Here is a 101,674-nt window from a genome sequence, read left to right on the forward strand (position 1 = left end):
ACTGGTCAGTCCATACTCCCAGTCTGCCTCTCTCTTTCCCTAATAGGGTGGGTCTCTTGGGAAGCAGAGCTCCAGGACACATTGGTGGGGTCTTCAGTCCAGGGAAGCCTAGCCGGCATCCTGATGGCATCTGGAATCTGGTGGCTGAAAAGAGAGTTAACATACAAAGCCAAACAAATTGTTCAGCAATCATGGACCCAAAGGTTGGAATAGTGGAGAGGAAGTGTTAGGGGGATACTCACTGCAAATTCTAGTGTACTTCTGCTTTCAGGTATATATTTTGCAGTAGTTTATGGATACGTGTGAAGATATGCTCTCTCTCACAGAACCTGGTCTATATCTAGGTTTTGGGACTTTGTTAGAAAGTAATCCACCTGGGATGGAATTAGAGAATACTATGAAAGGAAAGGTCTCACCCGAGTAATGAAGCTGAAGGGTTGTCATTCCATACCTGAAGTCTCTGGACACAGTCTGAGCTGAAGCATGTTGAGGTGGCAATCGTTGTGTTGATTAGGTTGCGATCGGCAGATGCAATATTATTTTATATGGATTGGGAGAGGCATACGGGAAAGTGGGCCCTATCCTAAGGTTCCAGGACTGGGGGAAATATAGGCTCTATAGTGGAGATGTGAGGTTCCTGCTGTCTTAAGGTTCAAAAAGACAATGATAGTTAATGTTATCATCACATTATTTGGTAATTGGGTTAACTTTGAAAAGTCCTTTTGTTATGGTTTGCTGTATAGTATCTAGTATCTTATATAGCTGTGCCATTGGTTGCTTCTGATCTACTTGGTCTAGGCTTTTGAGAGAGTCCGCATATCAAATATACAGCCTATATATTAAAAAGACTCAGTCTGTGTTTTAAAACTTCGAGACATACAATTAATTTCCCCCCATATTAATTAACTAGTGATTACACTATATGACAACACTTTACTAGGAGTGTACATAAACACCATTCCCACCACCAAAAGACTATGTCCCATCCCACTCACCCACCCCCACCCCCCACCGGCCCAGGAAGCCGCATGTCCACCCTCCCCCTCACCACAGGGTTTTTACTCTGGTGCACCACTCTCTCTCTCTTTTTAAAAAATATTTATTTATTTATTTCCTTTAGTTTCTCTTGTTTTTTTATTGTTGTAGTTATTATTGATGTCGTTGTTGTTGGATAGGACAGAGAGAAATGGAGAGAGGAGGGCAAGACAGAGAGGGGGAGAGAAAGATAGACACCTGCAGACCTGCTTCACCACCTGTGAAGCGACTCCTCTGCAGGTGGGGAGCCGGGGGCTCGAACCAGGATCCTTCCCCCGGTCCTTGCACTTTGTACCACATGCGCTTAACCTGCTGCGCTACCGCCCGACTCCCTATCTCTCTCTTTTTTTTTTTTTTTATCTTTATTTATTTATTGGATAGAGACAGCCAGAAATCCAGAGGAGGGGGGAGACAGAGAGGGAGAGAGACAGAGAGACACCTGTAGCCCTGCTTCACTACTTGCAAAGCTTTTTCCCTGCAGGTGGGGACCGGGGGCTTGAACCCGGGTCCCTGAGCACTGTAACATGTGCGCTCAACCAGGTGTGCCACCACCCGGCCCCTCTTTCTCTCTCTCTCTCTATCCAATAGTAAATAAATAAATATTTTTAAATAAAGACCCTTTAAAAAAAGGGAAAAAAGGGGGGTAGATAGCATAATGGTTATGCGAAGAGACTCTCATGCCTGAGGCTCCAATCCCCCATACCACTATAAGCCAGAGCTGAGCAGTGCTCTGGTAAAAAAAAAAAAAAAGTACAAATGTGCATGTGAAGTTGTAGGGCCAAGCAGGTGGGGAGATGGGGTAGGTGAGACACAGGATTTGTAGTTAGAGGGGGTCCCATAGCTTGGGAGTTTGGCTATGGGGTTGCAGGAGAATAGGGATGGTAACAGTGCAGAACATGCATATTCCCAGGTCACCTCAGATTGGAACCTGGGAACCTTCGAGGTAAACAAGTGATCTTAGATGCAGCTTAGGACATGGACTCAGTGGATGAGGCTTTAGATTCTCAAGTGTAAAATGCTGAGTTGGGGAAAAAAAAAAGCTGAGTTGGATCTCTGGTGTGCCAGGGTGATGCCCTGTTTCACACAATCTCTCTGATGTCACTAAATAAATAAACTGTTAAAGAAAATTTACCATTGACCATTCCGAGGTTGCTGTTCCCTGGACCAGAAAAGTATCAGTTTCTCCCAGACAAATGGTTAAACGATTGTATGAAAACCCTCTTCATCTGGGAGTCCGGCGGTAGCACAGCGGGTTAAGCAGATGGCTTAAAGCACAAGGACCGGCGGAAGGATCCGGTTCGAGCCTCAGGCTCCCCACCTGCAGGGGAGTTGTTTCATAAGCAGTGAAGTAGGTCTGCAGGTGTCTCTCGGTCTCTTTCCCTCTCTATCCCCCTGTCTTCTCAAACTCTCTCTGTCTCTATCCAGAATAAATAAGTAAAATAAAAATACTTAAGAAAAGAAAGAAAACCCTCTTCATTGGAGTATTCAGTTCAGATCACGGCAGCTTACACTGCTTGTCAGCTTTTCTCACTGGAGGTGTGTACTTGGGGCTCGAACCTCGGTCCTTGAACATGGTAACACGCACTTAACTAGGTTCACCACCACCCAGCCCCTGCTTAATTTAAGCATATTGATGGATAAGATATCTAGAACAGGGAGCTGGGCAGTGGTGCACCAGGTAAAGCACACATAGTACTAAGCACGAGGACCCACATAAGGATCTCAGTTAGAGCCCCCTGGCTTCCCACCTGCAGGGGGTCACTTCTCAAATGGTGAAGGGGTCTGCAGGTATCTATCTTTCTTTCTGCCTCTCTTTCTCTCCTCTCTCAATTTCTCTCTGTCTTAGCCAATAAAATGGAAAAAAAAAAAAGCCACCAGGAGCAGTGGCTTCGTAGTGTTGGCACCAAGTCCCAGCGATAACCCTGGAGGCAAAAGAAAAAAAAAAAAGTCCAGAGCAGTGGTGTTTCTGAGAGGACAAAAAATGATCAGCTTGAACTAGCACACAATACTAAATGCATCCTGTTTGTGGAAATAAAGACCTGAGACGTTATTTAAGATAGAACAACACAGATTAAGTTGCACGTGTGACTGATTTTTAGAAAATAAAAACCCATTCTGCATGGGAAAAGAGAAAACCTTCCTTGTGGGTAAGGGAGATAGCTGAATATGTTAGAGGCTTCTGTTCTCAAACAGGAGATGAGGTCAACCAGAAGTGCTCAAAGCTACACCTCTCCCGCTGGAAAGTTCTGCTTAGAAGTCTTTAACAAGCTGAGTTGCTGAGGCAGCATCCTCCTACATGCTGGTGCTAGAGATGGATCAAAGAGTCAAGAAGACTTGGACGGAACAACAGTTCTGGCAAAGGGAGGAATTAGGACACCAGAAGACTGAGTGCACGGAGCACAGAACAGGTTATTCAAGCTGCTGAGTCTAGATCCACACTCAAGGGACACAGCTCCCCCTAGGGGAAGCCAAGTGCACAGACAGGCCGAGGAAATGGGACACTGCGCATGATTGTGGTCCTATTCCTTTAAGCTGCCCCATGTGCAACTGCACAGCACTTTGTAAAGCCAGTCCGATGAGCCAAGTGAGGTCAGAGAGTCCTCGAATGGTCCATTCCTTCTCATCAGAACCACATCATTGTGCTCGGGGAGGAATCAGAGAGGCAGTCAGGGAAATTGCATGACTTGTAACTGGGATAAGACAGTTTAAAGTAGAAAGCCCAGTTCACATAGGCCCACACCCCCAACAAGATGCTCCTTTTCAGATTAGGGCTGAGCAGGGGACACTGTGAATGTTCTTGGTACAGCTCCTTAACCAGCGTTGCCTCAGGAGTCTGCGGACAGAGAAAGAAGGGTTCCAGACTGCTCTACACACACTCTTCTGCAATCTACATCCTCAGCGTGAAGTCTGACAGAGATGTCTGGATGTTTCCACAGGGAGCTGTTTGACTGAGCTCGCTCTCAGCACAGGAAGCTCCAGGATTCCTCAGAAAGACAGACCAGAAAGAGCAATACACACGGGCTTGGTGGTGGCGTACCTGGTTAAGCACACACATTACAGTGTGCAAAGATCCAGGTTCAACCACCTGGTTCCCACTTGCAGGGGAAAGCTTCACGAGTGGTAAAGCAGGGCTGCAGGCGTTTCTTTCTCTCTCTCTTTATCTCTCTCCACCCCTCTTAATTTCTCTCTGTCTCTATCCAATAATAAATAAGTATATAAAAATATTACGGAAAAAACATTATGGTAGTGCAGCAGGTTAAGCACACTTGGTGCAAAGCGCAAGGACCAGCATAAGGAACCCAGTTCAAGCCTCTGGCTCCGTACCTACAGAGGAGTCGCTTCATAGGTGGTAAAGCAGGTCTGCAGGTGTCTATCTTTCTCTCCCCCTGTCTTCCCCTCCTCTCTCCATTTCTCTCTGTCCTATCTAACAACGACATCAATAACAACAACAGTATAAGTGCATGTGGTACAAAGCCCAAGGACCAGCATAAGGAACCTAGTTCGAGCCCCCGGCTCTCCACCTGCAGGGGAGTCACTTCACAGGTGGTGAGGCAGGTCTGCAGGTGTCTGTCTTTCTTTCCCCCTCTCTGTCTTCCTCTCCTCTCTCCATTTCTCTCGGCCCTATCCAACAACAATGACAGTAATGGAGACAACAATAATAACTACAACAATGATAAAACAACCAGGGCAACAAAAAGGGAAAAAAAAAATAGCCTCCCCACCTGCAGGGGAGTCTCTTCACAAGCGGTGAAGCAGGTCTGCAGTTGTCTATCTCTCCTCCTCTTTGTCTTCCCCCATCTCTCTCCATTTCTCTCTGTCCTATCCAACAATGACAACAACAATAATAACTACAACAATTAAAAAAACAAGAGCAACAAAAAAGCAAATGACCCCATCCAAAAATAGGCAGAGAATATGAACACATTATTCACTATAGAAGAGATCCAAAAGGCTAACAAACACATGAAGAATTGCTACAGGTCACTTATTGTCAGAGAAATGCAAATAAAGACAACATTGAGATACCACCTCACCCCTGTGAGAATGGCATACATCAAAAACGACAGCAACAACAAATGTTGGAGAGGCTGTGGGGACAGAGGAACCCTTCTGCACTGCTGGTGGGAATGTAAATTGGTCCAGCCTCTGTGGAGAGCAGTCCGGAGGAACTTTCACAAGACTAGATATGGACCTTCCATATGACCCAGTAATTCCTCTCCTAGGAATATACCCCAAGGACTCCATAACAACCAACCGAGAAGATATGTGTACACCTATGTCCATAGCAGCACAATTTGTAGTAGCTAAAACGTGGGAGCAAACCAGGTACCCGACAATAGATGAGTGGCTAAGAAAGCTGTGGTACATATACACAATGGAATACTATGCAGCTCTTAAGAACAATAAACCCAGGGATTTGGGCAGTAGAGCAGTGGGTTAGTGCATGTGGCGCAAAGTGCAAGGACTCGCATAAGGATCCCGGTTCGAGCCCCCGGCTCCCCACCTGGAGGGGAATTGCTTCACAGGCAGTGACCACTTTGGCATGCCTCACTTCAGACTGTGTCCAGAGACGTCAGGCGTGGAATGGCAGCCCTTCAGCCTCATTACTCGGGTGAGACCTTCCCTTTTATAGGATCCTCTAATTCCATTACAGGTGGTTCACTTCCTAACAAAGCCCCAAAACCTAGATATAGACCAGGTCCCATGAGATAGGGCATATGTTCACATGTATCCATAAACTAGGGCAAAATATATACCTGAAAGCAAAAGTGCACAATAATCTACAGTGAGTCAATATATGCAGCAAGCAGATAGAAAGACCTAAAAAGACATCATAAAGTTCAGTTTCTCTTTATTTATTCACGAGGGAGATAGGAGAGAAAGAACCAGACATCAGTGCTGGTACATGTGCTGCTGGGGATTGAACTCAGGACCTCATGGTTGAGAATCCAGTGCTTGATTCACTGCACCACCTCCCAGACCATATGTATTAACAACTTGAGTCCACTGTTAAAATTCAACCTGATTTCCAATTTGAAGTTGTTTTTTTTTAATATTTATTTATTCCCTTTTGTTGCCCTTGTTTTATTGTTGTAGTTATTATTGTTGTTCTTGATGTCGTCATTGTTGGATAGGACAGAGAGAAATGGAGAGAGGAGGGGAAGACAAAGAGGGAGAGAAAGATATACACCTGTAGACCTGCTTCACCACTTGTGAAGCGACTCTCCTGCAGTTGGGGAGCCTGTGGCTTGAACCGGGATCCTTAAGCTGGTCTTGGTGCTTTGTGCCACCTGCGCTTAACCCGACTACCTACATTATAATTTTTTAAAATTTTCCCTTTTGTTGCCCTTGTCTTTTTATTGTTGTTGTAGTTATTGATGTCGTCGTTGTTAGATAGGACAGAAATGAAGGAGGGGAAGACAGAGAAGGTGAGAGAAAGATAGACACCTGCAGACCTGCTTCACCGCCTGTGGAGCGACTCCCTTGCAGGTGGGGAGCTGGGGGCTTGAACTGGTATCCTTACGCCGGTCCTTGAGCTTTGCGCCAAGTGCGCTTAACCTGATGTGCTACCGTCTGACTCCCTAGTTATAAATTTTTAAATGAAGCAAAGAATAAACCTTTAAAAAAAGAGGGGGGATTGCATAGTGGTTATGCAAAAAGACTTTCATGTCTGAGGCTTTGCATTCATAGGTTCAATCTCCGGCACCACCATAAGCCAGAGCTAAGCGGTACTCTTTAGAGGTGTGTGTGTGTGTGTGGGGGGGGGAGAATTGGCAGGGTCAGCCTGCGGGGAGCTGAGAATCAGGTAAGACATCATAATAGTATGTTCAGAGCCAGGCCCTGGTAGCTTCAGCTCTGTGCCTTTACTAGATATCTGGAGGGGTGTGGGAGTGGTGTTACTTTGTTACCTTGTAAGACATACATATTCCCACCTCAAACTGGAACCCAGGAAACTGGAAACAAGGGCTTTTGGCTATTTCTTTTTAAAGAATTTATATATTTATTCATGAGAAAGAGGAGAGAAAGAACCAGCCATCACTCTGGTACATGTGCTGCCGGGGATCAAACTCAGGACCTCATGCTTGAGAGTCCAGTGCCTTAGCCACTGTGCCACCTCCCAGACCACACAGGGCTTTTGGCTATTCTGATGTAGCTGCTCCTTCAGCCAGGAAACATTCCTCTGTAGCAGATGGGTTGTTTTAGTGTAAAACCCACCTTCTTTGTAGGAAAGACTACAGAGCCCCACTCCTGAGATCAGTCTACACTGAGCTCAGAGTGTGAGTTTGGATACTTTCTGGGGAGGACCAGTCCAAGTTTCTAGGTGGCTCTGATCCTGTTTTCAGTGCCTTGGGCTGGAGATGATGGGTCAACTAGAGAAAAGGTCAAAGCTAAGTCTCTGCTAGCTGGGAAGTTCTCCATAACAGCTTGAATATAGTTGAGCTGCTGTGCCAACTTCCCCCTACCTTTTGGCTACAGATGGATCAATTCCTCCCCACCCCCCAAAAAAATCTTAGAATATGAGGCTTGGTAAAGGAGGAAACTCGGACAAAAGCCTGAGTGCATAGAGTGAAGACAGAGCGGTTATTCAGGCTAAGCCTAGATCCACACCCAGGATACGGCTCCCTCTAGAGGAAGCCAAGGGCATAGATAGGCCAGAGGAGCCATGTGGGCATCAGGGGCACCAGCCAGATACAGCCTGTGTCTCCCTTTCTTTATCTACCTGTCAGCCTCCCAGCCAGGCTAGGGGTGCACCAGTTTCCTGCATGCACTGAGGGCATGTGGCATCCCTGCTATCTGGTGAATGGCTCCTGCACCAGATCCATGAGCTCCCTGCCCACAGGACAGTGGCCTCAGGCGTTGGCAAGTCTTCTTTACCTGTTAGAAGCTGCTCAGGGTGGCAGTGCCAGTTCTTGCCTCCTATTCAGGGGAAGAAAGGAGGCAAAGGTGAGAGGCAGATTTCATTCCCACAAGTACACAGACACTAGGACCTCAGCTGTTAGTTAGGTTTCCTCAGATGTAACCTCCCAGCAGGGCGCGCTGCACAGGGCATGCAGAGGCAGTAAAGCCAGTTGGAGCTTGGGGGTCACTTAATGATCCTTATTCTCTGATCAATGTCCTTCATGCTGCTTGGTGAGGAAACAGAGGGGCACTCAGGGAAATCTCATTTGACTTTTCACTGGGATAAAAGTTAGCTGGGCGCACCTACCTGGTTAAGTGCACACATTACAGTGCTCAAGGACCTGGGTTCAAGCCCCCAGTCCCCACCTGTGGAGGAAAGCTTCGCAAGTGATGAGGTAGGACTTCAGATGTCTGTCTCTCTCCCTCTCCCTCGGTATCTCCCCCTTCCCTCTCAATTTATGGCTGTTTATATTCACTAAACAAAAATAATTTTAAAAATGTTAAAATAATAAAGTTAGCAGCCTGGGAAGTGGAGCAGTAAAGTAATGGACAACCAAGCATGAGGTTGTCCTGAGTTCAATCCCTAGAACTGCACTCTGATTCTCTCCCCCAAATAAATATTTTCTTAAACATGTATTCATTAACATGGGAGAAAGAAGGCGAGAAAGAAAGAACCAGACTATCACTCTGGCACATAAAATCAGAGATTGAACTTAGGACCTCATGCTTTTAACACTCTAGCCACTTGTGGTGCTAGGATTGAACCTGGGACCTAGGAACCTCAGGCATCAAAGTCTTTTTGCATAACCACTATGCTATCTCCCCAGATCAGTATTTCTCAGGAGAGATTAAAGTAAACCAGTTCACACATTTTAATTTTATTATTTAAAAATACTTATTTTTGTAGTTTTGTTTTTAAAAAATTTACTAATGAGAAAGATAGGAAGAGAGAAAGAACCAGACATCACTCTGGTACATGTGTTCTGGAAATTGAACACATGCTTAAGAGTCCAGTGCTTAAGACCTCATGCTTAAGAGTCCAGCAATAAATAAGTAAATAAAAATAAATAAATTGCTGTAGTGAGTAAAAGGGTTTCCTGAGTGTATTTTTTTTTCTAGCAAACTAATTGAACCTGAGGCTGTGGGAACATCCAATTGTCAGAGAGCTGGTCTGTCAGAGCAAAGATGATAATCTATAGGCTGGTGAAATGCCAACAGCTCACTCAGTGCACTGCTTTGCTGTGTGTGCCACCCGGGTTTGGGCCTGGCCCCACTGCTCTGAAGAAAGCTTCAGTGTTGGGATTGCTTTCATTTTCTGCCCATTTCTATCTAAACAAAACAGAAACACAAAACAAACAAAAAGAATCTATTATGTAAGGGACACAAAAGACGGACTCATTTTACAGCAGACAAAAAGTGATCAGTAAACTGGAAAACTGTTAAGATGGGTTGGGGAAACAGCATAATGGTAAAAGATTTTCATGCCTGAAACTTTTATATCACACGTTTAATCCCCAGCTCCACTACAAGCCAGAGCTGATCAGTGCTTTGGTCTCTACTTCTCATTAAAATAAACACACACACACACACACCCCTTAAGATAAACCCTGAGGTATAGATTTTAGTTCTCATCTTTTTCAAATTAGATATTCTTTCCAAAGACTTATAAGGAATATCATTTATATTGTTTAAATGTCTTTAATTTTTTTTTTTAATGAAACTGAGAGTAACTGCAATATTTTTGCTGAGGGACATAGTTGGCAATTCTTAAAAGAAGAAATACAAGCAACCAATATGTATATAAAATTTCATTAGAAAGAAAAGAAATGGAAATTAAAACAATAAAAATATTTTTTATCCTATTAAAGTGGCAAAATATAAACACTCAGTGTTAGCGCGGGGTCAGAGAAATGAGAGCTCTTTTACACTGATAGAAGAGGGGATTCTGCACAGCTCTTTTGAGGAATATGCCAACATAACCAAGTCTTGAAACCTGCACATCACTTTTAATAATGTATGACAAGGAAACCATTAAGAATATAGAGGGGCCATAGGACCTTGCCCTCAACTTGGATCAACGATAGAGAATGTTCCATTCTTTGAAGGGAGGATGGACAACATACTCTGTGCTACACCTGAGGAAGTTGGGTCAATATTGGAGCAGCATGGAATGTTCCTACTCATGACCACAGAATGTGAGCTCAGATCTAGAGGGATGCAGAGGTCACATAGGCTCCTAAGCAAATTATGGGCCCCAGATCACATCAAATTGATGGGGTTTACAGTCAACATTTATATCCCTTTCCCATATTATGGAGCTACTCTCTTCCCTGATCCAGCTTTCTGGTCCTTTTCCCAGCCATAACATCATCTCCTGAGACAGTAACTTGGATCCACTGGCATATCAGATTTCAGGCTCAGGGGCAAAAAAACAAAAACAAACAAACAAAAAAACTAGTACAGCCACAGGCCCTTTGGAATTTAACTAAAATATGCCTACTAACAATCTACAAAATGGAGGACCCCCCAACTCTTCATCTGCACTATTCCAGCCCTTAGGCCCATGCTTGGTCAGCAGTTTGTTTGGCTTTGTATGTTAACTCTCTTGTCAACCACCAAGTTCCAGATGCTAGCATGTTGCTGACTAGAATTCCCTGGACAGACAACCCCACCAATGTGTCCTGGAGCTCCGCTTCCCCAGAGGACTTCCCCACTAGGGAAAGAGAGACAGGCTGGGAGTACAGATCGACCTGTCAACGACCATATTCAGCAGGGAAGCAATTACAGAATCCAGACCTTCCACCTTCTGCATCCCACAATGACCCTGGGTCCATACTCCCAGAGGGTTAAAAAACAGGAAAGCTATCAGGGGGAGGGGATGGGATACAGAGTTCTGGTGGTGGGAGTTGTGTGAAGCTGTACCCCTCTTATCCTATGGTTTTGTCAATGTTTCCTTTTTATAAATAAAAAATTTTAAAAAAAATATAGAGGGGGTGAGGGAGATGGCATGATTATGCAGAGACTCTCAAGCCTTAGACTCCAAAGTCCCAGGTTTAATCCCTCAAATCATAAGCCAGAGCAGTGCTTTGGTTAATATATATATATATATATGTTGCAGGTATTTCTCATTCTCTCTCCCTCTTCTCTTAATTTCTCTCTGTCCTATTAAATAAAAAAGGAAAAAGAAAAAAGAAGATGGGAGTTGGGAGGTAGTGCAGCAGGTTAAGTGCAGGTGGTACGAAGCACAAGGACCGGCATTAAGGATCCGGTTCAAGGCCCCAGCTCCCCACCTGCAGTGGGGGGTTAACTTTACAAGTGGTGAAGCAGGTCTGCAGGTGTCTATCTTTCTCTCCCCTCCTCTGTCTTTCCCTCCTCTCTCCATTTCTTTCTGTCCTATCCAACAACATCAATAACAACAATAACTACAACAATAAAGCAAGGGCAACAACAGGGATAAATAAATAAATGTAAAAAAAAGATAGTGGCCCTCAGGAGTGGCGGATTATTGTGCAGGCACTGAGCCCCAGCAATAACCCTGGTGGCAATAAAATAAAAATAAGAATGTGTATAGCTATAAGGTTACATAGTACACCACGTTTTGTTTATGAGAGACAGGAAACAATCTAATAACAAATTGTTGAACAGAATACTAAGAATAATGGTATCTTGGTCAGGGTGATAGCACACAGTGGTTTATGCAAGAGACTTTCATGCCTGAGGCTCTGAGGTTCCAGGTTCAATTCCTGGTAGAGTTGAGCAGTGCTATGGTTGAAAAAATAAAAACAGAGCTGGGGAGATAGCATAATGGTTATTATGCAAAGAGAATCTCATGTCTGAGGCTTCAAAGTCTCAGATTTAATCCCTTGTACCACCATAAACTAGAGCTGAACAGTGCTCTAGTAAGAAAAAAATAATAAAGTGTCTATACATAGATTATTTACTGACATAGAAGTCGTTATTTTGTTAAATGAAAAAAACAGGTTGTAAGAGCACAGTGTGATTTCATATTTTTTAATATATATATTTTTATTACCAGAGCACTGCTTAGCTCTGGCTTATGGCAGTGTGGGGGATTGAACCTGGGAGTTTATGAAAGTCTCTTTGCATAACCATTATGCTATACCCCCCCCCACAATTTCATATTTTTTAAAAAACCACACATACATACAATTATGTAAAACGTTGAGAAGGATATACACCATATTACCAGTGGCAATCTGGATAGTGGAAAACTAGTAGTTAAAAAAACATCTTTTGGGAGTCAGGCCATGGTGCAGCGGGTTAAGCGCACATGGCACAAAGCTCAAAGACCGGTGTAAGGATCCCGGTTCAAGCCTCCGGCTCCCCACCTACAGGGAAGTCACTTCACAAGTGGTGAAGCAGGACTACAGGTATCTGTCTTTCTCTCCACCTCCTCTCTCCATTTCTCTCTGTCCTATCCAACAACAGCGACATCAATAACCCCAACAATGTTAAACAAGGGGTCTCTCCTCTCCCGGATCAACTAGGAATACCAAAGGAGACCACCCGGACCGAAACAAGACAGGACTAGAATGACCACAGAAACCCAGTAAATCACCCGTGAGTACAAACACGCGTGGCTGGTGACAGAGAGGAGAGAGGGGCCTAAGGAGAGATTAAGTGACTGCTAACAGTTCGACAGTTTGTCAGTGGAGACACCACCTCCAGTCTGCTCCACCAACAAGGGGACAGCTGAAGGGAGGAAAGGACTCCCCAGAGACTCACCAAGTACAACTCTGAGTCTCCATTGCTACTACTCTCAGAATCTGGAGCAGCAAAAGGGAGGGACACCAGGGCACAGAGATCTAACCGGGAAACTCAGGAGAAGACCTATACCTCGGTGGCATAGCTGAAGGGCTGTGAAAGTCTCTTTGCATAACCACTGGATTATCTCTGCCACACCCTGCTTTATCTCTTGGTCAGGAGTCAGTGATTAAGCCAAGAAGCCTATTGATAGTTTAAAAGCCCTCAGGCTACCATAGCCTACAGGGAAAAAAAAAAAGGCTTTTACACCACTGAACTCCAACTCAGGGATTGAAAAAACTGTTAACTTATATAAAATGGTTAAAACAACAAGAAAAAATATTGGAGACTCGAACCAGGACAAGAGTCCAGCTAAAAGTCCTCCACAGGGCGAAGCACAAAACAACGAGTTCAACATCCAAACATTAGCTAAGGAAATAATAACAGGAGTGAGTAAAGAATTTGAAAAAATTGTAATCAGAAATGCAGGAACAACAAATGAGAATATGGAAGAAAATTCTAATAATCTCATGGTTATTAGAGAGCTGAAAGCTGAAATCACTGAGCTAAGAAGGCAACTAGCTGAACAAGCTAAAACTGTATCAGAGCAGGGCAACAAAATAGATGAACTCCAGAAAGCAGTAGAGGGCAGAGAGAATAGAATCAATGAGGCTGAAGACAGAATTAGCAAGATTGAGGATGAATTAGAGACAACTAAAGAAGAAGTAAAAGACCTCAAAAAGAGATTAAGAGATGCTGAAAACAACAACAGAGTCCTATGGGATGACTTCAAAAGAAACAATATACGCATTATTGGCTTACCAGAGGAAGAAAGAGAAGGGGAGGAAGAAAGCATTCTCCAGGCCATAATAGCTGAAAATTTCTCTAGTCTAGACAACACCAAAGACATAAAGATTCAAGAAGCCCAGAGGGTCCCAAACAGAATTAACCCAGACCTAAAGACACCAAGACATGTCATACTTAGATTGGAAAGGAATAAGGATAAAGAAAGGATCCTCAAGGCTGCAAGAGAAAAACAAAGAGTCACCTACAAAGGAAAACCCGTAAGATTAGCAGCAGACTTCTCCATACAAACACTACAGGCCAGAAGAGAATGGCAAGATATCTATCGAGTGCTCAATGAGAAAGGCTTTCAGCCAAGAATACTATATCCTGCTAGATTGTCATTCAGACTAGATGGAAGCATCAAAACCTTCTCAGACAAGCAACAGTTGAAGGAAGCAACCATCACCAAGCCTGCCTTGAAAGAAGTTCTGAAAGGTTTCCTATAAACAACCAGACCACCACAAATAGAACATATATCAAAACACTCTAAAACTCTACAAGAATGGCGTTAAAATATCTTCAATCTTTGATATCAATAAATGTCAATGGCCTGAATTCACCTATTAAAAGACACAGAGTAGGAAGATGGATCAGAAAACACAACCCAACAATATGTTGTCTACAGGAAACTCACCTAATGCAACAAGACAAACACAGACTTAAAGTGAAAGGATGGAAAACCATCATTCAAGCCAATGGCCCACAAAAAAGGGCAGGAACAGCTATTCTCATATCTGACATGATAGACTTTAAAATACATAAGATTAAAAAAGATAGGAATGGACACTACTTAATGCTCAGAGGATCAGTCAATCAAGAGGACTTAACAATTATTAATATCTATGCACCCAATGAGAAGCCATCTAAATACATCAAACTTCTACTGAAAGAGCTACAGCAATATATTAACAGTAACACAATCATAGTAGGGGACTTCAACACCCCACTATCTCAACTTGACAGATCATCCAGGAAGAAAATCAGTAAAGACATAAGGGAGCTAAATGAAGAGATAGATAAACTAGAACTATTGGACATTTTCAGAGTCATTCATCCCAAGAAACTGGAATACACATTTTACTCAAATCCACATGGATCATTCTCAAGGATAGACCATATGTTAGGCCACAAAGACAGCATCAGCCTATTCAAGAGCACTGAAATCATCCCAAGCATCTTCTCAGACCACAGTGGAATTAAACTAACACTTAACAATCAACAAAAGATTAGTAACAGTGCCAAAATGTGGAAGCTAAACAGTACACTTCTTAACAACTTCTGGGTCAAAGAGGAAATCAATGAAGAAATCAAAATGTTTCGAGAGTTCAATGAAAATGAAGACACAAGCTATCAAAATATTTGGGACACAGCTAAAGCAGTCCTAAGAGGGAAGTTCATAGCTATACAAGCACACATTAGGAAACAAGAAAAGGCACAAATTAGCAGCCTGATTGCACATCTTAAAGACCTAGAAGAAGAACAACAAAGGAACCCTAAAGCAACCAGAAGGACAGAAATTACTAAAGTTAGGGCAGAAATAAATAACATTGAGAATAGGAAAACCATACAAAAGATCAATGAAAGTAAATGTTGGTTCTTCGAAAGAGTAAACAAAATCAACAAACCTTTAGCCAGACTCACAAAACAAAAAAGGGAGAAGACCCAAATAAATCAGATAGTAAATGAAAGAGGAGATATCACAACAGACACTGCAGAAATTCAACATATCATGCGAGGCTTCTATGAACAACTATATGCCACCAAGCTAGAGAACCTGGAAGAAATGAATGATTTCCTAGATACCTACCAACTTCCAAAACTAAGTAAAGAGGAAGTCGATAACATGAACAGGCCCATCACAGCTAATGAAATTGAAACAGTTATCAAAAATCTTCCCAAAAATAAAAGTCCTGGACCAGATGGTTTTACAAATGAATTCTACAAAACTTTCAAAGAAGAACTAATACCTCTACTTTTAAAAGTATTCCAGAAGATTGAAGACACTGGAATACTCCCTGCCAGCTTCTATGAAGCCAACATCACCCTGATACCAAAAGCAGACAGGGACACAACCAAAAAAGAAAACTACAGACCAATATCTCTGATGAACATAGATGCGAAAATATTGAACAAAATTCTAGCCAACCGGATACAGCAGTATATCAAAAAGATTGTTCATCATGACCAAGTGGGGTTTATCCCAGGCATGCAAGGTTGGTTTAATATACGTAAATCAATCAATGTGATCCACCACATCAACAAAAGCAAGACCAAAAACCACATGGTCATATCAATAGATGCAGAGAAAGCCTTTGACAAAATACAACATCCCTTTATGATCAAAACACTACAAAAAATAGGAATAGATGGAAAATTCCTGAAGATAGTGGAGTCTATATATAGCAAACCTACAGCCAACATCATACTCAATGGTGAAAAACTGGAAGCATTTCCCCTCAGATCAGGTACTAGACAGGGCTGCCCACTATCACCATTACTATTCAACATAGTGTTGGAAGCTCTTGCCATAGCAATCAGGCAGGAGCAAGGAATTAAAGGCATACAGATTGGAAGAGAAGAAGTCAAACTCTCCTTATTTGCAGATGACATGATAGTATACATGGAAAAACCTAAGGAATCTAGCAAGAAGCTTTTGGAAATCATCAGGCAATACAGTAATGTGTCAGGCTATAAAATTAACATTCAAAAGTCAGTGGCATTCCTCTATGCAAACACTAAGTTAGAAGAAATTGAAATCCAGAAATCAGTTCCTTTTTCTATAGCAACAAAAACAATAAAATATCTAGGAATAAACCTAACCAAAGAAGTGAAAGACTTGTATACTGAAAATTATGAGTCACTACTCAAAGAAATTGAAAAAGACACAAAGAAGTGGAAAGATATTCCATGCTCATGGGTTGGAAGAATTAACATCATCAAAATGAATATATTACCCAGAGCCATCTACAAATTTAATGCTATCCCCATCAAGATCCCAAGCACAGTTTTTAGGAGAACACAACAAATGCTACAAATGTTTATCTGGAACCAGAAAAGACCTAGAATTGCCAAAACAATCTTGAGAAAAAAGAACAAAACCGGAGGCATCACACTGCCAGATCTCAAACTATATTATAGGGCCATTGTCATCAAAACTGCTTGGTACTGGAACATGAACAGACACACTGACCAGTGGAATAGAATTGAGAGCCCAGAAATGAGGCCCCATACCTATGGACATCTAATCTTTGACAAAGGTGCCCAGACTATTACATGGGGAAAGCAGAGTCTCTTCAACAAATGGTGTTGGAAACAATGGGTTGAAACATGCAGAAGAATGAAGCTGAATCACTGTATTTCACCAAATACAAAAGTAAATTCCAAGTGGATCAAGGACCTGGATGTTAGACCAGAAACTATCAGATACTTAGAGGAAAATATTGGAAGAACTTTTTTCCGCATAAATTTTAAAGACATTTTCAATGAAACGAATCCAATTACAAGGAAGACTAAGGCAAGTATAAACCTATGGGACTACATCAAATTAAAAAGCTTCTTCACAGCAAAAGAAACCACTACCCAAATCAAGAGACCCCTCACAAAATGGGAGAAGATCTTTACATGCCATACATCAGATAAGAGTTTAATAACCAACATATATAAAGAGCTTACCAGACTCAACAACAAGACAACAAATAACCCCATCCAAAAATGGGGGGAGGAATTGGACAGAATATTCACCACAGAAGAGATCCAAAAGGCCGAGAAACACATGAAAAAATGCTCCAAGTCTCTGATTGTCAGAGAAATGCAAATCAAGACAACAATGAGATATCACTTCACTCCCGTGAGAATGTCACACATCAGAAAAGGTAACAGCAGCAAATGCTGGAGAGGATGTGGGGTCAAAGGAACCCTCCTGCACTGCTGGTGGGAATGTCAATTGGTCCAACCTCTGTGGAGAACAGTCTGGAGAACTCTCAGAAGGCTAGAAATGGACCTACCCTATGACCCTGCAATCCCCCTCCTGGGGATATATCCTAAGGAACCCAACACATCCATCCAAAAAGATCTGTGTACACATATGTTCTTGGCAGCACAATTTGTAATAGCCAAAACCTGGAAGCTACCCAGGTGTCCAACAACAGATGAGTGGCTGAGCAAGTTGTGGTATATATACACAATGGAATACTACTCAGCTGTAAAAAATGGTGACTTCACCGTTTTCAGCCGATCTTGGATGGACCTTGAAAAAATCATGTTGAGTGAAATAAGTCAGAAACAGAAGGATGAATATGGGATGATCTCACTCTCAGGCCGAAGTTGAAAAACAAGATTAGAAAAGAAAACACAAGTTGAACCTGAAATGGAATTGGAGTATTACACCAAAGTAAAAGACTTTGGGGTGGGTGGGTGGGTGGGGAGAATACAGGTCCATGAAAAATGATGAATGAAATAGTGGGGGTTGTATTGCTAAATGGGAATCTGGGGAATGTTATGCATGTAAAAAAAAAAAAAAAAAGAAGTAGAAACGCAAAGCAGAAATTGACTGAGTTTGGAATATGGCACCAAAGTAAGAAAGCAGAAGTATACTAGAGTTTGCAGTGAGTATCTCCCTAATACTTCCTCTCCACTTTTCCAAGCTTTGGGTCCATGATTGCTCAACAATTTGTTTGGCTTTGTATGTTAACTCTCTTTTCAGTCACCAGGTTCCAGGTGTCATCAGGATGCCGGCCAGACTTACCTGGATTGAAGACACCACCAATGTGTCCTGGAGCTCAGCTTCCCCAGAGACCCATCCTACTAGGGAAAGAGAGAGGCAGACTGGGAGTATGGACCGACCAGTCAACGCCCATGTTCAGCGAGGAAGCAATTACAGAAGCCAGACCTTCTACCTTCTGCAACCCTCAATGACCCTGGGTCCATGCTCCCAGAGGGATAGAGAATGGGAAAGCTATCGGGGGAGGGGGTGGGATATGGAGACTGGGCGGTGGGAATTGTGTGGAGTTGTACCCCTCCTACCCTATGGTTTTGTTAATTAATCCTTTCTTAAATAAAAAAATAAAAAATAAATAAATAAAAAAAGAAAGCTAGATCAGGGAAGAGAGTAGCTCCCAAATATGAGAAAGTTGTATAAATATTGTTGACTGTAAACCCCATCGATTTGATCTGATCTGGGGCCCATATTCAGCATAGAAAAAAAAACAAACAAACAAAAAAAAGAAATGACAGAACTACACAGCATTTAAGATCACACCATTAGAGCACTGCCCTGAGCTACATTTTGGATGGAGAGTTTGTGTCAATTCTGTGATGACCAGATGCAGTAGATTCAATAATTATTATGGGAGTAGTCTCTGGGGCCAGTGCAAGGACCCAGCTTCAAATCCCTGGTTCCCACCATAGGCAATGAGGCAGTGCTACAGGTGTCTCTCTCTTATTCCTCTCAATTTTCTCTTCCATCCTATTAAGTAAGGTGGGGGGGCATGGAAAAATGGCCAACTGGAATGGTGGATTTGTGCAGGCGCTGAGCTGCAATGATAACCTTGGTAGCAGAAAGAAAACCTATTCTTCCTCTACATCCCACAACAACCTCCTGATTCCAAGAGACCCCGTTTTCCTTGGAGTGGCCATTAGGTGGTGCCCACACAAGTGTACAAGTGAAAAATACGAGAAAACAACTCAAAGGTTTGAAGGGTGCAGGTGTGGGGGGTGGGGACAGGTAGCATAATGGTTGTGTAAAAAGACTCTCATGCCTGAGGCTCCTAAATCCCAGGTTCAGCTCCTGTACCACTGTAAACCAGAGCTGAGTAGTGCTCTGGTAAAAAACAAACCAACAAACAACAAAAAAAACCCAAAAGTTTAATGGAGGATTGGTCAACTTGATAACAAAGTCACTATCGCTCTAGAGTATAGGCTCTTAATCATGTAATTTAAGATGTGACCAAATCAGTGTGTCCCTGATTAGTAGTTTAAATATACTGACATTTGCAAATGCTTTACTTTTTACAAGAATAAATTACCTCAGAAAACACAGACATACATCAAAGTGACTCTCAGACATACCTGTCTGCTCTTTTCAGTAAGAGTTGGAGTTTCAACTACTAGCTTGTGGGCATGACTTGTCATGTGTCACCATGGCTATGACTACTGCTATTCTAGAGCAAGGAACAAGGGTAAACAGAGCCCAGGCAGAATGCTAGCTAGGGACAAGAATGGATTTGTATTGGTGGACTGCACCAAAGTAAAAGACTCTGGGGTGGCAGGGGGAGGATACAGGCCCTGGAACATGATGGCAGAGGAGGACCTAGAGGGGGATGAACTGTTATGTGGAAAATTGAGAAATGTTCACATGTACAAACTACTATATTTTACTGTTGACTGTAAACCATTAATACTTCCAATAAAGAAAAAAAAAAAAGGATTTGTGGAAGCAGCTCAATGTCCTGGGGGCCTGGGGAGATGGTCAGGGGAAGGTGTGATGCAGGTGAAACAGTCAAGAGACATGCACTTGAGTCTCCAGGAAGCAGGATTAGCCCTCTGCATGTTCAAGTGGACATGTTGGTACTTCATTCTATCAACACAGAGAACATGGCAGCAGAACAGTTAGACCAGGCTAAATGCCAGTTCTGGTGGAGAGTGGCTTTTATCATTGGGAGTGGAACGGTGGCCCCTCCCCTCAGTTACTCATGGGAAACCCGTTCCAAGGCCACATAGAAACTGTTCTTGTCGTCTAGGCAATGCCAGCCAATTGGTCCAATTTCACAGTCTGCGCAGACCAGAAACTTGATGTTGCCCACATCCTTGGTGAAGCCCACGTTCTCAAAGATGAACATGTCATCGACCAGCCAGTGTTCGTGCAGGAGATCGCCATCAGGACTGCTGCCGTCAGCCAGAGCTGGTTTCTTTCTCATGGAAGGAAGGAAGAGCTGCAGTGGAAGAGGACAGAAAGAAGGGCTGAGGGTAGAGAGCATAATGGTTATGCAAACAGACTCTCATGCCTGAGGCTTTAAAGTCCCAGGTTCAATCTCCCGTCCCCCCACGATCATAAGCCAGAGCTAAGCAAAAGAGGGGGGGGGGTCAGGTGGTGTTAAGCGCACATGGCACAAAGCGCAAGGACCGGCGTAAGGATCCCGGTTCAAGCTCCTGGCTCCCCACCTGTAGGGGGGGTCACTGCACAAGTGGTGAAGCAGGTCTGCAGGTGTCTATCTTGCTCTCGTCCTCTCTGTCTTCTTGATTTCTGTCTTACTCAACAACAACGGCAGTAATGACGATAAGGACACCAACAAGGGTAACAACAAGGGCAGCAAGAATGGAAGAGGTGGCCTCCAGGAGCAGTGGATTCAAACAGGCACTGAGCCCCAGCAATGACCCAGGAAACAAAAAAGAGAGAGAACAGAAAAGAGTACAAAAGCTGGAACAGACAAGACACATCACCCCTCCTAATCTTGTGCTGTCCACTTCTCAGCAGTTTCTTTTTCTTTTCTTTTTTACATTTCTTTATTGGGAAATTAATGTTTTATATTCAACAGTAAATACAATAGTTTGTACATACATAACATTTCCCAGTTTCCCATATAACAATACAACCCCCACCTGGTCCTCTGTCATCCTTCTTGGATCTGTATTCTCCCCACCCACCCACCCCCACCCCAGAGTCTTTTACTTTGGTGCAATATGCCAATTCCAGTTCAGGTTCTACTTGTGTTTTCTTTTCTGATCTTGTTTTTCAACTTCTGCCTGAGAGTGAGATCATCCCATATTCATCCGTTTCTGACTTCTTTCACTTAACATGAATTTTTCAAAGTCCATCCAAGACTGGCTGAAAATGGTAAAGTCACCATTTTTTATAGCTGAATATCTCAGCAGTTTCTTAGGAGGAACACACAACGCAGAACCCTATCCTCAAGTTCAGGCTAAGATGCCTGATTCCTCTGGTCCGTGCCCCGGTTCTTAAGAGATATGAAAGAGGAGCTTTGACTTAGTACAACAGGTTTCCTTTACTAAGGTCCTGAGACTGTCTGCTCTCCCCCATGTCCTCATGCTCCAGACAAAGGTGGTGTTTTGCTTTGCTCTCAGATCCTGTAAAACCAGCTCATTTTATAAATTATTGTTAGTAGTATTTTTTAAAATTTTTACCTGAGCACTGCTCAGCTCTGGCTTATGGTGGTGCGGGGGATTGAATCTGAGACTTTGGAGCCTCAGGCATGAGCGTCTCTTTGCATAACCATTATGCTATCTAACCCCAGATCCTTTTTTGATATTTAGCTCAAATGCATGTTGACACTGAAAGCCTCCTATTGACCACTGTACCTATTTATTATCTGAAAGATGAAGCAGTGGTTAAAGGTATTGGACTTAGAAGCATGAGGTCCCAAGTTCAATCCTGGGCATCATATATGCCAGTGATGCTCTGATTTCTTGCTCACTTTCATCTTTATTCCATTAATAAATAAAACAGCTTTACTATATAATCAGGAGAAATAGCTATCTCAGTTTTGTGTGCACCTCAGTGGTGTCAGCTTTCCTGCCCCCCCCTTAAAATTTTATTTTATTTATTATTGGATAGAGACAGAGAAAAATTGAGAAAGGAGGGGAGAGGTAGAGAGACAGAAAGAAAAGGGGGCGGGCGGTGGTGCACCTGGTTGTGCATACGTACTACAATGCACAAGGAACCGGGTTTGAGCCCCCGGTTCCCACTTGCAGGTGGAAAGCTTTTCGAGTGGTGAAGCAGTGCTGTAGGTGTCTGTCTCTCTCTCACCCCCTTCCCTCTTGATTTCTGGCTGTCTCTATCCAATCAATAAAGAAAGATAAAAGAAAAAAATAAAGAAAGACACCTGTAGCCCTGCTTCACCACTCGTGAAGCTTCCTCCCTGCAAGCAGGGACCAGGGGTTTGAAGCTGGGTCCTTGCGCACTGCAATGTGTAAACTTAACTAGGTGCACCACCTCCTGCCTGCCTCCCCCCTTTTAGTGGATAGAACAGACAGAAATTGAGGAGAGGTGATGAGAGAGGGAGAGAGAAGGAAAGGATAGACACCTGCAGATCTGCTTCACTGCTTGTGAAGTGAGCCCCCCCTCCCCCCACAGGTGGGGAGCCGGAGGCTTGAATCGGGATTCTTGAGTGGGTCCTTGTATTTCATACTATGTTTACTTAACCTAGTGTGCTTCTGTTTGGCCTCCCTACCCCCCCTTATTTTTTTTCTGAAACGAAACAAAAAACTTTATTTAGGTATAACTATCTGCCATATTAACTACATATTTAAAATGCAGACTGAGATATTTTGGTACAAGAACCATTACCAACAGCAAGCTAATGAGTTCCTCAAGTATGAAAGTCTTTTGCATAACCTTTATGCTATCTTCCCAGTGCAACAGCAGCTCTTTTAAGAATAACATACTCGGGAGTTGGGTGGTAGCACAGCAGATTAAGTGTACATGGCACAAAGCGCAAGGACCAGCGAAAGGATCCCGGTTCGAGCCCCCAGATCCTCACCTGCAGGGGAGTCACTTTACGGGTGGTGAAGTAGGTCTGCAGGTGTCTATCTTTCTCTCCTCAACTCTGTCTTCCCCTCCTCTCTTGATTTCTCTCTGTCCTATCTAACAATGACATCAGTAACAACAATAACAAAAAAAGGGCAACAAAAGGGAAAAAACAATAACAACAACAATGATAAACAACAAGGGCAACAAAAAAGGGGGAAAAAATGGTCTCCAGGAGCAGTGGATTCGTAGTGCTGGCACTGAATACCAGCGATAACCCTGGAGGCAAAAAAAAAAAAAAAAGATAAACTTTTGTTAATTATTCTGGTAACTTCTCCCTTTCTGTACTTGGTGGTTTTAAAGCACTACCAGCTCTATGACAATTTTCTACCAAGAAATGGATGGGGCACATTCCTTTCCTCTGGAGCCTGCAAGCCACTGTGACTGCTATGATAATATATACGGTAGTGGTGGGGGGCAGGTGGTTAAGTGCATGTATGAACATGCATAAAGACCCAGGTTCAAGCCCCCAGTCCTCACCTGCAGGGGGAAAGCCTCATGAATGCTGAGGCAGTGCTGCAGGTCTCTCTCTCTTCCCCTCTTTTTTTCTCTCCCACTCAATTTATCTGTTTTATCAAAGAAAATAAAGTTTTAAAAAAAATACAATACAGTAGAAGTGACATGTGAGGTTACAAAAGACCAGGCTGCTTTTTTTTTTCCCCCTAGACTCCTGCTCTAGGAGCGCCTGGCAGCTATGTAAGACCTAGGGTAGGGTCACCCCAAGGCTACCAGGCAGAGGGACCAGGAGGAGAGGTCCACTGAGAGATAAGATGCTCCCAACGCCTGCTCCAGAGTCCAAGTGCCGGAATCTCTGCAGTCCACACACTGGCATGTGAGTGAAACAGGTTTTGAGATGAACGTGACGCCTGCTGTCAAATGAACTGCCCCTTTGGGCCTAGTCACATTATAGTGCCCATGTCTGTAAGCAAAGTAACTGTTGGTTCCCGTTGGTCATTTTTTTTTTTTTTTTGAAGAGGGTGAAAGAGCAGCACTGCTCCACTGTTTATGAAGCTTCTCCCCCTGAAGATAGGGTCGGGGGCTCTACCAGGTGTGCCACTGCCTGGTCCCAATAACTTTAAATCACTGTTTTGGGAAGACTTTGTTATGTAGCAACAGATTATAAGAAGGACACTGCTGAACACGCTGAGATGCATCCTCTATTTTAAGCCCTGACTTTTTAAAAAATTGGTAGAACCATGCATGCTTTCACCACTCTGAACCACCCCCACCCCCATTAAAATACAGGGTGAGAGACCACAGCACTAAAGCTGCCCCTGTTGCTATGACGTCTCCCATGTGGTGCTGGGACTCCAACAGGGTTGTGTACTTGGCAATGCAGACACAGTGCCTGGTGAGCTCTCTCTCCAGTCTTGTGTTCTGTTTGAACTGTGATACATCACAGGGGCTGGTGGTGGTGCAGCTGGTAGAGTGTACATACCCCCAACTGCAAGGACCCTATAGTGGGGGAGCTTCCTGAGTGGTGATGCAGGACGTGGTTCAAACCTGCAGGGGTGATGAAGCAGTGCCACAGATACCTTTCTCTCGCCCTCTGTCTTCCCTATCTTTCTCAATTTTTCTGTCATATTAAATAATGAAAAGGAAAGGAAAAAAAAGGGACTGTGGAGCCTCAGGCATGGGAGTCTCTTTGCATAACCACTATGCTATCTATTACAGTTCTTTTATTTTTTAAGATTTGCTTATTTATTAATGGGAGTGGGAGGATGGAAGCAGCTGAAGTGATGTGATGTGCTGCCAGTTGTCGACTCGGGGATCTCATGCTTGAGAATCAAATGCGTTTCTACACTGCCACCTCCAGGGTCACGTAGCTCCACAATTCTCACGTTTAAATGCAAAGAGGTCGAGGCGGTGGCTGCAGCCCAGACTGAGATGAGCAAAGCGTGAGGTCCTGAGTCCCAGCATCGCCCGTGCCAGAGGGATGTGCTCCGGTTCTCCTTCCCTCTCCTCACTCATTACTGAATAACTAGACCTTAAAAAAAAAAAAAAAAAGAGAAAGGGGCAGACAGATAGCACGATGGCTATGCAAACAGACTGACGCCTGAGGCTCCTTAGTCCCAGGTTCAAGCCCCCCCCATAAGCCAGAGCTGAACAGTGCTTTAGTAAAAAAAAAAAAAAAAAAAAAAAGGAAATCCAATGAGGGGCGAGGGTAGAAAGCACAATGGTTATGAAGAGATTCTCATGCCTGAGACTCTGGAGATCCCAGGCTCAACCCTCAGCACCAACATAAACCAGAGCTGAGCAGGACTCTGGCGGGAGGGGAGCGGAGGGGAGGCCCTGGCAGGGCAGATGGCGGGGCAGGTCCCGGCGGGTGTGCACGAGGCTGCAATGAGCCCTTTCCTGGGGCCTGTTTCGCTTCTGGAAAGTTTGTTTTCAGTAGCCCCCGTCCCCCGCTGTCTCACTGGGGGGCGGTGACAGGAAGGGCCCCAGGATCTCGAGCGAGCCCCGGGTCTGGGTCCCGTCACTAGCAAAGCCGGAGCCCCCAGTCTCGGGGAGGCCAAGGCCCCGGGAGGGCGGAGTCTCGCGGGAGCCCGAGGGGCGCGGTCCGGGACTGGACTCCGGCCCCGGCGGGGAACGTGCGGTGGGCGCGGCCCCCAGCTCCCCTACCTGTCGGCGGGAGAAGAGAGCCGTCCCGGGCTGCAGCACCCGCGAGCCGCATCGCTGGCACAGCACCGCCTTCCGGTTGCGGCCCTCGGCGGACACCAACTCGTTCGGCTGCTCCGCGGGGTCCATCGCCGCTGCCGTCTCAGCCTCCGCGGCCACCAGCGCGCATGCGCTATCTCAGCTCTCGCTTTCCAACTGCGCGCGCGCCGCTGCCAGAGGCGGGGCGGGGAGCTGATGGCCACGCCCTCTCTGCGCAGGCTCTGCGCCTCGCGCTGAAAGGCTACTGCGCAGGCGCCCATTCTTTGCCAAAGCCCGGTCGCTAGTGCCAGGCTTTGTGACAGCGTCACTTCCCTGGACGTGGTCCATCCTCTTGTTACTCACCTGGTCACTGGACTTCGCTTACCATCGAGCGAGGCCTGGAAGCACAAGTCACTCAAAATGAGTTGTGATGTTCTCACGCATAGGGACCAGCTGGGGACTGTGTGAAGGGGATTTGGATCATATTCCCCATTATTGTGTCGCTACTCTGGCTTATTTACAGCTACTATAGATGGCTACTTAGAGGAACTTTTAAATATTTAAATATTTAAGCCTTTTAAATATTTAAGTATAAATGTTAAATTTTATTTATTGGATTCAGAGAAATCGAGAGGAAAGGAAGGGGTGGGGAGAGACACCTGCAGCCCTGTTTCACTGCTCCTGCATGCGGGAACAGTGCTGTAGCCTGTTCGCTCAACCCTCCCAACCCAAGTTTATTGACGAAAGAGAGGAAGGAGGAAACCAGAGCATCACTTTGGTGCGTGAGATAGCGGGGCTCAAACTCGGGACCTCATGCTTGCTAGTTCATTGATTCAGTCACGGCACCACATGGCAGGCCACGAAACATGTACCTTTCTCAGTGTTGGAAAAAGATGCCTGAGTGCTTTAATTCTCAGAATAGTTACTGTATTTATTTATTCCTTTTTGTTGCCCTTGTTTTTTGTTGTAGTTATTGTTGTTGTAGTTGTTATTGATGTCGTCGTTGTTGGATAGGACAGAGAGAAATGGAGAAAGGAGGGGAAGACAGAGAGGGGGAGAGAAAGATAGACACCTGCAGACCTGCTTCACCACCTATGAAGCGACTCCCCTGCAGGTGGGGAGCAGAGGGCTCGAACTGGGATGCTTTTGCCGGTCCTTGAGTTTTTTTTTTTTTAATGTATTTCTTTATTGGGGAATTAATGTTTTACATTCAACAGTAAATACAATAGTTTTTATATGCATAACATCCCCCAGTTTCCCATTTAACAATACAATCCCCACTATGTCATTTAAAATTTTTTAAATTTATTTCTTTATTGGGGAATTAATGTTTTACATTCAACAGTAAATACAATAGTTTGTTCATGCATAACATTCCCCAGTTTCCCATTTAACAATACAACCCCCACTATGTCATGTATCATCCTTCATGGACCTGTATTCTCCCCACCCACCCACCCCGGAGTCTTTTACTTGGGGGCAATATGCCAATTCCATTTCAGGTTTTTCTTTGTGTTTTCTTTTCTGATCTTGTTTTTCAACTTCTGCCTGAGAGTCAGATCATCAAATATTCATCCTTCTGTTTCTGACTTATTTCACTCAACATGATTTTTTCAAGGTCCATCCAAGATCGGCTGAAAACGGTGAAGTCACCACTTTTTATAGCTGAGTAGTATTCCATTGTGTATATATACCACAACTTGCTCAGCCACTCATCTGTTGTTGGACACCTGGGTGGCTTCCAGGTTTTGGCTATTACAAATTGTGCTGCCAAGAACATATGTGTACACAGATCTTTTTGGATGGATGTGTTGAGTTCCTTAGGATATATCCCCATGAGAGGAATTGCAGGGTCATAGGGTAGGTCCATTTCTAGCCTTCTGAGAGTTCTTCAGACTGTTCTCCACAGAGGTTGGACCAATTGACATTCCCACCAGCAGTGCAGGAGGGTTCCTTTGACCCCACACCCTCTCCAGCATTTGCTGCTGTTACCTTGTCTGATGTATGACATTTTCACAGGAGTGAAGTGATATCTCATTGTTGTCATTATTTGCATTTCTCTGACAATCAGAGACTTGGAGCATTTTTTCATGTTTCTCAGCCTTTTGGATCTCTTCTGTGGTGAATATCCTGTCCAAGTCCTCCCCCCATTTTTGGATGGGGTTATTTGTTGTCTTGTTGTTGAGTCTGGCAAGCTCTTTATATATGTTGGGTATTTAGATGGCTTCTCATTGGGTGCATAGATGTTAATAATTGTTAAGTCCTCTTGATTGACTGATCCTCTGAGCATTAAGTAGTGTCCATTCCTATCTTTTTTAATCTTATCTATTTTAAAGTCTATCATGTCAGATATGAGAATAGCTGCTCCTGCCCTTTTTTGTGGGCCATTGGCTTGTATGATAGTTTTCCATCCTTTCACTTTAAGTCTGTGTTTGTCTTGTTGAGTTAGGTGGGTTTCCTGTACATAGCATATTGTTGGGTTGTGTTTTCTGATCCATCTTCCTACTCTGTGTCTTTTAATAGGTGAATTCAGGCCATTGACATTTATTGATATCAAAGATTGAAGATATTTTGAGATTCGACTTCCGGAGGCGGAGCTACGAGCAGCAGATCGCTTTCTCTCCTCTCCTCTCCTCTCCTCTCCTCTCCTCTCCTCTCCTCTCCTCTCCTCACCTCTCCTCTCCTCTCCTCTCCTGGATCAACTAGGAATACCAAAGGAGACCACCCGGGACCGAAACAAGACAGGACTAGAATGACCACAGGAACCCAGTAAATCACCCGTGAGTACAAACACGCGTGGCTGGTGACAGAGAGGAGAGAGGGGCCTAAGGAGAGATTAAGTGGCTGCTAACAGTTCAACAGTTTATCAGTTGAGACACCATCTCCAGTCTGCTCCACCAACAAGGGGACAGCTGAAGGGAGGAAAGGACTCCCCAGAGACTCACCAAGTGCAACTCTGAGTCTCCATTGCTACTACCCTCAGAATCTGGAGCAGCAACAGGGAGGGACACCAGGGGACAGAGATCTAACCGGGAAACTCAGGAGAAGACCTATACCTCGGTGGCATAGCTGAGGGGCTGTGAAAGTCTCTTTGCATAACTACTGGATTATCTCTGCCACACCCTGCTTTATCTCTTGGTCAGAAGTCAGTGATTAAGCTAAGAAGCCTATTGATAGTTTAAAAGCCCTCAGGCTCCCATAGCCTACAGGGAAGAAAAAAAGAGGCTTTTACACCACTGAGCTCCAACTCAGGGACTGAAAAAACTCTTAACTTCCACCACTGTAAAACCTTTAATTAACTTACTTAGACACAAGTCAATCCAGGCAATAGTGATCAATAATTTGAAAAGTACTGATAAAGGGAACTCATAACATAATATATGAAATGGTTAAAACAACAAGAAAAAATATTGGAGACTCGAACCAGGACAAGAGTCCAGCTAAAAGTCCTCCAGAGGGGGAAGCACAAAACAACGAATTCAACATCCAAACATTAGCTAAGGAAATAATAACAGGAGTGAGTAAAGAATTTGAAAAAATTGTAATCAGAAATGCAGGAACAACAAATGAGAATATGGAAGAAAATTCTAATAATCTCATGGTTATTAGAGAGCTGAAAGCTGAAATCACTGAGCTAAGAAGGCAACTAGCTGAACAAGCTAAAACAGTATCAGAGCAGGGCAACAAAATAGATGAACTCCAGAAAGCAGTAGAGGGCAGAGAGAATAGAATCTATGAGGCTGAAGACAGAATTAGCAAGATAGAGGATGAATTAGAGACAACTAAAAAAGAAGTAAGAGACCTCAAAAAGAGATTAAGAGATGCTGAAAACAACAACAGAGTCCTATGGGATGACTTCAAAAGAAACAATATACGCATTATTGGCTTACCAGAGGAAGAAAGAGAAGGGGAGGAAGAAAGCATTCTCCAGGCCATAATAGCTGAAAATTTCTCTAGTCTAGACAACACCAAAGACATAAAGATTCAAGAAGCCCAGAGGGTCCCAAACAGAATTAACCCAGACCTAAAGACACCAAGACATGTCATACTTAGGATGGAAAGGAATAAGGATAAAGAAAGGATCCTCAAGGCTGCAAGAGAAAAACAAAGAGTCACCTACAAAGGAAAACCCATAAGATTAGCAGCAGACTTCTCCATACAAACACTACAGGCCAGAAGAGAATGGCAAGATATCTATCGAGTGCTCAATGAGAAAGGCTTTCAGCCACGAATACTATATCCTGCTAGATTGTCATTCAGACTAGATGGAAGCATCAAAACCTTCTCAGACAAGCAACAGTTGAAGGAAGCAACCATCAACAAGCCTGCCCTGAAAGAAGTTCTGAAAGGTCTCCTATAAACAACCAGACCACCACTAATAGAACATATATCAAAACACTCTAAAACTCTACCAAGAATGGTGTTAAAATATCTTCAATCTTTGATATCAATAAATGTCAATGGCCTGAATTCACCTATTAAAAGACACAGAGTAGGAAGATGGATCAGAAAACACAACCCAACAATATGCTATGTACAGGAAACCCACCTAACTCAACAAGACAAACACAGACTTAAAGTGAAAGGATGGAAAACTATCATACAAGCCAATGGCCCACAAAAAAGGGCAGGAGCAGCTATTCTCATATCTGACATGATAGACTTTAAAATAGATAAGATTAAAAAAGATAGGAATGGACACTACTTAATGCTCAGAGGATCAGTCAATCAAGAGGACTTAACAATTATTAACATCTATGCACCCAATGAGAAGCCATCTAAATACATCAAACTTCTACTGAAAGAGCTACAGCAATATATTAACAGTAACACAATCATAGTAGGGGACTTCAACACCCCACTATCTCAACCTGACAGATCATCCAGGCAGAAAATCAGTAAAGACATAAGGGAGCTAAATGAAGAGATAGATAAACTAGAACTATTGGACATTTTCAGAGTCATTCATCCCAAGAAACTGGAATACACATTTTACTCAAATCCACATGGATCATTCTCAAGGATAGACCATATGTTAGGCCACAAAGACAGCATCAGCCAATTCAAGAGCACTGAAATCATCCCAAGCATCTTCTCAGACCAAAGTGGAATTAAACTAACACTTAACAATCAACAAAAGATTAGTAACAGTCCCAAAATGAGGAAGCTCAACAGTACACTTCTTAACAACTTCTGGGTCAAAGAGGAAATCAAGGAAGAAATCAAAATGTTTCGAGAGTTCAATGAAAATGAAGACACAAGCTATCAAAATGTTTGGGACACAGCTAAAGCAGTCCTAAGAGGGAAGTTCATAGCTATACAAGCACACATTAGGAAACAAGAAAAGGCACAAATAAACAGCCTGATTGCACATCTTAAAGACCTAGAAGAAGAAGAACAAAGGAATCCTAAAGCAACCAGAAGGACAGAAATCACTAAAGTTAGGGCAGAAATAAATAACATTGAGAATAGGAAAACCATACAAAAGATCAATGAAAGTAAATGTTGGTTCTTCGAAAGAGTAAACAAAATCAACAAGCCTTTAGCCAGACTCACAAAACAAAAAAGGGAGAAGACCCAAATAAATCGGATAGTAAATGAAAGAGGAGATATCACAACAGACACTGCAGAAATTCAACATATCATGCGAGGCTTCTATGAACAACTATATGCCACCAAGCTAGAGAACCTGGAAGAAATGAATGATTTCCTAGATACCTACCAACTTCCAAAACTAAGTAAAGAGGAAGTCGATAACATGAACAGGCCCATCACAGCTAATGAAATTGAAACAGTTATCAAAAATCTTCCCAAAAATAAAAGTCCTGGACCAGATGGTTTTACAAATGAATTCTACAAAACCTTCAAAGAAAAACTAATAGCTCTACTTTTAAAAGTCTTCCAGAAGATTGAAGACACTGGAATACTCCCTGCCAGCTTCTATGAAGCCAACATCACCCTGATACCAAAAGCAGACAGGGACACAACCAAAAAAGAAAACTACAGACCAATATCTCTGATGAACATAGATGCAAAAATATTGAACAAAATTCTAGCCAACCGGATACAGCAGTATATCAAAAAGATTGTTCATCTTGACCAAGTGGGGTTTATCCCAGGCATGCAAGGTTGGTTTAATATACGTAAATCAATCAATGTGATCCACCACATCAACAAAAGCAAGACCAAAAACCACATGGTCATATCAATAGATGCAGAGAAAGCTTTTGACAAAATACAACATCCCTTTATGATCAAAACACTACAAAAAATGGGAATAGATGGAAAATTCCTGAAGATAGTGGATTCTATATATAGCAAATCTACAGCCAACATCATACTCAATATTTTTTCTTGTTGTTTTAACCGTTTTATATGAGTTCCCTTTATCAGTACTTTTCAAATTATTGATCACTATTGCCTGGATTGACTTGTGTCTAAGTAAGTTAATTAAAGGGTTCACAGTGGTGGAAGTTAACAGTTATTTCAATCCCTGAGTTGGAGCTCAGTGGTTTAAAAGCCTCTTTTTTTTTTTTTTCCTTTCCTGTAGGCTATGGGAGCCTGAGGGCTTTTAAACTATCAATAGGCTTCTTAGCTTAATCACTGACTCTTGACCAAGAGATAAAGCAGGGTGTGGCAGAGATAATCCAGTGGTTATGCAAAGAGACTTTCACAGCCCCTCAGCTATGAGACGGAGGTATAGGTCTTCTGAGTTTCCTGGTTAGATCTCTGTCCCCTGGTGTCCCTCCCTTTCGCTTCTCCAGATGCTGAGGGTAGTAGCAATGGGGACTCAAGAGTTGCACTTGGTGAGTCTCTGAGGAGTCCTCTCCTCCCTTAAGCTGTTCCCTTGTTGGTGGAGCAGACTGGAGGTGGTGTCTCAACTGATAAACTGCTGGACTGTTAGCAGTCACTTAATCTCTCCTTAGGCCCCTCTCTCCTCTCTGTCACCAGCCACACGTGTTTGTTCTCACCGGTGATTTACTGGGTTCCTGTGGTCATTCTAGTCCTGTCTTGTTTCGGTCCTGGGTGGTCTCCTTTGGTATCCCTAGTTGATCTGGGAGAGGAGAGGGATCTGCTGCTTGTAGCTCCGCCTCCGGAAGTCGGTCCTTGAGCTTTGAGCCAGGTGCGCTTAACCCGCTGAGTTACTGCCGGACTCCCTAGTTACTGTTTTCTACCTAACAAAACATTGTGTTGAAGAGCTTTGAAATTAATCTAATCATCACTCTTTCGTTTTGGGGTTGTCACCCTTGTCCCCAGTGCAAAAATGATAAAGGTAAAAAAAAAAAAAAAGGAAGTTTCTAGAATCCATAGATCCAGGCATGATTCTGCTCTTGCTTATACTGATGCTGGGGATTGAACCTGGGACTTTAAAAGGCATTTTGCAGACACAGTGCCTGGTGATCTGCGAGGGCGATCTGGCTGGCTAGGTGGGTGTCCCCTTCCTCGCTCTCTGCTCCATGTGTGTCCCTCCCAAAGCTGTGTGCTTAGTCGAAGAGGACAGTTTTCCCGGAATAGACGGCACTTTTTATTTGAGAAAACTAAATAAGAAGGCAGATCCAAACTTAGTGATGTGTGACAAAGACAATCATGGGAATGAAACAGAAGCATGGATTCTGAGATAAAACATTTGAATTTGGTGTTAAAGGTCACTAGGTGGCCTGGGAGGTAGTTCAGTGGATAAAGCACTGTATTCTCAAGCATAAGGTCCCAAGTTCAAATCCACAGCATTCCACAGGCTAGAGTGACATTCTAGTTCTTTCTCTCCCATAAATAAATCTCTTAAAAAGTGATTAGGATTCTGTTTGGAAATGCAGATTTTAATTATTTATTTTCCCTTTTGTTGCCCTCGTTTAACACTGTTGTGGTTATTGATGTCATCGTCGTTGGATAGGACAGAGAGATGGAGCAAGGAGGGGAAGACAGAAAGAGAGACACCTGCAGACCTGCTTCACCTCCTGTGAAGCGACTCTCCATGCAGGTGGGGAACTGGGATCCTTTCTCAGCTCCTTGTGCTTTGTGCCATGTGTGCTTAACCCACTGTGCTACTGCCCGATTTCCTAATATACTTTCTTTTAGTGAGAGAAAGATCAGAGCATTGCTTAGCTCTGGCTTATGGTGGTGCAGGGGACTGACTCTGGGACTTCATGCATAAGTGTCTCATACATAAGCTCATTACATAAGCAATATGCTCTCTACCACACACAGAGAATGAGATTATTAGAAGAAACCATATTAACACACAAGAATGGGTGAGGACAGTTATTTATGGTGACTCGTGTAAAAAACCTGGGAGAAGAGATAGTCGAGAGGAAGGTAACATCATAAAGGTAGGATGGGCCCAGATCACTATGGGTCTTGTTGTCATGCTAAGGAATTTGTACTTCATGATACAGGCAATGGGGATCTGTAGTATTTTAGACTAGAAATAACTTCAATATTTACTAAAACTAGCTGTGTCTAGTGGGAAAGTGACTACCTTTTACCTGTGCCTAACAGAGACAGCACAGCTAGTTTACAAACACACAAGGTACAACAAAGCTGAAGAGCCAGGACTTAAAACTTATCTCTTATGCCCGGGCTCCCCAAATGGCAGTTGAAAACAGTGCTGATCAGCCACAAACTCTTTAACAAGCATTAGAGACACTTGATTTTTTATTTTCTTAAAAAAATACAAAGGAAATGAACTCTTTAGGTTAATACAATGCAGGAAGAGAGGGAGAAATGGAACATCAGAGTAAAGGAAAAAGGACATCCTTGTTTAGGTGATCACATGTCCACACTCCCAATATCTATAAGGCAAGAATTTCACTCAGCAACACAGAAGAGCCTTGAATTGTAGCTCAGGAGTGGTGACAGGTGATACTGGAGTCAACTAAAGAATTCTGTCTGTCCTTGATTATTCTGTGCTGGGATGAGTAAAATCCTCTCTAAACACAGGTAAGGGTACTTTATAACAGGAAAAAGACTAAATGCACCAAACACAGCAGTAAAAACCACTCCTTAGCATAAGTGCACCCTTAAAAAGGATGGGGTCAATAATCATATAGCTGAATTCCTAGGCTGCTATCACCCCCACCCCAGGCCCAAATAAATAGTACGGAAGTATAATAGTAATAGTAGTGTTTGATTCAACAAAGACAGTCAGTCTCTTACCTATTCAAGGTAAACCTTGCCATGGACTGACAAGTCCTGGCAGGGACTAAACGATTGTTAAATCACAAGTACTTCTGGTTTGTCCCTAGGCACACTGAACTCCCACATTACTTCCATCCATCTATCTCCACACTTATTTACTGCTAGTTTCTCTCCTGTACCAAGACTGCAGGTGTGACATGGGGCGGGGGGGGGGGGGGGGGAGAGAAGACCTTTCAGAAAGATAAACTCTTCTCAATCTTCCACATTATATACTTCAATGGGGATCTAGGTTCACTGACATTTCATCGGGTTCAGCTCACTTGACTTGCACTGGAACTTCAGTTCAGATATACCAATCCTGTTCTCTAAGGGAATATCCCTCGGCCCCCACAGTTTTGATGGGGTTCTCTCCTATTTGTTTTCCTACAGAATGGAATTGTGTTCTCCTAGCTCTGTCGAGACATTGAGGGACATCTGTTCCTGGAAAACAAGAAGACTTGGCATTAACCAAGCTCACTCAGGTTGGTGTCCTCCCATTCATCTAGGCTAGATACTGTCCACAACATTTGGCCAGTCAGACTCAATTCTCTGCAACATGAAGCAAAACAAATACACACATATATTCTCCCAAGAACACGGTCAGTTTGAATCAACAAAAAGTGCTCCTCAGACCAGAAGAGTTGATCTAGCCTCTGACATTCATTCAATTCATGTTCTCCTCCCTTGGGTACTTATTCCCCACTCTCCTTGGGGACAACCACCAGTGCATGGCAGACTGTGTGTCAAGTAAGTACAATCGTAACTGCACTGGTGCCTGTTATCTCCCTGTGCACACAGCGAGAAACAGACAATCTGGAAAGGATCCTCGATTCTCCTGCAAACTGTTCCCTTATTGGCCGCTAGCTCTGGATGCTGCTCCAATGACGATCACTTCTCTCGCAGGACGCACACGCCAGCATCACAGCGCTGGGTTCCCATGGATGTCACTACATCCCAGCTGTCGATGATAGGGTCATAGCACTCAATGCTGCTCAGCAGAGAATTCCCGTCATAGCTGAGTGGGGAGGAAGCAAAACAAAGAAATGAGCTTTCTAGTCTTCTCTGTACAAGTCTCACTACATCAAGGCTGCCACTGAAGTGATGTTCATGAAGCCGACTCCATCTCCATGCAGAAATGTGGATTGGTTCACATTGTCCTGGATACAAGATGACTCTAGCCTGGTTTCTAAGTTTTTTTTTTTTTGTTTGGTTTTTACTTGTTTAAAATTTTTTTTATATTTATTTATTTTCCCTTTTGTTTCCCTTGTTCTTTTTTTGACTGTTGTTGTTATTATTGTTGTTGTCATTGTTAGATAGGACAGAGAGAAATGGAGAGAGGAAGGGAAGACAGAAAGATAGAGGAGAGAAAGATAGACACCTGCAGACCTGCTTCACCGCCTATGAAGAAAACCCCCTGCAGGTGGGGAGCCAGGGGCTCGAACCGGGATCCTTATGCCGGTCCTTGCGCTCTGCGCCACGTGTGCTTAACCTGCTGTGCTACCGCCCGACTCCCAGTTTCTAAGTGTTTACCCTGCAATTGCGTAGAGTCTCCCCCGAAGTACTGTGGCCCCTACATAGCATCGTGGGGTGGTCATACTCGTGACGGTTGTCCAGGAATCAGTGCGAATATTATAGGCTTCAACAGATGAAAGGTGGGCTGTACCATCAAATCCCCCCACAACATAAATATGATCATTCAGCAGAGCTACTCCTGCACCTGGGGAGAAAGGCAGAACAGCAAAGTAATCCTTCCTCTGCTGAGGACCTGAATTCTAGAAACGAACCCTGGTCATTAGTGGACAGCTGAATGAGACTAGTACTGGGGCCAGGGCCAGCCTGGAGTAATCTAATGTAGGCCACCATAGTTCACCCTATCTATGACCACTCTGACTAGGACTTGAAGTGAGAAAAGAACAAATTAATATGGTTCTCATTTTTTACTTTCATTAGTGCAAAGCCTGATTCTTTTCATCAGGAGAAAGGAAGTTCGAAAAAGACAGTAAAGATGGAAAAAAGAAAAAGAGTAGTAACTATGGTTCTAGAGCAGTTTTGACCCGGAGAAAGTGCAATAGAACACTCTTTTCTCCTTTGTTACACCCCAGCCTCCTCCACTTCAAGAAGTTCTCTATGAACAGTTGTTCTCTATAAATATCTGTGCTTGTGCTTTAGTGATTTTATTCAACAAATACTTATGTACTACACGTGCCCTCAAATCATACTAGATATTAAAGAATGCATGGAAGAAATAAAATCAGTGATCCAGGAGGTGGTGCAGTGGATAAAGTCTTGTACTCTCCAGCATGAGGTCCTGAGTTCAATCCCAGGCAGCACATGTACCAGAGTGATGTCTGGTTCTTTTGCTTTTCTTCTCCTATCTTTCTTTCTCATTAGTAAGTAAATACTTTCAAAAAGAAAATAAAGTCATAAAAAATGGAAGGAATCAGTCTGGGTGGTGGTGCAGTGGATCAAGTGCGTTCCCTCTGAAGAGCTTTTGCCATAGCACCTCCCACATGCAGCTGAGGCTCAAACTCGGCCCAGGGCATCAAACTCGGCCCAGGGCATGGTGATGCAGACACCTTACCTGGTGAGTTATTTCTCAGACCCAGCCCTCAAATATATAACCTGGTTGAAAACTTTAGTTGTCTTTATCATTCATATATATATATATATATATATATATATATATATATAGAGAGAGAGAGAGAGAGAGAGAGAGAGAGGGAGATGGAGCTAGAGCATCACTCTGGTATATGCAGTGGTAAGAATCAAACTCAGTACCTCATGCTTGAGAGTTCACTGTTTTATCCACATCACTTCCTGGGTTGCTATCTTCACTACAGAGACATAAGACACAAAGAGGTGGATTGAGCCTGACTCATGCTTTTCACTAAATCTACAGTAAAGGAGGAAAAATATACCCTGTTGTAAGACTGCGTATTTACATATGTAAGATACATATAGCACCTATGCATATAGTATCTGCATATGTAAGATGCATATAGCATCTGAAACTGTATTGACTATTTTTAATGAAAGAGACACAGAGAGAAAGGTAGATAGACACATAGACACACACACACACACACACACACACACACACACACACACACACACAGCAGAGCACTGCTCAGTTCTGGCTTATAGTCATATAGGGATTGAACTTGGGAGTTAAGAGCCTCCGGCAGGAAAGCCTTTTGCAAAACCATTACACTATTTCCCTAGTAACTAGATAAAACATTCATGTCACCTCCCTCAGATCTGCCTGTCCTCACCTGAACGCTTGGTGACCATTGGTGTAACGTTAGTCCAGTGTCCTGTATGGGGATCATATTTCTCAACTGAATTTAAGATATTCAAGCCATCATATCCTCCTGTAAAACAAAGGTAGAAACCATTAGGGTGGGAAAAAAAACCTCCTCATACCTATTCCCATTCTGCCTGTTCATGAGTGCTTCGACTAAATCCTTGAGTTTTGGTTCTCCTTTAAGAGTTCCAATAACCTGAAGACAAAATTGAGAATATACTAATTTTTTTATTTACCTGAGAACTACTCAGCTCTGGCTTATTGTGGTGTGGGGGACTGAACCTAGGACCTCAGAGCCTCAGGCATGAGAGTCTGTTTGCATAACCATTATGCTGTCTCCCTCAACCTAGAATATACTATTTAAAAAAAAAAAATTATTATTATTATTTTCCCTTTTTTTGGCCTTGTTTTGTTGTTGTAGTTATTGTTGTTGTTGATGATGTTGTTGTTGGATAGACAGAGAGAAATCAAGAGAGGAGGGGAAGACAGAGGGGGAGAGAGAAAGATAGACACCTGCAGACCTGCTTCATCGCCTGTGAAGTGACTCCCCTGCAGGTGGGGAGCCCAGGGCTCGAACCGGGATCCTTTTGCCGGTCCTTGGGCTTTGCGCCACGTGCGCTTAACCAGCTGCGTTACTGCCCGACTCCCGAATATACTGTTTTTCACAGAAAAGACTAACCCAGCTAAGGGGAAATATAGTGGGATAGGTCAGTCTATGAAGGAAGTCTTATGAACTTAATTCTGGTAAAAAGGGACGCATATCTGTTAAGTTTTCTCCCCTCCCAGACCAGACTGAGTACCTAGACAGTAGATCACTCCGCTAGCCACTACTAGCCCAGCGCCTTCCCGGGCTGTCTGCATGTCTCCTAGCATGCTCCACTGGTCAATGTTTGGGTCGTATCGCTCCATGCTGGTATGCCGCCTGCTTCCATCAAATCCTCCAGAGACATAGATCATATCTGCTCAGAATGAACAAATTATAGACTATTAAAGAATGAGTGATTTCTGACAAACCCTTTTTTCACAAAGACACAAGGCTTTCAAGTATTATTTTTAGAGGCTTTATGTAATAATGAGAAAAATAGGAAAGAGAAAGGGAGAGAGAAAAGAACAAGTTATCACTCTGATACATGTGCTGCTGGGGACTGAACTCAGAACTTTATGCTGGAGAGTCCAGTGCTTTATCCACTGCGCCACCTCCCGGTCCACCAAGGCTTTCAAGTATTTGGGAATAAAAATAAAGTTAATTATGAGATACAGAATTAATATTTCTTAATAAGGGGCACTGAGCTATGGTGCACCAAGTTAAATGCAAACATTATAGTAAGGATCCAGGTTCAAGCCTCCCGTCCCCAACTACAGGGGGAAAGCTTTGCAAGCAGTGAAGCAGAGCTGCAGGTGTGTCTCTGCCTCTCTCACTCTTTATCTCCCCGTCCCTTTCAATTTCTCTCGATCTCCATCCAAAATAAATAAAGACTTATAGATAGGGAAGACAGTATAGTCAAGACACTTAACAAGAACAGGGTAAGACAGAGACTCCAAAAGCAAAGACTAGGAGTTACAAAAACATAATGATTACTTACTTCTTTTTCTTTTTTATTTATTAATGAGAAATATAAGGAGAGAAAAAAAAAAACAGACATTACTCTGGTACATGTGCTGCTGGGGACTGAACTTAGGACCTCATGCTTGAGAGCTCAACAGTTTATCCACTGCACCACCTTCTCAACCACCTTTTTTCTTTTCTTTTTTTTTTAAAATCTTTTTATTTTATTATTGGACAGAGACAGAGAGAAATTGAGAAGGGAGTGGGATATAGAGAGGGAGAGAGACAGAGAGACACCTGCAGTTCTACTTCATGACTTGTGAAGCTTCTCCCCTACAGGTGGGGACTATGGGCTTGAACCCAGGTCCTTGTGCACTGTAGTGTGGTGCACTTAACCAGGTGCGCCACCACCTGGTCCCCTTTTTTTATAAAATATTTTATTTATTAATGAGAAAGATAGGAGAGAGAGAAAGAACCAGATGTCACTCTGGTGCATGTGCTGCCGGGGTGATCTCACGCCTGAGGTTCTAATGCTTTATCCACTGTGCCACCTCCTGGACCATATTGGTTTATTTTACCAGAGCACTGTTCGGCTCTGGCTTATGGTGGTGCAGGGATTGAACATGGGACTTTGGAGCCTCAGGCAATGACTGTCTGTTTGCATAACCATTATGCTATCTGCCCTCTACCCCCTTACTTATTTTTCTCGAGAGAATGTGAGATAGTTGGGGTGAGGAAGACTAGAGTACTGTTCATCTCTGGTATAAGGTGATGTCTGGGATTGAACCTGCAAACTCTTGGATTTCAGGCCTGCAAGCTGGTACTCTAACAGACTGGACTTTCTTCCCAGCCCAAAGCATGACAACTAGTGGTAATTCTCCACTAAGCACACTGGAACTTGATTTACCACTTAAAAACAAAAAATTATTTATTTTCCTTTTTGTTGCCCTTGTTTTTCATTGTTGTTGTAGTTATTGATGTCGTTCGTTGTTAGATAGGACAGAGAGAAATGGAGAGAGGAGGGGAAGACAGAGAGGGGGAGAGAAAGACAGACACCTGCAGACCTGCTTCACGGCCTGTGAAGCGAACCCCTTGCAGGTGGGGGGCTCGAACCGGGATCCTTAAACCAGTCCTTGCGCTTTGCACCACCTGCACTTAACCCGCTGCGCTACCGCCCAACTCCCCCACTTTTTTTTTTGGTTGTTCCTTGTTGAACAACTGAATACTCACCAGACTCTTTGCCTGCCTCCCTCCTTCATTTCTTCCTTCCTTTTCGTTTCCTTCCTTGCTAGATCTTATTTATTCATTTGCTTACTTTACCACAGCACTGTCTGGCTTTGGCTTAAGAGGGTGCTGGGGTGGTTTGCATAACCATCATGCTATCTCCCCAACCCCTTCCCACATTTTCATCATTTCATTCCACACTTCACATTCCTGTCAGAAAAAGACAGCAATTCTGACCCCATAATACGGAAACACAGCTCCACACAATAAGCCTACCTCCTAGGGTGGTGGCTCCAGCAAGGCCTCGCCGGACGTTCATGGGGGCTACAGAGTACCAAACCCCATCCTCATCTGCCATGTAGTCCAGACATTCCACTGAACTGAGGCGGGAACGGCCATCATAGCCGCCAATTACGTAGATCCGGTCATGGAGGGACACTGAGGCTACGTAGCGTCTCTTACGAGTGATGCTCTATGGATTTGTGAGAAAAGGAGTCCAGGACACTTGAGTCAGGCAAGTCTTGGGCTTTACACCTCTTGCTACTCTTTCTTCCACGCTCTACCCACTCACCCTTCCAACCAACCTTTTCTTTCTTTCAAGGACTTATTACATGTGAGAGGAAAAGAGAGACAGAGACAGACAGCTCACCTGAGCGAGACAGAAACAAGATAAGCCAGTATTTATACCAATTTGGTATGTTATGTGAGAACAGAACTGAGAACTTTAGACATACAAGTCCAAAGCTCTACCAGTTGGTTATTTCTGCAGCTAAAGATTTGTTTCCAGGGAGCCAGGTGGTAGCACAGTGGGTTAAGCACAGGTGGCACAACACACAATGACTGGCGTAAGGATCCCGGTTCAAGCCCCCGGCTCCCTACCTGCAGAGGAGTCACTTCACAAGCAGTGAAGCAGGTCTGCAGGTGTCTATCTTTCTCTCCCCCGTCTTTCCCTCCTCTCTCCATTTCTCTCTGTCCTATCTAACAACAACATCAATAACAACAATAACTACAACAATAAAAAAAAACAAGGGCAACAAAAGTGGATAAATAAATAAATAAAAAGATTTGTTTCCAAGGGGTGAGGGGAAGAGGAGAGAATGAGAACCAGAACTTCACTCTGGCATATTTGATGGCAAGGGCTGCACTGAAAGCTCCTTGCTGTAGCACTGTGCCACCTGCTGGGCTGCTATCCTTCCAGAACCTACACACCTTTGCTCCTTCAGTTGTAACCATACACCTTTGAGGCAATGGTTTATCCACAAGCCACTCCTAGCTGTATGTCTACTGAATGAATACCTAGTGTGTCGCAGAGCTCCTAAAGACGCAGGTTACTGCACACATGCTTCTTCCTAACCAAGGCTTCTAGACTATCGTTCTGTTATCTAATATCTGACTCCTTTCTCAAAAAAAAAAAAAAAATATATATATATATATATGGAGAGACAACCAGAGTATCCTTGTGGTACATGTAATGCTGGGGACTGAATTCAGGACCTCATGCTTCTAAGTCAAACACCATTCACTGTACCACCTCTTGTGCTCCCCAACTTTTTTTTTTCCCCCCTAGAGCATAGCTCAGTTTTTGCAGACTGAATCTAGGACTTAGGAGGCTCAGGCATGAGGGTTTTTTTGTTTTGCATAACCATTATGATATCTCCTCCCATAACTTTTTTGTAGGAATGAGACCCTTCCATAAAGTGCTAGGCTTCTGAATCAAAGGTTCAGGATTCAGAGGCCCTAAAGGTCAGGAGGAATGGTCAAAAGATTTTCATGTGTTCTCAGAATTTTTTTTTTTTTAAAGAACACCGCTTATTTCACAGCAAGGGGTTTTTGTTGTTGTTGTTGTTTTGCCTCCAGGGTTATTGCTGGGGCTCGGTGCCTGCACTTGAACCCACTGCTCCTGGAGGCCATTTCCCCATTCTGTTGCCCTCGTTGTTGTTATTGTTGCCACTGCTGTTGCTGTTGTTGGACAGGACGGAGAGAAATGGAGAGAGGAGGAGAAGACAGAGAGGAGGAAAGAAAGACAGACACTTGCAGACCTGCTTCACTGCTTGTGAAGCGACCCCCTGCAGGTGGGGAGCTGGGGGTTCGAACCGGGATCCTTACAAAGGTCCTTGAGCTTCACGCCATGTGTGCAAAACTCACTGTACTACTGCCTGGTACCCCCCCCCCCCCCCTTTTAGAAAATATTTTATTTACTTATTAATGAGAAAGATAGGAGGGAAGAAAGAGCCAGACATCACTCTGGTACATGTGCTGCCGGGGGTTGAACTCGGGACCTTATGCTTGAGAATCTAAGGCTTTATCCAGTGTACCCCCACCCCGACCACTCAGTGTTATTCATTTGACATCAAAAGAGAAAAACAGACAAAGTTCTGAGTTCACTTGAACACTGAATTTGATTTCACAAAGCACTGGAACATACTGGAAGTTATACCAACAGCTCAGAAAGGCAATGAATACTGGGAGCCAGCTGACTTTAATTTGATATAGGGCCACCGATCAATTCTGGAGCACAGTTGAAATGGTCAATAACACTGCTGTAAGGAAGGTGGTGCCGTTACTAGACTTTTCTACTCTTATAAATACCGTGCACTAACCCACTGTGCCACTGGAGCTACGACTTTTCTATTCTTAGGGGTCGGGTTGGTTATAATCTATATGGAGTCAGAGACTAAGGAACTTTAAGATCTTTTATCATTACTGGTTCCACCATAACTTACTGGTAAAAAGCTCCACTCCTGGGTCTTGGGGTCATATTTCTCTACCACATCAATGGGAGACTGCTGGCTTCCAAAGCCCCCAACCACCAGAAGCACTTCATTGGCTCCTGAGGACAAGAGAGCAAAAGAAAGGTTACTTTGCCACCTGGAAGCACAAGTAGAGGCAGATCTGGGGGAGCTTGCTTTAGGTGGTGCAGAGAAGCCAACAGGAATAGGAGAGCCACTGTAAAGCTGCATCATACGAGAGAATTTCTTCTTCAGAGTTTAGTTCTTGAGAATCAACTTTTGATATTTAAATGTCTAGACAACATTCCAACTCCAGAAGTAAACTCAAAAGTGGTATCATACCACATACCACGTGGCATCCAAAAAGCTTTTTAAGAAATACTCAATTCATAATAGAGAGAGAAAAGTCATGCTGGGGACTGAGCTCAGGGTCTGAGGCATGCCAGTCCTGCACTCCACTTGGTAAGCCATTTCACCAGTTGCTGGAAATCACTTTTAATTTACAGATTCCAAATGGACTAAAATATAAATAGCAGTCTGAGAGGTGCCTGGTGGATAAGGCTTTAGTCCCAAGTTCAATTCCTGGTATCATATGCTAGAGTGATGCTCTGGTTCTCTCTTCTTCTCTCTCATTGATAATTTTTTATATTATAATAGATTTCATGATATATATATATATTTTAAGAAACTTTATTTTAAAAATTTTTTTTCCCCTTTTGTTGTCCTTGTTGTTACTGCTGCCGCTGTTGCTGGATAGGGCAGAGAGAAATGGAGAGAGGAGGGGAAGACAGAAAGAGGGAGAGAAAGATAGACACCCGCAGACCTGCTTCACCACCTGTGAAGCGACTCCCCTGCAGGTGGGGAGTTGGGGGCTTGAACTGGGATCCTGATGCTGGTCTGTGTGCAGATTTCATGATATTTGTCAGTATATACAGTCCTTGAGCAGTCTGGGAGGTGTTGTGGTAGACAGTGTGTTGGACTCTCTAAAGCATGAATTCCTCAGCTTGACCCCTGGCAGTACCAGATTGATATCAGTTTGGATCTCTTTATCTCTCTCTTCCTATCTCATTAATTAATAAAATATTTGAAAAAGTATTTGAATATATTTTATGTCATTAATCCTCTAAATACTGGGTTGTAAGAAAAGTCACGACACACTTTTTTCTATGCAAAAATGCATCGTAACTTTTCTAACAACTGAACAGTTACATGAAATAAATATGAAAGGTACCTCGGTTTTTAGAAAAGAAAACTGAGGTGGGCAAGGTGGCTTGTTCAAGATGACATGACTGAAAAACAGTTCTGAATCAAGGTTGTTGTATTTTATTCTTTTAGTGAGAGCACTGTGCAGGGGATGGAACCTGAGCATCAGGAATGAAAATCTTTCTGCACAACAAATATGCTATCTCCCCAGACCCATATTTCTATATATTTTTTTCTTTTCTTTTTTTTTGGTTTTTGTTTGTTTGTTTTACCAGAGCACTGCTCAGTTCTGGCTTATGGTGATGTGGAATTGAACCTGGGACTTTGGAGTCTGAGGCATGAAAGGCTCTTTGCATAACCATTAAGCTGTCTACCCACCCCACCCCCACCCCCACCCCCATCGTTTTATTTCTAAAGTACTTTGCAACCATGTCACACCACTTGCAACAACAAGTTGAAAACAGACCGGCCCCTGCCAAGAAGTCAGCTTACCCAGACGCGCCCTGGTCCTGGGCCCCTGCATCTGGCTTCTGAGTTCAGGCCGCAGATGGAACTTCTTTGCTTCATCAACGAGATCTCTGCACTGTAAACTACAGCGGATGAAAGGCTGAAATACAGCAGGTAGCAGAGTTAGCAACAGGGGCTTCCTCTCATACTGTAAGAGTATAAATGATACATATAAAGAATTCACTTTTGTGGTCCAGGAGGTGGCACAGTGGGTAAAGCATTAGACTCTTAACCATGTGATACTGAGTTCAATCCCCAGCAGCACATGTACCAGAGTCATATCTGGGTCTCTCTTTTTCTTTCTCATTAGTAAATAAATAAAATCTTAAAAAAAAAAAGAATTTATTTCTTGGGGCCGGGTGGTGGTGCACCTGGTTGAGCAAACATGTTGCAATGCACCAGCACCCAGGTTTAAGCCCCCAGTCTCCATCTGCAGGAATACGCTTTGAGAGTGGTAGAGCAGTGTTGGAGGTGTCTCTCTCTTGTCTTCCTTTCTATCACTCCCTTCTCTCTTGATTTCTGGCTGTCTCTATCCAATAAATAAAGGTAATTAGAAAAAAAAAAAGAATTCACTTCTTAAGGGACAGGCAGCGGTGTACTTGGTTATAGCTAAGTGTACATATTATAGTGCACAAGCACCCAGGTTCATGCCCTTGGCCCCCACTTGCAGGTGGAAAGCTTCATGAGTGGTGAAACAGGGCTCCACGTCTCTCCCCCCGCCCCCGTGTGTGTGTATGTGTGTGTGTGTGTGTGTGCGTGTGTATGTGTGTGTTTATCTCCTCTCAAATTCTCTGTCTATATCTAACAAATAAAATTTTAAAATTCACTTATTTGTTTAATGCAGTGCCAGGGAATTAACTGAGGGCCTCATGCATGTGTATGTGACATAGCTGAGCAGCCTCCCTTGGCCAATTATTAAAATTCTATTATCTTAAGGGGTAGAGAGAGGAAAGAAGGAATGACAGACACAATATGGCGTTCTCCCTGTTGCTGTCCACATGGCTTCCTAGTGGTGCTGGGTATCAAACACAGGATCCCAAGTATGGTAACGTGTCCCTTAAAATCACTTTTTTTTGGTAGTGACAGAGAGAGAGTGAAAGAGACCCTAGAGCTAAAGCTTACTTCAGTGTAGTAGGAGTCACACTCAAACCCGGACCGGGAGCATGCAAAGCAGCACACTGTCCAAGCAAGCTACTTCATCAGTCTCAGAACTAACTTCTTTAAAAAAAGAAAATTATTCATTTATTCATTCATTCATTTACAGAACAGAGACAGAAACTGAGGGCGTGGAGGGATGACAAAGAGACACACCCACAGCACTGCTTCGCCTCCCGTGAAACTTTCCCCTGTAGGAGGTGGGGTCAGGGGCTTGAACCTGAATCCTTATGCATGGTAACGTATGTGCTCAACTGAGTGTGCCACCATCCAGCCCTCAAAGTTAATGATATAGAAAAACAGCTAACAACTTCTTGAGTGTTATTGATAATAATTATATAGATTTCCAGAAATTATTAAAAATTTTTTGAACAGATATGACAAAAAAAAAAGGTGTAAGTATCCCCAATGAGGTTGGTACTTAAAAATAACTGCACTTATTTATACATCATTTCAGTGACTACATAAATCCAAGTACAGAATTACTAATAAGAATTGAAAGGGGAGACTTCCTGAGGCGGAGCTACGAGCAACAGATCGCTTTCTCTCCCCTCTCCTCTCCTCTCCTCTCCTCTCCTCTCCTCCCCTCCCCTCCCCTCCTCTCCTCTCCTCTGCTCTCCTCTGCTCTCCTCTCCCAGATCAACTAGGAATACCAAAGGAGACCACCCGGACCAAAACAAGACAGGACTAGAATGACCACAGGAACCCAGTAAATCACCCATGAGTACAAACACGCGGGGCTGGTGACAGAGAGGAGAGAGGGGCCTAAGGAGAGATTAAGTGGCTGCTAACAGTTCAACAGTTTATCAGTTGAGACACCACCTCCAGTCTGCTCCACAACAAGGGGACAGCTGAAGGGAGGAAAGGACCCCAGAGACTCACTAAGTGCAACTCTGAGTCTCCATTGCTACTACCCTTAGAATCTGGAGCAGCAACAGGGAGGGACACCAGGGGACAGAGATCTAACCGGGAAACTCAGGAGAATACCTATACCTCGGTGGCATAGCTGAGGGGCTGTGAAAGTCTCTTTGCATAACCACTAGATTATCTCTGCCACACCCTGCTTTATCTCTTGGTCAGGAGTCAGTGATTAAGCTAAGAAGCCTATTGATAGTTTAAAAGCCCTCAGGCTCCCATAGCCTACAGGGAAGAAAAAAAAAGAGGCTTTTACACCACTGAGCTCCAACTCAGGGATTGAAAAAACTGTTAACATATATAAAATGGTTAAAACAACAAGAAAAAATACTGGAGACTCGAACCAGGACAAGAGTCCAGCTAAAAGTCCTCCAGAGGGGGAAGCACAAAACAACGAGTTCAACATCCAAACATTAGCTAAGGAAATAATAACAGGAGTGAGTAAAGAATTTGAAAAAATTGTAATCAGAAATGCAGGAACAACAAATGAGAAAATGGAAGAAAATTCTAATTATCTCATGGTTATTAGAGAGCTGAAAGCTGAAATCGCTGAGCTAAGAAGGCAACTAGCTGAACAAGCTAAAACAGTATCAGAGCAAGGCAACAAAATAGATGAACTCCAGAAAGCAGTAGAGGGCAGAGAGAATAGAATCTATGAGGCTGAAAACAGAATTAGCAAGATTGAGGATGAATTAGAGACAACTAAAAAAGAAGTAAGAGATCTCAAAAAGAGATTAAGAGATGGGGAGCTGGGCGGTAGCGCAGCGGGTTAAGCGCAGGTGGCGCTAAGCGCAAGGACCAGCATGAGGATCCCGGTTCCAGCCCCTGGCTCCCCACCTGCAGGGGAGTCGCTTCACAGGCGGTGAAGCAGATCTGCAGGTGTCTGTCTTTCTCTCCTCCTCTCTGTCTTCCCCTCCTCTCTCCATTTCTCTCTGTCCTATCCAACAACGACGACATCAACTACAACAACAACAACAAAAAAAAGACAAGGGCAACAAAAGGGAAGATAAATAAATAAAAATTACCAAGAAAAAAAAAATTAAAAAAAATTAAAAAAAAAAAAAGAGATTAAGAGATGCTGAATACAACAACAGAGTCCCATGGGATGACTTCAAAAGAAACAATATACGCATTATTGGCTTACCAGAGGAAGAAAGAGAAGGAGAGGAAGAAAGCATTCTCCAGGCCATAATAGCTGAAAATCTCTCTAGTCTAGACAACACCAAAGACATAAAGATTCAAGAAGCCCAGAGGGTCCCAAACAGAATTAACCAGACCTAAAGACACCAAGACAAGTCATACTTAGAATGGAAAGGAATAAGGATAAAGAAAGGATCCTCAAGGCTGCAAGAGAAAAACAAAGAGTCACCTACAAAGGAAAACCCATAAGATTAGCAGCAGACTTCTCCATACAAACACTACAGGCCAGAAGAGAATGGCAAGATATCTATCGAGTGCTCAATGAGAAAGGCTTTCAGCCAAGAATACTATATCCTACTAGACTGTCATTCAGACTAGATGGAAGCATCAAAACCTTCTCAGACAAGCAACAGTTGAAGGAAGCAACCATCACCAAGCCTGCCCCGAAAGAAGTTCTGAAAGGTTTCCTATAAACAACCAGACCACCACTAATAGGACATATATCAAAACACTCTAAAACTCTACAAGAATGGTGTTAAAATATCTTCAATCTTTGATATCAATAAATGTCAATGGCCTGAATTCACCTATTAAAAGACACAGAGTAGGAAGATGGATCAGAAAACACAACCCAACAATATGTTGTCTACAGGAAACTCACCTAACTCAACAAGACAAACACAGACTTAAAGTGAAAGGATGGAAAACTATCATACAAGCCAATGGCCCACAAAAAAGGGCTGGAACAGCTATTCTCATATCTGACATGATAGACTTTAAAATAGATAAGATTAAAAAAGATAGGAATGGACACTACTTAATGCTCAGAGGATCAGTCAATCAAGAGGACTTAACAATTATTAATATCTATGCACCCAATGAGAAGCCATCTAAATACATCAAACTTCTACTGAAAGAGCTACAGCAATATATTAAATGGACCTACCCTATGACCCTGCAATCCCCCTCCTGGGGATATATCCTAAGGAACCCAACACATCCATCCAAAAAGATCTGTATACACATATGTTCTTGGCAGCACAATTTGTAATAGCCAAAACCTGGAAGCAACCCAGGTGTCCAACAACAGATGAGTGGCTGAGCAAGCTGTGGTATATATACACAATGGAATACTACTCAGCTGTAAAAAAGGTGACTTCACCGTTTTCAGCCAATCTTGGATGGACCTTGAAAAAATCATGTTTTGTGAAATAAGTCAGAAAGTGAAGGATGAATATGGGATGATCTCACTCTCAGGCCGAAGTTGAAAAACAAGATTAGAAAAGAAAACACAAGTTGAACCTGAAATGGAATTGGAGTATTACACCAAAGTAAAAGACTCTGGGGTGGGTGGGTGGGTGGGGAGAATACAGGTCCATGAAAAATGATGTATGAAATAGTGGGGGTTGTATTGTTAAATGGGAATCTGGGGAATGTTATGCATGTACAAACTATTGTATTTACTGTTGAATGTAAAGCATTAATTCCCCAATAAAGAAATAAATTTATTTAAAAAAAAATTGAAAGGGGGAGTTGGGCAGTAGTGCAGCGGGTTAAGCGCAGGTGGCACGAAGCGCAAGGACCAGCATAAGGATCCCAGTTTGAGCCCCTGGTTCCCCACCTGCAAGGGGAGTCGCTGCACAGGTGGTGAAGCAAGTCTGCAGGTGTCTGTCTTTCTCTCCCCCTCTGTCTTCCCCTCCTCTCTCCATTTCTCTCTGTCCTATCCAACAAGGACGACATCAATAACTACAACAATAAAACTACAAGGGCAACAAAAGGGAATAAATTAAAAAACAAAAAAGAATTGCAAGGAAGACCAAAAGACTTCTGATACGTTCTGGGATAACAGAGAAGTAAATATTGTCCCCATGGCTCACAGCCTAGCCATAATATCTATTTTTCCTCCTACTTCTTCACCCTGCTTTCTCCTTTACTGATTTATTCCAAGTGCCATAAAACTTATCCTTCTGAATGGAAATGTGGAAAATTGAGAAATGTCACACATGTACAAACTATTGTATTTTACTGTTTACTGTAAACCATTAATCCCCCAATAAAGAAATTTTAAAAATTGATTCTTTTATACTATTTTTTTCTTTTTTTTGATATTTATTTCCTTTTGTTGCCCTTGTTTTGTTGTTGTAGTTATTATTATTGTTGTTGATGTCATTGTTGGATAGGACAGAGAGAAATGGAGAGAGGAGGGGAAGACAGAGAAAAAGGAGAGAAAGACAGACACCTGCAGATCTGCTTCACCGCCTGTGAAGTGACTTCCCTGCAGGTGGGGAGCCGGGGGCTCGAACCAGGATCCTTATGCCGGTCCTTGCGCTTTGCTCCATGTGCGCTTAACCCGCTGCGCTACCACCCGACCCCCTCTTTTATACAATTTAGTATTGCTTAGTATCATCACAGAGCTGTGCAACCACGGTGAAATTTCAGAAACTTGGGAGCTGGGTAGTAGCACAGCGGGTTAAGCACACGTGGCGTGAAGCACAAGGACCGGCATAAGGATCCGGGTTCGAGCCCCTGGCTCCCCACCAGCAGGGGAGTTGCTTCACAGGCAGTGAGGCAGGTCTACAGGTTTGTCTATCTTTCTCTCCCCCTCTCTGTCTTCCCCTCCTCTCTCCATTTCTCTCTGTCCTATCTAACAACGAAGATATAAGTAACAAGAATAACTACAACAACAATAAAAACAAGGGCAACAAAAGGGAAAATAAATAAATTAATTAGTTAAAAAGAAGTTCAGAAACATTCCAGTACCCCCTAAAGAAGATCTGGACCCATTAGCAAGTACCTGCTTGCTGCCAGCCCACAGGAACCACTCATCTACTTTCTCTTTCTCTACACTTGCCTGTTCTGCACACTGCATATAAACAGACTGATTTGCGTGTGACCTTTTGCACCTACATCTACCTCTTGATGGAGCTCAGTAATGAAAAACTCTCATCTGCCTTCGCAGATTCACCCTCATCCTTCTCCAGCCTGCTTCTGGGCTCAGTAGACTGGCCCATATGAACCAAGTTCCTTGCTCTTTGGCTTCTAGTTGGACTTGGCCACTAGGAAATGATAACACAAGCTGAGAAGGAAGGAGAGTTACAAGTAATGAATTTGGCATTCCAGTCCTGTGAGTCTTAGTCCAGTTTTCTCTTCTTCTTTTTTTTTTTTTTAAATACTTGTTTTATTTATCTATTCCCTTTTGTTGCCCTTGTTGTTTTATTGTTGTAGTTATTATTGTTGTTGTCGTTGTTGGATAGGACAGAGAGAAATGGAGAGAGGAGGGCAAGACAGAGAGGAGGAGAGAAAGACAGACACCTGCAGACCTGCTTCACCGCCTGTGAAGCGACTCCCCTGCAGGTGGGGAGCCGGGGTTCGAACCAGGATCCTTATGCCGGTCCTTGTGCTTTGCGCCACCTGCGCTTAACCCGCTGCGCTACAGCCCGACTCCCCAGTTTTCTCTTCTAACAATCAAAGAAAGAAAAGACACATGAGAAGTATACATATGGATGATGAGAAAAAAATTATAGGTCAGAGGAAGAGTTTGAGAGGTGACATTCACCAGTCTGCAGCTTTCTCCAACATGAACAATCTGAAACACGGTGTTTGTTGTGAACTCTGAAATCAACCGACCATGATGATCCAAGCAGACACTAAACTACTCTTAGGTACTATCATGGTGACTTCACTGGAGGTCAAAAAGAAAGAGACAAATTAGTGGTCCAGGAGGTGGTGCAGTGAATAAAGCAGGAGGTCCTGGGTTCAGTCCCTGTTGGCACATGTACCAGAGTGATGCCGTGTACTCTCTCTTTCTCTTCTACCCTTTTCATGAATAAATAAGTAAAGTCTTTAAAAACAAAAAGAAAGGGAGTCGGGCGGTAGCGCAGCGGGTTAAGCGCAGGTGGCGCAAAGCACAAGGTCGGCATAAGGATCCCGGTTCGAGCCCCTGGCTCCCCACCTGCAGGGGAGTCGCTTCACAGGCGGTGAAGCAGGTCTGCAGGTGTCTATCTTTCTCTGCCCCTCTCTGTCTTCCCCTCCTCTTTCCATTTCTCTCTGTCCTATCTAACAATGACAACATCAATAACGATAATAACTACAACAACAACGAGAAACAACAAGGACAACAAAAGAGAAAATAAATAAAATATTAAAAAAAAAAACAAAAAAAAAACAAAAAGAGTGGTCTGGGAGGTGGCACAGTGGTAAAGCTTTGGACTCTCAAGCATGAGGTCCCGAGTTCGATCCCCGGCAGCATGTGTGCCAGAGTGATGTCTGGTTCTTTCTCTCACTTCCTATCTTTCTCATAAATAAATAATATCTTTAAAAAAAAAAAAACATATCTTCCCATTTAAAAAAAAAAGAGATAAATTAAAGCATCTTTCTCAGGGCAATGCAAAAGAATTTATGTTTAAAGGAAAAAGCAGCTTTCTTTTTTTTTTTAATCTGATGTTATATAAGAAAAACACTTGGCGACATGCAAAACAAAATGACAAGATAACATTTAATTAGATTACAGCTTTTCATTTGTGCCTGGAGCCTGGCACGCTGGGTAAAATAAGCGGTGCTGAGGACACGCCAGCCAGCTACTGGAGCTGTGTGAGGCTTCGGATCCTGTAAAACCCGCAGGCTCACCTCAGCATCGATGACGTCCGTGATGTACCTGGGAGTCAGCAGGGGCATGCGGACATACTGCAGCAGGTCAGGCAAGGACTCTTCCCGCTCCTTCTTGGCATGTTTCACCCAATTGATCACAGCCTCAAAGACCGGCTCTTCAGAATCCACCTATACATGCACAGTAATATATCATGGAGCTCTGCTTCTCTTACCCATGATCTTTCATTCCCAAACAGTAGCCATGTTTACTTTCTCCTGCGTGTTCCTGGCCTCCCCAGCTCCATTATTTCCCATGATCCAGAGATGGCTAGGGTCTTAGGAAAACAATCCTTTCACATACAGCTCGCTAAGGACAGGAGAAGAATGGTCGTCAACTTGGGCGAGATATATTACAGACTGGATTTTACCCAAAGAGCAACAGGAAATCATGAAGAAGTTTCAGGCAGATGAGTGATACTGCTGTTTTGTGAAGGTGAACCTGACTAGTAATGGGTAGAATAATTGAAATGGGCCAAGAGCTGGAAGACCACAAGGAGCTACTCTGGTACATTAGACAAAGGGGATGGTGCTTAGGGTCCATGATTTAAATTGCTGTTGCTGTTAAAAATAAGAATGGCGGGCTAATGGCTTTTACTTATTTATTTCATAAAATTTTGCTAGGTAGGACAGAGACATTGAGAGGAGATGGGAATACAGAGAGGAATAAAGAGATACAGACTTAAAAAAAAAAATTCTATTGGGTAGGGGTAGATAGCATAATGGTTATGCAAAGAAACTCTCATGCCTGAAGCTCCAAAGTCCCAGGTTCAATCCCCCACATCACTATAAGCCAGAGCTGAGCAGTGCTCTGGTAAAACAAACAAACAAACAAAAAATAGAGAGACACCTGTAGCACTATTTCACTACTTGTGAGGTCTCCACCACCTGCAAGTGGGGGTCAGGGGCTTGAGCTCAGGTCCTCGCTCCTTATAATGTGCACTCTACTGGGTGTGCCCCCACCTGGCCTCTCAACTTTTTTTTTTAGATCTATTTTATATGTGAAAGAGAAGTCAAAACAACACTCCAATATATGTGGTGCTGGTAACTGAACTTGGAGCCTTGGGCATGCAAGTCCTGCACTCTACCAGCTGAGTGGTTTCCTCAGTTGTGGGATAGTAGTTTAATCTGCTATAGACTCTACATGTTTGACGTTTAAATCAGACAAATCGATTTATAAAGATGGGGCTTTTCAACTATCAGTAGAAAGCTTTGGACTTACTGAACACACACACACACACACACACACGAAAAGGCCTTACCATTGGTGCTTTATAACATAGGACAAATTCTAAACTCCCACAGAGAAATGTTTTATGTCCAAGTCACTGGCATTATTCTTTGTTTGATTTAGAGACAGGAAGAGAGAGAGAGAAGAGAAGAGAAGAGAAGAGAAGAGAAGAGAAGAGAAGAGAATAGAATAGAATAGAATAGAATAGAATAGAATAGAATAGAATAGAATAGAATAGAATATGAAAGAGATCATAGCACTGAAGTGGAGGCTGGGCTCAAACCTGAATCACACACATCCTTAAGTGAGCTATTTCACCATCTGGCACTGGCACTGTTCTTATTAAACACACTGGACAACTCTAGGTACTAAATATTTACCTTATTAAGATTTTATAGAAGGAACTGGAGATCAGAGATTACAGTCACAGTAAACAAACAAAAATCTAGATTCTAAAGCCCATGATATTTTACGCAGTAGGATATTTTGCTTTCCATTGTTTTCAGTACTGTTGCTTCATGTAATGAGAGGAAGTGTTAGCTACCAACAACAGAGAACCAAACATCTGGTTCTTATTTCTGGATGGCATATAGAAAGAAAAAAATAGGGGCGGAGGGGAGATAGCATAACGGTTATGCAGACTCTCATGCCTGAGGCTCCAAAGTCCCAGGTTCAATCTCCCACACCACCATAAGCTAGAGCTAAACAGTGCTCTGGTATAAAAAAAAAAAAAAAAAAAAAGAAAAAGAAAAGAAAAAAAGAAACAAAAAAATGTGTTACTTGCTGCCTTTCCAAAAATAAATTAAAGGTCATTCTTGACAGTTCAGGAGGATGATACAAGAATTCCAACATATTTTTTCCCTCTCTTTTCCTTCTTTCTTAAAAATACTTTATTTATTTTTGATATTTTCTGAAAGAGAGATACAGAGAGAAAAACAGACAGATACCAGAGCACTGCTCAGCCCTGGCTTATAGAGGTGTTGGGGATTGAACGTGGGACCTCAGAGCCTCAGACTACAGAGTCTTTTGCACAGTCATTATGCTGTCTCCTCAGCCCCCAAAATGTTTTCATCTCCACTCTGAATAAGGTCATTTGCTCTTCCTGGTCCACTTAGTTTTATTTCAAAGGTCCATACAATTCTAAAAAGTCATCTGTCATTGCTTCCTGATTCGATCAATTTGAAACACACTAAGTAAATAATAGCTCATAGTTTAGTGGTTAAGAAAATGAAAAATTGATTGTGGAGCAGAATGTAGAGAGGAATCCTGGCTCTCTACTGTCTGTACTATGTTAACCTGCAAGTCTCAGTTCCCACCTCTGAAAAATGAGAATAGTTCTTTTATTTATTTATTTTAATTTTTTATTTAAGAAAGGATTAATTAACAAAACCATAGGGTAGGAGAGGTACACATGCCATACATCAGACAAGAAACTAATCACCAAAATATATAAAGAGCTCAGCAAACTTAACATCAAAAAAGCAAATGACCCCATCCAAAAATGGGCAGAGGATATGAACAAAACATTCACCTCAGACAACATCCAAAAGGCTAACAAACATATGAAAAACTGCTCTAGGTCACTGATTGTCAGAGAAATGCAAATTAAGACAACACTAAGATACCACCTCACTCCTGTAAGAATGGCATACATCAAAAAGGACAGCAGCAACAAATGCTGGAGAGGCTGTGGGGACAGAGGAACCCTTTTACATTGCTGGTGGGAATGTAAATTGGTACAGCCTCTGCGGAGAGCAGTCTGGAAAACTCTCAGAAGGCTAGGCATGGACCTTCCATATGATCCATGTCTAGCCTTATGGAGTCCTCCCCAAGGACTCCGTAACACCCTACCAAAAAGAGCAGCACAATTCATAATAGCTAAAACCTGGAAGCAACCCAGGTGCCCAACACCAGGCTGAGAAAGCTGTGGTATATATACACAATGGAATACTATGCAGCTATCCCATCTTGGACAGAGCTAGAAGGAATTATGTTAAGTGAGCTAAGTCAGAAAGATAAAGATGAGTATGGGATGATCCCACTCATCAACAGAAGTTGACTAAGAAGATCTGAAAGGGAAACTAAAAGCAGGACCTGACCAAATTGTAAGTTTTTACTTTGGACCTGACCAAAGTAAAAACCCTGTGGTGAGTAGACATGCAGCTTCCTGGGACAGTGGGGGGTGGGAGTGGGTGGGAGGGATGGGTCACAGTCTTTTGGTGGTGGGAATGGTGTTTATGTACACTCCTAGTAAAATGTAGTCATATAAATCACTAGTTAATTAATACGAGAGGGGGAAAATTAATTGTATGTCTCGAAGTTCTTCAAAACACAAACTGAATCTTTTCAATATATAGGCTGTGTAATTGATATGCAGACTCTCTCAAAAGCCTAGACCAAGTAGATCAGAAGCAACCAATGGCACAGCTATATACAAGATACTGGGTACTGTACAGCAAACCCTAACAAAAGGACTTTTCAAAGTTAACCCAATTACCAAATAATGTGATGATAACATTAACTATCGTTTATCTTTTTGAACCCTAAGACAACAGGAACCTCACATCTCCACTATGGAGAATAGTTCTAAGGGTTTAACAAGGTAAAACTTACCAGGAAAGTCACCATAAAAATGGAAACAAAAAGCAACTAGGGAAAATAGCTCAACTGGTAGAGCACTGGACTTCCGTGCCTGAAGTTTTTGGTTTGATTCCCAGCACTACATGGAGCAGGGTGGTGCCCTGGTTTGTTTCCTCTTTCTCCTCTGTGCCTGATGTGAAACTTTCTCCTCCATATGTAATAGATTAAAAAAATAAGGATGAAAAATACTGGGCTACAGGAATTTTCATGTTTGTTCAAATTTGGATTCCTGGCATTTGAAACTGTTCTGGCTCCATAAATACCTTAGAAATGAACAAATAGGGAGTCGGGCGGTAGCTCAGCGGGTTAAGTGCAGGTGGTGCAAAGTGCAAGGACCGGCATAAGGGTTCCGGTTCAAGCCTCTGGCTCACCAGCTGCAGGGGAGTCACCTCACAAGCGATGAAGCAAGTCTGCACGAGTCTCTCTTTCTCTCCCCATCTTCCCCTCCTCTCTCCATTTCTCTCTGCACTACCCAACAATGACAACATCAATAACAGCAATAATAACTACAACAATAAAAACAACAAGGGCAACAAAAGGGAATATATATATATATATACATACACATACACACACATAGTAAATGCTAAGTGTTAGCTGCTTTATTATTACATGCAGTGAACCTCAAGTCTCTTGTGTTCATTCAATTCATTGCCTTTTCTGATGTCTGGCCACATCTAGCAAATGAATAGTCTCAGGGGCAAGGTGGTGGCACACTTGGCTAAGCACACATGTTACAATGCGCAAGGACACAGGTTTGAGCCCCTGGTCTCTACCTGCAGGGGGAAAACTTTGCAAGTGGTGAAGCAGTGCTGCATTTGTCTATCATCCCCTTCCTCTCAATTTCTGGCTGTTTCTATCCAATAAGTAAAGGTAATAAATAAACACACAAATAAATAAATGACTAGTTTTCAACCCTGAAGAATGTGTCTTTTGGCTATACCTGGCACAACCAGTGTAAGGACACAATGTCCCAGAGAGAACAAGACTTTAGCAAACACTTGGCTAAGCAGTGCTTGTAAAAGTATTTGTAACAAAATCTCTGAGTGACTATGAAATAGCATGTCAAACTGAAAAATAACTTCATGTTACTTGGGGACAGTGTCACCAATGTACCCTCATTAAGTCTCCCTCAGAAAATAAAAAGTATAATGAAAAAGCTAGCAATGGGGGCTGGGCAGTAGTGCAGCAGGTTAAGCGCACATGGCACAAAGCACCAAGGACTGGCACAAGGATCCCGGTTCAAGCCCCCGGCTCCCTAGCAGCAGGGGGGCTGCTTCACAAGTGGTGAAGCAGGTCTGCAGGTGTCTTTCTGTCCCCCTCTGTCTTCCCCTCCTCTCGACTTCTCTCTGTCCTATCCAACAACAATGACATCAATAATAATTACAACAATAAAACAACAAGGGCAACAAAGGGGAATAAATAAATAAACATTAAAAAGAAAACAACAAGGAAGGGGGGAAGGAAAGCCCTGCTATGATAACATAGTCAACTCTCCTTAGGTTTGGCAAATTTTGTAAAATTTGTTATCTTTCTTTCATTCTTTATTTATTGAATAGAGACAGCCAGAAATCGAGAAGGAAGGGGGAGATAGAGAGGGAAAGAGAGTGGTCTGGGAGGTGGTACAGTGGATAAAGTGTTGGACTCTCGAGCGTGAGGTCCGGAGTTCAATCCCCAGCAGAACATGTACCACACTAACATCTGTTTCTTTCTCTCTCTATCATTCTTCATGAATAAATAAAATCTTAAAAAGAGAGAGACAGAAAGATAGCTGCAGGCCTGCTGCACCACTCTCAAAGCTTTCCCCCTACAGGTAGGACCAGGGGCTCAAACCTAGGTCGTTGTGCATTGTAACATGTGTGCTCAACCAGGTGCACCACCACCCGGTCATGTCAATTTTGTAAAATCTATAACTATGATAACTATGATATCTAACTCTCCTTAGGTTTGGCAAATTTTGTAAAGGCTCACTCTTCAAGAAATCAAAGAAAAATGCAACTATACCTGAATTTCATCACACCTGATTAGTTTTTCCACCTCTCCTTGACTTAGAAGAATGAATTCTTCATGCTGGACGACTTCAGGAAAATGCTTCTGGCTAAAAACTTCAGCTGCTTGCATGAGGTCAACACAATTATGAGTTTCGGCAAAATCCCTGATACCCAGGCAATTAGAAGGGTCCAGCTGACTTTCTAAGAACTCACAGCATGCTTGCTTTACACCTAGGACAGACAGACAGTGAATACTTCATGATACTCGGACAGGTGTGAACTGGTCAGTATTCTTAGATCTTGACATCTTTTCCACACAGTATCTGAAGAACACATAAGAATCAAGATTATTGCTTTAGGCTCCAAAGTCCCAGGTTCAATCCCCCACACCACCGTAAGCCAGAGCTGATCAGTGCTCTGAGGGTAAAAAAAAAAAAAAAAAAAAATCAGATTCTAAGGGTTACGGAGGGCCAGGAGGTGGTGTACCTGGTTGAACTTATGCATTACTATGCACAAGGCCTGGGTTTGAGTCCCCACTCCCCACCTGCAGGGGGCAACACTTCAGGAGCTATGACAAGTCTTCAGGTGTCTCTCTTTCTCGCTCTCTACCCCTCCCTCCTCTCTTAATTTCTCTTGCTCCTATCAAATAAAATAGAAGGGGTAGGGAAGGGCCACTGGGAGCAGTGAATTTGTTGTGCAGTCATGGAGCCATAGTGACAACCATAGTGGCAACAACAACAACAACAACATATATATATATATATAAATTAAATAAAGGGCTGGGGGAGAAAACATAATGGTTCTGCAAAAGCCTTTCATGCCTGAGCCTCTGAGGTCCAGGTTCAATATCTAGTACAAATTTAACCCAGAGCTGAGCAGTGTTCCGGTAAAAAACAAAAAGGATCAGATTGTAAATTTTATGTTTGCAGAATTCATACTATAAGGCCTTTGCTTCAGTTTTCAAGCAAGTATAGCAAGACAAATGTCTTCTAAGGACAAGGGCACAATTAAACAAAAATCACTGTAAGAGTCTTAGGGAGCAAACTGTCACACTAATCATAACATTCCCAGGACTACCCGAACATGTGTACCAGCAACCTTAATGTCGGTACCTTTCAGCTGGAGCAGACAGGCTGCAGGAAGTAGCTCCTGTACATTCTCCACAGTCACATGTACTGTTTCTGTGTACACAAAGTCCAGGAGGATTTCCATGGTAGAGGCAGTTAAACCTTGGATATCAACGTAAGGTTTCCCCTTCTCTGAAAGCTGAAAATTCAAAGGATAGTTATAATTTCCCGCAGTGAAGGCCAAATCTCATATCCGAGCTTTAATTGGGTATTAGCAGTGTTAACTGAATAGGCAACATTTTAAAATTATATTTTATTTATATAAAGCAAATATGACAGCTTTCAAATACGTAGCTTTCAAATATGAAGTTGCTATGTCACTTCAGAGCACACAGTGAGGTGACACCTTCCTTGACTATCAATTTTACTAGTTAATAATTTAAATGACTACACACACACACACACAGAGAGCGCACTGTTCGGCTCTGGCATATGATGGTGCAGGGGACTGAACCTGGGACTTTGGAGCCTCAGGTATGAGAGTCTCTTTGCATAACCATTATGCTATCTACCCCCACGACTGCTTTCATATTAACACAACAACAGTAAAGAACAGAAGTAGAATGAACATACTTTCAGTGCCCATGAACTTTAAAAAAAAATTTTTTTTTTATATTTCTTTCCCCTTTTGTTGCCCTTGTTGTTGTAGTTATAATTGTTGTTGTTGTTGATGTCATTGTTGGATAGGAAAGAAAGAAATGGAGAGAGGAGGGGAAGACAAAGACAGACACCTGTAGACCTGCTTCACCGCCTGTGAAGTGACTTCCTTGTAGGTAGGGAGCCGGGGGCTCGAACCAGCATCCTTATGCCAGTCCTTGAGCTTTGTGCCACGTGTGCTTAATCCGCTGTGCTACTGCCCGACCCCCGCCCATGAACTTTTATCTTAGATTTATATACATTCCAATGAAATAGGCATTTGTCTCTACATGTGGTTCATCAAGTGGTTCATAGTTCTACACTCTCCATGAACTACCCAGTAATGTTTCAGCTGCCCTAAGGGTTTTGGTAATGATGGAAAGACCCTACAGCATCCTCTGCTGCACTACTACTGCCTGAATACAGCTGGATTCTTGGCTACTTTTTCATAGTTGACTCTACTTTGAAATTACTAAATTATCTGTGGCATCTTTAGTTTAGAATGCATAACCTTGATCTACTGATGTCGCCACGCAAAGACAACTGCTTCAAGAAGGGTAGTAATCTCTAATTTTATGGAAAAGGAAACTATCTGAAAATTGATTACTTTATGGGAATCTTATTAGACTCTAGCCTTAATTTTGAAATTCACATTACTAACAAAACTCTAGTGTGTGCCCATTATACTACATGTCTTTATCATTTTTCATTCTGCCTACATCCCAGAATAGTAATCAAAAAATATTCTCTACCAAAGTCAAGAACTTGGGGCCAGGTGGTGGCGCACCTGGCTGAGCGCACGTATTACAATGCACAGGACTCAGGTTCAAGCCCCTGGTCCCCACCTGCAGGGGGAAAGCTTTGTGAGTGGTGAAGCAGTGCTGCAAGTGTCTCTGTCTCTCTCTCTCTATCACCCCGTCCCTCTTGATTTCTGGCTGTCTCTATCCAATCAATAAAGATAATTTAAAAAATTAAAAAAAAAAAAAGAAAAATAAAGTCAAGAATGTCAATCCTTAACAATAAAACAAGTTACTAGTACATTTCAGAAAGACAGTTTCTCTGTATTTTAGCATAGTGTACAAGTTACAAATACAGAAGTATATTTTTTCCATAAGTTATATCCCATCAAATAGCTTAATAAGGAAATGATATTCAATAAACTATATTCCATCAATGATTTTCTTATGTAAAAATGTAGAGCAATTATAGTATCTTTCTTTCTTTCTTTAAATCTTTATTAGACAGCGACAACAAGAAATTGAGAGGGAAGAGGGGGATAAAGAGAGAGGTAAAATCAGATAAAGGACCAGTAACTAAAACACATAAAGAGCTCAGTACACTTAATGAACTACCACTTTACACCTGTGAGAATTTCCTACATTAGCAAAGACACTAATAAACAAATATTGGAGAGGATGTGGGACAAAAGGGACGCTTCTGCACCACTGGTGGGAAGGTGAATTGGTCAAATCCTTGTGGGAAACAGTCTGGAGACTTCTCAGAAGACTAGAAATGGACCTACTCTACAACCCAGCAATTTCTCTCCTAGGGATAAATCCGACCAGAAGAGATCTATGTATACCTATGTCTACAGCAGCACAATTTATAATAGCAAAAAGCCTGGAAGCAACCCAGATGTCCAATGACGAATAAGTGGATAAAATAGTTGTGGTATATTTACATAATGGAATACTACTCAGTTGTTTAAAATGATGGTGTTATCTCCTTTGCATCCTCTTGGATGGAATTCGAGGACATCAAGTTAGGTGAGACAGGCAAAAAAGAGACAGACAAACATCAAATGATTGCACTTATAAGTGAGACTTAACAAACAGGGACAGGGAGGTAGAACACAAATCAAAACACGGACTGGAGATGTGTGCTGCACCAAAGCAAAGGGCTCTGGGGAAGGAATGGGATGGGGGGGAAGGAGAAAATTCTGGGGGCCTGGTGCATAATGAAATTATACGCATGTGTCAATGAGTGCACTGCAATGCATTAACCCCCTCAATAAAAATAAAAGTGAAACACAGGACAGGGTAGACAGCATAATGGTTGTGCAAAGAACTCTCATGCCTGAGACTCCAAAGTCCCAGGTTCAATTTCCTCACACCACCATCAGCCAGAATTGAGCACTGCTCTGGTAAAAAGAAAGAAAACAAACAAACAAAAAGTAAGAAAGTACAAAATAATAATAATAAAGGAAGAAGAGGAGAAAAAGAAATTAAGGATAAAAGGGCAGCTGAGGAGATGGCTCAACTTGATCCCCAGCACTGCATGCACCTGAATGATGATCCGGTTTCTCTCTCTCTCACTCTGGCTCACGTGACCATCTCCTTGCTATGTAGTATATAAAATCAATAAAAATAAAACTATCTGGCATTTTCTTGACTGGTGGCATTTTTAAAAGAAAGATTATAAAAATAATCACAGATGAGAAAAGAATGAAACAGAATTAAAAAAAAACAAAAACCATACTACTGTCTGAATCTGTAGAAAGACTGAAAACAGAGGAACTTTCCTCAAGTTGCTGAAGACCAGGATGTATAGTCTATAATTAGCAGCCATGTCTGTGAATGCTTCATGCTCAGCATTGCGGGGAAACATTCTTTCACTCAGTCAAATGCCAGCTGATTCTGATGCCCTTGTGGAGAACAGTGTGAGATGGGAGACTAATGTCATGTTACTCAAAATCATTTTTAAATTAGCCTGGATTTACTAAATGATTTACTACATGTAAAAAAAACAAAACAAAAACAAACCAAAAACCATTTACAAGGAGTCAGGCAGTGGCGCAGCAGGTTAAGCATAGGTGGCACAAAGCGCAGGGACCGGCGTAAGAATCCCGGTTCGAGCCCCCGGCTCCCCACCTGCAGGGGAGTCGCTTCACAGGCGGAGAAGCAGGTCTGCAGGTGTCTATCTTTCTCTCCCCCTCTCTGTCTTCCCCTCCTCTCTCCATTTCTCTCTGTTCTATCCAACAACAATAATAAAAACTACAACAATAAAACAACAAGGGCAACAAAAGGGAATAAATAAATATTTAATAAAAAGAAAACAAACAAAATATATAGAATATAAAAGTCAAGGGTTGAGAAAAACAGCTCTGATGTTAGAGCAGCACCAACTTGCATGTATGGGACCCCAGAGGTCACAGGTTTAATACCTGGCACCAACTTATGCCAGAGTTGAGCAGTGTTCTGGTCTCTTATTCTCTCATGATAAATAATTCTTAAAAGAAGAGGGAAAAAAAAAAGAGAGCGAAATCCATACTTCAGAAGGTAAGGGGGAATAAAAGAACTTGTTTAGGATTTAGAGTGAAAAAAAATTAGGATTCAATCCTCCACGATCATTTATAAATCATCTGACTTTAAGGTCATTTAATATTTGAGACCTAGTTTCATTTGCAAATCAAACAGTCTCGCATCTGCCTCTAGGGTGGGTGAGACATAACAATCACCTAGCACAGTACTGCCTCCTAAAGGCACTGCATTAACCAGGGAGCAGCAACACCATCATCAAGGTGACAGGACAGAATACAGAAAATACTAATAAAATTAATCTTAAAAAAAAAAAAAAGGTACAGTGCCTCCATTCAACTCAGAGCACCTCACAATATATTCAAGCATTTTGGTTGGTCAGCAATTTTTTCCAAGTTAAACTCCAGATATTGATAACAATCATTCACTGAGTCTTTCTGTCCCATTAGAGGTTACTCTGAAACCTACATATTTATTTTCTTCATATTGTGTTAGGAGTAGGGTAAAAACGAAACCTCACTTCTATTTCCTTCTTTCCTCCCTAACTACCCTCCACTCAAACTTATATTTCCTTTTTTCTCCCTACCCCCCACCCCCGAATTCACTTACTTTTACCTTTAAGTTTTTTGTTTTTTTTTTAAATTTGATGAGAAAGACGGGGGAGGGCAGAGGAGAGGCAGTGGCGTACCTGGCTGAGTGCACATTACAATGCACAAGGATCCAGGTTCAAACTCCTGGCTTCCACCTGCAGAGGGAAAGCTTCACGAGTGGTGAAGCAGGGCTGCAGGTGTCTCTCTCTCCTCTCCCCCTACTTCCCCTTCCCTCTGGATCTCTCTCTCTCTATCCAATAAAAAAAAAAAAAAAAAAAAAAACCAAAGAGAGAGTGGGGATGGGAGGTAGACAGACAGACAGCAGAGTACTGCTATGCTCTGGCATAAGTGGTGATCGGGCCTGAATCTAGGGTCTCACACATGCAAGTCTTGCACTCTGCCTGCTGAGCCACCTATATGGCCATTCTTCTCATGTTTACTGTAAAATGGTTAACTCGAGGGGCAGAGGTGGCATACTGGTCATACAAAATGACATTCATGCCTGAGATTACGAGGTCCCAGGCTGCACCAAAAGCCGAAGCTGAGCAATGTTGCAGTCTCACGCTCTTTTTCTCTTTGTAGCTCTCTCATTAAAATAAATAAATGAAACATTAAAAACTATTTTGTATTTATTTACTTTTTGGAGAGAGACAGCCAGAAATCAAGAGGGAAGGGGGTGACAGAGAAGGAGTGAAAGAGAGACATCTGCAACACTGCTTCACCACTTGCAAAGATTTGCCCCTGCAGGCAAGGACTAAGGACTCGAACCTCGGTCTTTGAGAATTGTAACATGTGTGCCACCACTCGGGCCCCATAAATAAAATAGTTTTTTAAAAAATCAAGAAATAAGGGAGTCAAGCGGTAGCGCAGCGGGTTAAGCAAATGTGGCGTGAAGCACAAGGACCTGCGTAAGGATCCCGGTTCAAGCCCCCGGCTCCCCACCTGCAGGGGAGTTGCTTCACAGGTGGTGAAGCAGGTCTGCAGGTGTCTATCTTTCTCTCTCCCTCTCTGTCTTCCCCTCCTCTTTCCATTTCTCTCTGTCCTATCCAACAATGATGATATTAATAACAACAATAATAACTACAGCAACAATAAAAAACAACAAGGGCAACAAAAGGGAAAACAAATAAATTAAAAGATTAAAAAAAAATCAAGGAATAACAACAAAAAACTTTATGAGGCCTGCGAGATGGCATAGTTCAGGCTCGATGTTCAGACATGAGGCCCCAAGTTTGATTCCCAGCAACACATGTGCCAGAGTGATGATCTGCTTCCCTCTTTCATTAACAGATAAATGAATATTTAGAAATTCGTATTTAAAAAGCCCAGAAAAATAAGTAAAATCCAACAGTCAACATCTGTATGCTTTACAACATTATAGGCACTGTTTTAACCATTTTGCATGCCACTCTTCTCACAGAATTGTCACAATAATCATATGTTTTCCTGTAGTACTGTTTGGTCTAATTTATAGATAAAGAAACTAAGGTATAGTCTAGTGGCGGATCTTACCCTGTCTGTCCACATGATCACTATATTACAGAAATTCACTCTTCGTGCTCTGCTACTCAGTGAAATGAGCCAACTACAGTGTTACTTGTGAGGAGGAGGAACTTAACACTTACCTCACTAGTAAACATAGCACAGAAGTAATCGCTACAAGCAGCCAGCACAATTCGGTGGGCAGGAAAGTCTTTCTGCTCCACTCTCAATGTCACATCACAGAGGGTATTACTCTTCCTGAGGGAGTTCATTGAATTGAGGATGGACTTAGCGTGAGAGTTTGTCATTATGTCTTTAGGGGCCATAATGCCTCCCATCAAACGATGTGGAGAAAGAACAAAAGGAGTCCCTGGATTCTATAGTCAGAAGAGAGAAAAACTGAGACTGAAATATTTGAGTTTACAAATTAGGCAGGCTCCCCACGTTCCCCAAACATCCACAAACAGAAATCATCACATCCCTGGCATTACCGCCACAATCTAGCTACTAACTAGTCTAAATAAAAATGATCTCTTCTGACATTCTGTGCTCCCACCACTTGACATTTTTGTAATCAAAATGCAACTGTAATACAAATAGAAGCTGCACATGTTCATAAGTTTGTCATAAATGTGATGAGGCACATTTTCTCAAAGGTGTATTATCATTATTATTTAATAGCCATAAGTACACTTAGTATTTAGAGGGTAGAGATCTGTGTACACACACACACACACACACACACACACACACACACACACACACACAAAATCTATCTTGGCAGGTGTACAAAGCATCTTTAGTAGTTGAATGCAAGAAAAAATTGTATACTTGTGGTATACACAACTTAAAAAACAAGGCCAAAGTCAGCAAAAATGAACTTCTTCCTTTTTTTTCCTTTTTTTCTTACAGAAGTGTACATATGCACAAAGAATTATTCATGACTTCCAACTATTCTAGATTTCTTCTTAAAATGAAATCTTTAGATCTTTAGGTGGGTAATGTATAATGGAAACCCACAAGCTATCTATGGCCTTTCACTTGAAATTCTCCTATAGGAGGTCTTTCTACATTAGTAAAAGTTGATTAACATTAACAAGTCAATATCTTCAGTGACCCTTTTATACTGAAATAAAATATTAGGCTAGAAGCCTGTCCAGTACAAGAAACTCCATTAATCTCACAGCCAGAGCTGACCAACTGCAATGTTTATTGTATACATCGATGAAATTAACTCACACAAAAATCAATATAACAAGTACTTTCTTGAAGGATGACAGAGGACCTGGGGGGGGGGGTTGTACTGTTATATAGAAAACTAGGAAATGTTATGCATGTACAAACGATTGTATTTACTGTTGAATGTAAAACATTAATTCTCCAAAAAAGAAATTAAAAAAAATTACTTTATTGTTGACAGTCTTTAATCACCTCTCTTTTTAGTTTTTTATTTTTATTTTTTGCTGTGAGGGCAATTCTGGGGAATGAAATGATTAGTTATCAAGAGTGTTATTTTAAAATCAAATTTCAAAGCAAGGTCCTAAAATCTCTTCTACTTCTGTTTATAAGTACTCTAGATAAACATGCCAACCACTCTGCAAGATCTATTTCACAAAAAAAGGAGTTACTCATAAAAATATATGACCGAGAGTCAGGCTGTAGCGCAGTGGTTTAAGTGCAGGTGGTGTAAAGCACAAGCACCCGCGTAAGGATCCCGGTTCGAGCCCCCGGCTCCTCACCTGCAGGGGAGGCGAGTCACTTCACAGGTGGTGAAGCAGGTCTGCAGGTATCTACCTTTCTCTCCCTCAGTCTGTCTTCCCCTCCTCTCTTCATTTCTCTCTGTCCTATCTAACAACGATGATGACAAAAATAATTACAATAAAAGAAGGGCAACAAAAGGGAATAAATATTAATATATATATATGACCACTGTTATAATTTTTTTTTTAGTCAACCTAGTTTCAAAACTCTGATGTAAAGCAGGTCTGAGCAAATGTCTATTTACTGTGGATTTTTTCTTGGGGTTTGGGGGCGGGAGGGTTTACTACAGGGCTTAGACTATGACTCAGTGCCTTATAATTTCAGTATTAAAACCGCCAGTAATGGGGCTGGGAGGTGGTGCAGTGGATAAAGCTCAAATTTGAATTTGATCCCCAGCATCAAATGTGCCAGAGTGATGCACTGCTCCTTTCTCCCTCTTGTAAACAACAGCAACATAACCAGATAAAAAGGCCAGTAACTCTAGTGCAGGGCGGCGGTTTGAGGATATCTGCCCAACCAAGCAAAGTCGACCACACACTCCACCCTCACCTTTCCCAGTTGGCCTAGAGCTTCCTTTCATTAAATCTGAATAGAAAGGTTCCTCGACGGAAGGTTCCAGACGGGGTGGCGGGGGTGCAGGGAAACGGCCCCGCTCTATACAAACAGAATTCCAGGTGTCGAAGATAAGGTGTCCTCTCTTGACAACACCAGGAATACAGCTGGCATCTCCCGGCGGGGTGCTGGGAGGGGGGCAGTTCAAGTGCAGTGAAGAGAAGTGGACGCCAGCCGGCCCTCTAGCCTCCGTCCTCTCCTGGAAGCCTCTCCCATTCCAGCTCGGGGGCCCAGGCTGGGGGAAGGGTCAGGACCGGGTGTAGAGGGAGGGGAGGATGCGGTTTCTTGCCACCCGGCGCATAACTCACCTGACTCCTTGGCCCACCCAGCCGCGCTGGCCCGCCCCCCGCCGCGGAGATGGGGTGGGGCGCGGGGCTAGCAGGCGGCCCAGGAGGAGCCCAAGCGCCGCCGCTGCCCCGACCCGGAGGCTCCCGGAGGCGTCACCGTGGACGCCCGGCTCCAGTCCCCGCGCGGAATGATGACGCAACCCAGCCAGGGACCCCCCCCTCCCCTTCCCCGCGAGTGCGTCACGTGAGGAGCCTGCGTCACGTGTCCGCAGATAGACGTAGAGGAAACCCGGAAGAAAAAGGCGGGGGGCAGAGTGGTGGGTAGGGAAGGGAAGGGAAGGGAAGGGAGAGGAAAAGGAAAGGAAAGGAAAGGAAGGGTCAGGTATGCAGTGCACCCGCTCTGGGACTGGCTGAGACTGAGCTGCTCCTCCCCTGGGCTTGAGATCGGGTAGACTCAGAACCCCTAAACAGCAGATCTAAACTTAGTAGTTGATTGCAGACTCTTTGTCTTACCTGCCGGGTGTCTTCAGGAACCCTCTGGAGGTTTTCAAAATTTTCACGTTCGTGATCCACAACGACCTTTTGGGGAAGATCAACACTGGTGCGAATCTTCTGAGCCCTGCATTCCACTGTCCTCAATATTCTTTGCATCATAATGAGGTTTAATATCAGATGTGAGATGCTTCTGCTTCTGGCTCTCCAAACTAAGTAGAAGGAACTCTTGGTTTTCAATTTGATTTATGGTCAGAATTTGCTCTCTGTGATGTAAACTGCTGTGGATCTTGCTCCACCCCCCTCCCCAGGCTTCACTGCTATGGGGCGACACTTTCAGATGGGGGTGGGGCAGGACAGGGAGGAAGAGACCGACCCCCATCAGTATATTTCTCTTGTTCAGTTTACTTACATTATTCTTTGGCAGTGGGGACCAGGCTGGAACTTGGATTGTGCTCGTAGCAAAACAAGCTTTCTCCCAGGTGAGTTATCTTACTGAGCCACTAGGGATCTTAGAGGTCTCAGTAATCCTCTTCATGATTCCTCTTCTGATGAGTTTTCACCAGCTTATAGGTACTTAGTATTCGTGTTTAGAAATTGTGTTTCGAATTGATTTCGACGCACATTTAATAGTGACTCAGTTTTACTTGATTTAGCTTTTTTGAGTTCCAAAGTGACGACTTTCCCCGATTTTAATTTTTTAAATTTTACCATAGCGCTGCTGGTGCTACTGGGACTGAACCTGATACCGTGGGTGCCTCAGGCATGAATGGTTTTTTGAATAACCATTATGCTATTTCCACAGTCCATTATCGAGATGAAACAGTATCTGAGCAGACAACGTAATTGTGCACACTATTTTTATCTTTTTTAAATTAGTGATTTAGTAATGATTAACAAGATTACAGGATAAGAGGGGTACAATCCCACACAATTCCCACCAGTTTCTTATACCATCCCCTCCATTGGAAGGTTCCCTATTTTTTTGCCTCCAGGATTATTGCTGGAGCTTGGTGCCAGCACTACGAATCCATTGCTCCTGGAAGCTATTTTTCCCATTTTGTTGCCCTTGTGGTTGTTAGTGCTTTTATAGCTGTTGTTGGATAGGACTGAGAAATCGAGAGGAGGGGAACACAGAGAGGAGAGAAAGATAGACACCTGCACACCTGCTCCACCGCTTGCAAAGCGACCTCCCTGCAGGTGAGGAGTTGGGGCAGAGATCTTTACTCTGGTCCTTGTGCTTTGCCCCATGTGTGCTTAACCTGCAGAGCTACCACCCAACCCCCGGTTCCCTATTTATTTATTTATTTATTTATTTATTTTAATCCCTCTGGGGGTATGGACCATAATTCTTTATGGTGTACAGGTGGGAGGCTTGGCTTCTGTAATTGCTTTTCCACTGAACATGGACGTTGTAGGTTGATCCATACCCCCCCCCCCCCAGCCTGTTTGTATATTTCCCTAGTGGGATAGGACTCTGGGGAGGGGAGGTTCCAGGGCACATAGGTGAGGCCATCTGTCCAGAGAAGTCAAGATGGCGTCATGGTAGCATCTGCAACTTGGTGCCTTTTTTTTTTTTTTCCTTTTCTTTAGAAGGTAGAGTCAGAGACACAGAAAGTGAAAGCACAGCACTGGAGCTTCCTTCAATGCAGTGGAGTTAGGGCTGGAACCAGAGTTGCACACATGGCAAAGCAACACTATAAGTCAGCTATTTTGCCTACCCCCCCCCCCACTTCAAATGTTTTAAAGGCTTAACATGTATTTACTCTCTGCCCATTTTTTTAAATATTTATTTTCCCTTTTTGTTGCCCTTGTTTTTTCATTGTTGTTGTAGTTATTGATGTTGGTGGATAGGACAGAGAAAAATTGAGAGGAGAAAAGACAGGGGGAGAGAGAGAGACCGACCCACCCGTACACTTGCTTCACCGCCTGTGAAGCGACTCCCCTGCAGGTGGGGAGCCGGGGGCTCCAACCATGACCCTTATGGCAGTCCTTGCGCTCTGTGCCATGCGCTTAACCCGATGCACTACTGCCCCCCCCCTTTTTTTAACCAGAGCACTGCTCTGCTCTGGTATATGGAGCAGGAGACTGGATTTAGGACTTCAGAGACTCAGGCATGAGTCCCATTACATAACCATCATGTTGTTTACCCCACCCCTCCCTCTAACCTAGTAGCATCTGGTTTGCTCTAGAATTCCTAACTTGCCAATATGGTTGGAGTGATATGGTTTATCATTTTGGTTTTAATTTACATTTATCTAATTACCACTTGAGGTTGAGAAGCTTCCTGTTTATGGAAATAGCTGGATTATTTTTAAAGGATTATGTGTCCCTCCAGCTGTACAAGCTTGACCATTGAATGAACTCAACTTTATTTAGGTCCAGAAAACTGCTAACTACCCACATTAACTCAGAAGTGACTACTGTGGACCTTATACTCAACAATGAACAAAACAGAAGTCAGGTTGAATTTAATTCAAAAACAGAAGGAGAAGAATGGGATAACCCCTTGACAAGACAATCTTCAGCGAGACAGTTTTAATAGACGTAAATTCTAAAATAATGTGTAGCAGGCCTTTGATATTCAAAAGGAATATATCCTAACACTTGAGAATTTTCTAATTATTGACTACTATGATAGCATACCAGTTTCTCCATTGTCTACAATACATAGTGAAAGATAAAACTGTCTCGAGGAGAAGCTAGGAATTCAATCAGGCCATTCACTGGCCTCATTCACTGCCTGGCAATGCCTATGATTCAAATATGTGCCTCCACAGAACCAAATTATTTTACTGGTCTTGATTTTTTGGCGTTGTGTGAAAACATTTGAGAGGCCACAATGTTAAATACCAAGCGTCTTCTGTACTTTCTTTTATTATCATCATACTCTTTGCATCAAGATACATAGGAATGATAGCAGGTTTCTTTGTAAAGCTTAGTATTAAATATTAAATATCTTTCCCCATTTAAATTTTACATTACTCTGCTAAGAAAAAAAAAAATTAAAACTCAAGTTGCTTGAAGCCTGGACACACTTCCATGATTAGCAGGGCTATGTAAAAGTCAGTAACTTTGTTCTGTCTTTGCTGTAAGTGGCAGATCCAGGCCCTACAAAGATTGGACCGGTAATTTTTTTTTTTTTTTTTAAAGTGTGCTACAAAAATGGGTGGCTTGTTATAAGCCAGGTTATAAAGGAAGGGTATGGGTAAGGAAGGGGCATTTTCTTCCAGAAACAGAATTTCTGAAGAGCCCCAGTCTCTGCCCTCCCCCCCACCCCCCTTGGCTGGAGGAAACATAGAATCTCAGCGTGAGCTTTCAGGTAACTGTCTGTGAGGGGACAGACAGCAGTTGCCTTGCTGAGGAGGGGGATGCTGAGGAGGATGGTTAAGTTTCACCATCCTGACTCACCTCAGCTACAAAAATAGAACGTTTATTGCCCAGTGGGTGTGAAAGTGGGCTGAAGCTTAGTTGGTACTGAATTTTCTCTAAGAGGTTTCTTCTAGAAACAGACAACTCAGACTTTTCCTTTCACTTCAGCAAAGAAGTTATTTTTAAAAGCACTTGGGAAGTTCCTCCTCCACCCCTCAGGTAGGAAGGCTCAGAGAAGGGAGTCATCAGTACAGCCACCTTCTAGGCCGTAACGGAATTCCTGAAGGTTGGAGACCCCATAGAAGTGGACAAAGGCTGCTGCCACCACCAGCACGTGGAAAATCTGATGCGACTGGAACTGTAGGAACAAGAAAAGGACTTTAGGATAATGGATTAGAAATAAGTCAGAAGGGAGTCGGGCGGTAGGGCAACGGGTTAAGCGCACATGGTACAAAGTGCAAGGACCGGTGTAAGGATCCCGGTTCAAGCCCCTGGCTCCCCACCTGCAGGGGAGTCGCTTCACAGGCGTTGAAGCAGGTCTGCAGGTATCTGTCTTTCTCTCCCCCTCTGTTTTCCCTTCCTCCTCTCCATTTCTCTCTGTCCTATCCAACAATGATAACATCAATAACAACAACAATAATAACTACAACAATAAAACAATAAGGGCAACAAAAGGGAAAATAAATATAAAAAAATTATAAAAAAAAGATTAAAAAAGAAGTCAGAAAAAGCATCTGATGCTCCTGCTCCTGATAAAATTTTTTTTAGCATCATGAAAGTAATATAATAGTTGTAGAAAATGCTACAGAAAGTCTTATAAGTAACATACTAAAATGTTGACATTGGCTCCCCCTTACCCCCCACCAATTTTTCCTTTATACATGTATACTCCCAAACACCACATGGCCTTGAAGTGTCTTTAGCACCTTTAGACCTTGACCTTTAGCTGGGCCAATCACTACTGTCATAGTCCCAGCTCGAAGAGTCATTTCTTACCCATATATCAAATTTTCCAGGAAAGAAGCGCTCAGGAATTCGAGCAGCATAAAGGCCAGCTCCGGTGATATACATCACAGCCATGAGGAAGAACCAGCCCATCTGACCAACTGTGGTGGCCTTGACAAAGCCCTCAGCGATAGTAAAATGCATTGTGGGCACAACACCACTCAGGCCAAGTCCCAGAAATACTCCTGAAAAAAAAAAAAAAAACAGAGGAATGAATGCCAAGTAAGCTACTCCATGTTATCATACTCTGGAATTTAAATGTTTGCTGTAAGTACCCCCTTTTTTTTTTTTTTTGGTAAAAAGTACATGTTCAAATCTAGCCATAAGATAAATAACCAAAAGATATTTCTTCAATATACAGAAATGAAAAGACTGAAGAGTTTATATCGCTACTGCCTTTTTAAAAGAGTCAAGAGCATCTCTGACTCTTATTTTTAAATATTTATTTATTTATTTATTTATTGACTTATTTATTGCCTCCAGGGTTATTGCTGGGGCTCAGTACCTGCACTACAAATCCACTGTTCCCGGAGGCCATTTTTCCCATTTTTATTAACTTTGTTGCCCTTGTTACTGCTATTTGTTAGGACAGATGGAAATTGAGACAGGAAGGGAAGACAGAGACAGAGAGAGAAAGACAGACACCTGCTTGTGAAGCAACCCCCTTGCAGGTGGGGAGCAAGGGGCTTGATCCTTTCACATGGCCCTTGTGATTCACACCATGTGCACTTAACTCGCTGTGCTACTGCCCAGCCCCCCCTTTATTTGTTTTTAGTGGGTAGAGACAGCCAGAAATTGAAGAAGTGGAGACAGAAAATGAGACACACACATGTAGCACTGCTTCACCACTTGTGAAGCTTTCCCCCCACATGTGGGGGGGCTTGAAGTTGGGTCCTTGTACATTGTAACATATGCACTCAACCATGTGTGCCACCAACTGGCCACCCACTCTTATTTTTTAAGAAGTGAAACAATAGACCTCCATTTAAACAGATCAGAAGCTGTTGGTTCAGGAGGTGGCACAATGGTAAAGCATTGGGATTATATACATGAGGTCCTGAGTTTGACTCCTATCATCACACATGCTAGAATGCTGCTCTGGCTTAACCCCATGGGCGAAGAAAGCAGACTAGATGGCGGCACAGTGGGTAAAATGTTGGCCTTTTAAATATGCGGTCCTGAGTTGATCTGCAGTACTGCATAGGTCAGAGTGGTTCTCTCTCTCTCTCTCCCTCTCCCTCTCTCTCGCCTTCTGGGTTATCACTGGGGCTCGGTGCCTGCACTATAAATTCACTGCTCTGTGGCTATATATATATTTTTTAAATTTTTGGATAGGACAGAGAGAAATTGAGAGAGGAGCAGAAGACAAAGGGGGAGAGAAAGACAACTGCAGACCTGCTTCACTGCTGGTGAAGAGACCCCCCTGTAGGCGGGGAGCCAGGGGCTCGAACCGAGATCCTTGTGCAGATCCTTGCAGTTCATACTATGCGCACTTGACCTGGTGCGCCACAGCCTGGTCCCCTTCCCTCTTTTCTCATAACTTTTAAAATTTATTATTATTATTATTGCCTCCAGGGTTATTGCTGGAGCTCAGTGCCTGCACCATGAATTCACTGCTCCTGGAGGCCATTTTCCCCCCTTTTGTTGCCCTTGTTGTTGTAGCCTTGTGGTTATTATTGTTGCTGATGTCATTCGTTGTTGGATAGGACAGAGAGAAATGGAGAGAGGAGGGGAAGAGAAAGATAGACACCTGCAGACCTGCTTCACCGCCTGTGAAGCGACTCCCCTGCAGGTGGGGAGCCGGGGGCTCGAACCGGGATCCTACGCCGGTCCTTGCACTTTGTGCCACGCGCGCTTAACCTGCTGTGCTACCGCCCGAACCCCAATATATATATTTTAATGTTGTCAGTGGTTGCTGAGGCACAAAAATAAATAAAAAGTCAAATTAAACTAGGGGGTCTTCATGTAGGAGGAAGCTGGAAAGTCTTTTTTAGGTATGTTCAATGTGGCCCATGACTTTAGTAATTTTTGTCTGAGCCTGATACCATGTGGGTGAACTAAAAATATTGTCTGGGAAGATGGTGTCAGAGTTGCCAATAGGACAAGAAAGCTGGATTAGGGCATAAACTAGCTCCCAAATATGAGAAGTGTATAAATACTGTTAACTGTGAACCCCATCAATCAATCTGACCTAGGCCTAATGTCTGTTCATATTTAGCACTGGGGCCTGTGTAACCTCTGAGTCAGTCTAGGCTCACAGTTTATGTTCACACCTAGGAACATTCTAGGCTGCACTCATTTTAGGGCTAACCTTCCTCGAGTGGTATAGTAGGTTGGCCCAGTCTCCAGACGGAGAGTGGGGTAGTCCCTACAATTGCTGCTCTACAGTGAGGGCAGGGTCCTAGAGAGGCACACTAGGGGGCTTATGACATTCCTGATGGAAGTGACCAGTGATGTTGAAGGGAATGTTAATGTGTGAATGCAAGGATTCCCTGACTAGATGATGCTGGGGAGAAGCTGGGGAGTCGGGCGGTAGCGCAATGGGTTAAGCGCATGTGGAGTGAAGCACAAGGACCAGCTTAAGGATCCCGGTTCAGAGTCCTGGCTCCCCACCTGCAGGGAGTTGCTTCACAGGCGGTGAAGCAGATCTGCAGGTGTCTATCTTTCTCTTCCCCTCTCTGTCTTCCCCTCCTCTCTCCATTTCTCTCTGTCCTATCCAACAATGACACCATCAATAACAACAATAATAACTACAACAAGAAAGCAACAAGGGCAACATAAGGGAATAAATAAATAAATAAAATAATAGAGAAGCTTCCAATAGAGGGGATTGGGAATTGTATCCTTGTTATCTTATAATCTTGTTAATCATTAGACCACTAATAATTTTAAAATGTCAAGAGCAAGAAACAAATGGGTACTTGTCTTGACACCGCTATATAATATGTAAGACACAAGGAGTGAAGGAATCACCTTCTATTTTGTAGATAAGTTTGTTAAAGTATAACATGTACAGCATGGTTAGTAGTTGGTGAATATTTAATTCTCTTAATAGAATGTTAAAACACAGCAGGTATTAAGAAGCTTAAAGGGCCTAACTCAACAAGACAAACACAAGACTCAAAGTGAAAGGATGGAAAACTACCATACAAGCCAACAAACCACAAAAAAGGTCAGGAACAGCTATTCTCAATCTGATCTGATAGACCTTAAAATAAACAAAATTTTAAGAGATAGGGATGCACATTACTTGATGCTCAGAGGAACAGTCAATCAAGAGATCTTAATGATTATTAACATCTATGCACCCAATGAGAGGCCATCTAAATATGTCAAACATCTACTGAAAGGGCTATAGCAATATATTAACAGCAACACAGTTAATAGTAGGGGATTTCAACACCCCTTGGATGTTAGAACAGAAACTACCAAATACCGAAGAGGAAAATATTGGCAGAACTTTTTTCCATAAAAATTTTAGAGGTGGGAGTCGGGTGGTAGCGCAGCAGGTTAAGCGCACATGGCGCAAAGTGTGGCGGAAGGATCCCGGTTTGAGCCTCTGGCTCCCCACCTGCAGGGGAGTCGCTTCACAAGTGGTGAAGCAGGTCTGCAGGTGTCTTATCTTTCTCTCCCCCTCTCTGTCTTCCCCTCCCCTCTCCAACAATGACAACATCAATAACAACAATAATAACTACAACAATGAAAACAACAAAGGGGAATAAATAAATATAAAAAAATTTTAAAGGCATCTTCAACGAAATGAATCCAATTACCAAAAAAAAAAAAAAAAAGTGAATAATAAACACAAAGCAGAACTTGCACTGGGTCTGGTGTATGGCACCAAAGCAAAGGACTCTGGGGTGGGGGGAGAGGGTCCAGGTCCTAGAACATGATGGCAGAGGAGGACTTAGTGGGGGGCTGAATTGCTATATAGAAAACAGAAATGTTAACAGGGGTAGATAGCATAATGGTTATGCAATGAGACTCTTACTCCTTAGGCTCCTAGGTCTCAGGTTCATGGTGAATTCACCTTCTTTAGCCCATCTTGGATGGAGCTCGAAGATATGTTAAGTGAGATAGGTAGGAAACAAAAGGATGAAGGCGGGATGATCTCACTCATAGGCAGAAGTTGAAAAAACAAGATCAGAACAGAAAAACACTAAGTAGAACTTGGATTGGAGTTGGTGTATTGTACAGAAGCAAAAGACTATTGGGGGGTGTGGGGCGGGGGGTGTTCAGATCCTGAAACATGGCAGAAGAGGACCTAGTGGGGGTTGTATTGTTATGTGGAAATGTTACACATGTACAAACTATAGTATTTTACTGTTGACTGTAAACCATTAATCCCCCAATAAAGAAATTTTTTAAAAAAGCATAAAGGGTAAAAGACTAGTGGTAATCGGTATATTGCTTCAAGTAATAAAGGTTTAATATAAAAGTCTAAGGACACAACACAAAGATGCTATGCCTGTAGTTACAATATTAGTTGTCATCAGTATTTATGCTGATGGTATTTTTTTTTGTTTTGTTATCTTTATTTACTTACTGGTTAGAGGCAGAGAGACACCTGCAGCACTGCTTCACCACTTGTAAAGCTTTCCCCCTGCAGGTGAGGACCGGGGACTTGAACCAGGGTCCTTGCACATTGTAACGTGCCCTCAACCAGGTGCGTCACCACCCGGCCCCTCTGATGGTATTTTTTTTCTTTACCAAACCAAGTATTCTATTCCCTTAGTAAAATGATTGTGGATGTTTTAAATTTAACCTCTTAGTTTGAGTGCTTATGACTTAGGTCATTAAACTGACTTGACTTTGAAGAACTTTTTAAAAAATATATTTATTAGATACAGAGAGAAATTGAGAGGGGGAAGGGAGATAGAGAAGAGATACCTGCAGTACTTTTTTATTAAAATTTAAAAAAAAAAATTTAATTTTTTAACCAGAGCTCTGGCTTGAACCTGAGACTTTGGAGCCTCAGGCATGAGAGTCTGTTTGCATAACCATTATGCTATCTACCCTCCGTCACCTGCAGTCCTTTTTCACCACTTGTGAAGCTTCCCTCTTGCAGGTGGGGACCAGAGGCTTGATCCTAGGACCATGTGCACTTAACCAGGTGTGCCACCACCTGGCCCTGACTTTGAAGAATTTTTAACTTTCTTAAATCAACTATATGAGTAGCTACAGCTCTACTTCAACATCTCAACTTCTACTTCTACAGCTCAACTAATTCACCAGCCTGGTAATGATCTCTCCTCTTTGGATCCTATTAATAGGGTATGAAACTTAGGGAGTACTGACTGAACTTTGAAAACTCGTGCTATTTTGAAATTTCTAAACACAAGTAAGGACTTGCACAGGGTCTCCAAACTGTAAACCTTAGGGCCTAGGGTTGAATCTACTGGGCTCAAGGTCCAAGTACCTTGAGTCTACACTATTGTCTTTTTTCCTACTTACCTGCTCTTGTTTGTCGGTGCTTAGGAGTGGCAAACCGGTCCCACTGTGCCACAATGATGGCAGAAATGCCCAGGATACAGACGATGGAGAGGTAGATGAGCCGTGGCTGTGGGGAACAGTAGAAGGAGTAGTACAGCCAGGGGACAAAGCTCCCCATAATCAGTAGGGCAATCCCTGAATAATCCAGTCTAAAAAGGAAGGATAAAAGTGAAGTGAATCACAGTGAGAAGTGGGAGAATTTCCCTGGCTCATTTAATGAGTTTTTCCCATTCTCCACCCACTTCCACATTTGGTCATCTCCAGACTACACCTGCACTGAGTATAATCTATTTTATATTTTGGATCCCAAAATCCTGTAAGGTCAAACACTTCTATTCTGCAGTGGACTATTTAAAAAATTAAGACCCAACAAGTCGGGCAGTAGCGCAGCGGGTTAAGTTCATGTGGCGCAAAGCGCAAGGATCCTGGTTTGAGCCCCCGGCTCCCCACCTGCAGGGGGGTCGCTTCACAGGCGATGAAGCAGGTCTGCAGGTGTCTCCTTTCTCTCCCTCTGTCTTCCCCTCCTCTCTCCATTTATCTCTGTCCTATCCAACAACAACATCAATAACAACAATAAAACAACAAGGGCAACAAAAGGGAATAAATAAAATAAATAAATATTTTAAAAAATTAAGACCCTGGCTTTAACGATGAAGCCATATCCCTTTCCCTCAGTTGTAAACGGTCATATTCCCCTACTGAATACTTAAATTCAGGAGTCATAGTTCTGTTGGTTCCTAACAGAAGAGTTCTGACTATTCTGACAGGTAGAACTCTACAATCAAGACCCTTAATCTAGCAGCATTACTAAAGAGTATCATCCTGTCTCACTTGTTTTTCTCATAAGCAGAATGCTTACTAGTGTTATCAATCACTACCAGCAGAACCAACACTAACAACAAAAGCAAGCAAATAAACTTGCACAACTCCAAGCTCACAGCGGAACACGGGAAGCAGTAACTGATGGGCATCTGGGGCTCCCAGCAAGGCATGGGCAGCTAAGATAAGCTTGACTTTACAGCTGGGGAGGAATACTAGTCGAAGTGTTTCTACCACACCCACTTTGGTTTAAGTCAACAGGAAAGTAAGACAGTACTAGTTACTTGGTCTTAGAAAGCAGTCCTCTGGCTCCCCAGTTCCACACAGGATAGTAGGATGCAGGTAGGAAGTGTATTCCTGTAACTGGGTGCCATCTGTTGAGGAGGTAGCACTAAATTTTTTTCAAGAAGAATTTAAAAGTTTCACCCTATTAGAGCCACAAAATAAGAGTTTTTCTCCTCTGGCACTTCAGGGAACCTTCGGAGTCACTGGAGTTCCCTGTACCTCATCGCACTCAGATCACAAGTTACAGTTGTAGTCCAGTCTTTCTCTACTCATCTTTTTCTTCTTTTAGTCATTGCCAGAGCGTCATAGCTCCAGGTTAATTTTTTCCCCCCAGATGGAAAGAGAAAACCAAGGGGCAGGGGATGGACAACACAGTACCAAAGCTTCTCCCACTGTGGTGGGGACCAGGCTCAAACCTGGGTGGGCCAGCCCTCTAGAGATGTCCTTTTTGACTCACTTGGAAAACGTCCGAGAAACTTTTTCTGAGTGACAGTAGACGGTGTGGAAGAGCCAGGAGAAGCTGAGGCAGAGTACTGCACCCAAAAAGAACATCCCAAAAACCACCTTCTCCTGTAGAGGAGCCATGAAGTACATATTTGGTCGGAGCATGGTCAAGATTCCCAAGAAGAGAAACAGCACAAAACCTATGGGGGGGAGAAAACGCCTGAGAAAAAATGGAATACATGCACTCTGACAAGCTACTTAACGGATTTAGCTATGGGAAGTGCATATTTAGTAGAAAATGGCACTAGTCTTACACACTCAGAAAAAGACCTTTTTTTTTTTTTTTTTTTTTTTTTTTAAATACTGGCATTTTACTTTGATGACGGGCTTTATGAAGTTGAAGCAATTGCTTTCCATAGTTCTGTCATGGATCATGTGAAAACATTTAGTGCTAATTTCTCCTGTTGCCAGGCTTTCCTCTCCCCAGTCTTCAAGGTGAGTGATTAGGGGTCAACCAAGCTTTTGAGGCACAATGCCAGCTTGCAATCAAGCCAACTTTGTTCTTCTTTCTCACAGACAAAGGCTATGCTTAATCATATGGCACTGAAGGAAAATGACAGCTTCCCAAATCCAAATCACTCACCAAGCAGATGGGTCCAGATGTTGCCAGTTTCTGTATGGATTCGGAAGATGCTCTTGAAACAGGCCCGGAAGGAGGGCATGGGAGGCCGATGGCCGTGTAGCAGGTAGTCATTGTCCTTCAGCCAGTCAGGGAGCACATCATATGGGATGACCCTCCAGCGGCCCTCCCAGACCTAGAAAATAGACACTTTCTAAGTGCCAGTACAGGAGGCTGTCGTCAGGCTTTGGATGGTCCTAGAGCAGAACTAGCCTGGACCTGGAGAGATCCAAGACACAGAGGCTGGCATAACACTGATGTGGATTCTGACCATTTTTCTGCCTTTTTTTAAAAAAAAAAAAACTAGAGCATTGCTCAGCTCTGGTTTATGGTGGTGCAGGGGATTGAACCTGGGGCTTTGGAGCCTCAGGCATGAGTCTCTTTGCATAATCATTATGCTATCTCTCCCCAGCCCTTTCTGCTTCTTTCTTCTTATGTTAGTTTATCTGGATATGCTTTAGATATATATTTTTAATTAATTAATTTTCCCTTTTGTTGCCCTTGTTCTTTTTCATTGTTGTTGTAATTATTATTGTTGTTATTGGTGTCGTCGTTGTTGGATAGGACAGAGAGAAATGGAGAGAGGAGGGGAAGACAGAGAGGGGGAGGGAGAGAGAGAGAGACACCTGCAGACCTGCTTCACCGCTTATGAAGTGACTCCCCTGCAGGTGGGGAGCCGGGGGCTTAAACCGGGATTCTTACACCAGTCCTTGTGCTTCACGCCACGTGCGCTTAACCCACTGCGCTACCGCCCGACTCCCAAAATGTGTGATTTTTAAAGCATATCTATAGTTCTACTTTTGTCTTCATTCAAAAACTGATAAATAGCTAAAGCATGGGAGTCGGGCAGTAGCGCAGCAGATGAAGCACACGTGGCGCAAAGTGCAAGGATCATGTGAGAATCCCGGTTCGAGCCCCTGGCTCCCCACCTGTAGGGGAGTTGCTTCATAAGCAGTGAAGCAGGTCTGCAGGTGTCTATCTTTCTCTCCCCCTCTCTTGTCTTTCCCTCCTCTCTCCATTTCTCTCTGTCCTATCCAACAACAACAACAGTAATAAAAAACAAGGGCAACTAAAGGGAAAATAAATAAATAAATTCAAAAAAAAAATCACACATTTATCCTTCACTTGTTCCTCTCTTCTAGGAGGCTATGGCTGTCTCTGCTCTATCTTTTCTCCTCTAAGGTTTTACTTGGCTGAGACTGACTTCTCAGAGCACGGGCACTGGGCAGAATCCAGAGTGTGGAAAAAAATATCTTTACTGTATCTCAAAATTTTAACACTTCCTTAATTTGTAAACATGGGCATCAGACCACAGAAATTATTGAGCTTGTGACTCTTATCACCAACAGAAACCAGATATTTCAGACATAAGTTTTATAGGTATCAAAATATTACTTCTACTTATCACTTAGAAACTACAGCTTTGAGGGCTGTGTACTGAGTAACCACAGGCTTCTTGTTTTTCCCTCTATTTCTGTCTCTAGCAGAAAAGAAAGAAAGGGGGGTGGGGGAGCCACTGGGAACGATGGAGTCGCTGTGCAGGCAAGCCTGGTGGCAAAATAAATTATGATTTTTCATAAAACACATTAGCTTGTTATTAATGCATATTAATGTATTAGTGAAAAACCTCATCTTATGTCACACCTCGATATTTTGATGACCACTTCAGGGATCATAGGCAAAGAAGTCAAAAGCTCCTGTTTCAGATTATATGTTTTGAACAATGCTTAACAAAATAGGCAGCAAAAGTTTAATCTGTCTTATTTCATCTTAAAAACAAACTGGTTATAAACACTTGAATGAGTACATATGTTATCGTGCACAAGGACTCGGGTGGGTTCAAGCCCCTGGCCTCCACTTGAGTGGGGGAAAGCTTCATGGGCGGTGAGAGAGATCTGCAGGTGTCTCTCTTTTTCTCTCTCTCACCTCCCCTCTGTCCTTAAGAGAGGAAGGAAGGAAGGAAGGAAGGAAGGAAGGAGTAAGAAAAAGGCCACCAGGAGCAGTGGATTCTTCATCACATAGGCACTGAGCTCCAGTAATAATAAGCCTGGTGACAAGAAAGAAGGGAAGAAAGAAAAAGCAAACACTCCCAGGGGTATAAAAATTCCTCAAATCAATGAACGCTTTCCAGTTTGGAAAATCATGTAAATCTGCTGCCCTCCTCCTCCCAGGACAGAAGCTATTAGGCCGCACCTTATAGACAAACTCTTCCATCTTCTCCATGGCATGGTGGGCTTGCAGGGGTAGTGTCAGCACCCGCACCTCCTCCTCCTCTTCCTGGGGAACTGGGCATGCTTGCTCTTCTTCAGCCTGTAGGAGGAAAGTATCAAAAAAACAATCCTAGGAGTCATCTCATAAAGTGTACTACTCCAGGAAAATCCAAACGTAATTCTTTCTGCCCAGTCTCTCTCATAAATAGGGTCTGGATGTGGTCCTTTCTCCAAAAGTAAGACAGTTACTGAGTTTACAACATGACGGCTCAAGATGACTAATATTTGGTAAGTGCTGAGGTAAAAGCTCAGTTCAGCACCCAGGAGGCTGGAGGAACAAACCATATCTAATTAAAAAAAATTTTTAAATTTCTTTGATAGAGACAGAGAGAAATCAAGAGGGAAGGGGGAGATAGAGAGAGGGAGAGACACCTGCAATACTGCTTCACCACTGGTGACACTCCCCCCACTATAGGTGGGGGGCTAGGGGCATGAACCAGGGTCTCTGCACAAGGTAGTGTGTGTGGATACGCCACTGCCTGGCCCCCAGATTTTTTTTTTTTTTTTTTTACACACAGGGCACTGTTCAGCTCTGGCTTATGGTGCTGTGGAGGATTAAACCTGGGACTTTGAAGTCTCAGGCATGAGAGTCTGTTTGCATAACCATTATGCTATCTCCCCTCCACCTGATCTAAATATTCTTGACAGTGGAGAATTCTCCACTTTCTGTTTCCCAAGCCTTTCTTCCATACCTCAAAATTCAGTGGCAAAGAGAACCTAGTAGATTCAAAAGTCCATTCGCTGTTCAAATGAGCAAATTAAATCTGTTCATCCTTTCCACCTCACTGACTCTGGGGACGCTGCCATGACAGAGCCTTTGTAGCAGTTCCCAAGAGCACCTGACTGGCTCCACAGAAAGCAGAGGCACTGACGGCAGTTCCCAGAGGAGTCTCAGCACACGGTGTACATGAGCAAGAGCGCCTGCCTCCCGAGCAGAAAGCATTCTTTCTCCCAAGGCTCCAAACCCTGGTGATGCAGAGCCTAGCAATTCAGCGCCTCCGGTTTCTTTCTCCTGTTGATGGTCCTTGGTAAACAAATGGTTCCTCTCTGACTTTACGCTACAGATTCTTATTTACCCCGGTATCTACTCTTTCTCTCTTCCTCAATAATAAAGTCTAGTTTTATTCAAGGTGGTCTTATGTAATTTTACACATGCCCAATAAAAAGACTACATTACCTAACCTCCAGCATCGCATCGCTGAATATAAATAGGAAAGTAAGTTCTGGCCTAGCAGTAATAAGAGAGACACGCTTATCTTGTCAAAGCTATAGGGATTTCTGTTAGTTACATGCAGTCAAACCTTATGTAATTGTTTCCTTCCTCCACTCACAGACATTTACTCAATCAGATTCCAGGCCTTGTGCTAAGCACCAGAGTCCTAAAAAATGAGTGAACTCACAAAAGTTTACAAAGGAAAAATACATAAAAAGGTTAAGTAATGCTTTTAGTAAGGCCTGGGATAGAGATATTCCCAGGGTGCTATGGCTCCTCCCCTTTTTAGGAGGGAGCTGTAATCTGAAAAAATGAGCACTGACAGAGATGCCTATGGACAGCAGCTGATCGCAGGGTGAGTCCTACGGTGACCACTTACTTACTTTGGTTGGGTTGGTGACTGCCCGTTGTTTGCCCTTCTCTTCTAGCAAGGGTCCCAGTTCAGCCAGTTCTACGGTGTCAGTTTCCCTGGTGCTGGCAGGAGCCCCATTTCCCTGTGCCACCACAGAGCCCTTGTGAGAAGACATCTGGCTGGTACCTCAATTCCCTGCAGTTTCAGCTTGGGGAAAGGTTGGGGGGGTCTCTCAGCCCCCGAGGGCAGAGATCTCCTTGTGATGGTAGACACTAAAAGCGAACACAAACAAGGTGTATTGAATAAGACAATTAGTCATAGTGGAGGAGACAGCCCAGTGGTAGAGCATGGGGCTTTCACGCAGGCGGGTCCTAGGTTTGATTCCTGGCACTATATACGCCAGGACTAAGTGATGCTCAGGACTGTCACTCAAAAACCTTTTCCTGAGAGTCGGGCGGTAGCGCAGCAGGCTAAGTGCAGGTGGCACAAAGTGCAAGGACCAGCATAAGGATCCCGGTTCGAGCCCCCGGCTCCCCACCTGCAGGGGAGTCGCTTCACAAGTGGTGAAGCAGGTCTGCAGGTGTCTGTCTTTCTCTCACCATCTTCCTCTTCTCTCTCCATTTCTCTCGGTCCCATCCAGCAATGACAACAACAATAATAACTACAACAATAAGGCAACAAAAGGGAATGATAATAATAATATATATATATATATATATATATATATATATATATATATATAACCTTTTCCAGAAATACTACAAAAAAGAGCTAACCAGCTCATGCCATGTCTCCGGTATAAAGGCTAGTTAACTGCTAAAATAACATCTTTTCCTCATTCTCCCTCTTTAACATCACCCTTTACTCAGAAACTCACTCATTTCACAGATAAGGCTACAAATATGTCTGATAGCGTGCCTTCAAAAGATGTTTCGTTATCATCCAAATTACCACCACAGGAAAACAGCTACCCACCCTCAACTTCCTCCCCCACACATGGGGCCCACCCAGTGAGAAGAGTCAGACTTACCGCTCCCAAACCAGTGTGCCCAAGAAGGGTCTGGCTGGTTCAGATTGAGCAACTGAACCATGAAACCAGTACCTGGCTTCATTTCCCCCAAGACTACCCACCCAGGCTCAGAGAGGAATTACACGTCAATGGCATTCAGTAGGGCCTTTTATCTACAAATGCTCTGGGAAGTGGGCCTCAGATGAAGGAAGGAACTTGGTCTTGGGTTAGATGCCCAGTGATTAATTTTCCATGAGGTCTACTGACTCTGTTATAATGTGAGATCACCTGCGTTCAGCATTTGGATAATGAGCTTTCATTAGAATTTCTCCTTATAGTAAGCAACAGCTTACCTGGAAGCAGGAAATTGGAGGCAAGGTGGCAGCCCCAGCCTTGCCCTCTGTAACACACATACCAAACAACAGGCTAAGTGACAGCTGGTGCCAACCACCATGGGCCATGACCTAAGCCCCACTCACACTCACTTTTCAGAAACTAGAGACTCGCACACAAATCCTTTAGGAAAACCAGTGAAACCCAGAACTTAGTCTTCGAGGAAAGGTCTCTAACATTTCAGTTTTTCCTAAAGTGGAGCTTTACGCATTAGGCTTTAGTGAGGTCACGGGGAGATGAGAATATTAGAAAGAGTGAATGGGGCCAGGCAGTGGTGCTCCTGAGTGAGCGTATCTGTGCAAGCACTCAGGTTTAAGTCCCTAGTTTCCACCTGAGGGGGGTGGGGAGGTGGAGCGGAGCTTCGCGTGTGGTCGATCAGAGCTGCAGGTGTCTCTTTCCTATTAAAAAAGCAGGGAGGTATACTCAAGAAATTCTACTATGTTATAAATGACTAGCTCTAGTTACCCTCCCCCACATACAAAAAAGAAATTTTATTACTCAAAATAGCAGTAACCAGTGTACAGGCATTTCTTCCATTGGTTGTCAGAGTCCTGATAACCACAGGCCCAGTAACACCTACATGAGGAGCCAAGTGCATCACAGGAGGTGAAACTTTGTTTGTTTTAATATTTTATTTACTTACTTTCCTTTTTTGTTGCCCTTGTTGTTTTTATCATTGTTGTGGTTATTGTTATTGATGTTGTTGCCGGATAGGACAGAAAGAAATGGAGAAAGGAGGGGAAGACGGGGGGGGGGGGGGAGAGAAGAGACACAGACACCTGCAGACCTGCTTCACCGCCTGCGAAGCACACCCCCCCCCCCCCCCGCAGGTGCAGAACTGGGGCTCGAACCAGGATCCTTATGCCAGTCCTCGAGTTTTGCGCCATGTGTGCTTAGCCCGCTGCGCTATAGCCTAATCCCCCAGGAAGTGAAAGAAAGTGAGAGAAAGAGGGAAAGAGAACCAGAGGTGGTCTGGGAGGTGGCACAATGGATAAAGCATTGGACTCTCAAGCATGAGGTCTTGAGTTTGATCCCCAGCAGCACATGTACCAGAGTGATGTCTGATTCTTTCTCCTATCTTTCTCATCAGTCAATAAATAAAATCTTAAAAAAAAAAAAAAGAGGGAGCCAGGCGGTAACACAGTGGCTTACGCATAGGTGGCACAAAGCACAAGGACAGGTGGAAGGATCCTGGTTCAAGTCTCCGGATCCCCACCTGCAGGGGAGTCGCTTCACAGGCGGTGAAGCAGGTCTGCAGGTGTCTGTCTTTCTCTCCCTCTCTCGTCTTCCCTCCTCTCTCCATTTCTCTCTGTCCTATCCAACAACAACGACATCATCATCAACAACTACAACAATAAACAATAAGGGCAACAAAAGGGAATAAATAAATAAATATTAAAAAAAAAAAAAAAGAAAGAGCCAGAGCACCACCCTGAAACATACAATGCCAGGGACACCATGCTCACAAGCTAGACCTCCTGCGCCACTTCCCAGGCTGTGGGGACCAACTTGTAAATAAATGAACAGTATCCTTTTGGCTGGAGCAGCCATCTTCCAGCAAATCATCAAAATGACTAACACAAAGGGAAAAGGAGAGGTGCCCCCACATGTTCTCTAGGCCTTTTAGAAAACATGGAGGGGTCAGGCAGCAGCGCAGCGGGTTAAGCGCAGGTGGTGCGAAGTACAAGGACCTGTGTAAGTAGAAGGACCTGTGTAAGGATCCCGGTTGAGCCCCCATCTCCCCACCTGCTGGGGAGTCGCTTCACAAGCAGTGAAGCAGGTCTACAGGTGTCTATCTGTCTCTCCCCCTCTCTCCATTTCTCTCCGTCCTATCCAACAACAACATCAATAACAATAACTACAACAAAAAAAACCAAGGGTAACCAAAGGGGGGAACAATGCATAGACCTTGGGCTGGGGAGTTAGCATAAAACAAAAACAAAAAACACGGAGCTGTTCCTTTGGCCACATATAATATGCGGATCTATAAGAAAGGTGATATTGTAGATATATATGGGCACTGTTCTAAAAGGAATGCCCCACAAATGTTACCATGGCAAAACTGGAAGAGTCTACAATGTTACCCAGCATGCTGTTGGTATTGTTGTAAACAAACAAGTAAAGGGCAAGATTCTTGCCAAGAGAATTCATGTTTGTATTGAGCATATTAAGCACTCTAAGAGCAGAGACAGCTTGAAATGTGTGAAGGAAAATGATCAGGAAAAAAAAAGGAAGCCAAAGAGAAGGGGACTTGGGTTCAACTGAAGTGCCAATCTGCTCCACACTTTGTGAGAACCAGAGCTGCTGGAACCCATTCCCTATGAATTCATGGCATGATCAATATAAAAACTTAATAAAATATCAGAACTATAAAAAATAAATAAATGATGTAAGTATGGCTTTGCTTCTGAAAGGAACTCTCTTCCACAGTTCAATCACTATATACAAACATCTCTGACATCTTGTGCTAGTTTTCTGTCTTATCCAAAAATAATCACAGCTGTTTTTTTTAGGGATTACGGGGGTGGAGGGAGACACAGGACATATGTAGACAGGTGAGGGCAATCTCAAAACTGTCAAGTTTCAAAACTGTTTCAAAACAGTCAAGTGATGCTCAACTCACAGGCACATCTAAAAGCAACAGGCAAGCCCAGTTTAAGGGAGACAAAATAACTGTCTCCAGAACAGACCTTTCTGCGGTGTCAACAGAGATAGTTCCTCTTCCTTCAAATGTGCAAGACTCTGACAAGACAGATGCCAACTCACTGTCAGAGCCCAAGGAGAACAGGAAACTGGAGGCCCCTGAAAACCTCAGGAGATAGGCAGCCCATGTGAGAAACAGCACTGGGGAATCTTTTTTCACTAGGCTGATCACAAGGCTTACTTCCTCTAAGGGAAGCTCTACGGAATTAAGCTTTGAAAGAATAGCTTATATCAGAGCAAACCTCACAAGTAGCTTTAAGCATCTTGATGAAGTCTGAAGAGGGAAATATGCTTAGAACACTACTGCTGGGACCGGGTGGTAGTATGCCTGGTTGAGCGTATGAGCTACCATGCACAAGGACCCGAGTTCAAGTCCCCTGTCCCTACCTGCATGGGGAAAGCTTCATAAACGGTGAAGCAGGGTTGCAGGTATCTCTCTTTCTCCTCCTCTCCCTCTCAATTTCTCTACCTAGTAAAATATTAAGGGGCTGGAGGGTGGCACACTCAGTTAAGTGCACATAATACTAAGTACAAGGACCCATGCAAGGATCCACGTTCAAGCCCCCACTCCATACCAGCAGGGGGGACACTTGACAAGTGGCAAAGCAGGTCTGCAGGTGTCTATCTTTCTCCCTCTCCCCTCTAAATTTTTCTCTGTCCTATCAAGAGAAAAAAGAATGACTGCCAGGAGCAGTGGAGTCGTAGTGCTGGCACTGAGTCCCAGCGATAACCCTGGAGGCGAAAACAGATAAAACATTTTGAAAGTTTACTGCTTTCAGCACTTCAGAGGCATGCCACAGGGTGGGGTGGGAGGCTGTTGTCAGGTTCTGGTATAAACATTCATGTCACTGGTTTTGACCAGAACTCACATTTCAAAATGAGTGAATGAGTGGGAGACTATTCCATGCAGCAAGCACATGACTTACTAGCACCCTGCCACTAGCTAAGGGCTTATACACGTATCCTTCTGCTCATAGGGCTTTCTCTTCCCTCTCTCTTCCTTCTCCCAGAGTAAGACAACAGTCACTGAATATTTAACGAATATACATAGTATTAGTACCTTAAAGCAAAATACAAAGTTAAGCTGTCAGTGTCTCCAAATAGCCTATAATTAGATGCATAGTCATTTTTGATGTACAAAGTATAAATAAATGATAAAATGTCATTGCTCCGGGAGGGTGGCAGAACGAGAGACCACCCTAACTTTAGTCATTCAAATAAGGAAATAATGTGTGACTATTTTATTAGAGGCAATGAGACTATAGACAAACATTTTTTTAATGCTGTACTATGTCATACATGTGCTGTATGGCTGAGTAACTTCCTGGGCTCAATTATTCTTTTTTTTTTTTTTAAAGAATTTATTTATTCATGAGAAAGATAGGAGGAGAGAAAGAACCAGCCACCACTCTGGTACATGTGCTGCCGGGGATCGAACTCATGACCTCATGCTTGAGATTCTGGTGCCTTAGCCACTGCGCCACCTCCCGGACCACAGCTCAATTATTCTTATTTATAAATAGTAGTAGTAACAGCAGCTGCAGAAGAGGAGGAAGAGGAGGAGGAGGAGGAAGAAGAAGAAAAAGAGGAAGAGGAAATGGAGAGAGAGGGTCACAGAAAGGAGACACCACAGCACTCCATGGAGCTGCCCTGCTGGTTGGGCTGGAACCCAGGGCCTCACGCTTGGAAGCATGCGCTCTACCTGAGGACCTATCTTCGACCTCCATGACAAACTTTTTTTGTTGCCCTTGTTGTTTATTATTATTGTTGTTGTTGTTATTGTTGCCACTGCTGTTGCAGACAGAGAGGGGGAGAGAAAGATAAGACACCTGCAGACCTGCTTCACGGCCAATGAAGCGACCCCCTGCAGGTGGGGAGCCAGGATCCTTACGCAGGTCCTTGCAAAGGCTTTGTGCCACCTGTGCTTAACCTGCTGCGCTACCGCCCAGCACCTGACAAAATAAGTTGAGCAATTAGGGTCAAAGGGCAGCAAAAGAATCCGGATTGGTATTACATATCTATGATGGAACTGAGCAGTGCAGCCTACAGGCCTACAAACTGGCATTTGTAACTTCCACACCTAAGAAACAATAGGTGACTCACAAGAGAGGAGCCTACCAGCAACACCCTAGGAAAGAGACACTTAAAAAGAAAGAATTAGAAGGGCCTCTGTCTCCAACCCCAATCTACATATCCGGAAACAATGACAAGTAATTTACACAGGAACATGGAATGGATCTGCCTGACCTGCAAGAATCCATGGAGGAGACTTGGAAGAACTTTGAGGGGTAAAAAAAATGGGCTCCTGGAGAAGCAGGTTTGGGATGGATATCCCTGCTTCCACACTGCAATATTTGCTACTTTTTGCTTTTAATAAAACATCTTATTGTAGCACAAAAATCAGAGGGCTGTTATGGGCCAGGACCTGGCAAACCCAGAATGCTAACACTTCAGCCCTTTTTCAGAGAGGAGAGGAGAGGGAGAGGGAGAGAGGGAGAGAGAGAGAAAGAGGGAGAGGGAAGAGGGAGAGAGAAAGAGAGAGGGAGAGGGAGAGGGAGAGAACCAGAGCATCACTCTAGCACATGTGATGCTGGGTATTGAACTCCTGACTTCATGCTTAAAAGTCCAATGCTTTATCCATTGCCACCCCCCCCCCCCCACCTAGTCATCCATGTAGGTATTTGTAGTAATCTCCTCATTTGACCTAAAAAGGTTTTATGCCCTCCAATGTGTTCTCTTCTCCTGGGATGACCTCAGCCTCCTGGCTATCATTCAAGCCTTTTCCTTTTTCTGTCCAATCACTTTCTGTTAAATCTTCTGATTTCTCCAGCATCTCTATCACCAGGCTCCTGAACCTCCCTTCAGAACTGTCTAGATAGACCCAGTTACTAAAGCTAACAGACACCCCAGTTAACTTCTCACATAAAATGTATACAGTGGAGGTCAGTAGAGATCATGCCATCATCATTAGCAAAGTCCATTATTCCTTCTGGTTTTCTAAACTGCAGCAACACAACAGGAAAAACAAAGAGAGGGAGAGAGACAGACAGAAAAGGACGACTGGTCTGTCAAAGAGATGAATAACAGGACCTGAAGATAAGCTTCTCAATGAGTGGGCTCACAAACAGCTGAGCATTGTTACAAGGGGATTCATCTCTATCAGGTCAAAATCAGCACAGCCTCCTATGGTATTAATTCTGGGAGCACTACAGAGAGTCAAATATTATTATTAAAATCCACTGCTCATAGTCCATTTTTTATTGGACAGAGAAATTGAGAAGGGAGTGGTAAGATAGAGAGGGAGAGACACCTGCAGACCTGCTTCATAGCTTGTAACCCCCCACCCCCAGGTGGGGAACCAGGGGCTTGAATTAGGATCCTTGTGCTTCGTACTATGTGTGCGCTTAACCGGGTGAGCCACTGCCTGGCCTCTAAAGAGCCAAATATATTTCCACTTTCTATCAGCTTTCTATGCTTTATGTATCTTAGAGGAAACACATTTCCCCTCAAACTCACCACACCCAATATGACAAATTATAGTTGAGCCAAATCCAACTGAGCACATTTTTGATGGGATTTCTTTAACTCAAGAAATAAATCTTTACCAGTAAACGGTCCAACTGGATAGAGTTAAGGTATTAGAGAATAAAACTGTGGAAGATGGGAGGTGCTTGTGGGTCTATAAATAAGATAATCCTGTGCTGAACTTGAGAGATTCTTAATCGTCACCATGAGCTAGAGAACTTATTTCATATATATGTGTGTGTGTGTGTGTGTGTGTGTGTATTTGGACATATTTAGTCTGTGAATTAGCTCCCAGGCTATTGCCCTTTTTTTTTAATCGTTGTTGTAGTTATTGTTATTGCTATTGATGATGTTGTTACTGATAGATAGGACAGAGAGAAATGGAGAGAGGAGGGGAAGATAGAGGGGGGAGAGAGAGAGAGACACCTGCAGACCTGCTTCACCACCTGTGAAGTGACTCCCCTGCAGGTGGGGAGCTGGGACCCTTACTCGGGATCCTTACTTTGCGCCACGTGCACTTAACCCGCTGCGCTACCACCCAACTCCCGTTTTTTTTTTTTTTTATCTTTTAATCTTTGTTTATTTATTGGATAGACAGCCAGAAATTGAGAGGGAAGGAGATGATAGGTAGAGAGACAGAGAGACACCTGCAACACTGCTTCACCACTTGTGAAGCTTTCTGCCTGCAGGTGGGGACTGGGAGCTCAAGCCCAGGTCCTTGAACACTGTAACGTGTGCTCAACCAGGTGTGACATCACTTGGTCCCACTCCCAGGTTTTCCTGTCAATAATAACACACTTTCCCTACAGTCAAAGGCATAAAACTTTGAGAAGTATTTATTTATTTATTACAAGTAATTCTTTTTAAAAAATATTTATTCCCTTTTGTTGCCCTTGTTTTATGGTAATTATTATTGTTGTTATTGACATGGTTGCTGTTGGATAGGACAGAGAAATGGAGAGAGGAGGGGAAGACAGAGAGTGGTAGAGAAAGACAGACACCTGCAGACCTGCTTCACCACTTGTGAAGCGACTCCCCTGAAGGCGGGGAGCTGGGGATTCAAACTGGGATCCTTAATGCCGGTCCCTGCGCTTTGCGCCACCTGCGCTTAACCTGCTGCGCTACTGCCCAACTCCCAAGAGTAGTATTTATTTTTTAATTGAAGTAACACTGATTTGTGAAAGAGTCACAGCCATATGCTGGTTTCAGGTGTCACAGCATTATAAATCAACATCTGTATATACTTCATTACAAATCAACATCTGTACAGCATGATTTTCCACAAAGAAAGTCTCTCATCTTCTAAGAGTTTTTTAATTGACAATCCCCTGACCCATACAGATTCCATGAGTAAGTGCAACGTATGGTCACCTTGGTTCCCACTGTTGTCAGGCCAGACTAGTCGGGTCCTAAAAGCACAGCAATCTTCTCTATGTTGTGGCTCCCAAGAGAAGAGGGAGGCAAAGCGAGATCTATGACCGAAAATCACCAAAGCAGCAGAGGGGCTCCATCTTCCTACCTGATGCCAAGTATCACTGACAGAATCTGAAGTGGAAAGTTACAATTTAATTTCTTTTGTAGCTCTTTTCCAGTAAAATTATTCAAGTAGGTCTTTCTGACCTTGAACTGAGGTAAGTTTTTCAAAGGCCACAGTACAAAAGAAAAAAAGAAAGAAAGAGAGAAAGAAAGAAAGGAAAAAGGAAAATAGTATACTGTATAGGTATATAAATTATTTCATGGGGCCAGGCAGTGGTACACTGGACTAAGCACACATAGTATGAAGTGGCAAGGATCCTGGTTGAAGCGCCCCCATCATCCCCACCTGCAAGGGGGGGGGGGTCGCTTCTCAAACAGTGAAGCAAGTCTGCAAGTAAGTGTCTATCTTTCTCTCTCCCTCTCTGTCTTCCCCATCCCTCTGAATTTCTCTGTCCTATCAAAATGAAATAAACAAACAAATAAATACAAGACTTTCACATGAGTAACACCTGACTTTCCAGCACATTCCAGAGATTGGGTCAATACAGCAGTAGCATATTATGCTGATCACTTTATACTGTGTATCACAGAAGCCCCACAGGATGCAAAAACAAATTCAGTTCATGCCTGAAAACCAATCACTTGAAGCTGATCTGGCTACAGGGCACTTGGTTCTCACTCTCTCATTAGTTAAAAACAAAACTTTTTTTAAAAGAAATTTTCATTCTAAGATAAACTACAAACTTTGCAAACATTAGCCATACCCCCAACACTTATGATCAGGACTAAGAAATTAACTTTTGAGCAAAGAGAGAACAAAGTCTCCAGGACAACTTTAGGAAACAAACGGGACACTTAGAACAGAACAGAACAGAACGTAATGCTTTTGATGAGTACTTGCATCAGAAACAAGCCCTTCATGATTAATAACGCTTCTGGAGTTGGGCTTCACATTACAGGAATCAAAGAAAACTTCCTTGAGGGGGTCGGGTGGTGCAGCGGGTGAAGTGTTCCTGGCGCAAAGCACAAGGACCAGCGTTAAGGACCCTGGTTCGAGTCCCCCACTCCCCACCTGCAGGAGAGTCGCTTCATGGGCGGTGAAGCAGGTCTGCAGGTGTCTATCTTTCTCTCCTCCTCTGTCTTCTCCTCCTGTCTCCATTTCTCTTTGTCCTATCCAACAATGAACGACATCAACAACAACAATAACCACAACAAGGGCAACAAAAGGGGAAAAAAAATGGCTTCCAGGAGCAGTGGATTCATGGTGCAGGCACTGAGCCCCAGCAATAACCCTGGAGGCAAAAAAAAAAAACAACAAAACTTCCTAGAACTTAAGAAGTACAAAAATCCTTTATTCAGACAAGAATACTGATTACTTACAAGTTATGTATGACACTGTGGCAAGAGATAAGAGGAGTTAGAGACCTGACATGCTTGCTGACCTCTACTTTACTGGTGGGGGGTAGGGTGGGGTGAGGAATGGGAATCAGGTCAGCAAAATAGCTCACTTGGTTAGTGTGCTGCTTTCCTGTGTGCACAGCCCAAGTTCAAGGCCGCCCTCACTGCACTGAAGAAAGCTTCAGTGGTGTGATCCCCCTCTAACTCTAAATTTAAAAAAATAAATAAAAGGCACGAGGGAATCACCTTCCCCTCTACTACTACTACAAGGCTAAATGCCATTAAGTGCTGCAGGAATTTGGCAGACAAATTCGATTTTAGTTGAAATGATCAAGAGGCAAACACTAGAAGAAGAAGAGGTCTTGTGGAAGACTTTTTTTTTTCCCCTCCAGGGTTATTGCTGGACTCAGTGCCTGCACCATGAATCCACCGCTCCTGGAGGCCATTTTTTCCCCCTTTTGTTGCCCTTGTTGTTGTAGCCTCCTTGTGGTTATTATTGCCATTGTTGATGTTGTTCGTTGTTGGATAGGACAGAGAGAAATGGAGAGAGGAGGGGAAGACAGAGAGGGGGAGAGAAAGATAGACACCTGCAGACCTGCTTCACTGCCTGTGAAGCGACTCCCCTGCAGGTGGGGAGCCAGGGGCTCTAACCGGGATCCTTACACCGGTCCTTGCGCTTTGCGCCACATGTGCTTAACCCACTGCGCCACCACCAGATCCCCCCCCCCTTTTTTTCACCAGAGCAGTATCAGCTCTGGTTTATGGTGGCACAGGGCATTGGAGCCTCAGGTATGAGGGTATCTTTGCATAACCATTATGCTATCTACCCCCGCCCATGAAAGACTTTTTTTTTGTTATTGGATAGAGACAGAAAGAAATTGAGAGTGAAGGGGGAGATAGAGAGATAGACGCCTGCAGACCTGCTTCACCACCTGTGAAGTGACGCCCCTGCAGGTGGGGAGCTGGGGGCTCGAACCAGGATCCTAACCGGTCATTGCGCTTGCGCCACGTGCGCTTAAGCCACTGCGCTATCGCCCGACTCCCCATAAAAGATTTTTATGAAAGGTTTTAGATAGGTAGAGATAGAAGCAGGCCTCTCAGGAGGGTGTGTACTATCTTGTGACTCAAGGCAGCTAGGAAGGAACACAGTTGCCAGGACAATATGCACAATTCACTTTTCCATGTGGGAATTTCAGAGAGGTAAAATGAGGCCAAACTCAAGAAAACGAAGATGGCCTAAAATCCTACCTATCATGGTTTATTTTGTCCATTAGCAACCGGGGGCCTGGCAGATTAATGTTGCTTCCTGATGCTTGTCTGCCATTCCTTCCTACTTGAAGGCAAAAACAAAAACAAACCACCACCACCAACAACAAAAACGGTCAATTATTTTGTTTGCTTTACTACCCCTTGGGAGTCAGGACGTTTCTTGGTCACTGAAGACAGAAAACTTTCTGAGCCCACTCAGAAATAGTTTTGTGGAGCTCTGCCCTGAGGTGAACTTTCAGACGTATAACACCAATTTTTAACATTGATTCCCCAACTGCCAACCAGTATATGGGGGACACAGAAGTTACTCCTGGAAGAAAGTAAAATAGTGGCTGCAAGCTGGAACTGCTACCTCAATACTGTAATGTCTGCAACCCCCCAGTGTAAACTGTACCATCCAGTGCCCATATTACACTACCATCAGGAACAGCAATTGCACAATCACAGGTGACCCAATCCCGGTGGAGAGAAAAGCCGTAAACATCCCACTTCGACATCATTTTAGCAAAGAACCTGCCACAACCAGTCTGCCCCCGATTTAGGACGGCAGCCCCCACACCGCAGCTGTGATCTCTGGACACCTGGTGGGAACAGTCTTCCTTGGGTCAAGTGCTAGCGACCCCCTCTCCTGGCACCTAAAACTATAAACCCTCCTCCGTTTCTCATTCGCCTAGGAAGCTGCAGAAAGCGAGGGGGAAAGCAACATTTGTTTTTTCTTCGTAAAACAATGGCTCGAAGACCAAAAAAAAAAAAAAAAAATCTCCACCCGCCCCCAAAAGTAGTTTAGATGCTGCTCACATTTCAGCTTTGAAGATTATGTTGCCAGAAAATTGCCCAACCACCCACCCACCAAGATGGGGGACCTGTCACAGTCTGACCTGCCAGAGATGTGGGTGCAGGAGCCCCAGGACCCGGGGCGACCCTGCACCCCGTCCCCACTCGCCCAGCGCGCGGCCGCCGCACCGGCTCAGCTCCAGCCCGGCCCGAGACAGTCAGGATCCAGACGTTTCAACCCCCAACGGGGCGAGGGAGCCACGGCCCGCCGGCACCGCAGCACCGCAGGCGGGGATAGACCGGCTGCGCAGCCCACCGCGCTAACCTGCCCCCCAGGCCGCCCGGGGTGGCGCGGTGGGCGGGGCCGGAAATGTTTACCAGCCGCCGGGAGACACGGCCGGCGCCGGGCTGGGGGCTCGGATGCCCGGGAGGCTGACCCACGGCGATCCCCGCCGCAGACCCGGGCCGAGGCCCCGGGGCCTCCTGAGATCCGGCCGAGTCTCGCCCGCTCCGCGATAACTTACGGCCGGCCGAGGGGGCTCTGCTGGGGGCCGCGGTCCCCCGCGCTACATCCCGCGGCACAGAAGGCGGCCTGCGGCCGAGCGGCCCGGGATCTTCAGTGCCCGCCCCGCGCCGGAAGGGGCGCGCGACCACACAGCGTCACCTCCGCGGCCGCGTCACCTCCTCGCGGGCGCTCCTGACCCCACCTCCCTGGCATTCCTCCCGCGGCCCCAATCACTGGCCCGCTCCCCTGGGGCCCGCCCCCTGGAAAGGCCACGCCCAGACAGACACCGCCTCTCCGGCTCAGGGCCACGCCCCTCGCCCCGCAGGGAACCGCCCCTCATCAGAATATCCCCGCCCCTGGCCAGGGGCCCCGCCTTACCACCAGAGTCCCGCCAGCCCTCAGGCCCGGCTCTCTCTCCCGCAGGGCGCTCTCCCGGGCAGGCCCCTCCTCCCTTCGCAAGGACCCTAAGGCCTCCGAAGACATTGCGAAGAACCACACCCTTAAACCGTGGATTGGAGCGCACGACTGGGAAGAAATTTATGGGAATCTGACTGAACCCTGCGAAGGCGTGCCACATTTTCTACCGTGCACCTTGCCCTCTAGGCTGGGAACTTCCCCGCATCTCATCTGTTAGCAATGCCAGGCGTTTGATCTCCGGAAACACTTCTTAATTCTTTTTTATGCTGCCTGGCTCCTCCCTCCGCTCCACTGATACTTATGGAGCGCCTATCATGTGCCAGACGCTATGTCAGACTCTACCTTTGGCTCCTGTTATCCCTTGTCAGGAGCAGCAGAATTGTTTCGAACTGAATTGCTTGAGCGCTCTGCACCATCTCTGGCTCCCACGTTGCAGCCAGAGTGGTGGCGCCCAGAGTGCAGGTCTAGGAGAGTCTAGATGGCAGAGTCTGCTGCTGCCCCTTTTGAACCACAGGACACAAAGGATGACTTGCCCTACCAACTGTTTTCCCAGTTCTCCCAAGGATACAGCACAACTAGTGCTTTCCTAAACTAGAGAGAAGGCGATTTACCATTATATATGGATGTCTCAGAAATTTCCTCTCTTTGTCTTGGTTAAAATCATGGGCTGTGGAGTCAGACCCAGATGTCCATACCTGCCCAGCCTGTGAGCTTTAGCTCCTTCCTGTAATCCTTCCAAATGATGATGAATAACCTCCTCTCCAAATGGGTGAAAAAAAGCGCCCTTTCACTGTGTCTGGGTTAATTCTTAGTAAAATAACCCAGCAGGTGCTTAGGTGTCTCACGGCAAAAGGTAAGTGCTTCACTGGTGTTAGCTTGTCGCTGCTCTGAAATTACCATTTACTGCAGGACTGGGTTCAGGTTTCTTCAGCATGGCATTACAAGGACTAGCTATCCCCTTCCCCTTCCCGGGTTTCACCTTCCAGCATTTTTCCTCTGGCCTCATGGGCTCCAGGGAACTTCTCATTTTCCAGATGTTAACCACTGTCATTCTTCTGGGTTTTTACAAATGCTGATCCTCCTGTTAGGTGACACTTTCCTGTCATTCTCCACTGGAAGACCTAAAAAATTAGTTCTAGGCTTGACTTGAAATTGAGATAATGGTAGATCAGCACTTAGACCCTGGCAACCACTGACTTTTGGCAAATTTTTATCTTGTGAGAACTAAATTATAAAATCCCTGGGATCAGGTGGTGGCACACCTGGTTAGGAGTACACATTACAGTGTGCAAGGACACAGGTTCAAGCCCCTGATCCCCACCTACAGGGGGAAAGCTTCACAAGTGGTGAAGTAAGACTGCAGGTGTCTCTGCCTCTTTCTCTCTTTCCCCTCCCCTTCTCAATTTCTCTCTGTCACTATCCAATAATAAATCAATAAACATATATTTAAAAAACAAATAAAAGTCTGTAGCACAGCACTTGGTATATGGCAGTCAACTAAAACAATATTTGTTCTTTTTTTTTTTTTTTGTCCTCTGAATCTTTCCCAATCCCCATGCACCTTGAATGTGTTTTTGCTGTATTAGTAACTGAACTATGTTACAGCTATTTATCAACTATCTTTTGGAATTCTTTAGGGGCCTAAAATTGCTTTTTTTTATAAATGTATTTTTGACTTTTAAAAAATTTTATTAGTAGTACCATCTTTATTTATTTATTGGATAGAGACAGCTAGAAATCAAGAGGGAATGGGGAGACAGAGAGGGAGAGAGACACCTGCAGCCCTGCTTCAGCACTTGTGAAGCTTTCCCCCTGCAGGTGGGGACTGGGGGCTTGAACCTGGGTCCTTGTGCACTATAACGTGGGCGCTCAACCAGGTGCACCACCACCCAGCCCCCTTGCTTTTTTTTTTTTTAAAGAAAGATTTAGGGTGGGTAGATAGCATAATGGTTATTCAGAGAGACTCTCCTGCCTGAGGCTCCAAAGTCCCAGATTCAATCCCCTGTACCCCATAAACCTGAGCTGAGAAGTGCTCTGTTAAAATAAATAAATAAATAAATAAATAAATAAATTTATTCATAAGAGAGTAAGAGAAAGGCTTAGCGAGACCAGAGTATCGCTCTCCTCAGGCATATGTGGTACCAGGGACCAGCCTGGGGGCTCATGCATGCAAGCTCTGTACTTTACCAGTGGACAACCTCCTAATTGCCTCCTGGTTGAGACTGTAACCTTGGAGCCTAGCACAGTACTTTGCACAGGGCCAGCTCTAAATACATGTCGTTGCATGTTAGATGGGTGAGGCAGGAAACCGTGCATGACAATTTCCATGTGGGAAATTATCTTGTTGAGGTACTTCACTGTCTGAACTCAACAATCCTTCTACCTAAGCACTAACCAGGTTCAATCCTGCTTAACTTTAGATCAAATGAGACAGGGGCACTGTCAAAGTGGTGTGACTACAGATTGAACCCAACAATGCTAAGCAAGACTGTCCTTTTCAGAGGCAAGATGGATGAGATTCTGTCTCACCATGTGCAACCCTAGATGATCAAGAAATGCTTGATGAGGGGCTGGGCAGTGGTGCACCCTACTGAGTGCACGTTACCATTATAAGAACCCAGGTTCAAGCCCCCATGCCTCACTTGTAGGGTGGGGAGGAACCCTCATGAGTGGTGAAACAGTGGTGCAGGCTTCTCTTTTTCTGTCTTCCCTTCCCCTCTCAATCTCTCTTCTTCTTCTAGCGTTTGCCCTTCTTCCATAGCCAGTCAACAGCGTCAGGTTGAGCCTGATGTAAAGTTTTGAGACCTCCTTTGAATTTGGAGAGGTGGCAGTCGTTGACTATGTGGGTCATAGTCTGTCTGTAGCCGCAGGGGCAGTTCGGGTCATCTCTCTATCCTAACAAA

At 43.6% G+C, this 101,674-nt stretch overlaps 3 protein-coding genes and 1 long non-coding RNA gene across 15 annotated transcripts; 1 reads left to right on the forward strand and 3 right to left on the reverse strand.

Moving 5' to 3' along the window:
* Positions 1 to 19,393: 19,393 nt before the first annotated feature.
* On the reverse strand, positions 19,394 to 26,113 carry RABIF (RAB interacting factor). Of its 3 annotated transcripts, XM_060178560.1 has the most exons (4): positions 25,709 to 26,019; positions 24,928 to 25,073; positions 23,567 to 23,652; positions 19,394 to 20,474 (listed from the first exon to the last, which is right to left on the reverse strand). In XM_060178560.1, exons 1-4 carry the CDS (start codon positions 26,002 to 26,004, stop codon positions 20,229 to 20,231), a joined length of 774 nt encoding a protein of 257 aa, XP_060034543.1. In that variant the 5' UTR covers positions 26,005 to 26,019; the 3' UTR covers positions 19,394 to 20,228. The 3 variants fall into 3 exon arrangements, with proteins under 3 accessions (XP_060034543.1, XP_007522165.1, XP_060034544.1); XM_060178561.1 differs by lacking the exon at positions 23,567 to 23,652 and having other exon boundaries at positions 20,344 to 20,474; positions 25,709 to 26,113; XM_007522103.2 differs by lacking the exons at positions 23,567 to 23,652; positions 24,928 to 25,073 and having other exon boundaries at positions 25,709 to 25,961.
* Positions 26,114 to 34,357: 8,244 nt separating this feature from the next.
* KLHL12 (kelch like family member 12) lies at positions 34,358 to 69,066 on the reverse strand. 5 transcript variants are annotated; one of them, XM_060178586.1, is made up of 13 exons: positions 68,905 to 69,066; positions 67,958 to 68,066; positions 66,362 to 66,595; positions 60,239 to 60,392; positions 59,140 to 59,357; positions 53,247 to 53,396; positions 45,396 to 45,510; positions 43,695 to 43,801; positions 41,248 to 41,443; positions 39,002 to 39,160; positions 38,170 to 38,268; positions 36,428 to 36,614; positions 34,358 to 35,912 (listed from the first exon to the last, which is right to left on the reverse strand). In XM_060178586.1, exons 3-13 carry the CDS (start codon positions 66,554 to 66,556, stop codon positions 35,786 to 35,788), a joined length of 1,707 nt encoding a protein of 568 aa, XP_060034569.1. In that variant the 5' UTR covers positions 66,557 to 66,595; positions 67,958 to 68,066; positions 68,905 to 69,066; the 3' UTR covers positions 34,358 to 35,785. The 5 variants fall into 5 exon arrangements, with proteins under 5 accessions (XP_060034569.1, XP_060034568.1, XP_060034567.1 ...); XM_060178585.1 differs by having other exon boundaries at positions 67,958 to 68,062; positions 68,529 to 69,066; XM_060178584.1 differs by lacking the exon at positions 67,958 to 68,066 and having other exon boundaries at positions 68,529 to 69,066.
* Positions 69,067 to 72,215: 3,149 nt separating this feature from the next.
* On the reverse strand, positions 72,216 to 98,553 carry ADIPOR1 (adiponectin receptor 1). Of its 6 annotated transcripts, none has more exons than XM_060178613.1 (10): positions 98,374 to 98,552; positions 94,304 to 94,477; positions 85,334 to 85,574; positions 83,661 to 83,777; positions 81,432 to 81,603; positions 80,802 to 80,988; positions 80,344 to 80,433; positions 79,202 to 79,389; positions 73,739 to 73,932; positions 72,216 to 73,100 (listed from the first exon to the last, which is right to left on the reverse strand). In XM_060178613.1, the coding sequence occupies exons 3-10, from the start codon at positions 85,475 to 85,477 to the stop codon at positions 72,972 to 72,974; spliced, it is 1,221 nt and encodes a 406-aa protein (XP_060034596.1). In that variant the 5' UTR covers positions 85,478 to 85,574; positions 94,304 to 94,477; positions 98,374 to 98,552; the 3' UTR covers positions 72,216 to 72,971. The 6 variants fall into 6 exon arrangements, with proteins under 6 accessions (XP_060034596.1, XP_060034597.1, XP_060034598.1 ...); XM_060178614.1 differs by lacking the exon at positions 98,374 to 98,552 and adding an exon at positions 97,954 to 98,149; XM_060178615.1 differs by lacking the exon at positions 94,304 to 94,477 and having other exon boundaries at positions 72,216 to 73,120; positions 98,374 to 98,553.
* On the forward strand, positions 73,897 to 76,981 carry LOC132534609 (uncharacterized). Its single transcript, XR_009546322.1, has 2 exons — positions 73,897 to 73,969; positions 76,803 to 76,981. It is a non-coding gene; the product is annotated as an uncharacterized LOC132534609 (long non-coding RNA).
* Positions 98,554 to 101,674: the final 3,121 nt, after the last annotated feature.

The sequence above is a fragment of the Erinaceus europaeus genome, chromosome 19, assembly GCF_950295315.1.
Source record: "Erinaceus europaeus chromosome 19, mEriEur2.1, whole genome shotgun sequence".
In the NCBI taxonomy this organism is placed as follows: Eukaryota; Metazoa; Chordata; class Mammalia; order Eulipotyphla; family Erinaceidae; genus Erinaceus; species Erinaceus europaeus.

Coding starts and splice junctions, on each gene's coding strand:
- KLHL12 (XM_060178586.1), bottom strand. CDS start 66,556: ATGGGAGGCATTATGGCCCCTAAAGACATAATGACAAACTCTCACGCT. Junction 60,393..66,361: donor GTGCTATGTTTACTAGTGAG/GTAAGTGTTAAG, acceptor TTGAATTTTCAG/CTTTCAGAGAAGGGGAAACC. Junction 35,913..36,427: donor AGACTCTACGCAATTGCAGG/GTAAACACTTAG, acceptor CTCCCCACTCAG/CTATGACGGGAATTCTCTGC.
- RABIF (XM_060178560.1), bottom strand. CDS start 26,004: ATGGGCGCCTGCGCAGTAGCCTTTCAGCGCGAGGCGCAGAGCCTGCGC. Junction 23,653..24,927: donor CGACCTCTTTGCATTTAAAC/GTGAGAATTGTG, acceptor TTGATAAAACAG/ATAAATTGAGTGGGAGAGAA. Junction 20,475..23,566: donor ATGAGGCTTTCCCCCTGCAG/GTGAGGACTGGG, acceptor CTTCCACTGCAG/CTCTTCCTTCCTTCCATGAG.
- ADIPOR1 (XM_060178613.1), bottom strand. CDS start 85,477: ATGTCTTCTCACAAGGGCTCTGTGGTGGCACAGGGAAATGGGGCTCCT. Junction 83,778..85,333: donor CAGTCACCAACCCAACCAAA/GTAAGTAAGTGG, acceptor TTCCTCCTACAG/GCTGAAGAAGAGCAAGCATG. Junction 73,101..73,738: donor CTGGAAAATTTGATATATGG/GTAAGAAATGAC, acceptor TTGTTCCTACAG/TTCCAGTCGCATCAGATTTT.